This window comes from Canis lupus, chromosome 25 (assembly GCF_048164855.1).
Source record: "Canis lupus baileyi chromosome 25, mCanLup2.hap1, whole genome shotgun sequence".
NCBI classification, from domain to species: Eukaryota; Metazoa; Chordata; class Mammalia; order Carnivora; family Canidae; genus Canis; species Canis lupus.
In genome coordinates, this window is record NC_132862.1 from 5,337,129 (window position 1) to 5,481,307 (window position 144,179).

At 41.3% G+C, this 144,179-nt stretch overlaps 4 protein-coding genes, 2 long non-coding RNA genes and 1 pseudogene across 13 annotated transcripts in view; 3 read left to right on the forward strand and 4 right to left on the reverse strand.

The window, feature by feature from the left end:
* Positions 1-790: 790 nt before the first annotated feature.
* TUBA1C (tubulin alpha 1c) lies at positions 791-75,436 on the reverse strand. Of its 2 annotated transcripts, XM_072798044.1 has the most exons (5): positions 74,581-75,436; positions 47,593-47,674; positions 4,319-4,541; positions 4,026-4,174; positions 791-1,876 (listed from the first exon to the last, which is right to left on the reverse strand). In XM_072798044.1, the coding sequence occupies exons 2-5, from the start codon at positions 47,593-47,595 to the stop codon at positions 902-904; spliced, it is 1,350 nt and encodes a 449-aa protein (XP_072654145.1). In that variant the 5' UTR covers positions 47,596-47,674; positions 74,581-75,436; the 3' UTR covers positions 791-901. The 2 variants fall into 2 exon arrangements, with proteins under 2 accessions (XP_072654145.1, XP_072654144.1); XM_072798043.1 differs by lacking the exons at positions 47,593-47,674; positions 74,581-75,436 and adding an exon at positions 7,302-7,461.
* Positions 11,065-38,011, reverse strand: LOC140617141 (uncharacterized). 2 transcript variants are annotated; one of them, XR_012017370.1, is made up of 6 exons: positions 37,873-38,011; positions 36,068-36,153; positions 27,638-27,779; positions 16,685-16,742; positions 16,009-16,180; positions 11,065-12,552 (listed from the first exon to the last, which is right to left on the reverse strand). It is a non-coding gene; the product is annotated as an uncharacterized lncRNA (long non-coding RNA). The 2 variants fall into 2 exon arrangements; XR_012017371.1 differs by lacking the exons at positions 16,009-16,180; positions 16,685-16,742.
* On the reverse strand, positions 67,608-67,698 carry LOC140617780 (U6 spliceosomal RNA; annotated as a pseudogene).
* On the forward strand, positions 74,637-79,076 carry LOC140617137 (tubulin alpha-1A chain). Of its 3 annotated transcripts, XM_072798041.1 has the most exons (5): positions 74,735-74,828; positions 76,154-76,184; positions 76,927-77,149; positions 77,290-77,438; positions 77,882-79,076. In XM_072798041.1, exons 3-5 carry the CDS (start codon positions 77,029-77,031, stop codon positions 78,860-78,862), a joined length of 1,251 nt encoding a protein of 416 aa, XP_072654142.1. In that variant the 5' UTR covers positions 74,735-74,828; positions 76,154-76,184; positions 76,927-77,028; the 3' UTR covers positions 78,863-79,076. The 3 variants fall into 3 exon arrangements, with proteins under 3 accessions (XP_072654141.1, XP_072654142.1, XP_072654140.1); XM_072798040.1 differs by lacking the exon at positions 76,154-76,184 and having other exon boundaries at positions 74,637-74,828; XM_072798039.1 differs by lacking the exon at positions 74,735-74,828 and having other exon boundaries at positions 76,179-76,214.
* A 35,317-nt stretch (positions 79,077-114,393) lies between these two features.
* Positions 114,394-122,082, reverse strand: LOC140617142 (uncharacterized). Its single transcript, XR_012017372.1, has 2 exons — positions 121,962-122,082; positions 114,394-117,492 (listed from the first exon to the last, which is right to left on the reverse strand). It is a non-coding gene; the product is annotated as an uncharacterized lncRNA (long non-coding RNA).
* A 4,539-nt stretch (positions 122,083-126,621) lies between these two features.
* LOC140617138 (tubulin alpha-1B chain) lies at positions 126,622-130,261 on the forward strand. The gene is made up of 4 exons (XM_072798042.1): positions 126,622-126,807; positions 128,215-128,437; positions 128,578-128,726; positions 129,102-130,261. Exons 1-4 carry the CDS (start codon positions 126,805-126,807, stop codon positions 130,080-130,082), a joined length of 1,356 nt encoding a protein of 451 aa, XP_072654143.1. The 5' UTR covers positions 126,622-126,804; the 3' UTR covers positions 130,083-130,261.
* Positions 130,262-141,804: 11,543 nt separating this feature from the next.
* Positions 141,805-144,179, forward strand: part of LMBR1L (limb development membrane protein 1 like) — a 12,631-nt gene continuing 10,256 nt past the window's right edge. The window contains exon 1 of one of the 4 annotated variants that reach the window (XM_072798046.1): positions 141,805-142,182. In XM_072798046.1, coding sequence (XP_072654147.1) covers positions 142,111-142,182 — 72 coding nt within the window. In that variant the 5' untranslated portion in view covers positions 141,805-142,110. Of the gene's footprint in view, positions 142,183-142,465; positions 142,602-144,179 lie in introns of those variants that run through there. The other 3 variants (XM_072798045.1, XM_072798048.1, XM_072798047.1) reach the window with 3 other exon arrangements.

Below are 144,179 nucleotides of genomic sequence, written 5' to 3' on the forward strand. Positions count from 1 at the left end.
CTCCACTCCCTCCTGCTCTCAACAACCACACTTCTTCTAACATGTACTTGGAAGAGGGTCTAAATTAGGGGATCTTCCCTCTCCAATCTTTCCTACACATACATCATTCAATGTTCCTTTTTCCTACTACAGATATTCCCCATGACCTAAACTGGGTCAGGTACCAATACCATAACTTGTGACTACTGTAATTTTGCGTCTCAGCCAGCTCCACTTTCTCCAAGCAGTAATGTCTTAAAGTACAGTCTTATTTGCCATTGTAGGTTTTGTCTAAGTATGGAATAGATCAGCACAATTCCAACCCCTTCCCACGTGACTAACATTATTAAATCCCGACGGCAAGTTTTGCTAGTCTGGCTGGTTCCTTGAATCTTGGCTCCACCATCTACTAGCTGCGTTACCTAACCTCTTGCTACTTCACATGTAGTCCCAGCAGACCAAGAGCACGAGCTGGAAGTTTGCTAAAAAATGCAGGATCTAAGCTCCACTTCAGACCTACAGATTTGGATCTACATCTTACTATCTACATGTGATTCATGTCCACACTTAAGTCTGAGAAGCAGGAGCCCAATCTCAGCTTGCTGCCTCACTTATGATAGGATTTTATCACCACTCATCAATCCAGGAATTAAGTGAAACAGCCAAACCACTTAGCACAGTGCATGGCACAAAGAAGCCACTTGAAGTGTTGATCAAATGATTGGGTGATCCCCTGCCAGCCTCCTCCATCCCCAGTTGGCCTTAAATAAGCGGGACTAGTATTTACTGTGATACAGAAGCCAGCCTGACATTTAAAATAGAAACATCACTTTTATTGACAAGTTAGGACCACAACAGACAGCTTCCACAACAGAAATAAGACAGTCCCAAGACAACGGAGTGTAAAATTGTAGCGGACAGGTTAATACTCTTCACCCTCATCCTCTCCCTCAGCACTATCCGCTCCAACCTCCTCATAATCCTTCTCCAGGGCAGCCATGTCCTCACGGGCCTCAGAAAACTCTCCTTCCTCCATGCCCTCACCCACATACCAGTGAACAAAGGCACGCTTGGCATACATCAGGTCAAACTTGTGGTCCAGGCGAGCCCAGGCCTCAGCAATGGCTGTGGTGTTGCTCAGCATGCACACAGCTCGCTGTACTTTGGCCAGGTCTCCACCGGGTACCACAGTGGGAGGCTGGTAGTTAATGCCCACTTTGAAGCCAGTGGGGCACCAGTCCACAAACTGGATGCTGCGCTTGGTCTTGATGGTGGCAATGGCAGCATTGACATCTTTGGGAACCACATCACCACGGTACAACAGGCAGCAAGCCATGTATTTACCATGGCGAGGGTCACATTTCACCATCTGGTTGGCTGGCTCAAAGCATGCATTGGTGATCTCTGCTACGGTAAGCTGTTCATGGTAGGCTTTCTCAGCAGAGATGACAGGGGCATATGTGGCCAGAGGGAAGTGGATGCGGGGATAGGGCACCAGGTTGGTCTGGAACTCCGTCAGATCCACATTCAGGGCTCCATCAAATCTGAGGGAAGCCGTGATGGAGGACACAATCTGGCTAATAAGGCGGTTAAGGTTAGTGTAAGTTGGGCGCTCAATATCGAGGTTTCTACGACAGATGTCATAGATGGCCTCATTGTCTACCATGAAGGCACAATCAGAGTGCTCCAGGGTGGTGTGGGTGGTGAGGATGGAGTTGTAGGGCTCTACGACAGCTGTGGACACCTGGGGGGCAGGGTAGATGGAGAACTCTAGCTTGGACTTCTTGCCATAATCGACAGAGAGACGTTCCATCAGCAGGGAGGTGAACCCAGAACCGGTTCCCCCGCCAAAGCTGTGGAAAACCAAGAAGCCCTGAAGACCCGTGCACTGGTCAGCCTGCAAAAAGAAAAGTTAATTTTAGCCTTGGTGAAAGCTGCAAGGACCTCTCTGAACCCGTAATTATATTGGTAGAGATTTTTTTTTTTAATTTTAGGTTTTTTATTTATCTAAGTAATCTCAACACCCAATGTAAGGCTCAAACTCAGGACTTTGAGGATCAAGCGTCACATGTTCTGACCGAACCAGCCAGGTGCCCGATGGAGATCTTTTTTAATCTTCCAAACAAGACTGAACAATATTTGCCAAGAAAGCGATAGTAGTGAGCTTCTAAGTGCTAAAATTCAGAGAAACTTCACAATTCCTAGGGGTGAAAATCTGCTATATCAGCTATTTGAAAATGAACTATTTTCATTTCTGCAGACAAAGGAATCGTGAGGTCTGGGATGGATGCAAGGCCAAAGTTTTAGTTAACTAGAAAGGCAACCTCTGGTGCCCTTGCTGTGACTGCAGAACAAGGGTAACTTCTCACAGTTGGAGAGCCACCAAGGGCAGGCCCGAGACCACCAGCCCCACACAATAAAGGTCTTATAAAACTCTGGCGGCTACTTTTTGAGCTGGAATAGGAGAACAGCCGAGTTCCAATGCCCTGGTGTTGGAGGCTGGCTGGGTCTGGATCCGGCTCCACCAGTTCCTTGCTGTGTGACTTTGACCAAGTTTAGTTCTCAATCTCAGTTTTCGCATTTATTAATTAGAATAGTAACCTACCTCAGGTTGTCGAGAACGATGGGAGTCAGCAGAAAGCCTATTGACTGATTCTGCAAAAGGTAACGTGCAGTCCTGCGAGACCTAGTGTCCCTGGGGCTTTCCACCACTTAACTGAGCCATTCTGATAAGCGAACTGCTGTTCTAAGAAAGGATAATCTTGACTTTTCTGCTGACAATCGTCACTTCTCGAAAGTGCTGAGATTTGTGGAATTCTCTACCAATCGCTCAGTTACTTCTCCTGTGGGTCCACACTCTGAATGGGATCAATGTACAGGGCAGACTCCAGTCTACCAATTAAATCCACTAAGCGTCCTATGGACACAGTAACAACACCAAGGACAAATACAATTGTTTTGGTAATCAGCTTTACTCCAGAACCCTTCATGGGTTTTACTCAGTTTATTTGTCCCTAAAGGCAGGTCCTGATTTCCAAGTCAGTGCTCGTAGCTGAAGCTTGATTTGTACACATAGGAACCATTACCCCAATTTTGCTAGGACAACTATGATAAACATCTGGAAAAGTCTCAAGTTGTGAATGATGCAAGGCCATTCTTTTCAGACTAGACCAGTTGTGGCTAGGCTTAGAATGTGACTTTCCTGACAAGCTACTCTACCCAAGCCTTTATTCTTAATTTTTGGTTAATTACTTACAAGCTGCCCACATGCCTGAGGAGCAAAGAGCCATCTGATTGCCAGACTTAATTAAAATGATCCAAACAAAACACTTATCAACTTTACTGATGTGAATACTGTGGCCCAAGATTTTTCTGACACGGTGCCAGTCCACATGGCCCTGAGCTCTAGTGGAAAAGCAAGTCGACTGTTTTCTGTGATTATATTTCAATACTTTCCAAGTTTCAATGATTGACACTAGCCTCTAATAGGGGAGCTCTCTTGATTCCACTTTCATTGTGGTTGGAAGTTTCCAGCATGTGCCATTTCTAGTCAGCATTATACTAGCTTCTTGTGCTCTGAACTTTCTGTATTAATGTAAGGCACCAAATGTAACGTAATCCGTTTTTTTGGAGTCTGATCGATTAGTTACATGTCAGTCTGCCACCTATTCAATGTGACTAAGAGGACCTAACAGGGGCATCTGAACTTGAAGCAGGGAAGTTAATTATTATGAACAAAGATGTTTAATAGTCTTAAATATCAATACAACTGTTAAAAGGCTCTCTGGTTCTCACCTTGACTTTAGGTAAATTGCCCCAACTTCCTTGAGCAATTGCCAAGTCTGCCTTATAAGACATAGAAATAGGCAAGGGAGCACTTAACTCTGCCCCAAATACTTATCCCATAACCCAGGACCATCTGGTTTAAAATCTCGTAAGCACTCAAAGGGTCATTTTAGTGTGCGAAAGGAGGACTCCTCTGGTGTGGTCTCTCTTAAAGCTGTAAGAGAAAACTCTCATCCCACTCTAAATAAAACAATGTTTACCAGCTTCCGAATTCGGTCCAAGACAAGGTCAATGATCTCCTTGCCAATGGTGTAGTGCCCTCGGGCATAGTTATTGGCAGCATCTTCCTTGCCTGTGATGAGCTGCTCAGGGTGGAAGAGCTGGCGGTAGGTGCCAGTGCGAACTTCATCTGGAAAAGGAAAACAAGGTGGCCACCCATCACTAACAACCTGCATGACCCTGCTCACCCCCAGGCTGTCTGTCAATGGAGCCTCAGACAGACCTCCTGCCCCAGTGCCCCGGGAGCTCACTTGGGTTACTGAGGCCAACTCACCAATGACTGTGGGCTCCAGGTCTACAAACACTGCCCTGGGCACATGCTTGCCAGCGCCCGTCTCACTGAAGAAGGTGTTGAAGGAGTCATCTCCTCCCCCAATGGTCTTGTCACTTGGCATCTGGCCATCGGGCTGAATGCCGTGTTCCAGGCAATAGAGCTCCCAGCAGGCATTGCCGATCTGGACACCTGCCTGGCCAACGTGGATGGAGATGCACTCACGCTGTGGCAAGAAGAAAGGAAAATGTCAGAATATGACAGATCAGATGGGACATTCAGGAATGATTCATACCTAAGTGACTAATTAACCTTCAGGATAGATCATCACCTTTCTGGAAGTCACTCCTGCCCAAGGTTTATTTCACAAGCAACAGCCATTGCTGACTAATTCAGAGAAAATGCTTTGCAAAACCAAAGATATGTTAATGAACTACTAGGCAAGACCAGAGATCAGACCCTTGCTTTGTAGTCACATTAGATATTCAAGGTCAGGTTTCTCCCATTTTAGAAAGACTTAAGCCAGTTCTATAGCAATGCATTTCCCCCAGCTCCTGGGAAATATGCCTGCTGATTCCTTAAAGTCATGCAAAATTCCCCCTTTCCAGCTCTGATTCATTCTGTGTGATTGTGCAACCGTTGAGCTCATTCTGGTCCCTCTTTAATCCTATTCTTTAAAAGACAAGAGCTTCTCCCTCTCCCTCTAAAACCAGCTTAAACCAGCAAACTACAGCCATATGACTCATGGAGAAAATGCCAGATAAGCAGCAGTTAGCTGTATTTTAAAAACTGTGGTCAGAGGCAGCTTTTTTAGCCCCGTGGAAGAACTCAACCTTAAGGAAGAACATTCTTCCTTCACTATCAACACCTCTTGATTAGGCAAGGTTGGAGACAGATGGTAATAAAAGCCAGAAGACCTGAGTAATAGCTTAAGAAATTAGTTTTCCTACCCAAACATACATACGTAGATCTCTAGCACTGTGGGAAGAATTCTGTGGTGTCAAGAACTTAATGATATTGGGAAAATGTTTGTTTTCCTTTACTTGATGAGCAAGATCATTTATAAGTTACCAAACTCATTCCTGCCTAGTAAAATAAGGCCACGAAGACAGAATCTATGCCCCCAGATTTAAGAGGAAAATGAAAAATGGGAGTTTATTGTATCTCATTGTAAGTAGCTTTGGAGACCAACAGAGGACTTTCAAAATATTAACACCAAATATCTCCCTTCACATTTTCCCAATAAGAGGGCTTCAAAGTTTTTTTAAAGCTGCTAACAGGAAACTAGAGAAAACTCAACACCACTCAAAGATCTCAAAGGGCCTAGTTTAATAACCTGAGATAATAAAAATCCCAATCACCCACAACCTTTGACTTCTCATCCCCTCCTTCCCGCCTACACTCCTCATAAAACACCCATGGTCTCCTGACCACATCACCTGGCTCATTACCTGCATCTGCTCGCCCAGCTCTAGGGCTGTGGGAGAAAGGGGAGTTGTTTGTTCTAATGAACCTATGACTATTTACCATTGCATCATATTTACCTTTAAGTGGACTTTGTAAATTCTACAGCCCAGGAGAGATATGCCCATGACAGCTCCAGGTCCAAGGAGATAAAGTATTTGAGAAGAGCCTTTCATTCTAATGAAGTGTTTCTTCTACTGACTTTTGAGCCCAAAAAATTTTCTTTCATTGTGTGTAACTACTTTCTCGTTTAGACCATGGCCACTGCTTGCCCTCCACTCTCCCCTGGCCACTCAGGAGGCGAGGTGAGACACAGGTGAGAGTCACTTAGTCTAGCTTTCCCTGGTTAAGCAGCCACTGTCTCTTGTAAAGAGAGGTTCACCTGGGTGGTTCAGTGGTTGAGTCTGCTTTTGGCTCAGGTGGTGAACCGGGGTCCTGGGATGGGAGTCCTGCATCCGGCTCCCTGCAGGGAGCCTAGGTCTCCCTCTGCCTAGGTCTTTGCCTCTCTAGGTCTCTCATATATTAACCTAGCCAGTGTTTGCCGAAATGGGTCCCCTGCTGTTGCCCTCCCGCCCTACTCTAAACAGGCCCACTACTTTCTGAATCACACTTTTACCACGATCTTTTGGTCTCCCTTGCTGAAAAGCACTTAAGCCAATTTGTTACAGTCAGATTTAGTTTTGAGAACTGTAGTGGCCTCTGAAGAGGGTGGCTGGTCTGTTCACTGTATCCCCTTCTCTTTACGGAGAAATATTTTTGAAACATTTGATACACATATAGTAACTTAAAAACCTGGTTTACTTGAGATAGACCTCTAACAGACCTTCTAAGAACACATTGTTAGTACCTGTTTACTCGCGGTTTTATAAGAAAATATCTGTTCTAAGGAGTTTTTAGAAACCTGGCCCAAGTGCAAAGCTTCAGCTATAAACATCCCACGTTAACACTAGAATTGCAAAATTCGACAACGTGACGGTCAATATAATTCCCTTAAAAGGAGCAGCCTGCCTACACCCTGCAGGTGGACTGATGCAACTGGAAGCTCTCCCCGGGGACCAGCCACAGGTGACTCAGCAGGGAGTCACCGGGCGCTGGACAGGGGGCGCCAGGGAGCGGACGCACCTTCGGTGCCGGCGCGCACCCAGGGCTCCAGGGCTCCAGGGCTCCGGTGCGTAAGGGGCTGGCACGGTGAGGTCACTCGGGGGAACGGAGGGGAGGGAGTGCAGGTGTCGGCAAGTCCTTGGGGGCCATAGAGAGGGCTCACCCTGGTGCGCCCGGGGCTGTGACGGGCCTTGGGGCGACGCCCTCGCACCAGCATCGCGAGGGCCCTCCGCTGCCCCCAACAGGGTCCTAGCCGCGTTTCCGGGCCTGGAGAAGTTTGCCGGTGAGCTCGGCTCTCCCGGCCCCGCCATCAGAAGCCAGTTTACTTGGCGGCGTCCGGGACGCGGCCCCACGTGCACCCGGGCTCCAGCGCCCCTTCCGACTGCTCTCACCCCCGCCACGTCCCGGGGACCCCACTCACCATGACTGAGACTTCAAGGGCTCCTTGGGGCCGGAGGCGGCGAGGGGACGGCGACAAGTTTCTCCCACTAACAGACTTCCAAGGAGTCCGGGGGAGAAGTGGTCAGAGGCGGGACGGCCCCGAGGGACCCTATATACCCTCCCCGGCCACGTGGCCAGGGGGCGGGCACCGGACCCCGCCCGGCTCCGCGGCGCCGCCTCCAGCCCCAGCCCCGAGGCCCCCGCAGGCCCCCGCCCCGCTCTGCGGGCCGCCCCCAAGCCCCGGGGCCTCCGGCAGGCCCCGCCCCGCAGGCCCCCGCCCGGCTCTGCGGCACCGCCTCCAGCCCCCCGAGGCCTCCGCAGGCCCCGCCTCTCTGCAGCACCACCTGCAAGCCCCCGGCCCCCGCCCCGCCCCCAAGCCCCCGGCCCCCCGGCAGGCCCCGCCCCCAAGCCCCTGGCCCCCCGGCAGGCCCCGCCCCCAAGCCCCGCTGGCCCCGCCCCTCCCGCGGCCCCGCCCCCAAGCCCCGCGGCGTCCGCCCGCGCACACAGGAGAGGCGCGCGGCGCTGATTGGTGGGTTCAAAAGTTCAAACCAAACTTTCGGAAGGAGCCAGACCTAGGAAGGGAGAGCACGTCCCGGGGCCGGGGCGGGCGGGTGAGGCGGGGAAGAGGACGGAGACGGCGATTGGAAGGAAAAGGAAGGCGAAGCCTGTGCCCTGCCCTCAGTGGGTTCCGGGGCGCGGTGTCAGGCGGGCGAGGCCACGGCCGGGAGAGGGGTCTCGACCCCGGAGCGGCGGCCGGCGGGACCTGCAGCCATCCCCGCCGCCCCGGGCCTGCGAGGCCGCCGCTCCCGCCTTGCCGGGCCCTGGCGCGGCTCCTCGCGCAGCTGAGGGATTCCGGAGAGAGCAGGCCTCGCTCCCCCTTCCAGCTCTTCATTACCACCAGCTGACCTGAAGCCGATATTCTCCACTTTACTCGTTTTCCTACTTTCTTTTATTTATTTTTTTAAGATCTTATTTATTCATGAGAGATAACAGACAGGCAGAGAGACAGGCCGAGGGAGCAGCAGGCTCCACGCAGGGAGCCCCATGTGGGACCACCTCCTGGGCCAAAGGCAGACGCTCAACCCCTGAGCCACCCAGGTGCCCTCCTACCTTCTTTAAATGAACCTTTTGTCTCTAACAACAATCTCCTTCCCCTTGGTGCAAAAGCAGTTTTTTCAGTTTATTAGAATAGCTTCCATTTTTTATTGCTTACAATTCAGAGTAGTTGGTTTTTCACACTCTTGTCAATCACATTTCGTCCTTGCGACAAACCCTGTGAGTTATTCCCATTTTACAGATGAGTAAACTAGGGCTCAGAGGAATTCAACTAGTCGAAGGTCAAATCGCTGGAGTAATGGAGTAATAAGCCCTCATTACCTTGTACTGCCTCCTGCTCAATATACCGCGCTCACCATCTCCGCAAAGGTTTCCCTCTCTGCAACTTCACCGTGTTATCTTAGCTCTCTACACCGTCTATGGGTGATGGGGTTTATGAAATATTCAGAGAGCAAAAGTGCTCTACAGAATAGAAGTTACAAGGACTTTTTCCCAAAGTAGAAAAAGGCAGAATGAAAAGAAAAATGGGCTTTGGGTACAGAAAAGGTAGAACTCAAGATACACTCCACCTCCTAGACACAAAGTGAATGCTGTGGAAATATGTACAGAGACTCCTTTTTTTTTTTTTTTTTTTTTTTTTTTTTTTTTTTTTATGATAGGCAAACAGTGAGAGAGAGAGAGAGAGGCAGAGACACAGGCAGAGGGAGAAGCAGGCTCCATACACCAGGAGCCTGACGTGGGATTTGATCCTGGGTCTCCAGGATCGCGCCCTGGGCCAAAGGCAGGCGCTAAACCGCTGCGCCACACAGGGATCCCCAGAGACTCCTTTTCAAACGATAGTACCACAGTTCTATCATCAAATGTTGATTGAACACCTATTGTTTGGCAGGATATTCTGCAAATTGGAATAACTGGCATCATAGTCTGTTGTTAAATATTTCAGTCTTTTTTTTTTTTTAAGATTTTACTTATTTATTCATGAGAGACACAGAGAGAGAGAGAGAAAAAAAGAGGCAGAGACACAGGCAGAGGGAGAAGCAGGCTCCATGCAGGAAGCTCGATGCTGGACTTCATCCTGGGACTCCAGGATCGGGCCCTGGGCCAAAGGCAGGCGCCAAACCGCTGAGCCACCCAGGGATCCCCTGCCCTAAATATTTTAGTCTTAATTGGTAAAGCATGTCAACTTTTTATTCGTTCCACAAATACATTCAGCACAGTTTTAGGGTTCCTGGGTATATGTATGTGAACAAAATGGACAGATCTCTGCCTCATAGAGCTTATGTTCTAGGAGGGATAGGAGGAAAGAAGCAATGAACACAGTAAATAAGCAAATCGTAAAAGTCATTAGAAGGTGAAAGTGCATAAGACGGCTATAGGAAAATACTGAGCAAAGTGGAATGAGAGCGCTGAGAGGGTGGAGTGAGGGGAGGGGTTGCAATATAAACAAGACGGTGGGGGTTAGCCCTTAAGGATACCTGAGATTTGAAAAAAGACTTGAAGGTCATGAGGGATTAGCCAAGTGGCTAACAATGAGCAGCTGGAACATAGGATCCTCTAACTCCACCTTCCCAAGCAAGAGTGACCCTTTAGTGTTCCTGGAAGGAAGAGCTGGGAGGCCAGCTTGGCTGGAAAAGATGAATAGTAGAGGATGAGGCTGGAGAGGAAACAGGAGCCAGATCTTATGGCTTCTTGTAAGCAGCTGCAAGTCCTGTGACTTTTACTCTGATATGGGGAGCTAACAGGGTTGAAAACATAGAACCGGCATGACCTAATTGCCTTTTCTTAAAAGATCACTTTGGTTCTTTCGTTGTTGTGTTGAGAACAGATTATAGGAAAGGACAGGTAGAAGCAGGAAGCTATCTTAAGATGATAACTCATTGCCATAATCCTTTTTGAGAGATGACTAGAGTGCTGCTGACCAGAGTGGAAGCAGAGGAATTAGTGAAAAGTGGTTAGAGTTGGCTACATTCGATAGATAAAGCCAGAGGCTCACATGGAGGGAAAGAGCAGCCAAGGATTAGTCTAGTTTACAGCCTGAATGAGTAAGAGATGGATTTGCCATCAACAGAGGCAAAAGAAAAAAAAAAAAAAAACAGGGGCAAAAGGCTGAGAATGGGCCAGGCTTGGAAGGTGTAGATATCAAGGGTTATTTGGGGTCATGTTAAGTCAAGATGTTGATGTCTTGGAGTCATGGAGGTGGAGATGCCCAAGACCCAGCTGGATATGAGTCTGGATCTCAAAGGAGAGAGATCTGGGTAGAGACAGACATCTAAATGCCATCCTCAGTCATGACGTTGTGTGAGATGTGATCAGAGTGACTACAGAAACACAAGAGAAAAAAAAAAAAAAAAAGAAACACAAGAGAAGAGGACCAAGTATTGAGCTCTGGGAAAAGACAAAGAACCAGTAAAGGACACCAAAAAGGAGCAGCCAGTGAGTTAGGAGGAAACCCAAGAGTGTGAGGTCCTGGAAACAAGGGAAAAGAGATGATTAGCAGAGTCAAATGCCACTGATAAGTCAAGAAAGCAAAGAACTCCAAAATGACTATTAGATTTAGTCACATGGGGATCCCTGGGTGGCGCAGCGGTTTGGCGCCTGCCTTTGGCCCAGGGCGCGATCCTGGAGACCCGGGATCGAATCCCACATCGGGCTCCCGGTGCATGGAGCCTGCTTCTCCCTCTGCCTATGTCTCTGCCTCTCTCTCTCTCTCTCTCTGTGACTATCATAAATAAAAAAAAATAAAAATAAAAAATAAATTAAAAAAAATATTTAGTCACATGGAGGTCATTCGTAACCCTAATGAGAATAGTTCACTATGGCAATTTAAAAACAATAGGCAGGGCAGCCCGGGTGGCTCAGCAGTTTGGTGCCACCTTTAGTCCAAGGCCTGATCCTGGAGCCCTGGCATCAAGTCCTGTGTCTGGCTCCCTGCATGGAGCCTGCTTCTCCCTCTGCCTGTGTCTCTGCCTCTCTCTCTCTCTCTCTGTCTCTCATGAATAAATAAATAAAATCTTAAAAATAAAATAAAAACAATAGGCATTTTATTTTTAGATTGTTTCTCATATGATTCATTAACAAAATACCTTCATTTTTCTTCTCACTCTTGACTACCTCATATTTAAGCAGATAGCCTTTGAGGAACTTCACTATGTTTAAGGACTTTGCAGTCCTGATTACCTTGATTTGGATTCTGGTTTTTGTTTTTGTTTTCTAGCTGTGGGTCCTCAAGCAAATTTCATAATCTAAATCTCCTCCCATATAAAATGGCAATAATGCATAACTTAAAGGTAGATACACTGTTGGGAGGACTAAATGAGATAAATAATACATAGCATATATGCATAGTAAAGCAATAAATCTGTAGCTGTTATTGTTGGAGGTGATGGTGGTATGGAGGACAAAATTAGAGATGAAGATGCATCCTCTTGCATTTGAAAATCATTTTCAGCATTGGGATCCATATTTAAGTTTGTTGCCCCCTGCTGGATTGTTTTGGAGGAAAAAAGAATCTCTTCCCTGAGTGGACAGTTAAAAATTTAACCTTTATGTAAACAGGTCTTTATGGGTCTAAAAATTACTGAATGAGAAGAGGCAGAAGCAAGTCTTACTTTCTAGTTGAAATTTTCTAGAATTCACCATAAAGATGTTGAATTATTAACAGAGAGCCAGGGGATGCCTGGGTGGCTCAGCAATTGAGCGTCTGCCTTCAGCTCAGGGCGTGATCGAGTCCCGGAATTGAGTTCTGTATCGGGCTCCCTGCACGGAGCCTGCTTCTCCCTCTGCCTGTGTCTCTGTGTCTCTTATGAATAGATAAATAAATTCTTAAAAACAAAAACAAAAACAGAGAGCCAGTGCTCTGCTACTTTAGGCAATATAACTTTGGACGGGGATTTCTCCTCTGTTGGGCCCCAGAATCCCATGTAGGATATGAGGGGATTGGACAGGTTCATCTCTAAGGCCTCTTCCAGCCCTGACATTCCGTGATACTGTGACCTAAGCTTCTGCTGTACATATGAACTGTTCCAAAATGAGCCAAGTTGAAAAAAAAAGTTTCATTCAAGTCAGGTCCTTCTAACAACCACCAGTACATTAGATCAATACTTACAGATGGGGCTTTTGCTGGAGTCTTACACTGCATTAGAGAAATAGTGGCATACCTCCTCTGGCTCACCGTCCTACAACATGTCCACAAGATATTAGTAAAGCGGAAAGAATTCAGAGAAAACTGAACCTTATCTTTTTTCAGTCTAACTCCCACTTTCCAAGCTAGGATACCACTAATGCTAAATAATTTGTGTTCAGTTACAAATGACAGATTACAATAATAATGGTATGTGAATATTCTGTACCCTATAGCAATTTATTTATTTATTTTCCCTATAGCAATTTATAATAAAATATTTTCCACTCCAATAGTGCCTTGGAGTTTTCAAAGATAAGTTTTAACAAAAGGTATCTATTATAGAACTGTGGGAAATAAGATCCTGAGATTGAAATAATTTACCTTAAACCACAAGAACTTGGAATAAATGCTTCAAATGACAGTTGCCTCTTTTATTTCTAGGCCTCTGTCAGCCTGTTACTGGCACTAGTTCACAAGGAAAGGAAGTCCTAGAAAAGTCACTTATTGAATTTATTGTCTTAAGACAACGCTACTACTAAAATAGCAAGAAAAAGGAGAATTTGTCCTACTTTTAAGATCTCCAAAGGACGGGGTGCCTGGGTGGTTCAGTTGGTTAAGCGTCTGCCCTGCATGAGCCCCACATTGGGGCTCAGCAGGGAATCTACTCTCCACCCTCCCACCCCGGGTTATGCTCATGTACCCGCTCTCTCAAATAAATAACATCTTAAAAAAAAAAGAAAAAAAAAGAAAATGAAAAGGCCTTCAGAGGCATCTGGGTGGCTCAGCGGCTGAATGTCTGTCTTGGGGGAATCCCTGGGTGGCTCAGCGGTTTGGCGCCTGCCTTCAGCCCAGGGCGTGAATCCTGGAGTCCCAGGATCAAGTCCCTCGTCGGGCTCCTTGCATGGAGTCTGCTTCTCCCTCTGCCTGTGTCTCCACCTCTCTCTCTCTCTCTCTCTCTGTGTGTGTGTATGTCTCTCATGAATAAATAAATAAAATCTTTAAAAAAAGAAAAAAAAAAAGAATGTCTTGGGCTCAGGTCATGATCCCGGGGTCCTGGGATGGAGTCCTACATTGGGCTCCCAGCAGGGAGCCTGCTTCTCCCTCTGCCTATGTCTCTGCCTCTCTCTCTTTCAATGTCTTTCATGAATAAATAAATAAAATCAAAAGAAGACCTCGAAAGGAGAGCTAGGACTCCATGCAGTTAGGTTCAACTACCTTCTTTACAAGCATGTTTTATCTTAAAAAAAAAAATCTCTGTACTTTGAGATTTTTTTTTTTGCACCCTTTTGTAAATACAGAAGAGCAGATTATCTTCTAGGGAATACCTTTTTTTTTTTTTTAAGATTGTATTTATTTATTCATGAGAGACACAGAGAGAGAGGCAGAGAGACACAGGCACAGAGAGAAGCAGGCCCCATGCAGGGAGCCCAACGTGGGTCTCCATCCCAGGACTCCAGGATCATGCCTGGGCCAAAGTCAGACGCTTACCTGCTGAGCCACCCAGGCATCCCTCTAGGCAATACGTTATTTTCTTTCATGGGGAAAATAATTCTTAGATTTTTAGGCTGCACTTCCTATTCTTTATTCTGAAAATATTTGCAACCTTTATAATTTTCTTACACGTGCTTTCAAAGCTTTCCTGCCCTGTGTTCACAGCAGTGTTTTGCACCTCTTCCCCTTTATCAGGACTCTATGCTCATTCCATTCCAGAGATTACCAGGGAAGACTGGCTTTCATTTCTGAAATTTCACATCTTATTTCCACAGACATGTCATTGGGCTTATTCTAATCTGCTTTACATTCCCTAAAAATACAGTACTTCACACTGTCTCCTCACTGTGACTAACTGAAACAACCCAGTAGGTTGTACCTCCCCAATATTTCCACTCTGTGGACAACAGCCAAGCTTTCTTACCTCAAGCTCTGTAATCTTTCCTGTAATTAGTAACCATTCCTCTGTTCCCTGCCCTGCCCCCATCCCTTTAGGACAGACAGGTTAAATTCTCCTGCAGAAGATTAAAAGGAGCTACCATACTCAAATTCAATTATTGACATTATTATTCTAAGTGGACCATATGCTGGAGTCTGGAAATCTTCCCTATTTATAGCAATGTTTATTTAATAACTGTATTTATTCATGTACCTAAAAAGCACCCAGGCAGCCCAAAGTGGAAGGCCCCTGAGAGTTTTCTTTCCTTGTGAATGTAACTTCTTGCCAGCAGCTGAGAAAGTAGGGGATTTACTTAGAGACTGTGACTCTCAGGATAATCTTTCCCCTTTTACTTCTCCAAGTATCTCTCCACCTGCCCCCTCCCCCTACCGCACCACCCCAGGACACAAAGCCAACCATTGTTAGGTACACTAATTATTTGTCCCCCCCCCCCCCGCATAATTGGTATAGTAGTACCTCAATACTAGGGAATATCAGTGCATCAAGTATACATAGTTGGAAAATTTAAAGCTGAATCAGTCTCGTGTTATCCCATGTTATCCAGGTAGTTAATTTAACTTGGCTGAAAGCATTTGGCCTCTTAAAGTCAGAGAGCTCCTCCCTAATCTGAAACCCTTATGCTTTTGTGCTAGTCCCCCTACTCATTGGTCTGCTAGAGACCATCATTGGTCTGCTAGAGCCAATCATTAAGCCAATCATCAGGACTTTTTTTTTTTTTAAGATTTATTTATTTATTTATGATAGACACAGAGAGAGAGAGAGGCAGAGACACAGGAGGAGGGAGAAGCAGGCTCTATGCCGGGAGCCCAATGTGGGACTTGATCCCAGGACTCCAGGATCACGCACTGGGCCTAAGGCAGGCGCTAAACCGCTGAGCCGCCCAGGGATCCCCAGTCATCAGGACTTTTGTGAACCAGTTGGACATCATGTGGGAAGCCTGAAATCAGCAATGGTGGCTATATTTACACCACAGAAATAAACCAGTGAATACTACAAATTAGGCTCTCACCCCACTCTCAGCCAATTGTTAAACATGTACCAGCACACCACTTGTACCACCAATGCCCCTCCCGAAGCCACTTCTCTTAGTTCTTTTACTCCTGGCAAAAAAAAAAAAAAAAAAAAAGCCTTTTCTTTTTACGTTTTGTTTGTTTGGTTTGGTTTGGTTTTGGTCTCCTAGCTGGGTTCATTCTCTTGCTTTAGGCTGAACCCTCTCTCCACAGCCAACCAAAGCCCAAAAGCCCAGCCTGGCTTCTCTTCCCAATTCAGCCTTTCAGGGTTATCTCCTAGCCCTCCAATCCCAATCTATTCATTCTTTCACAATCCTTTTATTTCTTGGCTTATAAAAGTCCCCAGCTCCTTTACCATCCCCCTCTCCCAGCATCTCCACCACTGGTACCAGTGTCACTATTCTGTGCTTTCATCTCCAGATGGAGAAGTTTACAGCTTTACTTTGTTCTTCACAACACTCCTGTGAGGTAGGAGTGCTTGGTACCTCCATTTTACAGAAGAAGACATTGAGATTCATGGGGTTAAATAACTTATCTAAAATCACACCTTGGGGGATCCCTGGGTGACTCAGCGGTTTGGTGCCTGTCTTCGGCTCAGGGCGTGATCCTGGAGTCCCGGGATTGGGTCCCACGTTGGGCTCCCTGCGTGGAGCCTGCTTCTCCCTCTGCCTGTGTCTCTGCCTCTCTCTCTCTGTGTGTCTCTCATGCATAAATAAAATCTTTAGAAAATAAAATAAAGTCACACATTGGCCCATGCTGCCTCTAGTCCAGCCTTCCTCTCTGGGATCCTCACTTCTTTCCTCAGGTTTTAAGACCCTCATTTCTGATCCACTGTTTTCTCCCCAAAAAACATTAATAAAGAACCACTTTTATATCTACAACTTTAATTACATGTTGAAATCCCCAAACCTTTCAATTATAAGACACCAAGGAAGGCTGGTGCAGAGTTCTAACATATGCGGCCCTGTACTCACGGGCACTTTGCTATTTTGACCCTCTAGTCCATGTACTTTTTTCCTTACCTTCCAGCATATTTTGTTCCAATAGAGTCAGGAATATAAGCTATTTTAGAAACCCCAAAAGGTTTTTTTGCTTCTTTCTTACAGATCAAGAGTTCCTCATTTTAGATTACATACTTCTTTGTTTTGGTAAGTTGTGGTCTCTGCTGACTTGTAAATGGATTATGTGGAACAGCCTGTAACTACAAAAATCAACTTGCTTACCCTGTTCCTTCAGCAGCTTGGTTTATTTGTACCAAACCCAAGGGACAGAGCCCAGTTCCTGTATTGTGGGAAAAGAAAAAGAGAAGGAAGGAATCCTTTGTGCTCAAAACAAAGACATTTTACATTCAGAATGCCCTTCTGCTTTACTATGCCTGAAATGACTGATAGTAAATCAAAGTTGCTCCAAAGGAAAAAAAAAAAAAAACTAACCTGGAATGTAGGTCACCTAACAAGCTATGAAACTTGTTTCCTTGATGCTAGTTCAGTCATTGGATTGGGGGTTCAGTGGGTGGTCAAGGCCTTTTGAAGACCCAGACTGCCTGCAGTGGATTTAATGCGTGCCCCCAAATTCATATACTGAAATTCCAACCTCCACTATGATAGAAATAGGAGGTGGGGCTTCTAAAGGTAATTAGGTCATGAGGTGGAGTCCTCGTGAATGGGATTAGTGCCCTTATCAAAGGACCCTTGAGAGCTCTCTTATGTGAGGATATAATAAAATGATAGTCTGCACCCTAGAAAAGGGTCCTCACTGGAACTCAGCCATGCTGACATGGAGAACTCAGACTTTCGGTCTCAGGAGCTGTGAAATAAATTTCTGTTGTTAGCCATTCAGTTTATGGTTTTGTTTGTTTGTTTGTTTGTTTTAGTTTATGGTATTTTGCTATAGCAGCCTGAGCAAAGACGCAGCCTAACCCCAAGCGCATTGTTAAGGAAGCCAAAGAAGACGAAGTCCAGATGTCAGGAAAAGTAGTGGTTGGTTATTTACTTAGTAAGCAAAAAGAGTCGGAGACGAGGACAGAATAAAACACACAAGGAAAGACGTGGTTGGGGGTGAGGAGTGGTTAGGGAAAGTAAAGATTAGGAATCACAAATATTGAAGTTAAGATTTTATTGACTCCTCAATGACAAGAGTGTAAACTCTCAGAGCCATTATAACTACTAGGAACTGGGAATTCTGGTTTCTAGTGTGATTAAGCAGCACAACCTTTGGCAAGGTCCCTAGCTGTATTGTGTCTGACTTTCCCCATCAGCAGTGTGAGGACAATACCTGCTTTAAAACAGCCCTCTAAATAGATCACTGGATTGGGATTTGGGAGATCTGGATACTAGTTATAGCACAACTGACTGAGTGGATGGCCTCTAAAGTTTCCTTATTGTAATGCATTAATTTTATATAGTGCTCTGAAAACATAAAAATCATCTAGAAACGCAAAATTACATTCTTCTTTTTCTTTTTCTTTTTTTTTTAAAGATCTTGGGACGCCTGGGTGGCTCCCAGGGTGGTTGAGCATCTGCCTTTGTTTTGGCTCGGGGTGTGATCCTGGGGTCCTGCATTGGGCTCCCCACAGGGAGCCTGCTTCTCCCTCTGCCTATGTCTCTGCCTCTCCCTCTGTGTCTCTTGTGAATAAATTTAAAAAATATTTTTTAAAAAATTAAAAAAATAAAACAAGGCTCTGAGTATTAATGTGGGACCACAGGTTGTGCTACTGCATAAACTGGAACTGGAGCCCAGGAGCCCAGCAGAGCTTAGTCATCCAGGAGCATGTGTGAATTTGACCTGGGAGAGAGCTGGTTCCCTCTATGCTGGGAGTGGGAAGTGACCACTCTGCCTCACTCTCCCACGTCTCAGTTTGGAATCTGTAAATCTCCTAAGATTTTGGACAGTTGCAAGCAAACCTAATAGGAGGAGGAGCAAGCTTTGAGGGTTGTTCACAGTGTAGAAATTGGTGTCTAATTGGATCGGGGAATGAGGGACATGAAAAGGCTTTGAATTTTCTATCTCTGGAGTCTAGGCTGGTAATCATGATAGGAAATAGCAGAGGAGATGGGGAGGCTTACTTCTGTTTATTTTTTTGAGGTAAGGTTGAAGTAAGATTGTTTTTGGCTTTCCCTTAGAGAGTTCTGGATACCTTCAGAACACACAAATAGCAAGGGCTAGTTGAGTAAGGAGTAAGTAGTAAGTATGGGGTTCCAGAGCTCAAGACGAATTTACAGGCACCATTGTTGTAGTGCTTGCCGTGGCAAACACTGGTAAAATTTCAACCTTGTAATCCATGTAAATTATATACATTAACCCATATAAGTAGCATACTGTGTTTTCCACATTTACAGAGACATAGGAGATTAAGATAATCTCTCAACTTCCTCAAGGACTTCAACTTCTCACATCCTTCTCTGCCCCACATGCTGTATGATTTCTTTGACTCATCTCTTTTACTCATTTCCCAAGGCATGGCATACCAGCTGCTCCCAATCTCTTCTATATCATTTAAACCCCTAATCTACTCTTACCCGTTCACTCATAGCAGATAACCTAGATTCCTAATTTAGTGATAGGATTAAGGGATCTAACCTGAGCTCCAACAGCTTTATCCCATCCTTCAACAAATGTCTCTATTTCTTTCTTGTTCCTGATATTATCCTCCCTCTTATCTCATTAGGGCCCCCTCCAATTTTATTAATACTAATCCCATGCACTTGTGCCCTAGTTTTTATTCTTGCTCACAGTCCCCTAGATCTTGGTTTACAAATTACCCCCTTTTCTTGACCCTTCACTCTTTATTTACACAAATTAGCACTAAACCACCATAGTGTCATTTCCTGCTTGAGTTACTACCGTAAATCTCCTTTTATTCACACTCGTACTTTTCTTTCCATCCTCCCACTCACTTCTTAGTTCTAATAAGGATCCCCACCCCATCCAGTGCCCCCCCATCACAATTTCAATTTTAAGCATCCCAGTATCCAACCACCACCTCCACTTTTCCAGCAAGAGAAAGCCAATTCCACCAATGCTTCTTTAGCAGGACTGACAAGCAAGCCATTGACCCTTCCACCTTTTTACTGTCCTTTACCCCCTTGTGTCTTCCTGTCCTTCTTTTCATAGTCCATCACTATAATTGTACTCTTGCTTACACCTGCAACTCCCTTACTCCAGTTTCTTTGTTGTGCTCACTTAGCAAAACCTCAAACCTGATTAAATCTAACCTGCCTACCCCATGCCTGCAGGCATGGCTGTGGCATCCTGACAGCCATTTAAAATTCATGACTAGGAACCAGTGGGCCTTACATTGCTCAGCAGTCATAGTGTAATTTCCTTAGTCTCTACACCTTCCCACTCTCCTAAAAGTCTTTTTTTTTTCCTAAAAGTCTTGATATCTTCTTCACAACACTCAACCCCCCCAAATTTTCTCTCCATTTCCACTCCCAGTTCATATCTTTGCATCCTGCGAAAATAGATGCAATCAGAAGAGATTGTCCACAAGCCCCCACCAATTGTTAAAATCTAATTTTCAAAAAGTTAAAATTAGACTCATACAAATATAGAATAAGCATATAGTTATGATTTGTTAACTAAGGAAAAAGACAAAGTGGTACAAAGAACACTTGAACAGGAGCGATATTTCATCAGGATATGTATTTATAAATATTAGAATAAGACTGCTAGGTTAGATTAAAAAATGCCCTACGAGGCGAAAACCAAACTCCCATACCCTGTGAGGTTCCTTTTTCCTACAGGATAGGAGTAATTTGCATTTCTGTCACACAAGAACAGTTTGCATTGCTGTAAGTTTTCTATAGAAATAGAATTGCAAAATATCCTCAAAAATAGTAAATAGAAAGTGAAGCAAAGATACCTGCCCCAGGAAAATCAGGTAATCCCCAGAGGGCCTGCTGGCCAGAGCACAGCTCCTCACTAAAAAGAGACCTTCTGATCCTGTTCGCCTATTTCCAAATTTGGGATGACTTTTCTTAACAATCTACCTATTTGTGACTTAACCCATGTCTTCTTGCCTGTCTTCTAGCTGCTCACCTGTCCATGCTCTTATTCAAGGCCAACCTTTCCACTTGGATTATATCCCACCTTTGCTTACTCAAGGATATTAGTCTAGTGATTCTCTTTTCTGTTTCCTACATCAATTTTCCCCCTCTATTCAATGGTTTTTCTTTAAGAAAATTTTTATTTATTTATTCATGAGAGACACACACAGAGAGAGAGGCAGAGACACAGGCAAAGGGAGAAGCAGGCTCCCTGTGGGGAGCCTGATGCGGGATTCGATCCCAGGATCCCGGGATGACAACCTGAGCTGAAGGCTGACAACTACTGAGCCACCCAGGTGCCCCTCAATGTTTTCTTTTAGTATAAAGACATATTCCTCCATCTCCAAAACAGCCTTCCTTGATTTTACTTCTGCCCGTGGCTACTATCTCATTTTTCTCATCTTCAAAGCAAAGAAATGTCTACAATCCCTGCCATCCCTGCCTCTAGATTCTCTCCCCCGTTCCTCGAACCCACTGGAAACAGCCTGCAGCCCCCACCCCTTCTGCAACACTGCTCTTGGCAGGGTTGTCCACGATCTCCACATCATCAAATCCAATGGTCAAGTCTCAATTCTCAGCTTATTTAACCTATCAGCATCATTTGACACTACTGACCACTGTGAAGCACTTCAGTTGAAGCACTTTCTTCACTAGGTTTCCAGGATTCTTCTGGTTTTCTTCCTGGTGGCCCTTTCTCAGTCTCCATTGTTGTTTCCTCTCGGTTCTCCTAAATTTTTAACGTCAAGGGCTGAAGGCCTCATTCCTACTCACCCTCCTTTGTTGATCTCGTCCAGACTCTTAGCTTTTATATTCTCCATAAACTGATACATACATATGTCTTCAACTTGGAATGCTTTCTAGAATTTCAGACCTGTATATCCAATTCCCTGTGGGACTCCTCTGCTTCCATATCTAATAGATTCCTAAACCTAAGCTCTTAATCTTTCTGCCTAAACATACTCCTCCCCTTTCCCATCTCAGTTAATGGCAACTCCATTCTTCCAGCAACCTGGGAGTTGTCATTGGCTCTTGTTTTTTTTTCTATCATTCCCATCGGTCTATCAGCAAATCCTAACTGCTCTACCTTTAAAATATATCTATGGAATGACCACTTTTCACTACCTCTATTATAGCCACTCTGGGCTAATGCCACTGTCCCTGCCTCTTCTATTCCTCCTGCCTATTTGCTGTCTTTTCCTGGCACAGCAGCCAGAATGAACCTGTTAAAAAGTCAGATCATAACGCTTCTCTACTTAAAGCCTTCTAATGGCTTCCCATCTGTGGTTGGTAGCTGTCTCCAGGATGGCTGCCGTCATTTCCTTCATCAACAGCCAGCGCATCATGCACATACAGCCTAGTCAAGCTTGCTCTCTACCCAATGTAACCACTGATCTGTTTTCCATCTCTATAAATTTTCCTTTTCTGGATATTTCATATCAAAAGAATCATTATTTATATATATAAATAATAATTATAATAATTACAATTATTATATAATTATTATAATTATATGATTATTATAATAATATATAAATTATATATATAGCATCTGGCTTCTTTCCCTTAGCATGTATTTGAGGTTAATTCATGTTGCAGATGTATCAGAATTATATTCTTTCTTATGCTGAACAATATTCCACTATATGAATATAGTATATTTTGTTTAGCCATGCATCAGCTGATGGACACAGGATATTAACTGTGGGTTTTTGGTAGATGTCCTTTATCAAGTTGAGGAAGCTCCCTTCTATTCCTCATTTGTTGAGAGTTTTTGTCATGAATGAGTTGGATTTTGTCAAATATTTTTTCTTCATTTATTAAGATGATCATGTGGGTTTTGTCCTTTATCCTATTAATATGATGTATTACTTTAATTGATTTTAGGATTTTATTTTTTTTAATTTTATTTATTTTTTAAAAGATTTTATTCATTTATTCATGAGAGACACAGAGAGAGAGAGGCAGACACAGGCAGAGGGAGAAGCAGTCCCCATGCAGGGAGCCCGACGTAGGACTCGATCCCCAGACTCCAGGATCACGCCCTGGGCCAAAGGCAGGCGCCAAACCGCTGAGCCACCCCGGGCTGCCCTCTAATTTAATTCTATTGTAGTCAGAGAACATAGTTTGCATGATTTGAATTCTTTTTTTAATTTGAATTATTTTAAATTTATTTTCAATTTATTGAACACATATTTTATGTCCTAACATATGAGCTACTCTGGAGAATGTTCCATATGTGCTTGAAAAGGATATCTATTCTGCAGTTGTCGATCAGAGTTCTATAGATAACAATTTGGCCAAGTTTGTTGATAATTCTGTTCAATTCTCCTAGACCTTCAGTGATTTTCTATATAGCTGTTCCATCCATTATTGAGAGTGGGGTATTGAAGTCCCCTGTTTTTCTTTCATATATTTTGTAGATCTGTTATTGTGTACATATGTGTAATTATTATGTCTTCCTGATGAGTTGATGTCTTAATCATTACTAAATGTCCCTTTTTGTCTTTAGTACCAGTTTTTTGGGGAGGGTCTCAAGTCTATTTTGTCTGATTTTAATATAGTCACCCTGGCTTTCCTATGGTTATTATATCCATAGTAATATTTTTTCAACCTTTTACTTTTAATTTATTAATATCATGGAATCTAGGGTGTCTCTTGTAGACATCTTACAGTTGGATTTTACTTTTTTATTCAGTCAGCCAATTTCTACTTTTGATTAGGATGTTTACACCTTTCACAATTAATGTAATTATTGATCTGACTTGATTTATATTTACTGTTTTAGTATTCATTTTCTAGATGTTTCTTTTTGGTTCCCCTCTTCCTCCTTGACTGTCACTTTTTGTGTTAAATAAGTATTTTTAATGTGCCACTTAATTCTTATGTAGACTTTTTAACATATTTTTAAGCTATTTTCTTAATAGTTAATATAGCGATTATACTATACCTCTTAATATTATCTACTACAGATTAATACAAACTTAATTTCAGTAAAATATAAGCTGTCCCAATATAACTCTCTCTCTCCCCTCCTTTGTGCTATTATATATCTCACATATGTCTTTTAATAACTAATATCATTATATTTATATTATATAAAATGTTCATCATTATCATATATATCACATGCATATGTTATAACCCATCAATATAGTGTTCTAATTATTGCTTTATACAATTTCATATGTTTAAAAGAAGTGTTGTGAATAAGAAAATATATATTTATAGAGTCCTATTCTAACCCAGAAATTTACCATTTCCAGTGCTTTTCATTTCCTCCTGTGGATTTAAGTTACTATCTGGTGTCCTTTCCTATCACCCTGAAGGACCCCTTTAGCATTTCTTGTAGGACAGCTCTACTAGGGACAAACTCCCTCAGATTTGTTTATCTGGGAACGTTTTAATTTCTCCTTCATTTTTAAAGAATAGTTTTGTGAGATACTGAGTTCTTGGGTGATAGCTTTTTCTTCACACTTTGATTATGCAATTCCACTGCCTTCCAGTCTCCATTGTTTCAAACAAGAAATTATATCTCTATATCTATCTATCTATCTATCTATCTATCTATCTATCTATCTATCCATCATCTATCATCCATTGTACATGATGGTGGTTTTTCTCTTGATGCTTTTTAAGATTTTCATTTTGTTTTGGCTTTCAACAGTTTGTATATTGTATTTAGGTGTGGATCTCTTTGTAGTTTTCCTGGTTGGGTGTGTTGAGCTACTTGGATATGTAGATAAATGTTAATCTGTCCTTGACAGATTAATTTGTCCTTGACAAATTTGAGGACATGATTTCTTCAAAATTTTTTCTGACCTCTTCTCTCTTCTCCCATTACACCTGTTGTTTTCTTTTAAATGATTTATTTATTTATGAGAGAGAGAGAGAGAAAGAGAGAGCTTGCATGTGTGAGGGGGAGGGGCAAAAAGAAAAGGAGAGAGAGTCTTAAGCAAACTCCCCATTGAGGGCAGAGCCCAAGGTGGGCTCAGTTTCACAACCCTGAGATCACAACCTGAGCCAAAACCAAGAGGTAGACACTTAACTGACTGTGCCCCCTAGATGTTCCTCAATACATATGTTAGTATGCAAGATGTCCCACACGTCTCTGAGGCTCTGTTCATTTTTCTTCAGTTTTTATTTTCTCTATTCTTCAATGGATAATTTCTGTTGATCTCCCTCCTAGTTTACTAATTCTTTTCTTCTGCCATCTTGAATTTGCTTTTGAGCCCCTCTAGTGAATTTTTCACTTCAGTTATTGCTTATTTTCTCTTCTAGAAATTACATTTTAAAAATTCTTAATACTTTCTTTTTTAAAAAATATTTTATTTATTCATGAGAGACACCCAGAGATGCAGAGAGAGAGAGGCAGAGACACAGGTAGAGGGAGAAGCAGGCTCCCTGCATGGAGCCCGACTTGGGACTGGATCCTAGGTCTCCAGGATCAGGCCCTGGGCTGAAGGTGGCGCTAAACCACTGAGCCACCCGGGCTGCCCAATACTTTCCTTTCTAAGCATCTTTATTGATTCATTATTGTCCTATTTCTTTTGATTCTTTAAATATGACATTTTAGTTCTTTGAGCATATTTATAATAACTGCTTTGATGTCTTTGCCTGCTAATTGCAACTTCTGGGGACACTCAGAGATGGTTTCTATTGACTTTTGCTTTTTCGGAGAATGAGTCATACTTCCCTATCTCTATGCATATTTTATTGATAACTGGATTTTTATTTATTTTTAAAATTATTTTATTTGAGATAGAGAAAGAGCAAGTAGAAGTTGGGTGCAGTGGCAGAGGGAGAAGCAGGTTCTGTCCTGCACAGGGAGCCCAATGCAGAGCTCCAACCAGGACCCTGGAATCATGACCTGAGCCGAAGGCAGACCCTTAACCAACTGAACAACCCAGGAGCCCTGAAAACTTGATTTTTAAAATAATATATTGTAGCAACTCTGGATTCTGATTTTCTCTCTTAAGGCTGTCTTTTGTGTCATACATTTAGAAATTTGCCTAAGTTCAGCCTATGCAATATGTCTCTCCGAAGTGTGTGGCTGCTCCTATCTCTGCTTTTTCATTTAATTTAATTTTATTTATTTATTTATTTATTTATTTATTTATTTATTTATTTAGTCTGGCTTTATAGGGTCACTCCTGTCCCTGTACCTAATTAGCCCCATGGTAAGCCAATCATGGGATGGAAATTATGCTCACACACCTCAAGCCAATAAGGCTTCTGTCCTCTGAATTTGTGTGGGGGCACAGGAGCACATTCAAAGTTTAGGCTTTTACTTTTACTTTCCATTGGGCCTTTTCATAGCTTCTCTATGCATGAATCCTCCAGGTCAGCTAGGAGTCCATAGTGATCTTAAGCCCTCTGTTCTCAGCTGTAAATGTGTACATTCATCCCACCACTACAGTAACCTCAGGTTAGTAGAATCACTGGCCTGCTCCTGCTCCAAATCAAGTGAGCCCTCTTTGGCTGTGGCAGCAAAGATGCTGGTCCTATGGCATCTCCCCATCTTGGTAAAATTTCCACATGAGTGGGCTGGAGGGAAGAGGGCTGGAAAATGGGAGCATCCCCAGGCAAGAGGGCCACAGATTCCTGCTGTTAGTACAGAATTTTAGCAGTTGTTCAAGCATAAACACTCCTCATATTGTTATATACCTTTGAACTATCTCCAGAGTGCTAAAAATTGTCGTTTTCATCAATTTTTTCCAGCTCTGTAATGGCTTTTTAAGGGAGAGGATTTGCTCACCTGTTCACTCTGCCATAACTGGAAGTCCCACCCTTCTCAACAAAAATTTCATGAATAATAAGTGACTAAACGCTGCGCAATCCACTTTCTAACTCTACCCCTCTACTGAAACTGTCTCATCTGAAATGATCAGTTGCCTTCCAGGCACTAAAACAGGTTCTGAGTAAGACAGACCTGGGTTGAATTCCAGTTCTGCCACATAGTAATTGTGTACTTGGCAAGTTGTAGTTACGTTCTCAAAGGTTTGTTTTTTCTTTTGCTCAATGGCTAAAACAATGCCTATGGTGTTATTGGGAGGAGAGTGGGGTCTGAGTAAGCATCTAGGTGGACGCTTCAGGATTCTTTCCAAAAGTGTTTGTCAGGAACCCTGAGCTCCTGTGAAGAGGTGAGTCTGGGATGCTTCTTGACCATTTCATAGCCCTTACACTCAATGGGAATGCAAGGATAAGATCATGAAAATCCTTGGAGACTGGATCTATTAGACACAACTATAAGGTATTATTATGTCTTATTATGATGTTCTTCGGGAACTTTTTAAAATCCCTCTCTCTGGGAAATTCTGGGTATAGGAAAATTTCTAAAAAAAATAGGGAAGCTACTGAAATTACTTCTCTGACTTCTTTTATCCTGGACATTTTCACCATTATATTGTTGATATTTTCTGAAAGATCAGGACTACAGATGTAATCCTTCTTAATAAGAAACTCTCACATTTTTAGGTGTTTATTCTTCTAAGAACTGAAGGATATGGCCCCCCAAATCAAAATAAAACATCAGTTTGGTGGTTAAAGATGAAGAAGGAGGAACATGACCAAATAGAATGCTTGGAATTTGAAATAAAAATAGTGTAGTGAGGCCATCACCATTTAGGGCTTTGTTGAAAGTTCAGTTCTTTCTGCAGGAAATGCATGTTTAAAAACAGAATAAAAAACAATTTCTCTTTTCATATTCTTTAAAATTTCATCCTTATTTGCCTCCCTTTAATTAGCGATGCACTATTTATTATTCACTATTGTTATTTGTTTTTTCACTTGTCAGTCAGGCTGTCGGTTCTTCAACAAAGGCAGGGATGGTCCTTTTGTGTATCTTCCTCCATGCTTGGTACTGTCTCTTACTGTCACCTACAACCAATGATTATGCTCATTTCAACTCCTTTAATCAGAAACCTTCAGTGACTTTCCACTTTACCTAAGAGTGCTTCTCAGATTTTTTTTGATTGCATGTGCTTATCAGTAAACTAATGCTTACATATCCTCTGACAGACTCATGTAATTTACTTTAAAACTGCACGTCTATCGTATATAAATTATAAACATCTACCAATATAAGAAGTTTAAGAGGAGGACATTTTTAAAAAGTATAAATAGGGGCACCTGGGTGGCTCAGTTGGTTAAGCATCTGCCTTCAGCTCAGGTCATGGTCTTCAGGGTTCTGGGATCGAGCCTCATGTTGGGTTTCCTACTCAGTAGGGAGTCAGCTTCTCCCTCTCCCTCTGTAGCTCCTCTTGCTCGTGTTCTGTCAAATAAATTTTAAAAACCTTTAAAAGATTATAAATAAATTTTTAATAAATTTTTATTTATTTATTTATTCATGAGAGACACAGAGAGAGACAGAGACATAGGCAGAGGGAGAAGCAGGCTCCATGCAAGGAGCCTGATGCAGGACTCGATCCTGGAACCCCAGGGCCGAAGGCACACGCTCAACCGCTGAGCCACCCAAGCACCCCTATAAATAAAATTTGTATGCAGGGAGCCTGACATGGGACTCGATCCCAGGTCTCCCAGGATCCCACCCTGGGCTGAAGGTGGCATTAAACCGCTGGGCCACCAGAGCTGCCCTAAATATAGGTTCTTGAAAACCACACCTTTCAAACTGGGGTTTGTTGATCCTTGAATAACACGGGTTTAAATTGCACAGATCAACTTATACGGTAATTTTGTCTCAGTACAGTACTGTAAATGCATTTATTCTCCCTTCTTTATGGTTTTCTTAATAACTCTTTTCTCTATTCATCGTAAGAATAATTCATATAACATGTAAAATATATGTCAATCGATGCTTTACATTATTAGTGAGGCTTCTGGTCAACAGTAGGCTATAAGTAAAGTTTGGGGGAAGCTAAAAATTATACATGGATTTTCAATGGCATAGGGTTGTTGGTGCTCATATCCCTGCCTTGTTCAAGGGCCAGCTGTTTATACTGTACATAGCATAGTTTTAGGGGGCTCAATTTCGATTCTTAACTACAAAATGCACCCTCTCCTGAAAGCGACTTGCCTGGGAATGGCTGGCATTGAGCTCATTTCTTTTCTCTACCTACCCTTTGCCAACTGCTCTGGCTCTTTACAACAGAAAACCATCCCTGAGCCATCTGAACTGTGCTTTGTCCCCAAACGAAGGGATAATCTGAGAATGCACTAGACTTGACGAGGAATTTCTTGAGAGCCAAGTAAGACACACTGACAGGGCAGCGCTTTATCTCATTCCCTGGAAAATACTGGCAAGCCTCTGTGCTGTGGACAACAGCTTTCTTAGAAGTCACATATGAGGTGGTGGATGACCTTGTAGGAATATAGTGGTTTTTTTTTTTTAATTTTTTTGGTAAGATTTATTTATGTATGGGGAGTGGGGAAGAAGGGGAGGGAGAGAGAATCCCAAGCCAACTCCGTGCTGAGTGCAAAGCCTGATACGAGGCTCGATCCCACAAACCCGAATCACAATCTGAGCCGAAACCAAGAGTCGGCTGCTGAACCAACTACACCACCCAGGCGCCCTGGGATATAGTGTTTTTAATTAGAAAATGAAGCTAAACTTTTTATGACAGAAAGTAAGTCTGTTTAACTGACTGGTTTAGCCATGTAGGTTGGTCTTGCCAATTAAGTGATATTCCACGAGTGGAATGGGCGAGATCTATGGCTCCATGTTTTTGATGAAAATATATGCAGACACTTATCCAATACAGAATACATCAGAAATTACAACATGTGTAACTCTTTCAACTTTGGTGACCACTGCCTTGAACTAACATTCACAATTTCCACAACCACCCAGATGCTTTCCTGTCTTCTCTCCTGTTAGTCCCCCTAAGCTTTAGCCAAACCACATCCATGCTCCCATATAGGCACTCTTCCGGGCCTATACCTGTGTATGTGTTCATATCGGTTCCTCCCTTGGGAAGACCCTTCCCTCCCATCTCCATGTGTTGCATTCCTACCTAACAGCTGCTTGGTCTGAGGCACTGATTAGGTATTGAGGATGGAAAATTAACATAATGATAATGATGGCCCTGTTTTCACAGGAGGTAAGAGATTAGTATGGGAGACAGAGAGAAGCAGTGACAAGTTTTATAGAGCCATGATGGGGAACTGTGAGGTTCTGGGAACTCAGCAGGGGTATCCTCTCTTCACCTGGGGAGTCAAGGAAGTCTCAGAGGAAGTGACTAGAAAGCCAAGGCCCACTGGTTGAGGAGTGGGCTCCTGGTCAGGAGTTAGCCTGACATTTTGCAGGAATGGGAGAGAAGAGAACTGATCTATGTTGAGAGAACGAAAGAGAGCTTAATTGACAGTGTCAGGCAACTCCTCTGTGAAGTTAGGATTTTGACCAGGAGAGACACACTTACCTAACTGTAGGGTCCAGACAGAAATTTCTACCAAGCTCAATCTGTTTCTATTCAATTCTAGAGAGATTGGTCACAGTCTCTCAAAAGCCCAATTTAGAATAGGCTGTAAGTCAAGGGAGAGGTCATCTCTATAAAAATTTTCCCTTGCTTTTTTCCAAAAAAGCAAAATATTTGAACCCGGCCTCAATTGCTAGGGGAATGGGCAGCCTTTTTATATTAGGTCCACCAGAAATAGTGCTAAATGAATACTCTTGGGAAGTCTGGCTCTGTTCTAAGGGTGGAGGCACCCTCTAAACAAATTCATTAAAAAAATAAGGAGAAGCACAGAAGATAAAACATTCAGTTTTCAGGGATTGCCTTGTGCCACAACAGAGGAAAGACTGTGAAGGCTTAAGATATCTGGCTCTTCACTGTTCTACCTCTGCTCCTCTCCTTCACGGTCCTGGGACAGAGGCCATGAGATGATCTTCACTGAGGAATGTTCAAGTCTCCGTTTCATGCCACCATTCACAGTGTTGGTTTGTTATCAGCAATTTATGTCTATGAAAGACTCTCCTCTACAAATACATTAGTAGAAGAGAGGTATGATAGATGTAGCCATCAACCATCAAATCTTTCCTATACTGGTCACAGTTTGGTACCCAATAACTCTTTGTTCATTCAAAACAGAAAATATATTAAAAAAAAAAAACCAGAAAATATTTTTTTAAAAAAAGAAAAAAAAAAAAAACAGAAAATATACTCAGCCTTCTAGTTCTCTGATACAGACCACCCACACATCATTGCAATGGATTTTTACTTTATTTCTCATCTGTTTTCTTAGTTGCGTACCTTCCTCAAGCGCCCATGTGGAGGGTTAACATTTTCTCTATGAAAATATTCACTGTGGCTATAGAATCAGGTAAGCCTCAACCAGGAGGATGTAGTTATTGAAGCACCAAAGGACATCATTATAAAACACTGACTGTATGTGGAAGTCACATGACGTGGACCCCAAGGACTACACAACCAGTTACATTCCTATAGATTGTATTGTTGGTAAAGCTACTTCATCTTTAAGCTGTAAACTAAACTATAACTGTAAACTGTAACTGTAAACTGTAAACTCATCCCAGAACACAAAAATTCATTTTTGCTAGAAAGCTATTATCAAGCTCTGGAGGGTCAAAACTACGTTTGCTAACATTTTCCCATTAGAAATGTTTCCTATCAGTGATACCATATTTTTCCAGATGGGTGGGCCCACTGTAATCCTGCTCTAAAACTCTGCTTTCTATCAGTCCCCAAAGCATTTTCTGATTATGGCTTTTAATAAAGTTTGCAACGATGGTGAATGCAGGTTTGTGCTGCGGTACGTATACAGATGCATTTGCAAATGGATTTAGACCTCTGTGTGAAAAGAGCCTGAAGTCTCCCAAATAGAAAAATCTTCAAGTAAATCAGAACTGACTCAAGAGTTTGGAAAAAGGCACCGGGCTTAGTGACCTTACATCAAACCACAGCCAAGGCCGCATTTTAACACGTCCCCACTCCCAGATTAATTTTATGTCTGTCACCCCTTTAAACCTTTGAAATTCCTTCCATCCAGCAAAATTCAGGAGAACAAATACATTCTGACTTCTGCCCCTGATACGTCCCTGTGTGCCTTGATGAAAAACCCAGTTTCAGTTTTCAGCCCTGCCCCTGAGAGAGGCGCAGGTGTAATGAAATGAATCATGCCTCCTCTTTTCCCTCGAAGCCCCAGGTTTTCTGAGAACACCTGCAGAGCGCTTGCCAGTACATTTAGGCCTGAGGGCTCCTCCAAACCGAGCCCATTTTCTTGCAGAGGTTCAATTTACTCTCTCTTTAGATAAGTAGAGCTGCATGCGAAGCGAGCTGGGCGCCAGAGCCTCTGCTGGGCCAAGGCCCGGCCTCCCCCTGCAGCCCACACCTGTCCCTGCCGGGCGGGGCCTGCAGCGGCGCGGCGCGGCCAGCAGATGGCGCCGCAGCTGAATGTTCGCGAGCCGCTCTCTACCCTGCAGAAGAGTCTGGAATAAACAGGAAGGGGAATTTTTTTGTTTGTTTGTTTAAGCATTCTAATTTTTTTTTTAAACATATATCGCCTTCTTTGTCGGGTCAGAGGCTCTTTTTATTTAAGTCGACATGCATTTGAAGTTTAAAAAAAAAAATGAGCACGCAGTCCCAAATACATGGTTGTTGTTGTCGTTGTTTAGTATTTCCATTCTTTCAAGGGACCCAAGAAGTAACTTTTTAAAGTAGCAGGAACGGTCACAAGGGCATCGTGGTTCAGGGACGTTAGCGGGCAGCGCTGGATAAAGACCAAAACACCACAAAACACAACCCCCGGCAGAGGGCAAGGACGCCAGCGGGGCGGCCTCCCCAGGCCGCGGCGGAAGCGACCTCAGCGAGGGGCGGGGCGGGGCGGGGCGGGGCGGGGGCCGCGAGAGACAGCGCCGCCTGCTGGCGGGAAGGGGGAAAGCGCGGATCTCGCCCGAGGCTGCGGCGTCGCCTCCCGGGACCGCTGGGGCTGAGCCCACGTTCCAAAGTCGCCTGCGCTCGGGATGCTGCACGATATGCCCCACGACCGCGCGGGCCCGAAAGCGAGGGGCACAACCCGAGCAGCCCTTCTGTCCAGAAGGGAAACCTTATGGTTTGGAAACCCAATGCTCCAAAGGGCTTGACTGTTTTTAAAGCTTCCTAAAGCTAAAAAAAGGATCATTGTTATTTGAGACGATCCTAAAGCAGAGGGAAGATAGAACCCGATAGGAACTCTCTTTCATTTATCTTATCCTGCTGTAAGTTATTTACAAAATATCATGAGTGCTTATCATAATTGGGGGGGAAAAAAAAAACAATGGGCAAGGGACTGAGTTTCGCGGTGATCGCGCTTATCATTTCCCATAACGGCCCCTCATTTTTATTCCAGGATTGTTGCAGTGGGGTTTCTTGAGTCCCTCCTCCTCTCCCCACTTCCTCTTTCTCTTCACTCATTTGACAGGAGCCTCCGCAATCATCTGCCTAGAACACGTCATCATCATCCACTGGGAGAGAGTGTGGCACCACCTTTCTCCCCCTATGGCTGAGGCCCACAGAAAGAAGACGAGGGGTTTGCGCTTCTGCTCCTGAGCCGGCGTGGTTGCCGGGAATTGTAACCTGCAAGATGATGCCAGACAGCAGCTTCCACGTTAAAAAAAAAGGAAGGAACTTTATGTTGCCCTTCATTAGCTGATGCTTTCTCCGGTAGAGCCCTGTCCTTCAAGGGCCCAAATGATGCTCTATGTCCCTCCCGCTTGCAGAGCTTCAGTGCATTTAAGTGTAAAAATCGCACATCTCTGTTTTTCTTCTAGTAAGGGAGTAAAGACGTGGCGGACGTTTTCGTTTGGATTAGTCATGCTGATCAGCTCCCTGTTCTCTGAAATGAAAATCCCCATCTCCCATCAGGGTATAGCTGTAGGCATAAATTACAGGCTCTGGTTCAGAACAGGGGCCTCTCTTTTGTCTAGTAGCACCAGAAACACACTAATTAGGGATCTAACTGGAACACAAGGCTTCTTGAGGGTCCTGGAGGAGGAAGGTTGGGCCTCCCAAGTCCTGTACTGATTTTTTTTTTTTTAAGATTTTATTTATTTATTCGTGAGAGACATAGAGACAGAGAGAGAGGCAGCGACACAACACAGGCAGAGGGAGAAGCAGGCTCCATGCAGGAAGCCTGACGTGGGACTTGATCCCAGGTCTCCAGGATCACACCCTGGGAGGAAGGCAGGAGCTAAACCGCTGAGCCACCGGGGCTGCCCTGTACTGATTATTTGGGCTGTAGCCTCACAATCTGGATCCATCCAGATGAGCCCTGAGAGCTCAGTGTTTGGAACATGAAGAAGAGCAATAAATATATAGTAACTTAGAGAATCAGGAACATGATCCAAAAGGAAGCTTGGCATTTGCTTTATCAGCAGAGAAACAGAGGTAAAGGAGGGAGTGTCTCCCTAAGGGTTACTCTGTTATAAGAGTGTCCTCCAGGGAGAGGATACATGAACAGGGCAGTTGATAACATTAATACAGTGCAAGTAGGCTCACGTTTCCCTGCATCTCAGGACTGCTGGACCTAGTGTTACTAAATTAATGGACAAGGACACACCTCTGAGCCTTTCCTGCAGTGATCCTCAGAGGGAGTCGGCTCAGACAAAGCAAAGCAGCTTCTCTCTCCATTCTCTTTGTTCTCCCTTGGAAAATGGCCTCTCTGTAAAGTCTCATACACTGGCTGCTTTCACCTCTTGTACGAGGGCAAAATAATCACCAATAATGATTTGGAGGCATATTTTTGGAGCCCTGAATTCTGCAAAATGTGGGATCAAATTATTTTTAGAATTCTAATACACTGTAAATTTTTATTCTGGGTGTCTAGGCAAAAATTTCAGGGAGGTGCCCCGCTTTAACAAATAAAAATAAGAATATCATCTCCAGAAAGGGGTAATGGAGACAGAGTGTTTTGAATCCCACTTAACCTAATAATGACATGCCCTGTACCTTATGCTTTCTCACAGGGGTTATGATTTAATGACCACATTCTTTGTCTGCTGAGAAATCCCTTCAGCAGTAAAACGGTTCTCTGAGAAATCACACTTTTTTATACTATATGTGACTTTTTTTCTAATAAGAATGATCTAACACAGCTCCTTTAAAAGTAAGGACATTCAAATTTTCTATCCCAGATTTTAAGTGTGGAATTAAGACAAAGGGTGCTTGTTCTTGTATCAGGAAGAGGCATGCCACTCTCCGAGCACTCAGAGCATCTGCTGCCTGGACTGATTCTTAAACCAAAAGCCACACATGGCTTCTGTGCTTGACAGCTGAGGTGGCTTTTTATGGCCAGTATGAGCCAGCTGGAATGGGTTCACATGCACAACAGAAGATGGGCTCTGTGGGTCAAGAGAAAGCTTACTAGGCTGAGAAGGACGAGGGTGACAGTTGAGAAATACTCTAGGTTTACTCCTTGGGAATGCTCCCTCCCCCAAAGTAAGGACTTTCAGTTCCTTTATGGGGCATCCTCAGGCTCTTTATGACAGTTCTTCCTTTGGGGGGATTTTATCTGCTTACTAGATATTGGCTATTTTGTCCAGAATAATGGAACATCTGCATGTTTTTATTCAATCAAGCCTAAGGCTGAACAGAGAGCCGCTCCTTTGCGCCAGCTCCTGGTGACTTCATTCTTTCTAGCACTCTCTGGAGAGGGAATGAGAGCAGCCCCCAGCCAGAAAACCAGCCCCGGTTAGCAGCTAATTTAATGGCTCAAGTTCCACAACTGAGGCCCAGATAAGCTTCTAAAATAATTCTGAGGCTGATATAAGGAACGCATAAGCAGGTGTTAAGGGAATATATATATATATATATAATCTTTGTAATTAACAGAAAATTTTTTGATAAAGTAGCCACTGGACATGTATATTCATACTACTGTGCTGTGTTTATGTTACTATGTTACCCCGATGGCATAGTACAGAATGCCTTTAACCCACAGGTTCTTTCCTGTGTTAATGTGGTATATCAAGGTACTTCAATTTAATAGCCATAGCATTTGGAGGGCAAGAGCCCTGTCGTGCACTTTCTTTATGTTTCACACAGTAGCCTGCAGAATATTAGATGTGCAGTAGGTGATCAGGAAAGAAGTGCTTAAAAAAATAAATATATATATATATATATATATATATGGACTAAAGGAACAAGGAGTGACTGTGCTTTAATCCTGAGATTAGGCCTGCCTTTATTGTCATGCCTGAGGAAACTGGACAGTGATGCTTCAAAGCAGAAAACTGGAGTGGAGACATCGCAGCTTCTCCGGCTGACAGCAGCTGGCTTGCCTATATGCCAGAAACCGTATAAGTACTTTACACACATGATCTCAGGTATACTTCACCCCAGACTAAGTTAAGCATTATTTTACATATGACAAAACATTCCCTAAGCCACACAACTAATAAATAGCCTATTCGGGACTGGAGTCCAGAGCTAAGTCAGTCTCTAAAATGCATGCCTGTAGGCACATTCATGCTCCAGGATATCTAATAACAATGTCTGTAGCTCCATTTGCTAACTACCCTTCTCTGCAGAACTGCCTCAAGACCTAATATCTGGGGTGGGAGGGAAAGAGAGGAAAGAGGACAATAAGCAAACACAATTCATAACTTACGAGGCTTGGGTCTTCACGGTTGTGAGGTTCTTTCCTGTGTGTTATTTCATCCTCACAGCACTCTGTCGGGTATGTTACTGTGATCTCTTAAAAATAAGGAATATATCTCTGGAGAACAGGTGCAATTAAAACAACAACAACAACGTGCTAAAATTCAGAGGCCGGGAGGTAACAAATCTGCTGACAGGTGACACCACACCTGCCTCAGCCTCTCACCTCAACCCAGAGGGCTGGGGTCGGTGCTTCCCACACTCCCTTCCTTTCTTATTAATGCTCAACGAGCCATAAAGCTTATGCCTGTCTCTACCCGCACCATAAATTCAAATATATTAGTGTTGGCTTGATGTGCCCTTAAGTCATTTCAAAAGCGGAGGAGAGGTAGAGAGGAAGCAGTAAAAATGACAATGCATGGAATGCTCTGTAATGATTAAAAAGAATGAATTCCATTTAAATGTACTGCCGTGAAGTGATGTTCATGGGCATAGCAAGCTGACTAAAACAGTAAGAACAAATTGCAGAATAAAAAATAGCATGTTACCATGTGTGTTTTTTAAAGACACAAAACTGTGTGATACACACAGCTGTGCAAACACACACAGAAAACAGTTGGGTTATACCCCAAATTGATAACTGATTTCCCTGGGGAGAGGACGAGGTCTGGGGTGAGGTGGGTAACATTGGCCTACTTTATCTTTTCACAAGATCGTTTTTTCAAATAACGTGCGTGTAAAAGAAAAAAAGGAAGGAAAGAGCAGAAAAGAAACGAGTGGTGCTGCTGGAAAAGAAAAGATGAGTAACACGCAGCACAGTACCATAAGCAGTATGATATATGCCAGATGAAAATCCACTGCCTCATTCATGTCCATAAGGGACCAGTGGATTAGCAGAGAGTTCTCATTTTGGCATTGTTACTATGAATTGGGCGATTTTTAAACTATAATGTCTCCTAACTTTAGCAGAAATACAGTGCTGAGAAGTACATTGGACCTGAAACCAGACAGCCTAAGTTCAAGGCCTTACTTTGCAGTTCTCTAATCTTGCACAAAATTCTCAGGGCCTTAGTTTCCTTATCTGCAGAGTGAAGATAACAGTAACATACTTCATAGGGTGCTTCAAGGATTAAGTGAGATAACACACAGGAAAGAATAGCAAAATCATGCAGACTGAGACTTGGAACTTATAAATTATGATTGTGTTTACTGTCTTCCCACTCTTCCTCTCCCACTTTAAAGAATTACGTTTTCTCACACCTTCAAGATGTCTCACATCTTCACGTATGTCCCCCACACCGAGGCAGAGCTAAATGAACAAACCATCAGTCTTCAGTATAACATTTGCTGATCACAGGCCTCCATTATTTGAGGCTTTAGGCTTTAGATTATGAACATGCATAGCTTTTAAGCTTCAATCACCTGCATTCATGTATTTTAAAGAATGTATTCATTTGATTCATTTATAAATACACTCTTTTCCTATGAAAACTACTTTTGATGCAAGAACTAAAATATCCAAATCAGAGAGGCCATTTAAAGTACAAGCCAAAAATATAATTTAAAAAGATTTTTTTTTTTTGCATCTTAAATGTGCCTTATTTGTGGTCCTACTAAAATTTCAAGCTGTTCTGAAATTTCCAGAATTGCAAGCCTTATAATAAAAAGGATTTCAAAAATAATAAAAGAAACACTAATACCAGCAATATAACCAGACACAAAGGAGAAACATGAGAAGATTAATAAATATCAGTTGCATGCACACAGCACCATGCCGACACCGCATGATGTAACTATGGTCAGTTACAGCCTCACCTCTGAAACACAGCCAGGTTCTCTACTTTTGCTGGTTGTGCCTGTGTTAAAAAGCGCAGGGACCTGAAGGTTTCTGGTGAAGTAAAGAAGAATCCAGTTTAAGTGGTTTTGCAGTTTGGGTTCGGAAAGGATCCATTTGAAGGAACCAATTCCAAGCGCGCAAAGCACACATCCCTCCCAAGCTCCTCCACCCATTAAACTGGGCTGTCAATTTAGAGCTGGGCGCCCATTGTTCACTTTGTTCTACTCTAATTAGACTTGACAGATTGCTCGTTCTAGCTACACTGGCTATCGCCAAGAACAGAGACAAGAGGCGAGGCTGACCTTGTCACTCTGTCCTTGGAATCTCCCCCGCCCACCCCATCCTAGTCCACCAACACCGAAATGTATCCCCAGCAGCTCAGATCCGTTCCCCATCTCCCCCAGCCTCCCTGGCAGTCTCTGTGCCACGGGCTAGTCTTTCAGTTCTGTGAGATTTCAACCCTCATTGTCTGTGGGAGCAGAATAAGTGTGCTCTAATATTTTTCGTATTAATACTCTGGCCCTTGGTTTTCGTTTTTTGTTGTTGTTGTTGTTGTTTTTTCCTTCAAGCCTGGTGGGAAAAAACAGACCAGCTTTTTTGAAGGGAAAGATACTGCAGTTCCGCCCAGGAGCCAGGAAATATTGATTGCTTAATGAAACAGAGCTCCGGAAGGATTCAGGCCCTGACCTGCATGCATCTGAAGCAAATCCCTGGCCCCACTGCCCTCAGAGTCCTTATCTGTAAAATGATATCAAACTTCTTGAACGTTCATCATGCCAAAAACATGTTACACTGGTGTTACATAAAAATTAGATCATAAAATGGTAGAGCTGGAAATTATCTTAGAGATCATCTAGTCCAATATCTTCATTTGGAAGATTAAAACACAGAGGCCAACAGAGGGAGGTGACATGCACAGGGTCATGAAATTAGTTCTTAAACTTTAAACACCTGGCACTGAACAACAGCTTGCTAATTAGCTTTGTCACTAATCTGCCATTTCCCAGTTTATCCTATGCTTGATAATAAATCATATTGGCCAGGAAAGCAACTTTCTTTCTCTGAGGAAGGAATTCTCCTCACCCAAGGACTATGTTTTCAGAAATGCATCTCTTTGCTGAGAATCCGATGGTCTTGTAATAAATAGATCCTGACTCACCCAATGCCACATGCCTCTTACAGGGGCACAGGATGGAACTCAATGGACTTCAGGCCTGGGACCCTACTCTCAAATAGGAATGACCCTGTCCTTGACCTAAGTCTGGCTCTGCCCATTGCCTCAAGAGCTGTGAGCAGGAGAAACTGTTAGAAATTTCTCCTTGGGGACTCCAGAGTGGCTCAGTGGTTGAGCCTCTGCCTTTGGCTCAGGGTGTGATCCCGGGGTCCTAGGATCGAGTCCCATATCAGACTCCCTGTGAGAGCCTGCTTCTCCCTCTGCCTATGTCTCTGCCTCTCTCTGTGTCTTTCATGAATAAATAAATAAATCCTTAAAAAAAAAAAAAATAAAAAGCCTGTCCTTTAGTACAATCTAACTTACCTGAGACTTCAACAGGCCCTTTCAGAAGAAATAAGTTCTATGTGCTATCTATATGGCTAAGCCTCAACTGTAAAGAGAAAATGTGGAAAACAAATAGAGTCTTAGATAATATTCAGGGGGATCCCTGGGTGGCGCAGTGGTTTGGTGCCTGCCTTTGGCCCAGGGCGCGATCCTGGAGACCCTGGATCGAATCCCACATCGGCCTCCCGGTGCATGAAGCCTGCTTCTCCCTCTGCCTATGTCTCTGCCTCTCTCTCTCTATGTGTGTGACTATCATAAATAAATAAAAATTTAAAAAAAGATAATATTCAGGTATTCTTGTGCATTTTGTTACGTGTGATACTGTTACTTTGGCATAATAAAGCAGTGTACCGAAGAGTTTAATGGGTGAGATGTCATGATGTCTAGATTTGCTCTAAAACACCGTAGAAATAATAGATGAAGTAACTCTGACCGAAAGTTAATAATTATTGAATCCAGATGATAGATATATCAGGGTTCATTATACTCTATGTATATTTGAAAATTATCAAAATGAAAAGCTAATATGTTAGGCAAAGGAAAATGAAATTTCAAATTAGAGAAATTAGAGTGAAAATGGAGAGGAGAGAGGTATAAGAGGTAACAAAAAGAATTAACAATGCTCAGTGACTAGTTAAAAAGTGGTTATTGAAATTGAAGCGTTGACATGATTTTCAGGCTTTTGCTTGGGTGCCAGGAAAGAACCTACTCTTTTAGGCATGCGGAATTGGAGTTTCAGGGGAACACTGAGTTAGTGATGTCCAACTGCCTGTTGGACACACAGATTTAAAGGTCAGGAGAGAGCCTGGTGGTGTGGATCTGTGAGTTGTCAGGTCACTGACACATGGGTGGTAGTGATTCAAATCATTGGGAGAGCAAGGCAGGCAAGAAGGTAAGATGGAAAAAAAAAAAAAAAAAAAGAAGGTAAGATGGCTGAGGAAGAAGCCCAAGGCATATTCATATTTAAAAAGTGGGGAGAGGAAGAACTTTCAAGAAAGAATGGCCAGACAGGTATGAGAAGACACAGGAAAAAATAATTTCTGGAGAATCTGTCAAGAAACAAGGGGTCAACAGAATCCCCCAAGTTAAAATAGGAAACCTATTGAATTTAGCATCTAAGTGACAATTGCCAAAGAACTTTCAGTAGTAATGTGTTGCAAAGTGAATCAGGGGAGAGTAAGGACGTTAAAAAGATGGGGGAGAGCTAGATAGCATGGTCCTCAGAGGAGGGGGGATTCCTAGAAATGATTTGCAAATTGGTGAGCTCTGGGTCCAATCAATAACTTCTGCTCAAGGGGGCTCAGTAGAAGTGGATTCCTGGGAGAAAAAAAAAAGTTTCAGTTAAAGCAAGGAGGAGGAGGGTGCATTCTATAAAGAGACTAAGAATATAGGGGACAGTTCAATGAAACAAAGACCCCAGAGGGCACTGTGAAGAAAGTTTATGAGGTCAGCAGTGTATGAGAGTCAGGAGGGCAGAAGCAGATTCTTTTGACCTCTGGATGGCGTGTCTTAGCAACCTCTTCAATGATTCCCCAAATACAATTCTCTCCACTCAACATCATCTTGCAGGTATTAAATTTGGAAAATGTTTATAAAGCATGACCTTGATCATGTCAAATCCTTGTCCCCAAACTTTTATTAGCTCCAATATCTACTGCATTAGGTATTAGGTATAATACAGCCCTTCCATAATCTGATTCCAACCTGTTTTTTCAGCTTGATCTTTTTGGGTTTGCTTATTTTTATTTGCTTTGTTTTGTGTTCCTTTTCATGAACGTTTCTTCCAGAATGCCAAGCTATTATTCACTATTCTCTGAACATATTAATTACATAAAATATTATAGAAAAAGGGCTGAGAGGTGTCTAGCATATAATAGCATTCAACAGACATTAGTTTTGGTATACTAAACTATTTATAACTCCCCTTTAACTATTTCATGCAGTTCTCTTTTCCCTAAAGTGTCTTTCTACCTTCCCTTATGTTACAGAGCAAGATTCAGCTCAGGTGTCATCTCTTCTAGGAAACCTTTCCTGGGTCTGCAGCATACCACTTCTTTACCTCTCTTGACACTCAGCCTATTAGATCTGCGTATATATCTATTTCCCTCATTAAAATGTTTCCAGAAGGCCAAAGCCAGTACATGGCACTAAACATACTAAAAAAAAGTGGGGGGATCCCTGGGTGGCTCAAGTTTAGCGCTTGCCTTCGGCCCAGGGTGTAATCCTGGAGTCCTGGGATCGAGTCCCATGTCAGGCTCCCTGCATGGAGCCTGCTTCTCCCTCTGCCTGTGTCTCTGCCTCTCTCTCACTCTGTGTCTCTCATGAATAAATAAATAAAATCTTTTTAAAATTTTTGGAAAAAACTTTGCTCCCTTTCCTCTTTTTTTTTCCTTTCCTCTTTTTTTTAAACTGCATTTTTACATGCTATATGGCATGCTTTCTTATATGATACCCTCACTCTATTTCTGAATGGCCGTGGACATTGTTTTTGTCACCCCAGTGTCCCTTCCAGTTCTTTGGGCAACAAGGTTGATTTTCTTTGTGGCTTCTCTGCTTTTGGTCTTTGTGATTCAAATGGGGTTCCTCTAACCCCTGGGATCAGGGTGGAGGATGTGTCAAAGATCTAAATTAGCCAGTTAATTGTCCCATTCCTATAGCCTTCCTGATTGGTTTGAGTGAGCATATGCTCTAAACCTTCCAGTCAAAGTAGATCTCAGGACTTTAATCTTTAGAGTTACTAGAAGAGGAGTTCTTTCGCTCTCTCTGCTGGACATAGAGTCAATAGGGTGCTCGGCTGCTGTAGTCATTTTGATACCACAAAGGACAAGCCTGTTTGAAAATGAAGATATGGAAAGAACATAACCAAGAGAAAGACAGAGAGAAAGTGAGTCCTGGTGACAGAAGCAGAACTGATTTCAGCCATGCTTGGAAAAAAAACTATTGCTTGTCAGTTGGTGTTGGGTTTTGTTATTTGCAACAAAACCATATTTTTAAAAAAGATTTTATTTATTTATTTGATAGAGAGCAAGTGAGCATGGCAGGGAGAGGGGGAGAGGAGGAAGGAGAAGCAGACTTCCCGCTGAGCAGGGAGCCTTATGTGGCACTGGATCCCAGGACCTTGGGATCATGACCAAAGTGGAAGGCAGATGCTTAGCTGACTGAGCCACCCAGGCGCCCTGCAACAAAACCATCTTAACTGATATAATATTTATGAGTATCTAGTACATTGCCTGACACACGGGACTATTCAATAAATGAGTGTTTAACAGATAAATAAGTTGTTGTGAGGTACTGTAGTTACTTATTTCTATAGGGCAACTCGGTAATATGTATTTACAACCTTAGAAAAGATCATCCTTTTGAAGATGGATAGTGTTGATAGATGCACAACAATGTGAATATACTTAATGCCACTGAACTGTACACTTAAAGATGGTTAAAATGGCAAACTTTATGTTATATATTTTACCACAACAAAAAATAAACAAAAGACAAAAAAAAAAATCATTAAACTAGAAATAAAGGCTTATAGACCTGTGAAAACAGGGACAGGAAAGCTTGTTGTATTGTACTAGTAAAACTAGTAATTATTCTCTACTTTTAGAAAATGTATCATAGGGAAATACATAAGTATATAAAGTTGGTTTATATGAGCATTACTGATAACACCAATAGGGACTGGGTAATAAAATCATGATATATTCAAATAACGGAATATTACACAGTCATTAAATTGATAAAGGAGATTCATGTGCCCCTTAGGAACATATATATATCAGAATGCTAGAAATATTGGAATTATATTAATATCAAGTAGTTTCTCAAAAATAAGGCAAGACTTTTTTTTTTTAATAGATTTTATTTATTTATTCATGAGAGACACACAGAGAGAGAGTCAGAGACAGAAGCAGGCTCCATCAGGGAGCCTGACGTGGGACTCGATCCCTGGACTCCAGGATCAGGCCCTGGGCTGAAGGTGGCGCTAAACGGCTGAGCCCACCGGGGCTGCCCAAGGCAAGACTTCTTATAAGATTTATGAATTCGAGCCAAAGGATTGATGGAAGAACATCATTCAGTATGTTGTGGGAGGTAAACTGTTCACTCAGAAAGAACTTACTGTACTTCACTGAATTTCAGATACCATTAGTCATAACATTCCTGACTTCAGAGATGTTAAAATGTGAAAAAGTATGGATCTAGAATTGACCAAACATAATATGCTTAGGGGCAGAAAATCGTACCTGTTGATGACTGGGATGAGGGGAAATGGGATATGAAAATCATTAGATAAAGTGAACTAAAAAGGGGAAGTGTTTTCAAGTTTATAGAATAAAATTATTCTACACCTAGTGAAAAGAAGTGAGTGAAAGGCTTTGCGGAGACGTATAAGATGGCTACAAAAGCATGCACTGAAGATTAATGTTGTAACTAAACTAAAGGAAGCAAGCAAGTAGCCCTGCTAATTTAGACACTGTACAGTAATAGGTAACAATGTGTGTTAACTCATTTATATTTGTGAGGTTTCTTTCTCTACTTTGCCTTAGGTAGAGGCCAGACTTGAACTTTTTTTTTCAGATTTTATTTTGGGAGCGCCTGGGTGGCTCAGTTGGTTAAATGTCCGACTCTTAGTTTGGCTTCAGGTCCTGATCTCATGGGATTGAGCTCCTTGTGGGGATTCTGTCTAAAGATTTTCTCTCTCTTCCCCTCCCTCAACTCGCTCCTGCACATGTGCGCTCTGTCTCTCTCTCTCAAATAAATAAATCTTTTTTAAAAAATATTTTATTTTTAAGTAATCCCTACACCCAACATGGGGCTTAAACTCAAGAGTCACACGTTTGACCTACTGAGCCAGCCAGGCGCCCCCGCCAGGCTTGCAATTTTAGCTTCCCATTCCCCTGTTTAAGAAGGGGTTTGGCAGCTGAAGAGAGAGAAAAAGGCATGGAAATAAAGAAATGCTAGCACTTGAGGAGAAGGATCAAAAGTCTACATTTTTTTTTATATAAACAGAAGATAAGGAAATCAAGACTTCCCCTAAAGGGTGTTCTAGATCTCTTCCCATGTTGTTAAAAACCTTTGGTAAGCATTATTCTGTCATTAAACTCAACTACTTCTATCCAAGCAGCCTCACAAGTTAGGAATTTGACCGGCTGTCCATGGGGAAGTGGATTTAAAAAAATGTCAAGCATCTTCTCTCTCTCTCTCTCTCTCTCTCTCACACACACACACACACACGCATGCACGCACGCACACACACACACTCCACACACATTTATAGTAGCAATACACCACATATATACCATTTACTCACATAGCTTGTTCCTTATTTTCAGTTATTTCTGTCCTCTGTAAAGTGGGAAGCACTGGGGACGGCAAATTATTAGTTTTACTGTGAGTCACATTGAGTTCAAGTGGCACCCAGGATCACTGCCACGAGCAACTGCTGCATCCTTAGCCTCATCATAGAGTTGCCCAATTTGATGTAATTACTTACTTACTTGTAATCATAATACTTTCTAAAGGTGAGTTGTATGGTGTCTGAATTGTTTCTCAACAATGCTATTTAAAATCTAGCTCTAACTTCTCACTGAATTCTGAAAACAAAATTTTTTACTTATTTCATTCATCAACATTTCTCTAAAATTACAAGCAGTCTCCAGATGGGTTTTTTTCCCCTTAAATTTGAGTTATCTCAACTTAGGTCCATTTCCCAGCGTGCGGTAACTCCAACAACGGACTAATCTGCTTAAAGCTTGTACGGTATTCAAGATCCTTGTCCTTCAAACTGTCAGACTCTGTGCCTTTGCCAAGATCATTCCCTCCACTGAGAAGGTCAATTTGTGTGTTCAAGGCCTAGCTCGCTAATATGTCACCTCCTCAAGGGTCTTCCACCCATCCCCCTGGAGGTGGTCGGCCTTTAAGGGTATAAAATTCTGACTAAATGTTCTGAGATCATGTAACAAAGCTCAGCTTTTCAGCCTGGACTCTGGACCCTCACCACCTGCTGGTGGCCCTTCACTAAGTCAATGCCACATTTCGTTTTCCTTACTGTAGCACCCCAGGTTTAGCGCCAAATTATGTGTCAGTTGTCCTGTTGCTTTCTTTTTAATTTAAATTCAATTTGCTAACATATATTATAACACCCAGTGCTCATCATATCACATACTCTCTCTTTTTTTATTTTTAAGATTTTATTTATTTATACATGAGAGACACACAGAGAGAGGGAGAGGCAGACATAGGCAGAAGAAGATATAGGAGAAGCAGACTCCACGCAGGGAGTGTGATGTGGGACTCTATCCTGGGACTCAATCCAGGGACTCAATCCGGGGACTCCAGGATTATGCCCTGGGCTGAAGGGAGGCTCTAAACTGCTGAGCCACCCAGGCATACCCATCGTGTACTCTCCTTAATGCTGGTCACGCAGTTACCCCATCCTCCCACCAACCTCCCCTTCTACAACCCTTTGTTTGCTTCCCAGCGTTGAGAGTCTCTTATGGTTTGTTTTCCTCTCTCATTTTTCCCCACTCAGTTTCCCCCCTTTCCCTTATGGTCCCTAGCACTATTTCTCGTATTCCACATGTTTGTTGCTTTCTTCTACCCATTATGCTATCTTTCCCCTGATCTTTTTCCTACCTCCTCATTCCCACCCCTTTTCTACCTCTGTTCTCATTCCTAGCTAACTCTTATCAAATATTCAGGACTCTGGAAACATGTCTTCTCTTCCAGAAAGGCCTCTGACACCTCCCCTCCCCCTTAGGATGGTGGCCAAACTAAAGTAATGGCAAGGAAATGTAGGAAAATGGACAAATTTGAAAAGTATTAAGGAGGTAGAACTTGCTAATGTAAAAGAAATGCAAAAATAAATGAGAAAGATCAAACAGAAGGAATGCCTGGGTGGCTCAGCAGTTGAGCATCTGCCTTTGGCTCAGGGTGTGATCCCAGGGCCCTGGGATCGAGTTCTGCATCAGGCTCCCCACAGGGAGCCTGCTTCTCCCTCTGCCTATGTCTCTGCCTCTTTCTGTGTGTCTCTCATGAATAAATAAATAAAATCTTAAAAAAAAAATAAAGATCAAACCAGAATCAAAGATTCTGAATTGGAGAATAGAGACTGGTAACAATTTAGAGTAATTTCATATATGTTTTTCCAAGCTTTATGCCATCTGCAGTTTTAATGAGACAGCTTCTCTCTGCCCTGCCAACCATATCTTTCTTTTAAACATCTCTTTTCTAATATTGGTTTATTGATTCAGAGCCTTTAATGACTCTCTCCTTGCTAATGCACCAAGCCTAAACTCTGCTTGCTTTAAAGGTTTCATGGCCGATCCAGCCCCCCTCATCAGCTCCACCCAGCTGTGGTCAGGCTGGCTGTCTCATCCTCCCGCACAGGCCTTGCTTACTCCTGCTTTTAGCACTTCAGCCACCTTCTTGCCTGAGGCAGTTCTTTCCCTATGCTCATCTCAGGGACAATTCAATGCTCAGCTTCATGAAATCCTGCCTGCCTGGTCCATGCCTCCCTGTGCCCTCTGATCTCCTGAAGCAGTCATAGTTAATAGCATCAAATATAGCATTTAATTATATATGCGCACCTAACATAATTTACTATTGTTTTAATGTGTGTTAGTCATGTTTCCCCCCAACTAGATTATAAACCTATTGGGGGTAGGAGCCATGATTCATACTACTTTAAAATCATAAGTTCCGGAAGTAAACTATGCTCAAATCCTGGCTCTCCTGCTTGCCAGTTATGGGATATCAGACATATGGCTTAACTTCTCTCTGCCTTAGCTATTAATACTTAAAATGGAGCTAATAAAAATACCTATTTCACAGGAGTGGCTATACTGCTAGATGCAACAATTCATATACAGTGCTCAGCGGATACCCGGCATGTTATAAGAACTCAATAAACATTAGCTAATACTATTATCCCCATGTTGCTTAGCATATCATTGAACACTGAGTAGATGCCCCCAAATTAATTTTTGCTGATTTAATAAGTTGCATATGAATCTCTTTTAGATGCTTATGAGATTCAGAATCTCTTGTCTTGAGACAAAAGGTGTGTATCTGTACAGACAATAATCATTTTTAAACATTTATCAAGATAATTTTATCTCCCCAATTTAAGGCAGCATCTCACCATTGCCCAGCATGTATTATTCCCTCGCGTTGGGGTCCTGGTGTCCAGGTGAGGAAATCAGGAGCATAATCTCCCTCGTCTCCTAAAGAAAAAGGGGATGAATATTAGATAGCAAAACAGAACTCAGATGCCTAGAGTATTCTGGGTACCAAGTACCAGCCACCTGCTAAAAATCCATACTAGAGTCTCCATTTGTATAGTTTTCTGGGTTTGGTTGTGTACACCTCAAGGAAACAAACAGAAATTTCTGTATTGGCCTGTTGGCAGTTGAGGCGTCAGCATGTCTAGTGGAGTCCAAGACAGTGATAAAGGTGAGAAGAAGGTAATTAAAGACCCAAGGCTGAGCTCTAGACACACACTGTTATTATATTTTATATTATACCAATTACCATGCATGCCCTCCCCCCAAATACTCTACAAACTAAATAGCTTCAACCAGCTTATTTGGAAGAGCCAAAGGCCCATGGGCTTCACCCTGGTGAAATCCTTGGGACTCACAGTACTATGGAGAAAACAAAGTATTGCTGTAGGGGAGGAATAGGAGATTACGGCAGCTGATAATACCTGGATGGTCGTGGGACATGTGTAGGATTCATATCATAAAAGATAATAGGCTGTAAATGGCATTGTAAAGCAATTCTTTGGGGTTATTTTTCCTCTTTTACATGTAAGTGTCATATTTTCCAAATGAAAGATTTGAGACTCTTCAAATGAAAGATCTTCCGAATGAAAAATGAGTTGGCTGAAAAAAAAAATTGATTTCTTTATTTTAAGATGTGAAGATACAAGACACAGGCTAGAAGGCAGTTGCACTGAATTCCAACCCCAACAGCTGACTACTCCCTTTGTCCAAAGCTCTTAAAGTGATGAATGAGGGGTCACAGCTATCAGGCAAAGTGGGAATCAGATGCGGATGTGGTGGGAGGCCAGGGGTGTCATGAGAACAATGAGTACACCTTGTTTCCAGCCTGGTTCTGTCACCACCTGGCTCTGCCTCCTTGGACAGGTCACTTTTCTGGTCCAAGATTCCTCATCAGTAAGATAACCAGTGAGGGACAGGGAAATCATCTCTAAAGCTCTTTCCAGCCCTGACATTTTATGGTTCTGTTGAGTCTAAGAAAAATCTATGAATTATTCTGCATTTTGGATTACTATTTCCCTAAAAGATTCATCTTTCCTCTCCCCTGCTCCTTCCCTCTTCCTTCCTTTCAAACCATCCCAGCATGCACATCCTGTCCCTTTCTCTCTCTGACTTTCACTGCGGAATCTGAAAAATATTCCCAAGCTTAAAGCTATTGGTTACAATGATGTGTTCCTTAGATTTTTTTCCCCCTCTGGAGGTATCTAGGAGATATTTGCTGAAAGCTTGAATTTAAATGTGTAGTTTCAAAGGAAGAGGAAGGAGGATGATACTGAACGCCTGGCCATGCAGAGCTGTCTCAAGGCAGTTTTCCTATAGGAGCCGAAAGGTAGTTCCACATAAAGCTAATGAATATATGGCTTCTCTATTTCCCTTCAAATGGTTCCTTAGAATTAAGATTGCTCTAAAGTCTCCATAATCCAAATCACACTGGGTCTTTCAATACCGTTTTCTGATATAATTTCTGAGCAAGCAGTCAGCATAAAAAAAGACTAGGTCAGCTGTGTGTCAGTGCTTGGCAGCACAACTCCTATGGGATGTGTCTCCTGGCATCCACCCAGCCTAGCCATCAACAATAAAAGCTTCTCTTTGTGCTTCCAGTAAGTCATAAATAAATCTCCTCAATCCCACCTGTTTTCTGAGAAGAGCTTCAACCGTGTCCTTTACCTTAGGTTAAAAAAAAAAAAAAAAGACTCAGTTGCTGCTTTGTGCAAAGAGTTTTTAAATGTCCACTTAAGCAGTTGTCCATTTTCATGGTTCCATACTCCCAAACATTTAGATGTGTAATTTAAGTCCCAGTCCCTTCAGTTGTCAGGTTTTGGGACTAGACTGCTTTCCCACCTGATGCTATCTGCTTTTCCTGAGGTAGCTCAGCCCTAAGCAATCCTCCTGTGTAGGGCAAGTGTTCGCTGCAGAAGGGCTCATTACCTGAGCGGCAGGGAAGGTGTGCCCTCCAGTAGGGCAGCACCACACAAAGGAGCAGGGCAATGGTTTACCTGGTTGTGGCTTCAGAAACCCTAAAACTTTCCCTGAAAGGTGAGAGGGCCAGGTCTGTTGGCCTCTGAAGGTATATCAAGCACCAGGCCCATACAAAAGGAAGACTAAAATAGAATTTCTGTTTAGCTAAACAAGAAAACAGCCAATCTCGCTTACAACCCAAACAGGCTAGATTCTTTTTTCTTTTAAGATTTTTATTTATTTATTCATGAGAGATACAGAGAGAGAGAGAGAGAGAGAGAAGCAGAGACACAGGCAGAGGCAGAAGCAGGCTCCATGAAGGGAGCCTGATGTGGGACTTGATCCCGGGACTCCAGGATCACTCCCCGGGCCAAAGGCAGGAGCTAAACCACTGAGCCACCCAGGGATCCCCAGGCTAGATTCCTTAAACACCTCTCAACCAAAACCTTCACTGAAACATTAAGCCTCATACTACTGTTCTGCGGTAAACATTACTCCTATTTTCCAGCAAGATGTAGAATGAGTTCAAGCACATTATTTCCTACTGCAGTCAATGTTGGAATTAAGGAAATCTGCTGACTCCATTCTCAAAACTACATAAATTAGTCACTTCAGCTGATTCATTGTTGAATTCAAATGAACACGTTTCTGGGGCATGAAAAATGGAAGTAGAGGGGGGTTTTTTGGTTTGTTTTTTGTTTTTTCCCTTCTGTCACATTCCACTGGCCATGAAAGAGGTCCAGAAGGACCAGAAGTGAATATTACCAAAGAAGTCTCATATCCACTTTGAAGAGAAACAGATTCTGTGTTTGTCCCTACTTCCTTTTCTTATAATGCCAAACTCTGCAAGAGAACTTTGCACATGTTCCCATAATTGAGATTGGTTTTTTATGACTTTTTTTTAAAGTTATGAAATGTTTTATATAAACATAAGGATTTATTTTAGAGCATAATAATAAAATGAGCATTCATGAGGTGTGCCTGGCTGGCTCAGTCTGTGAAACATGTGACTCTTGATTTGGGGGTTGTGAGTTCAAGCCCCACATTGGGTATGGAGCCCACTAAAAAAAAAAAAAATACAAAAACCAACCAACCAGTATTTATGTAACCACTAGCATCTCAAGAAGCAGAAGATCACAAACCAATGAAGCTCCCTGTTTCCCCCACATGGCATCCCGACTCCTCCACAGAAGACTGTGCTTCTTATTCTCTTGCTTTCTTGGATAGTTTTCCTACATATATACACATTTCTAGGCAAAAGCATTTAGTTCTGCTTGCTGTCTATATTCTTTGCTAGGACTGTCATAACAAAGTAGCAGAAATTGGGTGCCTTAAACAATAGTAATTTATCTCACAGTTCTGGAAGCTAGAAGACTGAGATCAAGGTGTTAACAGAGTTGGTTTCTTCTTTTTTTTTTTTTTTTTTTTTTCAGAGTTGGAGAGTTGGTTTCTTCTGAGGGCTGGGAGGGAAGGAGCTCTTTCAGGCTCTCTCCTTGGCTCTAGATAGCCATCTTCTCTGTGAATCTATTTGCATCATCTTCCTTCTATGTGTTTCTATATCTGTGTCCACATTTTCCCTTTTTATAAGGATACCAGTCTTAGGGACACCTAGGTGGCATCTGCCTTTGGCTCAAGTCATGATCCTGGAGTCCTGGAATCGAGTCGTGCATCAGGCTTCCTGCGGGGAGCTTGCTTCTCCCTCTGCATGTGTCTCTGCCTCTCTCTGTGTGTCTCTCATGAATTATAAAAAAAAGGGGGGGTGGTCAGGGAGCCTGGTTGGTTCAGTTGGTGAAGGGTGTGACTCTTGATCTCAGGGTTGTGAGTTCAAGTTCCCATGTTGGGTGTAGTGATTAATCAAAAATAAAATCTTAAAAAAAAAAAAAAGAAAAAGAAACACAAGATTAGGGGTTGCCTGGCTTGCTCAGTCAGTAGAGCATGTGACTTTCGATCTCAGAGTCATGAGTTCAAGTCCCACATTGGAGGTAGAGTTTACTTAAAAAAAAAGAAACACAAGATAGGCATGCTGTTGCTGTTGGGGTGTCATTGCTTCTACACATTTTCACCTGGCAGAGAAAACAAATATATGTATGTATACTAGCTTGTGTATATACACATCTATTTATTCATATTTTATATGTAACTATTATATGTATATTAAGCTAAAGATGGGTTCTTACTGAGGCTTCCAACTTTAATCCATTATCACATTACAACTTCTCCTCTTGCTTGTCTGTAACCTGCAACTCTAACAGTAAGAAAGAAACTTGGCTCCCATCAACAACCATCCACATATTAATTGTTTAGTTCCAGTATAGATATATAATGGTTTCAGAATAGTTAACTCATACCCTCAGGGGAAACAACTTTATTGTCTAGAGTATAGGACTTATCTACAGTTCCTTTTGCCTCTAGATTTATGTATTCCATTCATTTCCAAAGTTACTTGGATCACACTTTGTCTCCCTATCCTCTTTAGTGAGGTTGTTTCATACATTTGTAATGCAGTTAGATTTTTTTTTTTTTTTTTGCAGTTAGATTCTTTTATCACATTCTATTCTGAGATCCCCTAACCTCCTAAATGACTTGGGAATGGTTTTGATTACTCATTATCTTGGTGCTAAGGGAGCTCTTTGCTACCAGGGTATCATTATTTCTATTCAGTGAACAGACCAGGCAATAATTCTTTTCATGGCCATAATCTTTTTTTTAAGAAGCTTTATTTAAATATAATTAATGTACCATATGATTCACCTAGTTAAAATGTCCAAGTTAATGGTTATTAAGTATATTCATAGAGTTGTGCAACCATCGCCATAATCAATTTTAGATGACTTTCATCACTTTCCTAAGAAATCCTGTAAACATTAGCAGTCACTCCCTATTTTCTGCTTCTTTCCACATACTATCTCCCCACAGGAGAGCCCTAGGCAACCACTAATTTACTTTATGTCTCTATGAATTTGCCTATTCTGGACATTTTACATAAATGAAATCATACCATATGTGGCCTTTTATGTCCAGCTTCTTTCACTTAACAACATATTTTCAAAGTTCATCTCTAGAGACAAACCAAGAAACAGACTCTTAACTATAGAGAACAAACTGATGGTTACCAGAGGGGTGGTGGATAAGGGGATGGGTGAAACAGACGATAAGGATTAAGAGTATACTTATGATGAACACCCAATAATTCATAGAATTGTTGAATCACTATATTATATACCTGAAACCAATATAACACTGTATGTTAACTATACTAGAATTAAAATAAAAAACAATAAAAGCCCACTATATTCTAATGGAGTCACAAACTAAATGTAGATAGAGATAGATAGATGATAGATAGATAGATAGATAGATAGATAGATAGATAGATAGATAAGCTTCAGATAGCTACAAACACTATACAAGAATATGAATGAGGGGTGCCTGGGTGGCTCAGGGGTACCTGGGTGGTTGAGTTGGTTAAGTGTCTGCCTTTGGTTCAGGTTATGATCCCGGGGTCCTGGGATTGAGCCCCAGGTTGGGCTCTCCGATCAGCAGGGAGCCTGCTTCTCCCTCTGCCTCTGCCTGCCACTCCCCCTGCTTGTGCTTTCTCTCTCTATATATAAAATAAATAAATAAAATCTTTTTACAAAGGGGGGTTGTGCCTGGGTGGCTCAGTCAATCACATCTCTGACTCTTGGTTTTGGCTCATATCATGATCTCAGGGTTGTGAGATTAAGCCCCTCGTCCAGCTGTGTGCTCAGCACAGAGTCTCCTTAAGATTTTCTCCCTCTGCCCCTCCTCCAACTCACTATCTCTCTCAAATAAATACATAAATAAATTTTTTAAAAAAGAATATGAATAAGGGCTGAGAGGGGAGGGTAATGTGTGGAAATGGTTCAAGACACTTGTTGAGTAAATAAATCAGTGTTGACAAGGACATCTGGGTGGCTCAGTGGTTGAGCGTCTGCCTTCAACTCAGGGCATGATCCTGGAGTCCCAGGATCGAGTCCCACTTTGGGCTCCCTGAATGGAACCTGCAGAGAGAGAACCTCTGCCTGTGTCTCTGCCTCTCTCTCTCTCTCTCATGAATAAATAAATAAAATCTTAGAAAAAAAATCAGTGTTGACAGACTTAAAAAAAGGTTCATTTCTCTTGTAGTACGTATATCATTGCTTTTTATTGTTGAGTAATATTCCTTTGTAAGAATATACCATAATTTATTTGTCCATTCATCAGTTGCTGAACACTTGGGTTGTTTCCACTTTCTGACTGTTACGGATAATGCTGTTATGAACATTTGTCTACCACCTTTTATGTGGGCATATGTTTTTTCTTTTCTTGGCAATATAACTAGGAGTAGAATTGCCGAGTCATATGCTAACTCTGTATTTAACATTTTGAGGAATGGCCAAACTCTTTTCCAAAGTGGCTGCACCATTTTACAGTCCCATCAGCAGTGTATGGGGGTTCCAATTTCTCCACATCCTCAGCAACACTTGTTATTAAATATGTTTTTATTATAGCCATCCTCGTGGGTGTAATAGGGTTTCAGACATTTGTTTTTAATCGTTAATTCTTCTTATTTTTATGCTTTTTTCCCAGAACATCTTCTACAGAAGGAAAGTTTATCAAGTAAATTTCATTTCATAGTGACAGTTTATTTTTGATAAAGAGCTCTTAAATGGTGGAAAGAGAATGAAACCTAAATGTAGATATACTTGATGGGGGGCTGCCCAGCTGGCTCAGTCACAAGAGCATGTAACTCTTGTTCTTGGGGTCATGAGTTCAAGCCCCATGTTGGGTATAGAGATTACATTTATTTATTTATTTATTTATTTATTTATTTATTTATAAATTTTTATTTATTTATGATAGTCACAGAGAGAGAGAGAGAGAGAGAGGCAGAGACATAGGCAGAGGGAGAAGCAGGCTCCATGCACTGGGGAGCCCGATGTGGGATTCGATCCCGGGTCTCCAGGATCGCACCCTGGGCCAAAGGCAGGAGCTAAACTGCTGCGCCACCCAGGGATCCCTAGAGATTACTTTTAAAAAGTAATTAAACTTTTAAAAAAGGAGTGGGGTGGGGTGCCTGGCTGGCTTAGTCAGAAGAGCATGTGGCTCTTGATCTTGGGTTTGTGAGTTTGAGCCTAACATTGCATACAGAGATTACTTCAATACATAAAACTTTTAAAATATATATATAAATCTAGGCATACTTAAGCTCAAGACCTCAGTTTTTCTCTTATTATGAGTACAAAATGAAAACAGTATCTGTCCCACATGGTTGATGAATGGATTAAATGAGATAACAGATGTGAAAGCTCTCTGTAAATGATAAGGCACTATACAAATATCATTGCTAGCTGTGCAGGGGGGTGAAAAAAATAAAAGCTTTTCTTTAGTGATGCTCCTTCATATGATGCTGCATTAGATTTTCAGCTTCTAAAGGAATGAAGCCATATAACCTCTGCATTTCCAGTAGCATCCCACATGCTTGTACCTACCACCATCTCCTTTACTTAACTTAAACTCTCAGGGAACACTCAGACCCATAGACAGGAATCATTTGCTTGATTTTTCCTCAAGATTCACCTTACTACTGCCTTCTCAGATCATTAAAACTACTGTAGGCAGGAACTCTCTTGGGTCTCTAACTTGCTTGCTTCATGCCTAATCTTCCTTTCTTGTTTCAACCATTTGAATTTAGCAATTCAGCTTTAGAATTTGATGACCTGAGCACCACTAGCCTGAAAACTTGATATGCCATTACATCTGGCTGTTGTCCTATGGCTCCATACTCATCTCACCTCTGCCCGGCCTGGACACTTAGGGCATTCCTAATTGTATCATCTGGGGAGGGACACTAATCATCATACCCTGTCAAATACTGAAAAGTCTTTATCTAAAACTGTCATGTTATAGTCTTCCTTTCCATTTTCCAGCCTGGCTCAGACTTCCATCGTCTCTTGCATCTTTTTAAATCATATGTCCATCTTCAAGTGAATTTGCCACTAGACCACAGGGTAATTGGAAAGGAAATAGAATACTGTAAATTCTGCTCTAAAATAGGATACCAGAGGGCACCTGGGTGGTGAAGTTGGATAAGCATCTGACTGTTGGTTTCAGTTCAGGTCATGATCTCAGCATTGTGAGATCAAGCCCTGCAGGAGGTTCCTCACTCAGCACAGGGTCTGCTTGGGATTCTCTCTCCTTCTTCCTATGCTCCTCCCCACCCCATAAATAAGTAAATAAGTAAGTAAATAAATAAATAAATCTTTTTAAAAATTTTAAGTAAAATAGGATACCAGTAGTAGATAACCAAACCATGACATGGGGCCACATATAAAAATCTACTACATTGGAAGGGGAGGTGGGCGGGGGGTGGGGGTGACTGGTGACGGGCACTGAGGTGGGCACTTGATGGGATGAGCACTGGGTGTTATTCTATATGTTGGCAAATTGAACACCAATAAAAAATAAATTTATAAAAATAAAAAAATCTACTAAAGTGAATTTTTTTTTTAGATTTTATTTATTTGTTCATGAGAGACACACAGAGAGAGGCAGAAATATAGGCAGAGGGAGAGGCAGGTTCTCTGTGGGGAGCCTGACATGGGACTCAATCCCAGGACCCCGGGATCATGACCTGAGCCAAAGGCAGATGCTCAACCACTGAGCCACACAGGCATTCCTACTACAGTAAATTTCAAACATTAGTTTACCATTCAGTAGTATGTCAAGAAATCAACTTAGTGAATTGTGACCAGCATTTAAAAAGTGAAATAGAATCAGATAGAAAAGATCAGAAAATATTATGCATAGTAAGAGCATTATTTTGTTTGGGGTATATAATATGAATGCAAAGTGTATTTTTTACAATGGGTTAATGAGGTTGGAAAAAAACTGATTGGTATTGTATATGTTCTGTTAAAAATCATTAGAAATATCCTAAATGTTTAGCTTGATTTATATTTAGTATGAAAAGGTATACTGGAAAACCCTACAAAGGATTAGAATTCAGACTTCTTGGGTTTGAACTGACTCTGTTACTTACTTGGTGACCTTCAGCAACTTGCTTAAACATTTTGTGCCTTGATTTTATCATCTGTATAGTACCTATCTCTGTGAGTTATAATGAGGAAATAAAGTAAATGACTAGTATAAGTAAAATGGCTAGAACAGATCCTGGTACATAGCAGTAAATTAAGAAATGTTAGCTATTATTATAAATATTCTCAAATCATTTGGCAATAGAAATTATATCTTTAGATTCCATTTTTCTAACAATTACCATTCCAAGTCAGGTCATAAGGCTCCTTACACATAAAGAGTAGGCCTATCATCTATAGCTTTCAATAAAGACTATTTGGAAAAAAAAAAAAAAAGACTATTTGGGTGATCACCTCAGAATCCAAAAGCCCCCTCTAGGTGCTATTATGAGAAAACTATTCTGTCCCTGCAACTTGCTCTGTACCTCTACCTAGATATAGGCTACATATAGATTAGATACAGCCAATGTTCTGAGAAGTTGTAGATCATACAAGAGCTTGTCCTGTGTCAAATGGTGAATACAATTTCTACCAAGTCTTGTGTTTGAGAGCTTTCATTTAATAAAACTTGTATTAGTAGATATCACTGAGAAGATGACTTCCTTCATTTGTATAAGAATCCATCAACATGATGCCTGGTGACATAAGGATGGGCTATGTTTTACTGAAGTTACGCTGCTGGTACATTGCTCTTTGGGAACTTCTCTCCTAGTGGTTTAACAACTGGCTCTGAGAGACAGAGGTAAAAAAAAAAAAAAAGCCCTGATTTATAGCATTGGCCAATTTTTTATGGTATAAATGCTCCCATTGTGACAATTTCACACTACCAACACGATGTCACTGAATACAGAGTTGGAAAGAAGTGCCTACAATTGGTTTGCATGAGGCCTAACAAGCAGGCCCAGCACATCATCTACTTGTAACTATTTCATGTTTTCTGCCCAGTGCCTTTGTAAGAATAAAGGGTTTTTAACTGTCAAATGTTATCTTTGTTCTGGAAATACCGATTCAATGGACTTTTTGGTTATGCAAAGGAAAAGGAAAGATTTTACTCTAAAATAAAGTGTTTGAGACAATGTGACTCCAAGGCAGTGTTCGAAGCTCTGGATAATGTAAAATGTGACAGCTTTCCAAACTGTTCTTCTGAAAAGACATTCTTTTCTAAATTAGAATTCAGATCTCACAGTCCCTAAAAATGATCTCTTGTTCTTATTAGATAAGGAAATGAGAAGAGCAGATCAGATAAATGCAGAAAGGCTTTACAGGCAAGTCTTTGCCTCACATTGAAAAAGGACTACTAAAAAACAAACAAACAAACAAACAAAATAAATAAATAAAATAAAAATTAAAAAAAAAAAAAAGAAAAAGGACTACCAAGTTGGCTGAGCTGGTATTGCAGAGCCCAATCTGAACCATTTATCTAAAGACCCCATGGAGCATTATTACATACTGAATAACACAGATTTAGGGAAATGCAAGGATGGGGCATTGCAGGGTTCTGGCAGATTGTCTTGGTAGGGTCTTTATGGAAAAGCCAACCCGTGAGGAAGCAGACATTCTGAGTCTCAACTACCCCATAAGTAGACAGAGAGACCCCAGAACACATATTCTTCACCTTGACACAGGTGTGATGTACTACACAATTTGTTCCCATATAAAAAGCATTCTCTATTAACTGTATACATAGAGTGGTTGTTTAAAGTCAAACGCTGGAGACAGACTGGTCCTGGTTTGAATTTTCATATCACTCATTAGTTATGAGAGACCTTGGGCCTATTATTTAACTTCTCTGCACCTCAATTTCTTCAACAGAGGAATAAAGCAAATATAATTGCACCTACCCTCAAGAATTATTTTGAAGATTAGATAACATACTAGTTAGCCTTGATAAGTTGCTCAAAAATTAGTTATAATCACAACAATAAATATCTCTTCAGACTCACTTTTTTTAAAGGATTTTATTTATTTTTTCATGAGCGACACAGAGAGGCAGAGACATAAGCAGAGGGAGAAGCAGGCTCCCTGCAGGGAGCCCGATGCAGAATTCCATCCCAGGACTCCAGGATCATGACATGAGCCCAAGGCTGACACTCAACCACTGAGCCATCCAGGTGCCCCTCTTCAGACCCACTTTTGGAAGCTAGATGCTTGATAGAAGGAGATATTTATGTCATCTCAGCATCAATCTTTTCTAAATCTCAGCCTGGATTTGCAATTGTTTCCAGATAAGTTCAGAGCTCTGTCTACATCTGGGTAGAATATACACCAGAGCCAAATTTAAAGTCCATATTTGCACAGGATGGCTTGAGTAAATGGGTTGTACTGGTCTGTGAAGCTCACCTAAGGGCCAATGTGTAATTTCAAGAGATGATGTAGGTTATTTCTGGGGATGATCCTGACATGGATCTTTTTTTTTTTTTTTTTTTCTGACATGGATCTTTATCAGAATCTCTGGACTCCTATTTGAAATGGTACCACCATTTGTACCATGGCTTATGTAGTCACTAAGGTCATCTCAAGTTGTCAAACAAATGTTGATGGGACCTCAGAACTGGAAGTGATCTAAATCTGAGGAAATCTTTCTTGTCTGTGTTTCTCTCTGACTGTTATGCTTTTTAGTTAAGCCAGTGACACCAGAATAGAAATTTTATTTTAATCAAGCCATTCTCCAATGTTGTCTTGGTGCCCTGTGCTCAAAGAACAGGCATTCACAGGGAGGATATTGAGGATGAACTCTTGGTGTGAAGTCTCCATTTTACACTGATTTTCACCGAACACAAGATGGACTGTTTGCAGCAGGACCACTGGGGATAATAGGTGCTGGATTTTGTGCCATGATTTTTATCTCTGGTGTTTCTGGCAGTGATTAAGGTTTCAGGCCAACAGAGGCCCTGAGGACCTAGCAACAATTGCTAGGGAGCTTCCCGGTTGCCAGCAACAGTAAATGCCACAGGGACACAAAGACTCAACCTTTCACATACACACAATGAAACCCAGAGCCTAGTCTCTTATTTCAGATAAAACAGAGTCTTCCAGGTAGAGCACAACAGCTTCTTCTTTCCTCCTTTTAGATCAGACTTTTAAAATTTTGTAGAGAACTGCCCAGGAGGTTTTATGACAATTTTGCTTCTAAATTTGTTCAAGAACACTTATATTCAAACTTCTCTCAGTGCTGTCCGTTTTTACTATTTGGGAGAGAAATAGAGTGAAGTAGTATTGCAGATTTGATTTGGAATTTTAAATAAGGTGTGAGTTGTTTAATCTGTTTCTAATTGGCAATCTTCTACAAAGTTACAATTGATTTCTATCCTTCTGACAAGATTTAGTAACACCATCTGAAAGATGGTCTTCTCTCCGTTTCTAATTTGTTTTTAGAAAAGGTAGAAGCATACAGAATATGAAATAGAGCTGTGGCAATTTAAGGTTTTTCCATGACTCATTCAAGGAAATTGCGTAATAGCCTTCCTCTGCCAACCTCACACACTCTTCTCAAATACCTTGTTCTTTCCCTAATTCCATTTCCCAACCGCTGTCACTTGTTCTATCCTTTCTATATGCTATTAACTTTTTTCTTTTGTCTCTAAGGCTGTAAAACTCTCTAGGGTACAGTCATGTGTTATGCAAGGTGATAAGGGAACTGAAGTGCCCCCAAGCTTGCTAGTCTGTTTCCTAGCAACTGTATGACATGTTGCTTAGTAACATGAGGGGTGAGAGTGAAGTCTCTCTCACATATCTAAAAATACTGAAATCATTAAAAAAAATAGTGGGCTTATTAAATATACTAAATCCAGAGACAACCTTACCACAGAGGGAACTTATTTCAAGCCATGCTATCTTCATTAAACCTCTATATCTCTTATAATCTGTATACTAAAATAACAGATAACTTTTCTTACAAGCAGGTACAGGAAAAAAAAAACACAGCCTTTTCTAATCCTTTCTCTTTCACACATGCAACATCAGTGTTTAAGCAGAATGAAGAAATGTTTCCTAAATGATGTTAGACTGCACAGATGAAGAAAAACACAGCCTTTCCTCTTTTCTGCACGTGCATAATAGATTTTTTTAAATGATTTATTTACTTATTTAGCGGGGAGGGGCAGAGTGAGAGGGCAAGAGAATCCTCAAGCAGACCCCTGCTGAGTGCAGAGCCTGACACCAGGCTCAGTCCCAGGACACTGAGATCATGACCTGAACTGAAATCAAGAGTCAGCTGCTTAACCAACTGAGCGACCCAGGCGCCCCTATTATTGATTTTTAAATCTAATTGAAGACTGAGAAATGTTTCCCAAAACACCTTTTTAGGCTGGGTGTCATTTGGGAGCTGTGCCTTTCAAGATTAAAACCATCTGGAGAGTAATTCTCTGTCAACTTATCCAGTGGTTATCAGAATTCAGAAATAACTGAATCATACCACCCAAAACCATTAAACTGTTTAGCTACAAAATGGTAAATACAAATTCTAAGAGAATACTATTCACTGAATTAGACCTACTAAATCAGACTCTGGTACAGGAACTGAAAATCAGTAATTTTTTTTTAAGATTTATTTATTTATTCATAAGAGATACAGAGAGAGGCAGAGACACAGGCAGTGGGAGAAGCAGGCTTCCTGTGGGGAGCCTGATGGGGGACTCGATCTCAGGACCCTGGAATCATGATGTGAGCTGAAGGCAGATGCTTGACCAGGTATCCCAGAGAATCAGTATTTTTTTTAAAAGATTTTATTAAAAAAAAGATTTTATTTATTTATTCATGAGAGACACACAGAAAGAGAGAGAGGCAGAGACACAGGCAGAGGGAGAAGCAGGCTCCATGCAGGGAGCCTGATGTGGGACTCGATCTGGGGTCTCCAGGATCACGCCCTGGGCTGAAGGTGACACCAAACCGCTGAACCACCCAGGGTGCCCCCCCCTTTTTAAAGATTTTGGTTATTTATTCATGAGAGACACACAGAAAAAGAGAGAGAAAATCAGTATTTTTAACTAGCATCCTAGTTACTTCGGCACACTTAGGAAACACTAGTATAGAGGATGATTCTAGTATGTTACAAAAGGGTTATCTTCTACTATTTTGGCTCTTAAATTTATATATGCAATACTTAAAGAAGAAGCTTCAAAGACCAAGTCCTAAATATTCCGCCCCACTTCCCCTTGAACTAGCCCCTTTTGGACTAATAAAATTGGTCAAGCTTTAGAAAATTAGTCCCAGGACCCCGGGATCACAATCTGAGCCAAAGGCAGATGCTCAACCACTGAGCCACCCAGGCTTCCCTGTATAAGACATTTTAAAAATGAATTCTAACTTTTTGTGTGGCTAGTGCTACATAAAAATGGACCAGTTATAATTCCTGAGTATTTTACTTCTTACAACATCAATGCATCTATTCTGTTGTCCACTAGTACATCAATCTCACCCTGATTTATCTATAATATGAATTATAGACAAGAATTTGAAAGAAAAGAGAGAAGCGCACATTTGGATGGTTGGGGGAGGGGACTCAGGAGCTTCCTTTGACTAATATCAAATCCCTGTAGCCAGTGCACCATGGCAACCTTCCCAGTCTGCCACCTAATTTCCATCTGCTTTAAGGGGAAGGAGGGGAAAGACGGAAGCAAAACAGTTCAATGTGCATTCTTGTGAGTGTGTGTAATTTGAGTTAATGAAGTGCAATCATATTATAAATTGCATTTTATGGAAAACAGAGATTATCTACTGTCTTCTCCAATTCTTTATCTTTCTTCTCTTCCCAGGATGCCTTTGAGCCTCTTCAGATTTTGTACCCTTTTTCCAAAAGTCAGATTTCATCAATACGCTTAGGCGAACCACCTTCCCAACATGTCAGAGCAAAATTACAAATTAAAATATGCATCTCAGGACATAAATATGTTGTTCAAAAGAGTGGTTCTGTAAGTGACTGAACATCAATGACTAACCTCAAAGCCTTGTATCACAATACCAGAGATAGGTTTCTAATGTTACAGAGTACAGGTGTTTGTGTTATATCGTAAGTCTTACTTCTGGAATAGAAATTTATTAATAGGGGATCCCTGGGTGGTGCAGCGGTTTGGCGCCTGCCTTTGGCCCAGGGCGTGATCCTGGAGACCCGGGATCGAGTCCCACGTCGGGCTCCTAGTGCATGGAGCCTGCTTCTCCCTCTCCCTCTGCCTATGTCTCTGCCTCTCTCTCTCTCTCTCTCTGTGTGACTATCATAAATAAATAAAAATTTTTTAAAAATTCCTAGTTTTAAAAAAAATTATTAATATTTCTCTCTGCTATACACACAAAAGTCCTTCCCAAAATAAACTTTTTTTTTTTAATTTTTATTTATTTATGATAGTCACAGAGAGAGAGAGAGAGGCAGAGACACAGGCAGAGGGAGAAGCAGGCTCCATGCACCGGGAGCCCGACGTGGGATTCAATCCCGGGTCTCCAGGATCGCGCCCTGGGCCAAAGGCAGGCGCCAAACCGCTGCGCCACCCAGGGATCCCGTCCTTCCCAAAATAGATGAAACTCAGTTACCAGAATCACTGATAATTCTTACCATTGTTATCCAGAAAAAAAAAAAAAAAAAAACATTATTTAGTAATACTCCAGTGTGTTGACCAGAGTTTGAGAAAGATGATGTTAAGCCTTCAATAAAATTCTGAATTCAGAGGTGGGTCATATTCTTACCTAAACTGTTAATAGAATTTGGCCAAAGTGAATACAGCAGATAGTCTTTAAAGGTCATACATAGTGAGAACCAAATCACTCAATACTTTGATCAGTACTGAGCCCTAAAGTAAAGACAACTTGGGGATCCCTGGGTGGCTCAGCGGTTTGGCACCTGCCTTTGGCCCAGGGCGGGATCCTGGAGTCCTGGGATTGAGTCCCGCATCGGGCTCTGGGCATGGAGCCTGCTTCTCCCTCCTCCTGTGTCTCTGCCTCTCTCTCTCTCTATGTCTATCATAAAATAAATAAATAAATCTTAAAAAAAAATAAAGACAACTGCAAATTCACCACGTCATCATAATCTTGTCCGTCTCCTTGTTTAAATTTAGAGTTTGAGATGTGTTTTTTTAGAGAATTTAAGAGAAACCTACTGCTTGAATTTATCCTTTTACACTCAAATGTGCATGAGGAAGGGCAGTGTGAGACAGATAGGCATGATCATTTCACAAAGAATATAGAGGCAATGGTGTGGCGTGAGACAGTGAACACTAAACTGGGAAGAAGTTGGGAAATGTAACACATTTCTTTGTGTTGGCAGCTCCTGCACTGTCTTCTCTCTCATAGCACTTGACATAATGTATTGTAGTAACAGTTTCAATCATTGGATTGGACCTTGAACTCCTCTGGGCCCAGAAACATGTTTTATGTATTCTGTGCCAAGTCTTACTTATTATATACTTATTTCCTTGTTGCTAAATCCAATGAACATTCCTCTGTCCTTACTAACAACTCCTCTGCAGTATTTGATATTACTCAGCACTCTACTTGATACTGCCCTTCCTTTCTGTAACATCAATATCTTCTGCTTTTCTCTCTCTTTTGGCCAGTCCTTCTTTATCTTTTTTTCTTCTTTTTTTAAGATTTTATTTATTCATTCATGAGACACACACACGCACACACAGAGGTAGAGACATAGGCAGAGGGAGAAGCAGGCTCCCTATGGGGAGCCCGATCCAGGACTCAATCCTCGGACCCCAGGATCACAACCTGAGCCAAAGGCAGATGCTCAACCACTGAACCACCCAGGTGCCCCTCATTTTTTTCTTTTTCTGACACTTCTTCTTTTTTTTTCTTTTTAATCCTTTTCTGTTTTAAGATTTCATTTTTTTTGAAATCATTTGTTCATTTATTCATTAATATGTTGTCAAATTCAGTTTTCTATACACTATGGTGTTTATTCCATTTTCTATACTATTAGATATACATATTTAAAAATATTTAACTTATTTTTAAGAAGAATAAGAATTTTTAAGAATTTTCTGAAAAAGAATAATTTTATTATTGTTCTCTAGCAACAAACCTGAAATAAGCCTCATCCAACTCAACTAACTCATTTAAATACCTTTGCTCCATAGCTAAGATTTCATTTTTAAGTAATTTCTACACCCAACATGGGGCTCAAACCCACAACCCTGAAATCAAATGTCACATACTTGGGGCACCTCGGTGGCTCTTGGTTAGGCAACTTAATCTTGGTTTCAGCTCTGGTCATGATCACAGGGTCCAGGGATCAAGCCTCACATGGGGCTCCCCACTTAATGTTAGGTCTGCTGGAGGTTCTTTCCCCCTCCCTCTCCCTTCTCTTCTGCTCCTCCTCCATCCCTTGTGTGCAGGCATGTCTCTCAAACAAACAAACGAATAAATAAACAAATACATTTTTTTTTTTTAAGTTGCATGCTTTACCTACTGAGCCAGCCAGGCACCCCCCTTTGCTGTTTTTAAGTCTGCTCTCAATCTGGTAAATCTACCTCCCAAATATTCCTCAATCCATTTCTCTCCTTTCAATCCATCTCTTTCCTTCTGTCCCTGTAGCTTTAGTCTTAGTCAAGCCTTTATCATAAAGCCTAGATGATTGTAATAGCCTCCTACTTAGTCTCCTTGCTTTCAGTCTCAAACTCTTCCAATACATTCTTTAAAGCCAGAAGGTCTTTCCAACCTTGCTAAATTGTGACAGAAAGGGGAATTGAAACCAGTTCTGCCTAACTCTGGAGCCAGCTGCCCCATCCTTCACTGCTCATTGCTCCTGATTCCTAGACATCACCAGCTCTAGACTCAATCTTCCACATATTTCCCAAATATGTCTACTTCTTTCTATTTCCTTGAGTCTGTCTTACCATCTACTAATCAGCAATTTTCTAACCAGTCTTCCTGCATTATAACCCCTGATCCTCAACACTGTTCTATCTTTTCTTTCTGCACATAGCTGCAGTCAGAAGTATCTTTTTGAAATGCAAAGTTCATTATTCCTATTTCCTTTAATGGCTATCATTGAGTTTGAAACAAAGTCCCTCACAATCAGTTCTTCATCTAATCTTCCAGCCTCCCCAATCCCCTTTCCTTACACTTTACGTAACAAACCATAACAAACCACTTCCACTTTAGTTTCTGAAACTAATCCAGTTGTCTTGTATTTGCACGTGCACTCTTTTCTCCATTTGTACCTGCTACTTCTATTTATTTTTCAAGACAACCTCAAGAATTGCCTCTTCCAGGAAGACTTCCTGCATTCTCCATACCACACCATCCTCCAAAGATCTAGAGGTTATAGGTAATAGGTATCTCCTTGCAGAGGATCATGCCTTGCTTCTTTCTTGGGACTTACCAGAATGCATTTTATCTAATTAAATCTTAGTTGAATAAACATCTAATTACACTGCACTATGCCTGGTCCAATACATGCAACTTAGTAGACAACCAATATTTGTTTCCAAAAAGAAGAAACAAATGAATAAATGTTTGAAGCATATAGGGCTGATCATCCATATGAGTTAATTACTTGGGTTAAAAAAGATTATAATAATTTAGAAAATAATAAAGTTGAAATATATGAGCTAGTGAGAGGAAGCTTCCCATAAATACATATGGTGCCTTAAATCATGAAGAAAATGTCACTGCAGTCCTGTGGGGGCGGAAATAGTCTTATAAATAAACAGTGCTGGATCAGTTGGATATCCATATGGGGGAAAAATAGATCTGATCTCTACATCACATCAAACACACACACAAATATCAGTTCCCATATGTATTGTGAAACTAAAGTAAAAGCTTAAGCAATAAATCCTTTAGAAGAATATATTCGTGACCTGTCGATAGGCAAAGATTTCTTAAATGCAACCAAAAAAATGATAACAATAGGGGTGATTGGCTGGCTTAGTTGGTAGAGCTTGCTACTCTTTATCTCAGAGTTGTATGTTCAAGCCTCACGTTGAATGCAGAGATCACTGAAAAATAAAATCTTTTAAAAAACGTTAACAATAAAGAAAAAATGGATAAACAACTACTTAAAATCAAGAACTTCCGGGATCCCTGGGTGGCGCAGCGGTTTGGCGCCTGCCTTTGGCCCAGGGCGCGATCCTGGAGACCCGGGATCGAATCCCACGTCAGGCTCCCGGTGCATGGAGCCTGCTTCTCCCTCTGCCTGTGTCTCTGCCTCTCTCTCTCTCTCTCTCTGTGACTATCATGCATAAATAAATAAAATCTTTAAAAAAAAAAAAAAAAAAAAAAAAAAAAAAAAGAACTTCCATTCATCAAATCACAACATTAAGAGAATGAAAAGGCAAGTTGCAGAATGGAAAAAAAAATTTTTATATTATAATCTTCAAATCCAACAAAGGATTCTTATTCATAATATATAATGCACTCCAACCAAATACTAAGATAATGACAGCCAATCCATGAAAAAATATGAAAAAGCCTTGAACAGCCATTTCACCAAAGAGGATATTCAAATGGACAATAAACACATGAAAAGGTGTCAACCTCAATAGTCACAATGTGATGGATATCACACTATGAACTCTCCTAAATGGCTACAATGAAGGAGGATGAGAAACAGAACTCTCCTGCACTGCTAGTGGGAGTGTACAACTTTGGGAAAATTTGCAGTTTTTCTATTAAAGCTGAACATATACATGCCCTATTACCCCACAGTTCTACTACTCCTAGGTATATAGCAGCAGAAATATATATAGCAGAAGTCTGTAAGTATATTCATCCAAACACAGGTATAAGAACGCTTATAGCAATGTCATTGGTATTAGCCAAAAACTAGAAATAATGCAAATATCCTCTAACACTAGGAAATGGATAAATAAATTATGGCGTATTCATACAATAAAAGACTATACAGCAATGAAAACAATTTACAATTACATTCAATGGTATGCTTAAATTTCATAAACATAATATTTGTGTGTCATCCTTGCGAAGTTCTCTGTATTGTTCCAATTTTAGTATATGCGCTGCTGAAGTAAGCACCACAAACATAATAGTAAGTGAAATAAGCCATATATAAAAGAATCCATTACATTTTTATAAAGTTCAAAAACAGGCAAAACAAATCTATTGTGCTATAAATCACTGAGTATCACCTTTTTTAAAAAAAATTTTATTTATGATAGTCACACAGAGAGAGAGAGAGAGAGAGAGAGGCAGAGACATAGGCAGAGGGAGAAGCAGGCTCCATGCACCGGGAGCCCGACGTGGGACTCGATCCCGGGTCTCCAAGATTGCGCCCTAGGCCAAAGGCAGGTGCCAAACCGCTGTGCCACCCAGGGATCCCTGAGTATCACCTTTTTAAAAAAGATTTATTTATTTATTTGAGAGACAGTGGGTCGTGAGTGGAGGGAGGGGCAGGGAGAGAGGGATAGAAAATCTCAAGCAGACTTCTCACAGCAGTGGAGCCAAACATAGGGCTCTATCCCAGGACCCTGATATCATGACCTGAGTGGAAATCAAGACTCAGCCACTTTACCAAATGAGCCACCCAGGCACCCCATTGGGTATTACTTTCTACAGCAGATTGTGAGTGGGTAGAGGTACCAGGAGGAGGCTTCTCAGATAGTGATAATGTTCTGTTTCTTCATCTGCATGCTAGTTACACTAGTAATAATGTTAAGTTTGCAAAAATTCATCAAATTGTACATTTATGATTGGTAAACATTTATGTGTGTATGATATCCTTCAACAAAAAGTTCTCAAAATAAAGAAGAAAAAAGACAGAAAGGCTTTTCATGTGCTGAACATAACAACATGCACATCAATGGTGTTTCCCATTCAGCAGCATAACTTAAAATTCTGGGTTATACTTGGAGAATCTGACAAAGGTAAGGAATAGAGAGGTGGAGATGCATAAGCAGATGCTTAACCAACTGAGCTACCCAGGCACCCCCACCAAGTTCAAAACTTTAAGGGTTAATTTCTACTCTCTCCTTTTTGCTTCATGTTCAGCCAGTCACCACTGAGATTCTTCCTTTGGATAGTCCCTTCTGTTATCCCTTTCTAACCATCTCCACAAATTATGAAGTCTGAGAACTTCTGTTTAGATTATTGCGATCACTTCCTTATTGGTGCCATTATCTCCAGTCTCTTTTCCTACTCCACTTAGCTGTCAGATTAATTTTATAAATTGATTTTATAGGGGGGGACTGGGTGGCTCAGCCGGTTAAGCATCTGCCTTTGGCTCAGGTCATGACCCCAGGGTCCTGGGATGGAGCCCCACATTGGGCTCCCTGCTTGGCAAGGAGCCTGCTTCTCCCTCTCTCTCTGCCTGTTGCTCCCCTCTTCTTGTGCTCTCTCTCTGTGTCAAATAAATAAATATTTTATAAAAATTAGTGTTAATTTTATTAAAATGTTGTCTACTCTTTTTTAGAATACAAAAGCTTCACACTGCCTATAGACTCAAGCCCAAACTCGTTCTTCAGATCAGAGTTCAAAATGCTTCATTAACTAGCTCCCCATCCCACATATAACACACCACCCACAACTCATTTGCATGCCCAAATTGAGACAACATATTTGCTCTCCCTTGTACAGGCACCAGATCATCATCATACTATGTCTTTGTTAATATTATGCTCCCTGTTCAAAGTACTCTACTCCTGTCCCATTTGGTTATAAGCTGCCTTTCGGAGTGAAGGCTTCCATGATAAGCCATAAGTCTTAATAAAAGGACCTTTTCCTTCTCTTGAAATTTCCTTCTCTTGAAATGCACTTATTCAAGGTAGCAGGATAAAATTTGTCTTCAGCAACCACGATTTCCTCCTTTTAGTACTTATTTTATTAAGAAATTTTCAAACATACACAAAAATAGAGAAGAGTATAATGAACTCCACATACATATCATTAAAATTTAACAATTATCAAGAGTCTTGTCACAATCTTTATCTATTGTTTTTCCCTTTTTTCTTTCCTGAAGGGAAAGAGAAAATCTTAGGCAGTCTCCACTCCCAGCATGGAGCCCTACTCAAGGGCTCGATCTCATGATGCTGAAGTCATAATCTGAGTCAAAATCAAGAGTCTGACTCTTAACTGACTGAGCCATTTAACTGACTGAGCCATTCAGGCATCCCTCAAATCTTTATTAGATTGCCAATGTGTAGAGTATGGAGTTGGTGCCATAGTTATTTCCAGTGGTACAATGGTATCAGATGATTATTTTTTTTAAGATTTTATTTATTTATTCATGAGAGACATAGAGAGACAGAGAGACAGAGACACAGGCAGAGGGAGAAGCAGGCTTCATGCGGGAGCCCAACGTGGGACTTGATCCTGGGTCTCCATGATCACGCCCTGGGCTGAAGGTGGTGCTAAACTGCTGAGCCACCCGGGCTGCCCAGATTATTATTTTAATTCATTTTTTTTCTATTTTTATTTTCCTTTGTGGGGTATCTTTATGAACTCATGGGTTTATATTGTTAATTTTTTTCTTTTTTTTTTTTTTTTATGATAGTCACACAGAGAGAGAGAGAGAGAGGCAGAGACACAGGCAGAGGGAGAAGCAGGCTCCATGCACCAGGAGCCCGATGTGGGATTCGATCCCGGGTCTCCAGAATCGCGCCCGGGGCCAAAGGCAGGTGCCAAACTGCTGCGCCACCCAGGGATCCCTGTTAAATTTTTTATTATAAGAATTGAATAAATACAAAAATGAATAAAACATAATTTTATAGCATAACAAGTAATTATAAAGTGACTAGCTTTTATAACCCCTTTGCTTCCCTCCTCCCTATCAAAATCAACTCTCAGGAAATGACCTGAATTTTAACACAATTTTAAATCAATATATCTTTTTACAGATTTTTAAGTATACGACTTACTTCCGTTATGGAATTAAAGCAGCCATATTAAGGATTTGAGATCTTCATCTTAAAACTAACAGGCAGCCATTGATCTGCTTTAAGCAGTGGAGTGACATGATCTGTGAGATGTATTTTTTTTAAGATTTTATTTATTCATGAGAGACACAAAGGGAGAGGCAGAGACATAGGCAGAGGGAGAAGCAGGGTCCCCAAGGGGAGCCTGATGCAGGACTTGGCCCAGGACCCTAGGATCAGGACCCTGAGCCGAAGGCAGACGCTTAACCACTGAGCCACCTAAGTGCCCCTGTGAGATGTATCATAAGATCACTTTGGCTGTGTGAAGACTGAAATGAATAAGGGTAAGAAAGAGTAAATGTATAGAAAATCTAGGAGGGCACTGACATCCAGGTAAAAGATGATGTACTTACTAGAATGGAGGCAGTTGAGATAGAAAAGAACAAGATTTGAGATTCAGGAGGTAGACCTGACAGGACTCAGAGACTGATTTTATGGTGGTTAGAAAAGGAGAGGAAGATATCAAAAGTAATTCTCATTTCTGATTTGAGAAACCAAATGTGTGCTACTCCATTTGCTGAGCAAGAGAACCTTGTAAGAGGTGCATATTTATGAGAAGATAACTAGTTCAATTTGGGATACCTGTGGGAAACTGCCAGAGACAGGAAGTTTACTACACAATCTGGAACTAAAAGGAGTTGTTAATAATTGATGGGCATATAAAAAGGATTTGAAGCCTTGGGAACGAATGCACTTACCATCTACTAGGAGTGACTAAGATCATATGGAATAAAATGAGGAAAGAATCTAGGACTGAACCTTGAGAAATGCCAACATTTAAAAATTGGGAGAGGAGGAGGAACCAGCAGTGACAGAGAAGAAACAAAAAAATGTAAGGGGGAAACCCAGAAAATGTAGAGTTTCTGAGGACAAGGGAAGAAAGTGTCCCAAGAAAGAGATATCAACTGTGACAAAGCTAATCACAGGTCAACAAGAACTGAAAAGTATCCAGTGGATTTACAACAACAATGGAGGGCATTTGGTTCGAAGGAGTGGTAAGAGCAGAATCCAGATTGAATGGATTTAGGGATAAATAGGAGATGAAGAATTAAGAAGAAAAAAAGTGTTATACAACTTTTTTGTTTCCTACGTAAGTTATAATACATGCAATGGATTCTACAAAGCTCCTCTCCCTATACACACAAACACATGCTGTTCTCCTATATACATGTGCTTGTTTTACTTCTTCAATTAGATTGAAAGACTCTAGAGAAAAGAGATCACGCTACTACCTCTGAATTACTCACATTATCCAGGATGGTCAAGAGCTCACTGTAGACACTCAGTAAATGCTTTTTGAATAAAAAAGGCAAAATACTGGGGATCCCTGGGTGGCTCAGTGGTTTAGCAGCCTGCTTTCTGCCCTGGGCATGATCCTGGGGTCCCGGGATTCAGCCCACATCAGGCTCCCTGCATGGAGCCTGCTTCTCCCTCTGCCTGTGTCTGCCTCTCTCTGTGTCTCTCATGAATAAATAAATAAAATCTTTTTTTAAAAAAAACAAAATACTGGTTAAATGCCCTTAAATTACTAGGCGTTAGAGTAGTTAGTGAAAATATGCACAGAGAGAAACCGTTCATTTAAATCAACAAACATATATATAATGTCTAGTGTATGCTTGGCACTTTGCCAGGGACTAGGATTCACATTTTAATGGAGAAGGGGTGTAGATACACAAATAAATAATTTAAATTCTACAAATATTATAAAAGAAAGGATGTTTTATGCTAATCTTACAGTGGACACGAATGAATTATTAGTAGAATACTTAGAGATATATATTTATGTAAGCTAAAGAGATTGGTAGGAAAAAATAAGAGGTGAACTAGAAAAAAAAAATTTTAATAGTCCACATGCTAGTAAGTCAGATAATGAGGGAAAAAAGAATAGATTAGTTATTTCCCCCCTGCTCTCCCATTTATACTTTTAAGATTATCAGTGCTCAAATAATCTATTTCTGACCTAGATCTTATTGTTACTTATGCTCAAGAGGAGAAGAAAAATCCTCATTTGCATAAGGAACAGAATAGCTCTGAGATAGAATTACAAAGAATCAATTGCATGAACACGCCTCTCTTTTATTTAATCCTCTGTAACTGCATAAAGAACTGAGACTATTGGGGAAATGACATATTTCTTTTATATTGTAAAGAAAATAAAATTCAAGACTGCCTCTCATTCCATAAGGAAAGATTTGTACACTTTACCATGGTCCAGTAGTGTTTCATTTATTTGACTTATTACAATTTTATAAGAAGTATTTTCAATGAGCTACTTATAAATCCTTATACTCCCCAATGCCATTTAATTCTTATTTTAATTAAATGTACTTCTAGGTGAGGAAATATTTGAGTTGTCCTTAATTCTCCTGTCTTTTTACTGAAATATATTTATTTGCTAAAAGGATGGAGATAAGATGATGTTGAAGATTATCTTTCCTATAAAATATGCAAGAAGTAGATAAATATGATATGTGTGCCGGGTTTTATTTTTTCTAGGGAGACTACTGCAGCAAATTTGAACAAGTAAAGCACAGCTATGGATAGCAGACTAGAAAAATCCACGGCAGCCATTGTCACACCACAACCTGCAGCAGCTGTTTCAAGTCCCTCCCTCCCACGCCTGCTCTGCCTGCCAGCCCAGCAGGAATGAATGGGCTCTGCAGAGCACTGTAAATGGTGCTGCAGACCCTGAAAATCTGTTGCTGAAAACTGAACATAAAAATCATCTGCCAAAATATAATTTTCAGCTTCGGTGGTCATAACGAACTTCTTTACCTCCGAAATTCCATTAGCAACGTCAGGTGGTAATCAGTCCAGAGTCTTATTCTGCAGAGCCCATCTTTGTTGATAATAGAGCCTTTCTAAATAGCAAAAGAATGTTACTGCAATCCATTTCCTAGGGCTGAAAGCAAAGCCTTTTTGTCCCAAGAGGCAATTGAGCAACCACCACAGTCTCTAGTTGAATAGCAACGGTGTGAGGCTGTCTACAATTCCCACAGTTAGAAGTCCAATCTCTGAGAAGATTTACTGAATTCACACAAGAACTACATAAAAAAAGAAATGCAGTTATCGAGCTGACAAACTTGTCTGTGGATGGAGACAAAATTATAAAATGTCTTCTTTCTTACATTATACAGCTCTCCTTTTAAATTTGATGTCTTAGTTATTCTCTTCCTTTCCAGAAAAAGGGCGGGGGGCGGGGAGAACAATGCCGAGAATAACTGCATGCACAGGTACTAGAACTAGTTTCTGAACTCCTTGTATTTTCTCAATTCTGTTATCAGGAAAGATGATTCATCTTAAGGAATAATACACTACATAAAATATAGTAATCACACAGACTTCTGGTAAAAGAGTATTTCTAGTAGACTATTTAACTACAGTAGGTTTCTTAGATCTTAATTATCACCGTGTTAGAACTACTTGTGTGCTTCCATATTTAGTATGGTTTTCTTCCATCCTCCCTTTTGTTTAGCTATTTGGGGGAGGGGTGCAAAAGAAGGTCTGAAGATAAATTACTTGAACCTCAAAAGCCATTTTGGATGGCTCTATTACTGAACCTTCTTTTTATATTAAAAAAAAAATCACATGCACCCAAGCCTTTTTAAGCATCATTCCCATCTTTTCTCCTACTTTATCTATAAAGCAATTAGAGACGTTGAAGCCTCACCGAATGTGGTAGAACTTAGTATATTTTGAGAGAGGAGCTGGGAGTAATTTTCCATCAAATATTTCATGTGAACACAAATTCTGCGATCTAAGTGTTGGAGAAAAAAAAAAAAACCTACACTGGTGATTTTAACTGTAAGTGTGAGGTTTAAGCAATAGCAAAATCATCCAATTCAAGTTTTCTTTCTTCTTTTCTCCACCCGCCCCCCAACCCCACCCCATCATGGATGCTCGGCTGACTGTTTTTGCACAGTCTCTTTGTCTGGAGGATGCAAACAGTCTATGGATGCTAGGGAAAAAGGGGTGGGGGAGAGATTACCTCATCCCATGTTGCTTGCACCAATCACCACTCTCCTGTCGTGACTTCTCCGGGCAGATTGAGGGGGTCTGGACCAACAGGAAAAGGCCCCAGCCCATCCCCATGGTGACCGAGTTGTATATAGGGAGCCGCATCCGCCCATGTGCCGCAGGTTCTCTTACATCGACCGCCTAAGAGTCGCGCTGTAAGAAGCAACAACCTCTCCTCTTCTCCGCCATCCGCCCGGCAGCCGCCAAGCAGCAACCATGGTAAGAATCTTCCTTCTCTGGCTCTTTGTGGCCCTTGGGTGGGGTCAGTCCCCCAAGATCTGCTGGGAAAACCTGAAGCCCTCTTTCCTTCTTTCCTTTACAGCTTCTTTGGGTAAGGGTCAGCCTTTATGCTTTGTTTGCGAGGTGTAGCTTCGCTGCCCCAAATCCTCGAGCCCGGCCGCCGCCGCAGCGCGGGGTGCGGGTGCGGGTGCGGGTGCGGGAGCGCAGCCAGGACTGCGCCCGGGGCGCAGCAGAACCGTGGGGAAGAACAAAGGCGGCGCCGAGCGAGTCCTTGTTATCTGAGCCCTTCCGAGCCGCGAGCAGCCCGTCTGTCGGTGACGACAGGATCTGGGGCAGGGAAAGGCGGCCCCGGTGTATGTGTGGCTCGGACAGGCTTTTCTTCCTGGCGCTGGTCCCAGGGGGAGGGCGAGAAGAGGTCCCCCAGCCCCGGGCGCGGCGGGTGCAGTTGGGCAGGGGGAGGGGGAGAGGAGCGGGACAAAGCGCAGCCCCGGGCTAGAGGAAGAAGATCGCTCCGGGGTCGGTGGCGTTCTAGGGAGATACCCGCGTCTGCACGGGGGAAAATGGCTAGTTTCTGCTGGAACCCCGGGCAGCCGGCGTCGGGGCGGCGCAGGGGCGGAGTTGTTTGTTTCTGGCTTCTCCGGCCTTGGAGCCGCGGGGCGGGGTTCGCTCGTCCTCTCTAAGCCTCCTCTGTCGGAGACTTTTATTAAAAGCCTTTCATCGTTGTGGAACTGTAGGCGTTAAAAGGTTTTTCATTCACTGTTAAAACGTAGATGAAATCTTTCTTTCTTGAGATGCAAAATCACAGTTCTCTTCACAAGCCCTTTAAAGTCTGGTCTGGGGCGACCCCGCCCTGACTGGAGTGAGTGTGTGTGTGTGTGTGTGTGTGTGTGTGTGTCTGTCTGTCTGTGTGCTAGCCGCACGGCACGTCCAGCAAGAGAAAAAGCTCACTTTGAGAGCCAGGGTACCCTACTGCCCAGGACCCAGGGAAACGCCCTTCCCCACCCCACCCCCCGCCCCCAACCCCCGCCCAAATGTCAGTGAATAGACAATGGCTAGACAATGGAAGCTGTAGCCATAAAGACTATAGGGAAGAAAATCTCTTATTCAACGTGATGAGTAGAAATATTCTGTGGTGAGTAGAGAATCTCAGAATGAAAATACTATTTTATTATTTTAAATAAATATTTCATTATCCTTGCACTGAGCTTTTATTCTTAGGTAGGTCCTCTGATACTTTTCTAATTTAGGAACTATTGTTTTAAAGATTCTAATAATTTTTCAGGGTTTTTTTTTTTATTTTGCAGTGGAGAAGATTCTGGAAGGACATCTTTTTAAGTAATGAAAATGCTGCAGACAAAGAACTATGTACTCTCTGTTCAGCTGTCTTTTGTTCTAGTGAATCTACATTAATTCATTTCAGTTTAGGCATATGGTCCCAGCCCGGGTCACAGAAGGAAAACTGGCTAATAGCACAATGAGATCATGTAGGCAGTTTCTGGAAATAGAACTTACTCTGTTAAATAATGTAGCAGACAGAATAGGCTAGTACCAGGCACAGCAAATGCAGCAATGCAGCAGTGCAGGAGGCAGACCTTGTTAGCTTCCAATCCCCTAGTACTAATGGATTCTGCAGATACACTGCAAAGGGGTGTGGCATCTAGCTTCAGCTGCAGCACAGATGTCCATGTTAAAATACCAAGTCATATGTAGAAGAAACTCTTATTTAAAGGGGCAAGAATAGTAATATTGATTCCAACTAATTAATGATTAAATTTAATTTGCTTCATTTTACAAAATCCGTGCTTTAAATATTTTTAAATAAAAAAATTATATTTAAGCATGACTGGAAACAATGGGCTTGCACATGTGCGAAACAGTGCAACATTATTATTCAGACCACACCCATCTGCAGCATTTGTAGCAGGTGCTTTCCTTAATCATTTCTATTGAATTAGGGATAATCTCAACTAAACCTGAAGAATACCTGTATATTATTAGAAATATTTTCAAAAATTAACTAAAAATTCAAAATGCTACCACAACCTAATTTACAATTTTCCTCTTTTCCTTCCCATAGCGTGAGTGTATCTCGATCCACGTTGGCCAGGCAGGTGTCCAGATCGGCAATGCCTGCTGGGAGCTCTATTGCCTGGAACACGGCATTCAGCCCGATGGCCAGATGCCAAGTGACAAGACCATTGGGGGAGGAGATGACTCCTTCAACACCTTCTTCAGTGAGACGGGCGCTGGCAAGCATGTGCCCAGGGCAGTGTTTGTAGACCTGGAGCCCACAGTCATTGGTGAGTTGGCCTCAGTAACCCAAGTGAGCTCCCGGGGCACTGGGACAGGAGGTCTGTCTGAGGCTCCACTGACAGCCTGGGGCTGAGCAGGGTCATGCAGGTTGTTAGTGATGGGTGGCCACCTTGTTTTCCTTTTCCAGATGAAGTTCGCACTGGCACCTACCGCCAGCTCTTCCACCCTGAGCAGCTCATCACAGGCAAGGAAGATGCTGCCAATAACTATGCCCGAGGGCACTACACCATTGGCAAGGAGATCATTGACCTTGTCTTGGACCGAATTCGGAAACTGGTATGTTTATTCTCAAGAATAAAGTAAATAAGGATCTGAAGGAAGACATTTGAGATACGATGTTTTGTTTTGTTTTGTTTTTCATTTCAAATGCAAAATTGAAATGTAATAGAGTGAGGTGAACTACTCCTTTACAGTTTTTTTTTTAATTCAATTGAAACATGAACTACTTGGGTATTGTTTTATAAATGTTAATGCAGATATTTTTAATTAAGATGCTTAGGAAGTCTAGGAAGGTCTACATGTATTTAAAAGCATTTCTTAAAAAAAAAATAAAAGCATTTCTTAAAAAATAAAAATAAAAATAAATAAAAAAATTAAAAACATTTCTTGTCAAAATAAGATCTATATTGTTGGAGTTGTATGAAAAGTGGAAATCTGTGTACTTATGATGATATAGCAAAGAGCAGTAATAGGTTTTCTCTATTCCTTTTTTCTAACAGGCTGACCAGTGCACGGGTCTTCAGGGCTTCTTGGTTTTCCACAGCTTTGGAGGGGGAACCGGTTCTGGGTTCACCTCCCTGCTGATGGAACGTCTCTCTGTCGATTATGGCAAGAAGTCCAAGCTAGAGTTCTCCATCTACCCTGCCCCCCAGGTGTCCACAGCTGTAGTAGAGCCCTACAACTCCATCCTCACCACCCACACCACCCTGGAGCACTCTGATTGTGCCTTCATGGTAGACAATGAGGCCATCTATGACATCTGTCGTAGAAACCTCGATATTGAGCGCCCAACCTACACTAATCTAAACAGGTTGATAGGTCAAATTGTGTCCTCCATCACTGCTTCCCTCAGATTTGATGGAGCCCTGAATGTGGATCTGACGGAGTTCCAGACCAACCTGGTGCCCTATCCCCGCATCCACTTCCCTCTGGCCACATATGCCCCTGTCATCTCTGCTGAGAAAGCCTACCATGAACAGCTTTCTGTAGCAGAGATCACCAATGCATGCTTTGAGCCAGCCAACCAGATGGTGAAATGTGACCCTCGCCATGGTAAATACATGGCTTGCTGCCTGTTGTACCGTGGTGATGTGGTTCCCAAAGATGTCAATGCTGCCATTGCCACCATCAAGACCAAGCGTACCATCCAGTTTGTGGACTGGTGCCCCACTGGCTTCAAAGTGGGCATTAACTACCAGCCTCCCACTGTGGTACCCGGTGGAGACCTGGCCAAAGTACAGCGAGCTGTGTGCATGCTGAGCAACACCACAGCCATTGCTGAGGCCTGGGCTCGCCTGGACCACAAGTTTGACCTGATGTATGCCAAGCGTGCCTTTGTTCACTGGTATGTGGGTGAGGGCATGGAGGAAGGAGAGTTTTCTGAGGCCCGTGAGGACATGGCTGCCCTGGAGAAGGATTATGAGGAGGTTGGTGTGGATTCTGTTGAAGGAGAGGGTGAAGAAGAAGGAGAGGAATACTAAAGTTAAAAATGTCACAAAGGTGCTGCTTTTACAGGGAAGCTTATTCTGTTTTGAACATTGAAAAGTTGTGCTCTGATCAGTTAATTTGTATGTAGCAGTGTATACTCTCATATATAATTACTGACCTATGCTTTAAAACACGACGCTTTGTTACAGACTCAAGCTGTCCATTTCTCTGATGGGTTTGAATAAAGTATTCCCTGTCTTAAATGAATTTAGTTTTGTGTTTTCTATTTGGGTGTCTGAAATTCATGTACTTAGTTCTGAGAAAAAAGAATAACCGTTCACTCTATCTTATACATGTACTACGACTTATTTTAAAATTTACTATATTATAAAACTTAATCATAAAATACAAAATAGCGACAAATTACCACTAGATAACATCCATGCTCTTCTTAAATTTTAACTCCATTATATGCTAATACTTTTTAGAATTGATATCCACTAATACACAAAGGTCTGGTTGCTTTGTTAGTCTCATGACTAACAAAACGGTGAATACACAGGACACCTGGGTGGCTCAGCGGTTAAGCGCATTTGCCTTCAGCTCAGAGCATGGTCTTGGAGTACTGGGATCGAGTCCCACATCGGGTTCCCTGAATGGAGTCTGCTTCTCCCTCTGCCTACATCTCTGTGTTTCATGAATAAATAAATAAAATAGTTTTAAAAACGGTGAATATTCCAAACGCATTTATCAGGTCTTAAGCATATTTTTATGCATTCTCATCTTGGCATGTGTCTAGTGCTATAATGTTTCCTCTACCCTGGGTTCTCGAAGTCTGCTCTTCAAGCAATTGCTCCCTAGTTCTTTACTTTCCAAATTATTTTCAGTTAAATGTCATAATAGAAACCCTGATAAATTTACTCATTCAAATGTGTTATATACCTGAATTTTAACTCTCCAAATATATTATTTTAATATGGGCCAATAACTTCAAAGAACAAAACTAATAGTGCAGTTGTTGGCATCAGCACCAACATAGTGAGAGGAACAGTTCTAGGCCAATGGTTTCTTCAACAACATAGTTCAGCTGCCAGTCCAACTGACCAAAAGGTTAAGGACCCAAGGATAGCAAACTTTCTTGTGCTATCACACTATCTTCTAGGATAATATCCAGTTGTGGTGAAGTTTTTTTTTTTTTTTTTGGTACTTATAGCCTATTTAATCTACTTTTCCTTTGACACTGCCAACAAAGGGGTGTGATACTATTATAGTTACTGGAATCTGAGTTTAAGTTAATGGAAACAATGAAAAATAAGAAATAAGCCAAGATCAACTAGTTTTGTTTTTTTTTATTTAAGCCAATCCAATACTGCTCAGCAGTTTTAACTAGAAGCCAATGCAAATAGATTTGCGGGGGCATGGGGGAGTAAAAAACAATGCGGAAACTAGATCAAATATAAGTTTTTAACGTACATTCTCAGCAACTGGCAAAATATAAGGAATATGGTAGATGTATGTATAATGATTATTGGTTGAATGAGTAAAGCGTAGGATAAAAGAGATATAATTTTATTTTATTTATTTATTTTTTTAAGAGACATAATTTTAATTGTAAATAACATATGCATTTGGGCAGCCCGGGTGGCTCAGCGGTTTAGTGCTGCCTTCAGCTCAGGGTGTGATCCTGGAGTCCCAGGATCGAGTCCCACGTCAGGCTCTCTGCTTATCCCTCTGCCTGTGTCTCTGTCTCTGTCTCTCATGAATAAATAAATAAAATCTTTAAAAAAATAAAAATAACATATGCATTTGTTATATATTTTCTATTATGAAAAAAAATTCTATAATTTTGCCCACTGAAAAGGCCTAGGACCAATATAGGAATGAGTACCCCTGCTACTCAGATGGTGGTCTTTAAATACTATTTTCTACTAAAAGGAATCAGATGTTTTAGAGATGTTCAAGCCTGGAGCAGAAAATATACAGGTTCAGCCCCAAATATTATCGCATTCCAGAAAGCAAAGAAGATAATCAAAGAGTAAAGATTATATCAAAAGGATATAGAAGTCAAAAGGAAAAAAAAAGGATGCAGAAGTCAAGTAGAAGTGGCTCTCACTAATGGTACAAGGTGAACATTGAAAATAATAGTGACTGTAGTGGGTTCAACCATATAAAAGATATTAAAACCCATGAGCTCATAATATTTTTGCATGTGATTTGAAAAACAATTGAAAACAGCATGGCAGGGCTCCTGGGTGGTTTAGTCAGTTAATCATCTGCCTTCAGCTCAGGTCATGATCTCAGGGTCCCTGCTCAGCAGGGGAGCCTGCTTCTCCCTCTTCTCCCCACTCAAGCTTTCTCTCACTGTCTCTGTCACTATCTCTGTCTCTTTCCCAAATAAAATCTTAAAAAAATACAAAAAATAAATGATGTATCTTAAAAAAAAGAAAACAGTACAGCAGTTCCTCAAAAATATTAAACATAGAATATGTGATCTAAGATTTCCACCTCTGGGTATATACCGAAAATAATTTTTTAAAGATTTTATTTATTTATTTGAGAGAGTGAGCGAGAGCAAGCGAGAGCATGAGCAAGGGAAGGGGCAGAGGGAGAGGAAAAAGCAGGTTCTCCACAAATGTGGGGCTCCATCCCAGGACTTATGACCTGAGCCAAAGGCAGACACTTAACCAACTGAGCCACCCATGCCCTAAAGAATTTAAACCAGTGACAGATATTCGTGTACCTATGTCACCGCAGCTTTATTCACAATCACCAAAAGGTGGAAGCAACCCTAATGTCCATTGACAGATGAATGGATAAACAAAATATAGTATGTGCATACAATATAATATTATTCAGCCTTAAAAAGAAATATAATTCTGACACATACAACAACATGGATAAACTCTGAAAATATTAAGCTAAGTGAAATAAGCCAGATACAAAAGGACAAATATTGTGTGATTCTATTTACACGAGGTACCTACAATAGTCAAATTCAGGGAGAATAGTGGTTACCAGGAGCTAGGGGGAAGGATATAATAGGAAGTAACTGTAAAACAGATACAGAATTTTAGTTTGCAATAATGAGAAAGGTTTCTGGGTGCCAAACTGGCTCAATCAGAAGAGCATGTGACTATTCTTGATCTTGGGGTCATAAATTCAAGCCCCATGTTGGGTACAGAGATTACTAAAAGAGGTAAGTAAATTTAAAAAAAAATTTTTTTTTTTGGAGATGAATAGTGACGATTGTTGTACAACAATGAAAATGTAATTCAATGACACTAAATTTTACTTTAAAGAGGCTAAATTAGGGGTGCCTAGCTGGCTCAGTCTTTAGAGCATGCAGCTCCTGATCTTGGAGTTATAAATTCAAACCCGAGGGATGCCTGGGTGGCTCAGCGGTTAAGTGCCTGCATTGGCCCGGGGTGTGATCCTGAGGTCCCAGGATTGAGTCCCATATGAGGCTCCCTGCGTGGAGCCTGCTTCTCCCTCTGCCTGTGTCTCTGCCTCTCTCCCTCTCTGTGTCTCTCATGAATAAATAATTAAGATCTTAAAAAAAAAAAAAAAGATTTCTGATCTGTGAAGACAGAATGTCTTTCTAAATCAATCAATCAATCAATCAATCCAAGCCCTACATTGGGTGTAGAGATTACTTTAAAAAATAAGGGATCCCTGGGTGGTGCAGCGGTTTGGCGCCTGCCTTTGGCCCAGGGCGCCATCCTGGAGACCCGGGATCGAATCCCACGTCGGGCTCCCGGTGCATGGAGCCTGCTTCTCCCTCTGCCTGTGTCTCTGCCTCTCTCTCTCTCTCTCTATGTGACTATCATAAATAAATAAAATTAAAAAAAATAAATAAATAAAATAAAATATTTGGGGCGGTCTGGGTGGCTCAGCAGTTTAGTGCCACCTTCAGTCCAGGGTGATCCTGGGGACCTGGGATATTGGGCTTCTCCCTCTGCTTCTGGGATCCTGGGGACCTGGGATATGAAGGCTTCTCCCTCTGCCTCTGTCTGTGCCTCTGTCTGTCTGTGTTTCTCATGAATAAATAAATGAAAATCTTTAAAGATTTAAAAAATCTTTAAAAAATTTTTTTAATAGTAAATAAATAAATGAAAGGGTTAAGATGGTAAAATTTATGTTATATATATTTCACCACAATTTTAAAAAGTATAACTAAAAAATATGGTTACTTGCAGGGAAGGGAACATGGTCAAACAAACTTTGGATGTATTTGTTGTATCATTTGACTATAGAAACATGTCATTGTATTACATTTTATAATAAAGAATTAAATCAAGGTGGAAAAATGTATAAAAATTAAAAGCAAAATGAAACAAATGAATTTAACCAAGTATCAAGTTGTAGCTTAACTACAGAGTTAATTCAGAATTATTTCACCTGACTTTAACACATAGTAATTTGATTTCATATCCATGGAAAGATCTATCCTATAAAAGTAAATCTAAAAAACTTAGCTGTTTTCAGTAATCATATTAGTAATATCATTTATAGTTTTGAAATTACTTATATTAGAATAAATAAAAGATTAATTAATGTATCAATATACAAAACCTTAGAAGCTACAATTGTATTACATATATTCAAGAAAGTGGATGAGTTTAAATAGAGATATGGGAAAAAAATCCAAATAAAAATTCTAGAGATGAAAAATATATCTGAGATAAAAAATATACCAAATGGGCCTAACAATAAATTAGACACCATAGAAGAAAATAATAATATATTGGAGACAAACAATAAAACTTATCCAAAATTAAACATAGAACAAAAATGTAAACAGGAAAAAAATGAATAAATGGAAATAGAACATAAATAGAAGCTGACTGAAAATGACTCAGCATTTTTAAACAGTTTGTCAAGCTTCAGGAATGAAATCTTAAACTTTTTGGTATTATAGTTTCTCAATTACAAACTGCTTTCAACAGAAAATACAGTGCTACAAATACTTTTTTTTTTTTTTAATTTATGATAGTCACACAGAGAGAGAGAGAGAGAGGCAGAGACATAGGCAGAGGGAGAAGCAGGCTCCATGCACCGGGAGCCCGACATGGGACTCGATCCTGGGTCTCCAGGATTGTGCCCTGGGCCAAAGGCAGGGGCCAAACCGCTGCGCCACCCAGGGATCCCCTACAAATACATTTAAAATAAATTTTATAAATCTATAAAGAGATCTTTTTAAGATTAGCATTACATATTAAAATTTTGTTTATTTTTATATATTCATTTTACTTTTAGTTGTGGTAAAATACTCATAGCATAAAATTTGCCGTCTTAACCATATTTTAAATATTTGTCTTTTTGTGACTACCTTATTTCACTTAGCATAATGTCCTCAAGGTTCATGCATGTTATAGCATTGTTATAATTTCTTTTTAAGTCTGAATATTCCATTCTATGTATATGCCACATTTTGTTAATCAATTCATCCATCTGTGGACATTAGGGTTACTTCTACCTTCTGACTATTGTGAATAATGCTTTATGAACATCTCTTCCAGACCCTGCTGCTAATTCATTTGTTTATATATGCAGAAGTGCTATTGCTGGATCATATGGTAATTCTATGTTCAAATTTTTTAGGAACTCCCATACTCTTTTCTATAGAGTCTATACCATGTTAAATTCCAACAGTGTACAGGATTCCAGTTTCTTCATATCTTTGCCAATACTTGTTAATTTCTGTTATTTTTTCTTTTATTCATGAGAGACACAGAGAGAGGCAGAGAGAGAAGCAGGCTCCATGCAGGGAGCCCGATGTGGGACTTGATCCCGGGACCTCAGGATCATGCCCTGGGCCAAAGGCAGGCGCCAAACCGCTGAGCCACCCAGGGATTCCCATGTTATTTTGTCTTTTAATGATAGTCATTTCAATCAGTATGAGGTAGTATCTTATTGTGGTTTTGATTTGCATTTCTCTAATTGATGTTCAGTATATTTTACTTTGTATTTATTTTTATTTATTTGAGAGAAAGATAGAGCAAGAGTCAGGGGAGGGAGAAGAACAAGCAGGCTCCACACTAAGCACAGAGCCCAACAGGTGGCTTGATCCCACAACCCCAAGATCATGACCCAAGCCCAAATCAAGAGTCAGAGGCTCAACCAACTGAGCCATCCAGGCACCTCATGTTCAGTATCTTTTAATGTGCTAATTAGTCATTTGTATATCTTCCTTGGAGAAATGTCTATTCAAGTCCTTTGTTTACTTTTTTAATATAGTAATTTTTTATTGACCTATAATTAACATATAATATTATATTAGTTTTGGGTGTACAACATAATGATTTGATATTTGTATATATTACAGAGAGATCACCACAATAAGTCTAGTTAAATTCCATTACCATACATATTTAAACATTTTTTCTTGTCATGCAGACTTTGAGACCACTCTCCTAGCAATTTCAAATATGTAATATAGTATCATTAACTATAGTCACCATGCTGCATATTATATCCCCATGGGTTATTTATATTAGAGCTGAAAATTTGTACCTTTTGGCCACTTTCACTCATTTTAACCACCTATGACCCATCTCCCCACCTCTGGCAACCACTAATCTGTTATCTATGCCTAAGATTTGCTCACTTTTTAATTTAATTTAATTTTTTAAAAATTTTTATTTATTTATGATAGTCACAGAGAGAGAGAGAGAGAGGGAGGCAGAGACACAGGCAGAGGGAGAAGCAGGCTCCATGCACCGGGAGCCCGACATGGGACTCGATCCTGGGTCTCCAGGATCACGCCCTGGGCCAAAGGCAGGCGCTAAACCGCTGCGCCACCCAGGGATCCCCTCACTTTTTAATTTTAATTGGTTTGTTAATATTAAAACATTTTTATCTTGCTATTTAATCTATGAGATTTTAAGAATCTTGAGATAGTTAAAATGTAAAAAATTAAAAATTAACAACAAAATAAATATTTTCTTTTTTTTAAATAAATATTTTCTTGAGACCATCCTATAAATTTCATAATTCTCTCCTGTGTTAATTCCTTCATGTTAAAAAATAAAATATAACAATGGTGGCTAGGCAGGTACTCAACCGCTGAGCCACCCAGGTGTCCCTCAAGAACTAATTCTTGTGTTTACTGTCAAACAACATATGATAGAAAAACATGATAGAAAAAACAAGGAATTAAAGAAAAGAAACAGCCAGTAAATACCAATCACATTATCTTTTTTTTTTTTAATTTTTTTAATTTTTATTTATTTATGATAGTCACAGAGAGAGAGAGAGGCGCAGAGACACAGGCAGAGGGAGAAGCAGGCTCCATGCACCAGGAGCCCGACGTGGGACTCGATCCCGGGTCTCCAGGATCGCGCCCTGGGCCAAAGGCAGGCGCCAAACCGCTGCGCCACCCAGGGATCCCCCAATCACATTATCTAACATCATTGTACATAGTTATTAAACTTGGTAACTCAGAATAGCAATTATGTTGGGTCAATAGTAAAGAATGCTGATTTTTACCTCTGGTGTTTTTTTTTTTTTTTTTTTTTTTTTACCTCTGGTGTTTTGAAGGGAGGGCAAGCTATTAAAAATGGATGAGAGGCTGGTAATTTTGAAATATTCATTGAAGTTAAATTATCATTAATAAAAATTTAAAACGATATGGTTTATATATGAAGGAAGAGAACCATGACTCGAGCTAAAATCAAGAGTTTGGTCACTTAACTGACCAAGCCACCCAGGTGCCCTGAAAGGATGCTAAATTTTATTAAAATGTATTCAGTAATATTTGGAGATTGACATGATTTTTCTTCTTCAACATATGATGAATTATTTATTATTTTTTTAAGAGGGGGCGGCAGTGGGAGAGAGAAAGAGAGAGTTAGAGAATCTTCAGCAGGCTCCATGCTGGGCATGGAACCTTAAGGGGGCTCAATTGCACAACCCTGAGATCATGAGATGAGCCAAAATCAAGAGTCGGATATTTAGCCAACTGAGCCACTAAGGTGCTCCTATGATGAATTATTTTTAAAAAATTTTTAAAAGCTTTCCTAATGTTGATCATCATTGTATTTCCAATACAAAAAATTTAGTTATGCTGAATATTCTAATATGCTGCCAGACTCTATTTGATAATGCGAATTTTCAGTTCCACCGGCAGTTTATGTTAGCAATACTGCTGGGTCTTATATTATTTTTTAATAAAGACTTTGGCATCACATCAGAGTACATACCAGCCAAAAAAAAAAGAGAGAGAGAAAGATTCCACCAGAAGTTATATAGCGCAGTCCAGGCAAGTAGACCTTTGATGATCTAGCTTAATTCAGAGATAGAATTTAGAGTATCAAAAGCAGGAGTTCATTCTTGATGACTAGAGGTGATAAGAGCAGATACTTTGTCTTGTTTCCAATCTTCAGGAGTGTTTACTATTTTACCATTGAGTATGATGCTGGCTGTAAGTTTTTCACTGATGTTCTCTATTGGATTGAGGAAGTTTCCTTCTATTCTTAGTTGCTGAACATTGTTTGTTTGTTTGTTTGTTTGTTTGTTTGTTTTTAATAAATGGATGTTGGATTTTGCCAAATTCTTTTTCCGCATGCATCTAATGAGATAATCATGTGGGTTTTTAAAATTCTAATATGGTGAATTAGATTCATTGCCTTTTGAATATGAAACCAAAGAAAAATCTACCATGAGCATTTTCAAATTGCTAACCATTTCTCTCATTCCTTCAGGTACATGGTATTTCTCCTATTAAGAAATAAAGTCTACTCCTCTCTCCTTAAATCTTCATTGGCCTTATGATTGCTTTGATTAACAGAATGTGACAGAAGAAAGCTGTGCCAGATCCAGGTCAATCTCTTAAGAAGCCTGGTAGCTTGTTTTCACTCAGAGAGGTCATGTGGAAAACAACTAGGACACTCTACCCAAGAGCCACCACAAAGACCCCAGACATGTGAATGTGACTATCCTAGACATTCTAGCCCCAGCTAAGATTCTAGCTGAATGAAACTACGTGACTGAACCAGATGACACAACATGAAACAGAGGAATCGTGAGAAAAAATAAATAGTTGTTGTTTTAAGTCACTAAGTTTCGGGGTGATATGATATACAGCAACAGATAACTGAAACAAGGCTTATACCACATCTGGAGAAAAAATACACAACTTTCATCAGATTCTTTAAAATGATTAAAACCACTAGAGAAATTAAGCTCTGAAGATTACCTAGGAAATACCTCATAAATATTCCTTTTTTCGGTGTTTTTGATATTAACAGCAGTGTGCTCAAGCTCATAATCTTTTGACCTGCAAAAGTAAAGGTATTGAATTTGGCAATTAATTGAAAAGTCTTGGGCAGCCCGGTGGCTCAGCAGTTTAGCGCTGCCTTCAGTCCAGGGCCTGATCCTGGAGACCCAGGATCGAGTCCCATGTCAGGTTCCCTGCATGGAGCCTCTTTCTCCCTCTGCTTGTGTCTCTGCCTCTCTCTGTGTGTCTCTCATGAATAAATAAAATCTTAAAAAAATAAAATAAAATAAATGAAAAGTCTTAGAAATCTAAAGGGACTGACAACCTAAGGTGAAAAATGAGAAAACTTACTGGACCCTCCCACCTCCACTCTGAAGTAAGTTTAGGTAGTATTTTAGGGCTAGACCAAAACTTCACAAAAAAATACACACATGAACATGTGAAAATATACAACTAAAAATTCTACAAAGAGGAATGAACAAAAGTAGACCCAAAATTCTATACCATAAAATATGGTAAAAATGTAGTTGCATACATGAACCAGCTGGATGTATTCAACTACTATCACAACTAGCACAGCTATCATGGTAAACAAGTGTGATATGAAACTGAGTTAGAGCCTATCCCCATAGAGTCTGGATAAAAAATAACTGAGACATAGAGATTGCTTCCATCTGGTGAATAGAGTAGGGTAAGGCAGGGGGTCTGAAGGAAAATGACAATACTATAGAACATTAATTCTAATCTAGTAAAAGATGAAATGGATCAGAAGGATACAAGATAATATGGCAAAGAGAAGTTAGCCCTGGAAAAAAGAGCTTTAAGAGATCAGGCCAGGTACTCAGAAATAGTTCAAAGAGAATGTATCAGGTACCTAGGCAGAGGCCCACTAGGCAGATTGTCTGACTTCCATGTTCCCATATTTAGGAAAGCAACACCTCTTCAAGTGTCCAAAATATTGAAGGTCAAGATATACAAAAGTCTGACCTGGAGAAGGAGGCAAAACCAAGGATTCTGGGTGGCATTCATAGGAATCCATGCTACAACATATCACAGAAAGGCCCAGCCCAGTGACAGTTTCCAGGAAAGCAGACCAAATAAGTTAAATGCCAGAACTCATATGGAAACCATGAGGTGAGGAACTAAGGTGAGCTGAGAACTAAGAAAGCTGCTCAGTTGGAATGCTACACTGGAAAGACTAGAGCAACAAGCATTTGTAGAGAGGAAGTGAGGGTCAGAAATATGGGTGCTGGTAACCTGGGTCTCTCTGGCTTAAGATCTCTCATAAAGATTTTAGTCATACTAATGGCTACAGTTAATCTGAAGGCACAACTGAGGGAGGATTCACTTCCCAGTGCACTCCTGTGGTTGTTGGTAGAATTCAGTATCTATTTTGAGAGTCTCGGTTTCTTGCTGTTCAACTGAAGGCCTCATTTCTTTGCTGCCTGGCTGGAGTCCTGCAGTTCCTTAACACATGGGCCTCTTCAAAGGGCTGTACACAACCTGGCAACTAGATTCCCTTAGCGAGAAGCGAGAGAGAAAGAAAGAGAGAGCCCCCCCAAAACAGAAGCCAGTTTTTTTTATATAACCTAACCTCAGAAGTAACATCTTATTATTTTTGCTATAGTCTATTAGAAAAAATCACCAGATACAGCTTACACTTAAGGAGAAAGCATTATATAAGGACATGAATGCTAGGAGATGGGGAACAATGGGGGCCATCTTAGAGGCTGTGTATCATAATTACTCAGCTCTAAAACTTCCATCTCTGTATTTAATTGTTGCAAATGTCAGTTTCCTGGGAGTAATGATCTCACTGGCCCAGTCTCGGTTGTTTCTCCTGTGGGTTGATCAGCCTTGACTAGACGGAGCAGGATAACGTAATATAGGTCATTTCTAGGGAATAAGAAATTGTTGTAAGCTTGCTAGCCACATGAAAACCTGTTACAAAGATATACTATCAAGATATTATTAGAACTGTGTAAAAACTATAAAGATTAACTTGAGACTGAGTATTGGGAAATAAAACTATGGCATGTTTTCAGACAGTTTCATTGATGATTGCCTTATTCTCTAGAGCTAAAGGGAGGGAGGAAGCATCATTTTATCGCCTGCAGGTACAATTTAACAGGATGATTTTAAATATGTCTTGTCTAAGCAAAATTAGAAGACTCAGAATTATGAAGGAGATGGTGGGGGAAAGAATAAAGAAAATAATGGATATAGTAAAAATAAGATCATAAAAAGAGAAAGTTTACATGAAAAATTCACTTGATGCCCTTGAAACTCAAGGCATCTCAAAGGTAAATAGAAGTCATCTTTGAAAAAAAAAAGAAAAAAAGAAAGTCATCTTTGGGGCACCTGGCCGACTCAGTCAATAGAGCATGTGACTCTTGATCTTGGGGTTGTGAGTTCAAGCCACACATTGAAGGTAGAGATTACTTAAACAAATAACCTTAAAAAAAAAGAAAAGAAAATCATCTGTTGACATAGACACAATATTTACACAAAGGCAAATAAGGTAGACTCTGAATATCACGGATTTTCTTCAATTATTGTTTTATTTTTATTCTGCAGGACATTCTGCTCTCAATAATGGCAGAGTATTTTGTTGTAGGCCAAATATGCAGTAAAAAAAAGCTGGAAAATATGGACAAAATTAAAAATTTAGAAATCTAGGAACGTCTGGCTGGCTCCATCAGAAGGGCGCATGTGACTCTTGATCTCAGGTTCATGAGTTCAAGCCCCACATGGGGTGCAGAAATTACTGAAATAAATTTAAAAACTAAAAAATAAATAAATAAATAAAACTTAAAACTCTATTTATAGGACTCAGAGAGCTACCAAGGCAGCTGGGAAGCTAAAATCTCAGACAGAAAAGAAGTACAAAAAGGTAAACCTACATTTGATGCCTCTTGTCCCTTTGAGGTATTACTGTGTCAAAAGTACTAATAATAGGTTGAGAAGCTGAGCAGAAAGCAGTAGCTAAAGGTTGAGATCTGGTCTGCCTATAGTCTTACAGACAGTAGGGGGAAAACTGGAGGCTCAGGACCCATGAAGATAAAGGAATTCTGGTAACCCCCTTTACTTTTAGTTTGGACCCCCAAAGGCCTATACCTTAGAGGAGACCAGCCCTTGTAAATACTAAAGTTCAGCTTCTTATCAACTCAATCCCTCGTTTGATTAAAATGATCTAATCTTACCCTGACTGCCAGAAGTAAAAGTAAACTCCTGCTAGGATAACATCACCCAGGGCCTAAAATTATCTCTTTAGTTTTTCATAAACCACTTTCAGTATTAAACAAAAAATTACCAGTTTTCCATAGATAAGATAAAATGACAAAAACTGGGATGCCTGGGTGGCTCAGAGGTTAAGTGTCTGCCTTCAGCCCAGGGCATGATCCTGGAGTCCTGGAATCAAGTCCCACATTGGGCTCCCTGTGTGGAGCTTACTTCTCTCTCTATGTCTCTGCCTCTCTTTCTCGATGTCTCTCATGAAAGAAAAAAAAAAAAAAAAAAAGAAAGACAAAAACTGAAACAATATCAAAGAATAGAAACAGATCCATAGAAGAGTCAGGTATTGGAATTACCAGACATAGACATTAAAATAACCATAATGAGGGATGCCTGGCTGGCTCAGTCAATAGAGCATGTGACTCTTGATCTCTGGGTCAGGAGTTCAAGTCCCACATTGACTGTAAAGGATTACTTACAAAATAAAAAATAAAATAACCATAATGAATAAGCTTAGGAAGCTAAGTGACAAGATAAAGAAATTTAGCAGAGGAAATTGTATGAAATATAAAATTTAAACTCTAGAACTGAAAAAACAATCACATTTAAAAATTCAGTAGGGGGGATCCCTGGGTGGCGCAGCCGTTTAGCGCCTGCCTTTGGCCCAGGGCGCGATCCTGGAGACCCAGGATTGAATCCCACGTCGGGCTCCCGGTGCATGGAGCCTGCTTCTCCCTTTGCCTATGTCTCTGCCTCTCTCTCTCTCTGTGTGTGACTATCATAAATAAATAAAAAATTTTTAAAAATTCAATAGGGTTAACAGCACATTAGACACATATAAGAGGTAACTAGTGAGGTTAGAAGAAATTATCCAGACTGAAGCTCAAAGAGAAAAAAAAATAGAAAAAATACAGAAAAGAATATAATATAGGAGACACTGTAAAAAAAAAAACACTTTAATACATACCTAGTTAGAGATCCAGAAGACAAGAGACAAATAATGGGATATAAATAATATCTGAAGAAAAATAGCCAATGGGATATAAATAATATCTGAAGAAAAATAGCCAAAATTTTTCCAAAAGTAGTGAAATAACCAGAGTCACAAAGACAAGAGATTCTATGAAATCAAGCAGAACAAATGCAAAGAAAGCATACTTTAGGCATGTCATAGTGAAGTTGCTAAAAACCAAAGTTAAAGACAAAATCTTAAACTCATATTCTTTTTCTTTTCAATAGGCTCCGCAACCAGCATGGAGCCCAACACAGGGCTTGAACTCACTACCCTGAGATCAAAACCTGAGCGGAGATCAAGAGTCAGATGCTTAACCACTAATTAACTGAGCCACCCATAAAGATAAAATCTTAAAAGAAGACGTGGGGAAGGGTGTTGGTAGAAGGACATATCTTCAAAGAAACATAAGGCGGGGATCCCTGGGTGGCTCAGCAGTTTGGTGCCTGCCTTCGGCCGGGGGTGTGATCCTGGAGTCCCAGGATCGAGTCCCGCATCGGGCTCCCTGCATGGAGCCTGCTTCTCCCTCTGCTTGTGTCTCTGCCTCTCTCTCTTGCTGTGTCTCTCATGAATAAATAAATAAATAAATAAAATCTTAAAAAAAAAAAAAGAAAGAAACATAAGGCTAATAATAAGAAGATGGAAGCCATCTACCTATTATTATTAAATTGATGGAAGCCAAAAAATTGAATGACATGTTCAATGCATTGTAAGATAATAACTGCCAAACTAGAATTCTATACTCAGTAAAAAATGTTCTTCAGAAATGAAGACAATTCATACATTTTCAGACAAATAAAAACAGAAAACTTGCCACCAGCAAGAAACACCAAAGGGAGTTCTATCAAAGGGAAAAAGATTCCAAATGGAAGTACAAGTGTGCAGAAAGAAATTGAGAGCAATAATAAGGTAAATATGAAGGTAAATCCTGATGAATAATAAGAGCTTACATTCAAGGATATATAAGAGCAGCTAAAAACAGAATATCTGGAATGAAAACTATGATGTCTCAGGGAAAAAAGCTGCAGATGAATTGAAGAAGTGAATATTTACTATCAATATATGAATTAGTGACTGAAAAGTTGAGGAGAACTATTTCAAAGTAAAGAGCTGAAATAAAAACAGAAATTATGATTGTAAATATAAGACTCAGAGAGAAGATCCAGGAGACCTAGTATGCAAGTAACAGCAGTTCCAGAGGACAAGAGGACAGATGGAGAAAAGGCAATATTTTATAAAATAATATAGATTGCTGGATATAAAAATATAAAAAATCAGCTGCATTTTATATACAAAAACAACTGGAAATTTTAATTTAAAGAGGATAAATAAATAAATAAATAAATAAAAAGGATACCATTCATAATAGTATTAAAAACATATAAGGGCGCATGGGTAGCTCAGTTGGTTGAGGTCCAACTAAATCTCAGCTCAGGTCTTGATCTCACAGTTGTAAGTTCAAGCCTCATGTTGGGCTCTGCACTGGGTGTGAAGCCTATTTTTTTAAAAAATGCATATGAATAAAATTACCCAAATAATTCAAGACATATTTTAATTACACTTTATTGAAAAACACTACAGAATACCTAAATAAATGGAATCATATACTTAGTCTGTGGATTGGAAGAGCCATCTCATAAAAATGTCAGCTCTTCTCAAACTGACCTATAGATTCAATGCAATTTCAATCAAAATCACAAAAGACTATGTGCATGCATGTGCACACGTTATCTGAATATGCACTTGACAAAGAACATATATATACGGTACCATACTAGAGAATTTTTTAAATACAGAACGAACAAAAGTTCCTGATGACCACTTTATGCAACACAGGGAATAGTGGCAGCAGGGAACAAAAAAAGCGCTTGAGGAGTCTGCTTCTAGAGAGCAGGCTTCTTCATCCTTCTAAGGCTTGGGTAGGTATCGCTAACGTACACACTTTGTTTACCTAGATATTATGCTGTAGACTGCCTTTCTCTGTACTTATAAGAAACCTGAAGGATGAGAATATTTATTACTCAGGAAGCTAGGTACAGATCATTTTTTATCTGGCTACTCAGGCTAAGGCGGACTTAAGTAAGATTAAATTTGATTAGGGACGCCTGGGTGGCTCAACAGTTGAACGTCAGCCTTTGGCTCAGGGCATGATCCCATGGTCCCGGTATCGAGTCCAGCATCAGGCTCCCTGCATGGAGCCTGTTTCTCCCTCTGTCTCTGCCTCCCTCTCTCTCTTTGTCTCTCATGAATAAATAAATAAAATCTTTTATTTTTTTATTTTTTTAAATCTTTTTAAAAAATTGGTTATATTCTGTTCTTCATGGTAAGTTTCATATTTTCCCTGTTTTTTTGACAGATCATGTAAAGAGATAAGGATTTTTTTTTTTTTTTTGTCAAACTGTTATGCTATAGAGTCTGTCTTTACCATTCTGGAATATGACCCCTTAACTCCAAGGCTTAGGCTAACTACAAAATCTGTATATAATATGATTTAGAGAATTAAACAGAGTCATAAACATGTCTATTAATGCATTTTTATTCATAAATTGGGCCTGCATTAATCAAATAAGCAATTAAGATAATCTCACTAGGGGGACCCAGGCAGCTCAGTAGTTGAATGTCTACCTTTGGCTCAGGTGGTGATCCCGAGGTCCTGGAATCAAGTCCCATATCAGGTTCCCTGCAGGGAGTCTGCTTCTTCCTCTGCCTGTGTCTCTGCCTTTCTCTCTGTGTCTCTCATGAATTAATAAATAAAATCTTTTTTTAAAAAAAGATAATCTTACTAGCCTTATATTAATTTTACCAACAACTATATATACTGTAGAAATTCTATAGTTGGTTGGAAAAATCATAGATCTTGGATCTAGTTTTATCTTGGCAGGTTTGCAAATTATAAATAAATGCCTCTAACAGATTCATAACCAAATATACTGCCAAATCTTGTTTTTACACAATATATAGTACAAGTCTATTTCATAAAATAATATTTAGTATTTATTTTTGAAAAACATTTTATTTTTTTATTCATAAGAGACACAGAGAGAAAGAGGCAGAGACAGAAGCAGAAGGAGAAGTAGGCTCCCTGCAGAGATCCTGATGGGGGACTCAATCCCAGACTCCAGGATCATGACTTGAGCTAAAGGCAGATGCTCAGGGCAGCCTGGGTGGCTCAGTGGTTGAGCGTCTGCCTTTGGCGCAGGGCGTGGTCCCGGAGTCCAGGGATCAAGTCCCACATCAGGCTCCTTACATGGAGCCTGCTTCTCCCTCTGCCTGTGTCTCTACCTCTCTCTGTGTGTCTCTCATGAATAAATAAATAAAATCTTCAAAAAAAAAAAAAAGGCAGATGCTCAACCACTGTGGCACCCAGACATCCCTAGTATTTACTATTTAGAATATATTTATACTAAATAGAGAGATGTCTTGGGGCACCTGGATTGTTCAGTCAGTTAAGCTTCACACTCTTAATTTTGGCTGGGGTCATGATCTCAAGATCATGAGATCAAGCCCCAAGATTGACTCTGCTCCAGTAGAGTATGCTGACATTTTGGGTAGCTATTTTAAATATCCTGTACTGTGAAAATCAGAGTACTCAGTGATAGACTAATGGCGACTCTTCCTTCTCCAAGGCAAACTCTGCCTCTTATACTTTATCCTTTGGGTTTTTTCCCCCTGATATAGCATTTTTATTGAAATGTAATTCACATATTATACAATTCCCCTATTTAAAGTGTACAGATCAGGGGCACCTGGCTGGCTCAGTCAGTAGAGAATGTGATCCTTGATCTCAGGGATGTTAAGTTTGAGTCCCATGTTGGATACAGAGATTACTTAAAAATAAAAAATATTTTTTTTAAAGATTTACTTATTTAATTTATTTGAGATAGAGAGCACAAGCAGGGAGAGCAGCAAGCACAGGGAGAAGAAGCGGACTTCCCATCAAACAAGGAACATGATTTGGGACTCCATCCAAGGACCCTGGGATAATGTCCTGAGCCGAAGGCAGACACACAACAGAAGAGCCACCCAAGTGCCCCTAAAAATAAAATCTTAAAAATAAAAAAAATCAAGTGTACAAATCAATGGTATTTAGTATATTCAGAGCTGTGTGACCAATAAAACAATCAATTTTAGAAGATTTTCATCACCCTTTCCCCAAAAGGAACTCTGTAACCTAGGCAACCACTAATCTACTGTCTGTCTCTCTATATTTTCCTATTCTAGACACTTTATATAAATGGCATCATACAGCATGTAGGCATTTGTAACTGGCTTCTTTATTTTTTAAAAAATCAACTTAAGCAGATATATTTTGGCAGTATTTCCATTTCACTGATCCAAATTGTCTTTGGAAATACCAGTAAGGCATGAAATTTTAGAATATAGCAACTTCCTTGTATTGTTCATTGATATATAATTCATATACCATAAAATTCATCCTTTAGTGTACAATTTAAGTTTTTAGTATAGTTACCAGGTTGTGCGATTACCACTATCTAATTCCAAACATGTCCATCATTCATCATTCTACAAAACAAAAACAAAAACAAAAACCCAAAACCTCTGTACCCATTAGCAGTCATTCCTTATTCAAATACCCCCTACCTCCAGCCAATGGCAAATACTAATCCGTGTTTTTCTGTTTCTACAGATTTGCTTATTCTGGAAATTTCATGTAAATGGAATCATACAATGTGCAGCTTTCACTTAGCATGTTTTCAAGGTTCATTTATATCATAACATGTATCAGTACTTCATTTCTTTTTATTGCCAAATAATATTCCATTGTATAGATAGATATACAACATTCTCTATCCATTCATCAGCTGATAGACATTTGGGTTGTTTCCACTTTTTGGCTGCTATGAATAATGCTGTAAAGGATAGCAGAATTTGCTACCCCAAAATATGCCACTTTGACCCAATGATTGTTTTAAACTGAAGGCAACTGAAAAGAAGCTACCCACATGTGCCGTCTCTCTCTCTCTCTAAAAAAAAAAAAAAAAAAAAAAAAAGTTTATCCTCCCCTATTTGCCTTTGTCTGGTCACTTCTCTAAAGATTTATTGTTTCCAGGGATCCCTGGGTGGCTCAGTGGCCTGGGGCGTAATCCTGGAGCCCCAGGATCGAGTCCCTTTGGGCTCCCTGCATGGAGCCTGCTTTTCCCTCTGCCTGCTTCCTCTGCCTCGCTCTTTCTGTGTCTCTCATGAATAAATAAATAAAATCTTAAAAAAAAAAAAAAGATTTATTGTTTCCTTGCTGTGATGCTATATGAGCCCAAGTTTTAGCCAAACCTTTGAGTTACCATCCCTGAGTTTCTCCCATGTATGTATGAGATATACATGTTAATAAACTTCTATTTTTTTCTCTTGTTAATCTGTATTTTGTTACAGAGTCCCAGCCAAGAACCTAGAAGGGTAGAAGAAAAATATTTTCCCCCATACAGATTCTATGAACATTTGTGTATAAGTTTTCATGTGGCTATGTGTTTTCATTTCTCTTGGGTATATAACTTGAAGTGAAATTTTTGGGTCATAGGATAGCTCTGTGCTTAGTATTTTGTGGAACTGACAAACTGTTTTCCAAAGTGGTCACACCATTTACATTCCTATCAGTAGTGTATGAGTTTCCAAGTTTTCTAAATCCTCTCCAAAACTTGATTACCTGTCTTTTTTATTGTAGTCATCCTAATGGATGTGATGTGGTATCTCATTGGTATCTCATTGGGGTTTTGATTTGCATTTTCCTGATTGCTAATGATGTTGAACACCTTTTCATGTGCTTACTGGTCATCTGTATATCTTCTTTGGAAAACTGTATGTTCAGATTCTTTGCTCATTTTTTTTGCCCATTTTTAAACTAGATTGCCTTTTATTTATTTATTTTTTAAAGATTTTATTTATTTATTTACAAGAGACAGAGAGAGGCAGAGACACAGGCAGAGGGAGAAGCAGGCTCCATGTTGGGAGCCCAACTCGGAACTCGATCCCGAGACTCCAGGATCACAACCTGGGCTGAAGGCAGGCGCTAAACCACTGAGCCACCCAAGGATCCCCCTAGCACAGATGTTTTTAATTTCGATGAAGTCTATCTACTTTTTTTTTCTTTTGTTGCTTATACTTTGGGTGTTAATACCTCTCTTAAGAAGGCTCTGCCTAACCGAAGGTCATTAAGATTTACTTCTCCGTTTTTCTTTTAAGAGTTTTGACGTTTATTCATTTCATTAGGTCTATAATCCATTTTGAGCTAGTTTTTGTGTACATGTGAGGAAAGGATCCAACTTTATTTTTTTGCATATGAATATTCAGTTGTTTCCACACTCTGTGTTGAAAAGACTCTTCTTTCCTAATTGATTTGTCTTGGCACCCTTGTCAAAAAGTTAATTGACTGTAAATGTTAAAATTTATTTCCAGACTCTCAATTCCATTCCATTAATATATTATATCTATTGTCACATCAGCACTGCACAGTCATGATTACTGTAACTTTTCAGAACGTTTTGAAATCAGGAAGTGTGAGTCCTCTATGTTTTCTTTTTCAAGAGTGTTTTGGCTACTCTAGCTTTCTTGAATTTTCAAATGAATTTTAGGATCAGTTTGTTAATTTCTTTCTTTTTTTTTAAGATTTTATTTATTTGACATAGAGAGAATACAAGCAGGGGGAGCAACTGAGAGAGAGAGAGAGAGAGAGAGAGAAAGAAAGAAGCAGGTTCTCTGGCAAACAAGCAGGGAGCCTGACTCAGGGCTCCATCCCAGGACCCTGGGATCATGACTTGAGCTGAAGGCAGATGCTTAACCAACTGAGCCACCCAAGCACCCACAGTTTGTTAATTTCTGTAAAGAAGCCAGCTGAGGATTATGATAGGAATTACAATGCATCTATTTATGAACTTGGGGAATACTGCCATCTTAATAATATTTAGTCTTCCAATCCTTAAACATGAAATACCTATTTATTTACATTGTCTTTAATTTCTTTCAACAATGTTTTGTAGTTATTCCATGATTTTAACTGCAATATTATCTATTATTAGAAAAAAGGAGTAATTATAATTCAAGTCTCTCAGTTCTTTTTCAAGATTTTGAAGAGAGATTTGTCATATAGAAACAAAAACTTGCAAAAAAAAAAAAAAGAAACAAAAGCTTTTAAATCCTTAGTATAGGGATCCCTGGGTGGCGCAGCGGTTTGGCGCCTGCCTTTGTCCCAGGGCGCGATCCTGGAGACCCGGGATCGAATCCCACATCGGGCTCCCGGTGCATGGAGCCTGCTTCTCCCTCTGCCTGTGTCTCTGCCTCTCTCTCTCTCTCTCTGTGTGACTATCATAAATAAATAAAAATTAAAAATAAATAAATAAATCCTTAGTATATATTTTATTTATTTATTTATTTATTTATTTATTTATTTATTTAATTATAAAGATTTTATTTATTTATTCATGAGAGACACAGAGAGGCAGAGGGAGAAACAGGCTCCATGCAGGGAGCCTGACGCGGGACTCGATTCAGGGTCCCCAGGATCACGCCCTGGGCTGAAGGCGGCGCTAAACCGCTGAACTACCTGGGCTGCCCAGTGGATCTCCAGTTTAAATTTTCTGCCTCAATAAATAAATAAATAAATAAATAAATAAATAAATAAATAAATAAATAAATAAATAAATATATTTTCTGCCTCATCCCCATATGTTTTCATTTCAAGACCACTAAATTTCTTTTTCTTTTCTTCTTCTTCCTTTTTTTTTAGATTTTATTTATTTATTCATGAGAGACACACACAGAGAGGCAGAGGAATCAGCAGAAGGAGAAGCAGGCTGGGGTGGGGAGCCAGATGGGGGACTCAATCCCGGGACTCCGGGGTCAAGCTCTGCTAAGGCAGACACTCAACCACTGAGCCACCCAGGCATCCCAGGACCACTAAATTTCTATCCCATGTTGGTAGGCAAGGTTTCTTACTTTTGTTTGGTCTTAGCTTCCCTGAAGAAACATGAGAATGCTGCATACAACATATTCTCTATATTCACTAGAGATCCAATGAGCTTGTTCCACTGGAATGGCTTTTTACATCTGTGATAGGATGCAAGGACTTTTCTCCCCTTGGGTTTATTATTAAGTAGAACATTTTATTTTGCAGCTGCAATGGAGATGAACATTAAGACATCTTCTGTAGAATGAATTAAGTGGGGCAAGATATGTTTCTAATTTAAGAAAGAGAGTTAAACTTAAAGAATCCTTATTTAATATTCTGAAACTTAAGTTCTGCCAGATGGGAAATTTAAACACAACATAATTTTCTTCCATATATATATAGAGAGAGAGCAGCAGAATATCTGCCTGCTTCTCCTACAGAATCATATGTTGGTTGGTTGAATATATGCCACCATTATTCATAACTTACAACTGGCTTCAGTGGTACATATTTAATATTTACCACTGAAGCCATTTAAGTTATGAATAATGGTGGCATATATTCAACCAACCAACATATGATTCTGTAGGAGAAGCAGGCAGATATTCTGCTGCTCTCTCTCTATATATATATGGAAGAAAATTATGTTGTGTTTAAATTTCCCATCTGGCAGAACTTAAGTTTCAGAATATTAAATAAGGATTCTTTAAGTTAACTCTCTTTCTTAAATTAGAAACATATCTTGCCCCACTTAATTCATTCTACAGAAGATGTCTTAATGTTCTTCTCCATTGCAGCTGCAAAATAAAATGTTCTACTTAATAATAAACCCAAGGGGAGAAAAGTCCTTGCATCCTATCACAGATGTAAAAAGCCATTCCAGTGGAACAAGCTCATTGGATCTCTAGTGAATATAGAGAATATGTTGTATGCAGCATTCTCATGTTTCTTCAGGGAAGCTAAGAACAAACAAAAGTAAGAAACCTTGCCTACCAACATGGGATAGAAATTTAGTGGTCCTGGATGCCTGGGTGGCTCAGTGGTTGAGTGTCTGCCTTAGCAGAGCTTGACCCCCGGAGTCCCGGGATTGAGTCCCCCATCTGGCTCCCCACCCCAGCCTGCTTCTCCTTCTGCTGATTCCTCTGCCTCTCTGTGTGTGTCTCTCATGAATAAATAAATAAAATCTAAAAAAAAGGAAGAAGAAGAAAAGAAAAAGAAATTTAGTGGCTTGATGTTAGATAATGTGATTGGTATTTACTGGTTGTTTCTTTTCTTTAATTCCTTGTTTTTTCTATCATGTTTTTCTATCATATGTTGTTTGACAGTAAACACAAGAATTAATTCTTGAGGAACGCCTGGGTGGCTCAGCAGTTGAGCACCTGCTCAACCCAGTGCATGATCCTGGGATGTCAGGAGTCCCACATCGGGGACAGCCGGAGTAGCTCAGTGGTTTAGCGCCGCCTTCAGTCCAAGGGCCTGATCCTGGAGACCGGGGATCGAGTCCCACATCGGGCTCCCTGCAAGGAGCCTGCTTCTCCCTCTGCCTGTGTCTCTGTCAATCTCTCTCTCTCTCTTTCTCTCTCTCTCTCATGAATAAATAAAATCTTAAAAAAAAAAAAAAGAGTCCCACATCAGGCTCCTCCCTTCATGGAGCCTCCTTCTCTCTCTGCCTATGTTTCTGCCTATCTCTGTGTCTCTCATGAATAAATAAAAAAACCTTAAAAAAAACAAAAAAGAATTCTTGAACCTGGATTGTGCTAAAATGGCAAGTCATTATTTTTCACAAGATGAAATCATCTTATAATATTTTCTGTAGGACCAAAATGTTTGTAGTAGAGGCAAGAAAGGTGGCCTAAGGGCATCTGAATTCATTTGGAAGGCAAAAACAAAGCAAAACAAAATCCCACACTTTGAAAATCTAAGTAATTTATCTGCCCTTTAAATTTTTCACTGGGAAGGCTTTCTCTGGAGCTATTCTCATTGTTAGAAATTAGAGGATGTAAAAAAAAAGAAATTAGAGGATAGAGATATTAGAGAGTCATTTGAGGTGTCAAGATTAGGACTGATCACCTGGTGGGGCACTTGGCTGGCTCAGCTGGAAGAGCATGTGACTCTTGATCTCAAGGTCTTAAGTCTGAGCCTCACATTGGATGCACAGAGTCCTAAAAAATAAATAAATAGATAGATAGATAGATAGGTAAATAAATAAATAAATGAATAAATGCAAAATATTGATAACCTGGGTTATTATTTCAAAATTCAACAAAGTGAAAAGGAACTAGTCCTTACATGATGCCAAATGTAATCTTCCCATACAAAAGGTAACGATAAAGTATACAAGTGATACTATATCCATTCATCCATTTAGTATCTTTTCTTTTTCTTTTTTTTTAAAGATTTTATTTAATTTATTCATAAGAGACACAGAGAGAGAGAGGCAGAGACATAGACAGAGGGAGAAGCAGGCTCCTCGCAGGGAAACTGATGCAGGACTCAAACCCTGGACCCAGGATCACACTCTGAGCCAAAGGCAGACGCTCAACCACCGAGCCACCCAGGTGTCGCAAACTTTGACATTTTAAAGTAAAACATATACCATTCTGTTACATCTAATGGAATCTAAAAACATAGTAATTTTTAAAAATATTTTATTTATTTGAGAGAGAGAAAGAGAGCATGAGCAGGGGGAGAGGCAGAGGGAGAGGAACAAGCAGACTCCCCGCTGAGCAGGGAGCCTGACATGGAGTTTAATCCCCAGACCCTGAGCTCAGTCTCAGGACCCCAAGATCATGACCTGAGCCAAAGACAGATGCTTAGTCAACTGAGCCACACAGGCACCCCTAAAACACAGTGATTTAATACCTGCCATCATCTGTTTTTAAAAGATAAAACTGGGTTTCCAGCAATATGGTGGACTAGATATTCTGATGTGCCTCCCTCCCAACAAAAACTAAAAATTCTGGATAAAATGATAAAACCATTTTCTTAATAGTTTCAAAGAGCTGGTATGATAGTAAGAAATCTTTAAGCCAGAGGGAAATGGAACACTGGTGCCATTTTTTCTAAGGCCTTTTAAGTGCTAGAATGGAACATAAAGCCTAGGGTCACCCAAAAGGAGAAGTACAATAAGTGAAGTACCTGCTCAAAAAGTTGGAACTCCAAAGGGCTTAACCTTCAGTGTAAGGGTGAGCCAGAACTAAATCTACCCTAACTCCATCTTCTAGAGTTGCAATGAAAATTGCCTTGGTGTAAGCAGGATAAAGGGAAAAAACAAACAAACAAGAATACCTGAGGTATGTCCAAAACAACCAGTTCTTACATGAATTTGCAACTGTAATCCACAGAACTTGAATGTTCCAAAAGTCCTAAAGCCATAATTTTAGTTCAAAGTTATCTTAGATAGATAGTGTCCTCAGGCATCTGGCAGAAGAAAAAGCAAATCCTTATCTTAGGCATCAAAACATTTCACCCTCAAAATCTTATATCCCATAGTATGGAGGTTCCTCAAAGAGTTAAAAATAGAGCTACCCTACGACCCAGCAATTGCACTACTGGGGATTTACCCCAAAGATACAGCAATGAAAAGCCAAGACACCTGTACCCCAATGTGTATAGCAGCAGTGTCCACAATAGCCAAACTGTGGAAGGAGCCTTGGTATCCATTGAAAAATGAATGGATAAAGAAGATGTGGTATATAAACATATATATATAGACACTGGAATATTACTCAGCCATTAGAAACAACGAATACCCACCATTTGCTTTGATGTGGATGGAACTGGAGGGTATTATGCTGAGTGAAGTAAGTCAGAGAAGGATAATCATTATATGATGTCACTCATACAGGGAATATGAGAAATAGTGAAAGGGATTATAGGGAAAAGGAGAGAAAATGAGAGGGAAAATTAGAAAAGGTGACAAAACATGAGACTCCTAACTCTGGGAAACGAACAAGGGGTAGTGGAAGGGGAAGTGGGTGGGGGGTTGGGTGACTGGGTGATGGCACTGAGGGGGGCACTTGATGGAATGAGCACTGGGTGTTATACTATATGTTGGCAAGTCGAACTCCAATTAAAAAAAATATATATATATATATATAATAAAAAAAGTTAAAAATAGGTGTGCTTGGGTGGCACAGTCAGTTATGAGATCAACTCTTGGTTTTAACTCAGGTCATGATCTCAGGGTTGCAAGTTCAAGCCCTGTTGGGGGCTCCACACTCAGTGTAGAGTCTGCTTGATATTCTCTCTCCCTCTCCCCCTGTTCCTCTTGCCTACTCTCTGTTTCTCAAATAAATAAATAAATCTTTTTCTTAAAAGTTTAAAAATAGTGGGATGCCTGGGTGGCTCAGTGGTTTAGTGCCCGCCTTCGGCCCAGGGTATGATCCTGGAGTCCCAGGATTGAGTCCCATATTGGGCTCCCTGCATGGAGCCTGCTTCTCCTTCTGCCTATGTCTCTGCCACCCCCACCCCCTTGTGTGTCTCTCATGAATAAATAAAATATTTTATTAAAAAGTTTAAAAATAGAACTACGCTATGGTCCAGTAATCAGACTACTGGCTATTTACCCAAAAGCTACAAAAATACAAATTCAAAGGAATACATGCACCCCTCTGTTTATTGCACCATTATTTACAATAGCCAAATTATGGAAGCAGACCAAGTGTCTACCGACAGATGAATGGATAAAGAAAAATATGGCATATAAATACAGTGGAATATTACCCAGCCATAAAAAGAATAAAATCTTACCATTTGCAATGACATGGATAAGAGTATAATGCTAAGTGAAATGAGTCAGTCAGAGAAAGACAAATACCATATGTCACTCATGTGTAATTTAAGAAACAAAACAAATGAGCAAAAGAAAAACAGAGACAGAGAGAGACAAACCAAGAAACAGACTCTTAACTACAGAGAACGGGGGCGCTGGGTGGCTCAGTTGGTTAAGTATTTCCCTTCAGCTCAGTCATGATCCCAAAGGCCTGGGATTGAGCCCCATGTAGGCTCCCTGTTCAGTGGGGAGTATGCTTCTCCTTCTCACCCTGCTCTGTCAAATAAATAAATAAAATCTTAGTATATAAGGTTTTTTTTTGCGTGTGTGTGTAAGCACACACACAGAGATTACAGTGTTAAATGTATATATCAGGGGATCCCTGGGTGGCGCAGCAGTTTAGCGCCTGCCTTTGGCCCAGGGCGCGATCCTGGAGACCCGGGATCGAATCCCACGTCGGGCTCCTGGTGCATGGAGCCTGCTTCTCCCTCTGCCTGTGTCTCTGCCTCTCCCTCTCTCTCTCTCTCTCTCTCTCTGTGACTATCATAAAAAAAAAAAAAATGTATATATCAGAAAAGAATAAAAGCTAAACAGCAAGGAGCTAAGTATGCATCTTAAAACATTAGAGGGGTGCTTGGCTGGCTCAGTCAGTAGAGCATAAGACTCTGGATCCTGGAGGTAGAGATTACTAAAAAAAATAATAATAATAAATAAAAGAAATAAAAGATTAAAAGAAAATAATCAAGTTAAAAGTTGAATTTATAAGGCAAAACAACAAATCTACATAAAGATTATCAATAAAGCCAAAAGTTGGTCCTTTCATTTTTTTTTTTTTTAAGTTGGTCCTTTCAAAACAATAGTGCATTTGACAAAACCTATGACAAACTGGTTATAAAAAAAAAAAAAAAAGCAGTTGGGGCACCTGGGTGGCTCAGTGGTTGAGCATCTGTCTTCAGCTCAGGGTGTGATCCCAGGGTCCCACATTCAGTCTCGCATCAAGTCCCAAGGGCATGAGTCCCAAGTCCCAATCCCTGCATTGGACTCCTGGCAGGGAGCCTGCTCTCCTTCTGCCTATATCTCTGCCTCAATCTCTCTGTGTCTCTCATGAATAAATAAATAAAATCAAGAAAGAAAGGAAAGAAAGAAAGAAAGAAAGAAAGAAAGAAAGAAAGAAAGAAAGAAAGAAAGAAAGAAAACAGTTGGTGCAAATAATCAATATAAGGAATAATGAAAAAGGAGCCATTACCACAGAAGTCATACGCATTAAAAGAATAAACTAGAATATTATAAGTTTTTTTTTTTTTAAGATTTTATTTATTTATTCATGAGAGACACACAGAGAGAAAGAGGCAGAGAGAGACACAGGCAGAGGGAGAAGCAGGCTCCCTGCAGGAAGCCCGACGCGGGACTTGATCCCAGGTCTCCAGGATCAGGCCCTGGTCTGAAGGCGGCGCTAAACTGCTGAGCCTCCCGGGCTGCCCAAATAATTTAATTCCAATAAATTTGTAAACAAAGATGAACTGAGAAAAGAACTTCAAGAAGAAATAAAAAATCTGATACTCCTATAACCATTAGAGAAACTGATCAGAAGTAAACAAACAAACAAAATTTCCTATAGGGGCAGCCCGGGTGGCTTAGCGGTTTAGCGCCGCCTTCAGCCCAGGGCCTGATCCTGGAGACCTGGGATTGAGTCCCGCATCCGGCTCCTTGCATGGAGCCTGCTTCTCCTCTGCCTGTGTCTCTGCCTCTCTTTCTCTCTGTGTCTCTCATGAATAAATAAATAAATAAAATCTTAAAAAAAAAAAAAAAAAAAGGAGGAAGCCACTCTACTTAAAAGCAAAACAAAACAAAACAAAAACCAAACCAAAAAGTTCCTATAATAACACCAGCACAACCAGGTAGGCTTAGATTGCTCTATCAAGTTCCATCAAATTTCAAGGGGAAAAAAAATTCAACATAGAATAGAAAAAGATTGTGCATTCTGTTATGAAGCCATCAAACACTCATACCAAAATCTGAAGGAAAAAGTACAAGAAAGGAAAATTATAGGGATCCCTGGGTGGCTCAGCGGTTTAGCACCTGCCTTCCGCCCAGGGCATGATCCTGGAGTCCTGGGATAGAGTCCCACATCGGGCTCCCTGCATGGAGCCTGCTTCTCCCTCTGCCTGCGCCTCTGCCTCTCTCTCAGTCTGTGTCTCTCATGAATAAATAAATAAAATCTTTAAAAAAAAAAAAAAAAAGAAAGGAAAATTATAGACCAATTTCACACATAAATATTGATGCAGATATCCATGAAAATATTAACACACTGACTCTAGTAATGTATTCAAAAATATGATAGATTGTGATCTAATTTGATTTATCCCAGAAATTCGAGGTCATTTTCAGTTTAGGAAACAAATCAGCATAACTCCCCACATTAACAGAATAAAAGAAAAATCAAAGGAGGATCTCAACAGACACAGAAAAAGAACTTGCTAAACTTCAACATTGATTCATGATAAAACTTTTACCAAACTAGGGAAACCTTAATCTGATAAAAGACATCTATAAGAAAAACTATATCAAACATCATATTTAAAGTTGAAACATTAAAACCATTCCTTTTGAGAGTAGAAGCATGGAAGAATGCTCATTATCACCATTTCTTTTATATTCTAATGAAGTCCCAGTCGGTAAATACAGAAAGCAAATAGAAGGAATAAGGATTGCAAAAGAATAAATGTAAATGCAAATTATGTGGTTGTGGTATAATAAAAAATAAATATTTGGTCTTTGTCTCCCAGAACCTGGCACAGAGCCACTAAAATCCTTGGAATATCTTGAGTAAGAAGAGTGTTCTTTGTATGTTAAAGAGATTATTAGTGGGGGGTAGGGGTGGGCAGATAGCTTCAGTATGGAGGCTGGTTTACTGAAAGACCTAGCCAAGATTAGAGGACTGGAATTTTTGGCCCCACTCCACATCCCACTCCCTGGGAGGGGAGAAGGTCTAGGGACTGAGTTCAATGACCAATGGACAATGATTTAATCAACCATGACATGTAATAAAATCTCTATAAAAGTTAAATGACAGGATTTGGAGAGCTTCTGGGTTGGTGAATACGTCAAAGTGCTGGGAGGTAGTGCACTAGGAGACGGCATGGCAGTTTCGTGCTCCCTCCATACCTTGCCCTACGCATCTCTTCTGTCTGGCTGTTCCTGAGTTGTATCCTTTATAATAATAATGGCAAGTGTAAATAAAGTGTTTTCCGAGTTTCACTGAGTCCTTCTAACAAATTATTGAACCTGAGAGAAAGGGCCGTGGGAACCCCTGAATTTATAGCCAGTGAGTCAAAAATATAGGTGACAAACTGGGACTTGCAACTGGCACCTGAAGTGGGGATAGTCTTGTGTGATTGAGCCCTTAACTGATAGAGTCTTCTCTTAATTCCATACAGTTAGTGTCAGAATTGAATTGAATGCTAAACACCCAAGTGGTGTCAGAGAATTAAAAGTTGGAGTGGAAAACGTCATACATTTGGTGTCAGAAAGAACCTTACAGGATGACTATGTATACAAAAATTCCAAAAATAAAATTTACATATGAATTATTGAATTTAAGAGTTCCAGAGCAGCCCAGGTGGCTCAGCGGTTTAGCGCTGCCTTCAGCCCAGGGCCTGATCTTGGAAACCCCAGAGTCCCACATCAGGCTCCCTGCATGGAGCCTGCTTCTCCCTCTGCCTGTGTCTCTGCCTCTCTCTCTCTCTCTCTCTCTCTTTCTCTCTGTCATGAATAAATAAATAAAGTCTTTAAAAAAAAAAGAATTTAAGAGTTCAGCAAGGTTGTTAGGTAAAAAATTAATATACAAAAATCAATTTTATTGTATACATTCGCTACAAACATAAAATGAAAAGTTTTCAAAGATACCATTTACAATAAATCAGAAAGTATTAAGTACTTATGATTAATTCTAACAAAAAAATGAACAAGACAGCTAAGGGAAAAATTCTAAAATTTTGAGAGATATGAAGATACTATAATATGCTGAGAGATAGTATCACATTCATAATTTGGAAGTATCGAGTTACAAAGATGTAAATTCCATCTAAATCTGATCTATAAATCCAATGCATTAGAAAAGTAGAATAGACATATTTCCCTATTCCTTTCTCTAACTAAAAAGCCTAGACATTACATATAAAACAAATATAAGTCTCTAAAAGATGGAGAAGGAGCAAACTGGCTAGAGAACTTGGGTCCAAGGAACAACAGGATGTGAATTCCCTAGGTTTTCTTTCTGCCTTGATTTCCTTGGAGCTGAAGAAGCTGACAATCCAGAAATGCCAACCAAAGAGTACAGATAAAACAACAACCACAAAACCTGCTCTCCCAAGCCAAAGGATCAGGGAAAGAGCAGTTTAGCAAAACAGAAAACTTTTAGAAAAGAAGCGCTCTTCTCCAGGCAAGCACCACAGAAAAATCTGTGGTCCCATCCCCACCCATGCCAACAAGGCTGACTGGCACCTGGACGTTCACCCTTGCCAGGCTGTAACAAGGCGCCCCAAAGAATATGCTTTTCTGAAATAGTGCTGGGACAACTGGCTATCCACATGCAAATGAATGAAACTTCCTGTATTGTGTTGAATTGTGTCCCCCCAAAATTCAGTCTACCTACAACCTCAGAATGTGACCTTATTTGAAAATAAGGTATTTGCAGATGTAATTAGGTAAGATCAAGTATTACTGGATTAGAGTGGGCCCTATACTCAGTGACAAGTATCTTAATAAGAAGATAATAGACACACAGGGAGAATGCCACATAGTGTGGAAGGCATAAATTGTAGTGATATGTTACAAGAAAAGGAAAGCCAATGATTGCTGGCAACCACCAAAAGCTAGGAGAAAAACATGTAACAGATTCTCCTTCTGAGCCGCGAGAAGAAACCAACCTGTCAATACCTTGATTTCAGACGTCCAGCCTACAGAACCATGAAAGAACAAATTTCTGTTGTTTTTAGTGACCCAGGCTGCGGTACCTTGTTGTAGAGCCCTAGGAAACTAATACAAACTCCTATCTCACACCATATACAAAATAAACTCAAAATGGATCAAAGTTCTAGATATAAGAGCTATAACTATAAAGCTTAGAAGAAAACATCAGAGTAAATATGATTTTGGATTAGGTAATGGTTTCTTAGATATGAACCAAAAGCACAGGCAGCAAAAGAAAAAAAATAGGTATATCAGGCTTCATTAAAATTTAAAATTTTTGGATGTCTGAGTGGTTCAGTAGGTTAAGCAACTGCCTTTGACTCAGGTCATGATCCTAGGATCCTGGGATTGAGCTCTGAGTCAGGCGGGGACTCTCTCTGCTCAGCAGGGAGCATGCTTCTCTCTCTCTCTGCCTGCCACTCTGCCTACTTCTGCTATCAACTAACTAAATAAAATCTTTTTAAAAAATTAAAACTTTTGTGCTTCAAAAAAACACCATCAAAAAAGTGAAAGGAAAGACTTAATGGGAGGAAATATACAAATCAAATATCAGAGATAGGACTTATATCCAAACTATATAAAGAAATATAACTCGGGACGCCAAAGTGGCTCAGCGGATGAGCGTCTGCCTTTGGCTCAGGGCGTGATCCTGGAGTCCCAGGATCTAGTCCCACATCAGGCTTCCTGCATGGAGCCTGCTTCTCCCTCTGCCTATGTCTCTGCCTCTCTGTCTTTGTCTCTCATGAATAAATAAATAAAATCTTAAAAAAAAAAAAGAACTATAACTCAATATAAAAATAAAAATTCGGAGATCCCTGGGTGGCTCAGCGGTTTGGCGCCTGCCTTTGGCCCAGGGTGTGATCCTGGAGTCCTGGGATCGAGTTCCTCATTGGGCTCTCTGCGTGGAGCCTGCTTCTCTCTCTCTCTGTGTCTCTCATGAATAAATAAATAAAATCATTAATTAATTAATTAAAATTCAGGAGACACCTGGCTGGCTCAGAAGAGTGTTCAACTCTAGATCTGAAAGTCTCAAGGTCATGAGTTTGAGCTCCACATTAGGCATAGAGCTTATTTAAAAATAATAATAAAAAATAAAATAAAAATGCAAAAATGAGCAAAGGATTTGAATAAATATTTCTCCAAAGAAAATATACAAATGGCCAAAAAGCACATGAAAAGATGCTCAACATCATTAGCCATCAGGGAAATGCAAATCAAAATACAAAGAGATACCACCCCATATTCAGTAGGATGTCCGTAATTAAAAAGACAGACAAAAGCAAGGATGTGGAAAAATTGAAACATTCATACATTGCTCATGGGACTGTAAAATGGTCCAGCCACTTTGGAAAATAGCTTAATGGTTCCTCAAAATACTAAATGTGAAATTATGATATGACCCAGAAATTCTACTCTTAGACATATAGCAAAGAAAAAAAAAAAAAAGACATATAGCAAAGAGAAACAAAAATATACAGCCACTCAAAAACTTGTGCATAAATGTTCATAACAGTGCAGCCCAGGTGGCTCAGTGGTTTAGCACGGCCTTCAGCCCAGGGCCTGATCCTGGAGACTGGGGATCGAGTCCTACGTCGGGCTTCCTGCATGGAGTCTGCTTCTCCCTCTGCCTGTGTCTCTGCCTCCATCTCTCTCTCTCTCTCTCTCTCTCTCATGAATAAAAAAATAAAATCTTTAAAAATAAATAAGTAAATGTTCATAACAGCATTATTTATAATAGCCAAAAGTAGAAACAAACCAAATGTCCATCAACTGATAAATGTATCATTGTATTTCCATACAATGGAATATTATTTGGCAATAAAAAGAAATTAAGTACTTATACATGTTATGACATAGAGGAACCTTGAAAACATTATGCCAAGTAAAAGAATCTATATATTGTATAATTTATTTATATGAAATGTCCAGAAAAAGCAAATCCAGAGAAACAGAAAGTAGATTAGTGGATGTCGGGGGCTGGAAGGAGGGGTGAATGACGAATGACCACTAATGGGTACCAAGTTTCTTCCGGAGTGATAAAAATGTTCTGAAATTAGAGAGTGGTGATGGCTGCACAACTCTATGAATATGTTTTAAAAAAAACTGAATTGTACTCCAGCCCTTAAGGGCATATTTTATGGAATGTGAATTATCTCAATAAAGCTGTTACTATTTTACAAAGTAGGTAAGGGATAAAAACAAATATTTCTACCTCTTCAGTGAGTCTTAATCTCTTTTACTTTTTTTAAAAGATTTTTAAATTTTATTTATTCATGACAGACACAGAGAGAGAGGCAGAGACATAGGCAGAGGGATAAGCAGGCTCCATTTGGGGATCCTGACATGGGACTCGATCCCAGGACTCCAGGACCATGCCCTGGGCCAAAGGCAGGCGCTAAACTGCTGGGCCACCCAGGAGTCCCTCCCCAACATAGTTTTAATTTAAATCAATTACTTTAATTAATTAAATCAATTAATTTAATTAATTAAATTTAATTTAAATCATAGTTTGTATTATTCATTGCCAAAGCAAATAGTCCACTGTAATCATACTTTTCTCATACAAACTTTTATTTTTCCTGAATCTCTTAACAGCCTCAATCTTTGCTTGATTTTTTTTTTAAAGATTTTATTTAGGGCAGCCCCAGTGGCTCAGCGGTTTAGCGCAGCCTTCAGCCCGGGTCGTGATCCTGGAGACCCGGGATCGAGTCCCATGTCGGGCTCCCTGCATGGAGCCTGCTTCTCCCTCTGCCTGTGTCTCTGCCTCTCTCTCTCTCTCTCTCTGTGTCTCTATGAATGAATAAATAAAATCTTAAAAAAAAAAGATTTTATTTATTCATGAGAGACACAGAGAGAAAGAAGCAGAGACACAGGCAGAGGGAGGAGCAGGCTCCATACAAAGAACCCAACGTGGGACTCGATCCCAGAACTCCAGGATCATGCCCTGAACCCAAGGCAGACGCTCAACTGCTGAGCTACCCAAGCATCCCTTGATTTTCCATATAAAATGTTCCAAATGTTCCCACCTCTCTGCCAAAAGCCCATTAGTAGTATTTTTTTCCATTAGTAGTATTAATTACATTTTTGTCGCTATTATTTGGATTTCCCTTCTCAATAACTGGAATTCATGATCTCACAAACCCTCAGCAAAGACAGAAGCACTACTTTTTTTAAAAGATTTTAAAGACTTTATTAATTTATTTGACATAAAGAGAGGGAGTGAATGAGTGAAAGAGAGCACAAGCAGGAAGAGTAGCAGAGGGAGAGAGAGAAGCAGGCTCCCCACTGAGCAGGACCCTAAGATCATGACCTGAGCTGAAGGCAGACACTTAACTGAGCTACTCAGGTGCCCCCTAGAAACACTACTTCAAGGTAAATCAGTTACTTCTTGTTTAAAATGGTCTCATTTGAGTAAATATTTAGTCTAAATCAAGATTTAAACTTTCTCCTCCTATCTTCTCTGAAGTGATCTAAGTTCCTGGAGGGGCTTAGTTATTATTCTTGAATGGAAGAAGGGAATCTGATCCCTATATTCTCTTCCATCCTTGAAGGCCTCTGATGAGTTGTTCACCCCATCTGTCTTCAGGCTTCTTGTGCTGGTATTTAGGTTCCTGCCTTGGTCCCTAGTCAGAGTCCTTACTCTAATTCTAAGTCTCGTTTAGTTTGCTGGCCTTCTCAGTAGTTCTACATTTCACTGGGTACTTGGGGGCTCTCAGCTACTTTGCCCATCATCATGGTAGAGTGCAGGGAAAATTTTTGTATGGTTGCTTTTAGTCCCAGCTACCTAGGCACCCCCCTAAGCCATGTCTATTCAACTACTCAGGCACTATGTTAGATGTTGGGCTTCTTTAAGAACCTTGTAGTTCTCCACCCTATACCATAGAAAGTGAAACACAAGATTACTTTACTTAGACTAACTCCTCAACTGGCTAATCTACTCTAACCTCAACTGCCAGGACCAAGGCCCAGTGGAGTAAAATATGAAAATCTTAAGATAGGAGAATCTGGATCTGGTTTCAGGAACCCACAAGGAGCTAAACTATAATTACTCTACTTTAGATTCACCACTTCCTGTCTGTTGGTTGAATCCTTACTTCTTTTTAGAGGATAATGATTTTTTTTTCATCATCATGCATTCTTCCTAATTCTGTGGATCCTGGTGTGAACTTTATTTATTTTTAAGATTTTATTTATTTATTCATTAGGGACACAAAGAGAAAGAGAGAGGCAGAGACAGGCAGAGGGAGAAGCAGGCTCCATGCAGGGACTGGCATGAACTTTTATTTTATTTTATTTTATTTTATTTTATTTTATTTTATTTTATTTTATTTATTTTATTTTTGGCATGAACTTTAAACATGAAGTTCTGCTGACTCCTTGGAACCCACAAAGCCTTTAAAAAAATCTACTTCTTTCAAAGAAAGGTCTTGCTTTCAAAATATTCATTAAATAAATAATGATACATCCATAACAACAGAATACTTTTTTAAAAAAAGATTTTATTTATTTACTCATGAGAGACGCAGAGAGAGAGGAAGAGACACAGGCAGAGGAAGAAGCAGGTTCCCTGTGGGGAGCCCAACTTGGACTTGATCCCAGGACCCCTGGATCACGACCTGAGCCAAAGGCAGATGCTGAACCACTGAGCCACCCAGGTGCTCCTAGAATACTCTTGATGAGAGAAGACTCTCTAAAGGCCTAATACAGAAGAGAAGTCATTTTACATTTCTTCTAAGTCAGCATGACTGTACAGAAGCTTTGTTCAAATCAAAAGCCTGATGTATGACCTGCCACGTATGCATTATACTTCTGCTTTGTGCACAAGTCGCCTAAAGGAAAACCACCTTGTCCTTGAGATATCCATCAATGCTCCTACTCCCTGCATTCTTTTAAGATAAAACTTGTGATTCCTGACTATATGCTAATCTATAATCCTTTGAGCTTTCATAAGTATAAAAATGTATATAACCTTGTAAAAATTGTTCATTCTCAGACTACTTTCGTTGCTGTGAAGATCATGTTTCCCAGGCAGCTGTCCTCATGGGCTCAAATAACACTCTTCCTTGGGTTTAGAGATTCTAAAAAGCATGTTCATTTTACATCGATACTCTGTAGATGAAATATAAAAATAAAAATAATGAAGATACTCTTTAGGAATTGATATGGAAAGATATCCAGAATATATTGGAAAGTGAAAAAAGCAGGGTGTAAAACAGCATGCACTACAGTTTGCTACACTTTTGTATATAAGAAAAGGGTGAAATAAGAATAAAGAGATCAATCATTATTTGTTTATATTATCATAAAGAAACATTGAAAGAATTCACAACAAATTAATACAAATGCTTATTTGTAGGGCCAGTAGGGAGAAATGGAATGAATGAGCACAGAGGTATGTATTAGCCAAAGCTATCCAGAGAAAGAGAACCAATAGGATCTATCTATCTATCTATCTATCTATCTATCTATCTATCTATCTATCTTAGATTATAAAGTATTGGCTCACATGATTATTGAGGTTGAGAAGTCCCATTATCTGAGATCTACAAACTAGAGACCTAGGAAAGCTAGTCATGCAGTTCAACAGCTGGAGAGTTAATGGTGTAGATTCCTGTCTGGATCTGAAGCCTGAAAACCAGGAGCACTGAGGACACTGAAGATTGATGTCTCAGCTCAAATAGGCAGAGAATAAATTCAACCTTTTTTTGCCCTATTCAGGACCTCAATGGTTTTTCCGGGGGGGGGGGCACGTTAAGTAAATTCTATGCTCAAGTGGGGTTTGAGCTCACACCCCCGAGATCAAGAGTTCATGCTCTACTGACTGAGCCACCAGTGTCCCAGGCCCTCAAAGTTTGATTTCCACTCCCACTGGAGAGGGCTAACTGCTTTACTCAGTCCACCAAATTCAAATGCTAATCTCTTTTGGAAACATCTTCACAGATACACCCCAAAATAATATTTAATCAGCTATCTGAGCATCCCTTGGCCCAGTCAGGTTGACACATAAAATTAACTATCACAAGGTAGAAGCAAAACTTCTCAATGTATATATGCTTATCTCTTCAACTTTTGAACCATGAGAGTTTTTAACTATTCAAAAAATGTGTTTCCATTTTGCTTTCAAGTCTGTTGTTTTTACCACATTTTTTTTTTTTTTTAAATCCATTGCAGGGGCAGGGGCAGCCTGGTGGCTCGGCAGTATAGTGCTGCCTTAAGCCCAGGGCGTGATCCTGGAGACCTGGGATCGAGTCCCATGTCGGGCTCCCTGCATGCAACCTGCTTCTCCCTCTGCCTTTCTCTCTCTCTCTCTCTTTCTCTGTCTCTCATGAATAAATAAATAAAATATTAATAAAAATTAATTAATATTAATAAATTAATATTAATAAAATATTAATAAATAAATAATAAATATTTATTAATATAAATAAATATTAATAAATAACAAATATTAATATTAATAAATGATGAATGAATCAATGAATAAAATCCATTCCACACAGGGAATGCCTGTGTGGCTCAGCTGATTAGGCATCAGTCTTTAACTCAGGTCATGATCCCAGGGTCCTGGGATCAAGTCCCACATCAGGCTCCTTGCTCAGTGGGGAGCCTGCCTCTCCTTCTGCCTGCCATTCCCCCTGCCTGTGCTCTCTCTGACAAATAAATAAAATCTTTTTTAAAAAATAAAAAAATAAAATCCATTCAGATATTCAATTATCTTCTCAGTTACTAACATCTATTTTATATTCTATTTTATAGTGGTGATCTAGCAGTTTCAGCAAAACACCAATCCTGGATAAACCCAACTCTCTACCTATTTCATGCCTTACCTGAGCATCTGAACATAACTAGAGAAAGACATAACCAGGATGACTATATCATTTTATATATACAGCCACAAATGTCAGAAAAACCTACTATGCCTTCAACAATACTTGTAAATTCTAATACATTTCGGGGGATCCCTGGGTGGCACAGCGGTTTGGAGCCTGCCTTGGCCCAGGGCGCGATCCTGGAGACCCAGGATCGAATCCCACGTCGGGCTCCCTGCATGGAGCCTGCTTCTCCCTCTGCCTGTGTCTCTGCCTCTCTCTCTCTCTCTTTCTGTGACTATCATGAATAAATAAATAAAATCTTAAAAAAAAAATTCTAATACATTTCCCCAGTTAATTTACTCTCCCATTCTCAGAGATGACTATTTAATACACTTACTCTCCCACACTCCCTCCCCAATTCTCACATTTAGCCAATGATCCTCTCTTCACCATTTCACTGAAGAAAAGAAAAAAATAAATAAAAATGAAAAATTCCACCACATCAGTTGTAAATTCAGTCAGCTGCAAATAATAGTCATACATATCTTAGAAAAAGAAAAAAATGGGGAAAAGATCAGTTTGACTTAAACAAATTGTTTTATTTTTCTCTCATAATGAGAAGTCCAGAGGTAGGCAATCCTGGACTTGTATGGCAGCTCCACAATGTTATCAGGGACCTAGACTCTACCTTCTTCCATACTTACTAATGGTTTAAGTTCACTTTATTGTCATAAGATGGTTGAACTTCAGTTATCATGTCCACATTCTAAGCAAGAAAAAGAGAAGGGCCAAAAACATATACCAGTTCAGAAGCCCCACAAAACAACTTCCACTAACAACTCACTAAAATTTAGTCACATAGACATCCCTTGTGTAGTTGGAACAGAAGATTGGCATCCTGACCCCAATGAAATCAGGGTTCTGTTGTTATTAACAAACAGGGAGAGAGGGCAGCCCCGGTGGCGCAGCGGTTTAGCGCCGCCTGCAGCCCGGGGCGTGATCCTGGAGACCCTGGATAGAGTCCCACATCAGGCTCTCTGTATGATGCCTGCTTCTCCCTCTGCCTCCCTCTCTGTGTCTCTATGAATAAATAAATAAAATCTTAAAAAAAAAAAAAAAGAAAGAAAAGAAAGAAACAGGGAGAGAGGTACCTGGGTGGCTCAGTCTGTTAAGCCTCCAATTCTTGGGGCATCTGGGTGGCTCAGTTGGTTAGGTGTCTGCCTTCAGCTTAGGTCATGATCCTGGAGTCCTGGCTGGGATGTAGACCCATGTTGGGCTCCCTGCTCAGTGGGGAGTCTGCTTCTCCCTCTGCCCCTCACCCTGTTCATGCTCTCTTTTCTCTCTCACTCTCTCTCAAATAAATACAATCTTAAAAACAAACAAACAAATACTTCCAACTCTTGATTTTGGCTCAGGTCATGACCTCAGGGTTGGGAGATTAAAGGAGTCCCACGTTGGGCTCTGCACTAGGTGTGGAGCCTGCTTAAGATTCTCTCTCTCCCTCACCCTCTCTCTTTACCCGTCCCCACCCCTCTCTTTTTCTAAAAAGAAGAAAAGAAAAAGGAAACAAGGAGAGAATAAGGAGAAAGTACCTATTTTCCTATTTTACTGGGGTGGGCAAGAGAAAAGAAGAAACCAGAAGAGCAAATGTTCCCATAACCGAATCTGACTGCCAACCTGAATCTGTACTCATACTCTGGCTTCCTCCTAGTGGATAGTGGATAAACTATCATGCTCCTCTCCAAGGTTAACTGCTCCAGTGGCATGCTGAGTCCTTTCCATTTCACTACTCTAAAACTTTACTCCTGAATTTATCCCCTCTTTTCCTCACATCATCAGTTTTCCCCTCCTTTTGTTTATTCTCACTAGCAAACATACTAAAATATCTCCCATTTTTAAAAGAACTTCCCTTTTTTTGAACATCTCTATCCAGCTCTCCTAGCTATCACCCTTTACTCTCTTGAAGCAAAATTCCTCAAAGGAGGTTTTTATCCCATTTTCCTCCACTTTCTCACCTTGCATTCTCTCTCAAACCCACCCCAATCAGGCCCTTCATTCATCTTTACTGCTCCACTGAAGCTATTTTTTTTAAGATTTTATTTACTATACGAGAGAGAGAGAAAGTGTGTGCATGCACAAGCAGTGAGGAAGGGTAGAGGGAGAAGCAGACTGCCTTCTTAGCAGGTACCTGATATGAGACTCCATCCCAGGACCCTAGGATCATGACCTGAGTGGAAGGTAGGTGCTTAACTGACTGAGCCACCCAGGCACCCCACTGAAGCCCCTCCTGCCCAAGTCACCAGTGACATCACACTGCCAAATCTACTAGTCAACTCTCATACCTCATCTCACCTAATTTCCCAAAAGAATTTGACACAGTTATCACTCTCCTGCTTGAAACACTTTCTCCATTTGGTTTCCAGGACACTCTTCATGTTTTTCTTCTTATACCACTGGCTAGTGCTTCTCACTTTGACCATAGGATCTGCTTCCTAATTTTTAAAAGCTGGAGTGCTCCAGGGTTCAATCTTTAGTTCTGTTTCCATCTACATTTTCTTTCTAGGTGATATTACCCAGTTTTTATGCTGATGACTCTTAAATTTAACTCCAGTATGACTTCTTTTCTACACTTTAGCCTACTGCCTAATCATCATTCTACTTTGATGACTAATACTCTACATCTTAAAATTAACATGTCCAAAACTGAACTTCTGATTCCCTTCATTTCCTTATATCTTCCTCCTTCAGTATTCACCATTGCTGCTCAAGCCAAAAACCTTAGGATCATGTTTGACTCCTCTCTTTCTTTCTCACTCTACATTTAATGTACTGGTAGGCCAGTACTACCTTCAAAATGTATCCACACACTGACCAGCTTTTACCACCTCTACCACTGGCCCACCCTGGTCCAAGTAACTATCATTTCTTATCTGCATTACTAAAATTCCCTTCCTATTCATACTCTTTATTCCACTCTTAACCTCCTGTAGTTTTTCTTTTCTTTTTTTTTTTTTTAAGATTTTATTCATCTATTCATGAGAGACACACAGAGAGAGGCAGAGACACAGGCAGACGTAGAGGGAAAAGCAGGCCCCACACAGGGAGCCCAAAGCGGGACTCAATCCTGGGTCCCCAGGATCATGCCCTGGGCTGAAGGCCGCTAAGCCACCCAGGTGTCCCTGTATTTTATTTTATTAAAGCCAGAACAATCCTTTTAAAATCTAAAATAGAACATGTCGCATCTTTGCTCAAAATTATGTAATGGTTTCCCTGATTTTAGAACAAAACACAGTCTTTCCATGTAATAAAGACACTTACATGATCTAGACACTGGTACTTCTCTGATTTCATTTCATGATACTTTCTCCCTCACTTCCTCTGCTCTTATCTCACTGACTTTAGTAATATTGCTTTAAAACAGATATACACCCTCAACTGCAGGCTTTTACACCTGATGTTCCTCTGCTTGAAATGCCCACTCTACCACCTACTTCAGGTCCTTGTTCAAATAATTATCTCCTATTTTCACCATTTCACTCAGATCACTTTATCTAAAATAGCATTCCTCTGTAACTTTAATCTGTTTTCCACACTTTATTTTCCTTCATAAGCACCAAAAAGCACCTGACATTATATTTCACATCTCTTCGCTATATATTCATTTTCTTTCTCCTTCACTAAAATATAAATTTAGTGAGGGAAAGGACATATTTTGTTTATTGTTATACCTACCCAACATCTAAAAGGAGTACTTGCATGGTAAGCTCTCAATAAATATTTGCTCTTGGGGTGCCTGGGTGACTAGGTGGTTGAGCGTCTGCCTTTGACTCAGGGCATGATCCCAGGATCAAGTCCCGCATTGGGTTCCCTGTGGGGAGCCTGCTTCTCTCTCTGCCTGTGTCTCTGTCTCTCTGTGTCTCTCAGGAATAAATAAAAATCTTTTTTTTTTTTAGATTTTTTTTTTAATTTATTTATGATAGTCACAGAGAGAGAGAGGGAGGCAGAGACACAGGCAGAGGGAGAAGCAGGCTCCATGCACCAGGAGCCCGATGTGGGATTCGATCCCAGGTCTCCAGGATCACGCCCTGGGCCAAAGGCAGGCACCAAACCACTGTGCCACCCAGGGATCCCTAAAAATCTTTAAATAAATAAATAAATAAATAAATAAATAAATAAATAAATAAATAAATAAATATTTGTCCAATAAATAAATAAAAACAGAAGTCATATTCTTTTCTATATACATATAATGAACACTTTCCAGTCTTTACGCTGCTTAACTTCTCTGCAATATTTGGCATTTACCACTTCTCCTTCTGGAAATTCTCTCTTTCCTTGGACTGTGATACTAACAGTTCTTCTCTGATCATTCCTTCTCAGACTCCTTTTATAGGTTCCTTTTCTCTACTTTAAATATGATAATTCTTCAGATTCCCTACTAAGGCCAGGTTCTCTACTAAAGCTATCATTCTCCAAGCTATATGCATTCCTCCTGAGTGGTCTTAACCATCTTCATGATTTAATTATCATCTTAAAGCCAATGTTGAAGACTCTCAAATCTGTATCATTCTCCTCTCTCCGTATCTGCATATATGAATGACTAATGGACATCTTCAGGTATATGTACCACAGACATTTAAACCTCAAAACATGTCAAAAGCTGAATTTTTAGCTTCAGTGTCCCTTCTTCAGTTTCTATCCCCTTCTTCCTTCAGTATTCTGATATCAGTGAAAAACACCATGATTCAATCAGTTATTTAAACTCAAAAACTAAAAATTACCTCCATTGCTCAGTTTCCTTCAAATCCTGTACCCAATCAATCATCAAATCTGGGACGCCTAGGTGGCTCAGTGGTTGAGCATCTGCCTTTGGCTCAGGGTGTGACCCCCGGGTCCCAGAATCGAGTCCTACATTGGGCTCCCTGCATGAAGCCTGCTTCTCCTCCCTCTGCCTATGTCTCTGCCTCTCTCTCTGTATCTCTTATGAATAAATAAATAAAATCTTAAAAAAAAAATCATTGGGATGCCTGGGTGGCTCAGCAGTTGAGCATCTGCCTTACGCTCAGGGCGTGATCCTGGAGTCCTGCATTGGGCTCCCCACAGGGAGCCTGCTTCTCTCCCTCTGTCTGTGTCTCTGCCTCTCTATGTGTCTCTCATGAGTCAAATAAATAAAAAATCTTTTAAAAAAATCATCAAGTGTGACATTCAACAACAAATGACATATTAGGCACTTACTGTAAGAATAAATCTAGGGGCCCCTGGGTGGCTCAGTCCATTGAGTGACCGAATCTTGACTCTTGGTTTCAGCTCAGGTCATGGTCTCAGGGTCATAGGATCCAGCCCTGCATATGGGGGGGGCGGGGGTAGGAGGGGTGGCTGGTGGTTGGTTCTACATGAGATTCTTTCCCCTTCCTTTCCCTCCTCTGTTCCTCCCCCTATCTTATGCACACGCACGTGTGCACGCTCTCTAAGATAGATAGATAGATAGATAGATAGATAGATAGATAGATAGATAGATAGATATGCATGCCTGGGTGGCTTAGTGGTTGAGCTTCTGCCTTTGGCTCAGGGTATAATCCCAGGGTCCTGGGATTGAGTCCCACATTGGGCTCCCTGTGGCAAGCCTGTTTCTCCCTCTGCCTGTGTCTCTGCCTCTTTCTCTGTGTGTCTCTCATGAACAAATAAATAAAATCTTTAAAAATATAAATAAATAAATAAATAAATAAATAAATAAATAAATAAATAATAAAATATTTAAATAAATAAATATGGAAGTAGCTGGTTTTAAGGGTTGGCTCAGCAGTTTCAGTGTCAGAGCACTGAATTGTTCTGTCTTTGATTCTCTTTATATTAAGACCTGGAATATCTTAAATCAGCTATAGGCATCACACCTTCACAGAACATTTCCAAAACAGAAAGGAAGGGGGAGGAATGTAAAAAAGGTCCTCAAGGGTGCAATCTCTTTTTATCAGAGACGAAAACTATAGCTGGGGTACAGAGGTGCAAGAGCACCCTGTTCTGGGTGTACCAAACAGATCAGACTCAACCACTCACCACTGACAAAATCCAAAGGCAGAGAAGAGAGTGGTGGTAAAACAAGAAAGGAATTTATTTCAGTGAGGCCAACACCAGGAAAACAGCAGACCAACATTTCAAAGACTGACTCCAAAGTACTGAAAATACTTCCAGGTATATATGAGGAAAATGTGGAGCAAAGGGTTGGTGGGCACATACAGATAGGTGGGGAAGGTTAAATTGATCATTGTCTTAGGATCAGTCAGGAGGGATCTTTCTGGCTAAGGGCAGTCCTTATTTTTCAAGGGGGTAGCTTAGGTTCCCATCAGGGGATGCTTTGCCCAAAGGGTCTTTTGACTGAGTTAAGAGGTAAGTTTGGTGTGGGGTGCCTGGCTGATTGTGACTCTTGATCTTAGGTTTGTAAATTTGAGCCCCATGTTGGGTGTAGAGATTACTCAAAAATAAAATCTTTAAAAAAAGAAAGATAAGTTTAGAAAAAAGAAGTTAATCACTTAGAAAGTAGAGACTGAGGTCAAAATGGAGGTAGTTGAAGTTCTCTTTCAAAACCATTTGCAGAAATACTCTAGCCAACTTCCCTTTATGTTCTATTGGCCAGAACTGGGCCAATTATGAAGGAAACTGAAAAAGTAAGTAAATATCTTGTAAAGAGAAATAGGGTTCCTTCTCTTTATCCCCTGGGATAGAGCACATAAATATCCTTTAAAAAGACGAGGGAGAGGGAGAAGGAGAGATTATCTTGGCAAAGAAGAATGAAATAAGGTGTTTTTTGGAGGGGCAACCAAGATTGACTTCCACAAAAATAGACATAGAGCTTGCATGTAATTAGGGAGAATTTTTAAACAAGTAAATAAATATACAAACAAGCTAATTTCAGGTTCTATAAATACTTTGAAATAAGGGGATGTGATAAAAAGTGACGGGCATATTTTGAAGATAAAACTGAAAATTTAGGGGATCCCTGGGTGGCTCAGCGGTTTAGCGCCTGCCTTTGGCCCAGGGCGCGGTCCCGGAGTCTCGGGATCGAGTCCCGCGTTGGTCTCCGGGCATGGAGCCTGCTTCTCCCTCTGCCTGTGTCTCTGTCTCTGCCTCTCTCTCTCTCTCTCTGTCTATCATAAATAAATAAATCTTTAAAAAAAATAAAAAATAAATAAAACTGAAAATTTACTAATGGGTTTGAATGTGACAGTATGAGAAAAAAGTTTCAAACTCATACTGATTCCCATTCATAAATGAAGCTGGAGAAAGACAATTAGGGGTCTAAAGTCATACCGCTATTAACCGACAAAGTTAAAATTGCATCTAGTACTATCTGAAACCAAAACCCATTTTCTTTCCCACATACCATCCACTGGGGGTGGGGGGGGGAGGGGGGAGGAGAGAGACAGAACACAACACAAAACAGCATATGTAAATTTTATAACACTGCAATAAATAAGAATAAAAGGTCAAATATTTAAAAATAGTTGATGTTTGTTAAGTTATTGTGACTTATTTTTTACTTTCCCTGTAAAGCTGGTTAAAGGAACAAAATATATTGTGAACTATTGTGTCTAAACCACAATATGGAACCATCAGAAATGTTGATGACTGTGTAGAACAGTAGCAAATGGCGGTGATATTAAGTAGCAAAAATGGGAGTGGCTCGAGTAGCAACACAGGGTTTCCCATTACACCAAAGACTTAAAGCAAATAGTTACAGGCCCTGATGCAGTCCAACAAAACAAAGATCTAATAATCAGTTAAAATGTTAAAAGACAGTGGATAATACTGTGTTTACATTCCAGCAATAGACAACTACTATTTAGTTGTTAAATATATACAAAGTATATGCATCTATATATAATATAAGCAAACAAACCTATGTAAGTTTAATATGTTTAATATAAGTTTAATATAAAAAAAGAAGAAAAAAGTCAGCCTTTCCTCTCAGATAAACTTATCATTATTCAATATTTTTCTGGCATAAAGATACCAGACTAGATTATATTTAAATGTCCCTTTTGTATCTACATTACTCTGAAAACTAAGGTGTCATCAGGGACCTGAAAAAACCCTCAAATACTTCCTCATTCACAACAAGGGAATTCACAGAAACAAGGCTAGCAAAGCTAATGATTTTAGGAAAGTATCTGGGGAGACATACAGGCCCACAGGAGCAAATCTCTGCAGTGAAAGCTCTAAGGTACTGCAGAGAGCTAGAAGGGAGGTGCCTGCTTCCAAATGGCTTTCATCCAGAGCAGACAGCAAAATGGAGTTAAGCAGGGTGGTTCCCTAACATTCCCTAACATTCATTTTCTGGTCCAGGCAAACTAATCATTTTCTATCTCCTTTAAGAATAAGTGAGACAATATTTAAACATATTCCTGTCCCCAGGAATCTAGTTTGGAAAATACGCACAAATTTGGATCTTGAGTTGAAGACTTTTCAACAGGATTACAAAAAAATATTTATTAGAAATAAAAGAAAACCTCTTGTTTGTATTCCAGATTCATATGAGTGGAAAATTTACATATATATAAGAAGTAAAAATATTTCTGTATCTGTGTATGTGTGTATATCTTTATATATATATATACATACATATATCCTTATATATCCATATATGTATATATATCCCTATATATGTGTATGTATATATATATATATCTCCTTATAAACTACAGACATATTAACAGTGTAAATCTGTTATTTGTCTGATATGAAGGGTGAAGTTTTTACCAAGTCTAAGTAAGGTAATAACTGAATGTAAACTGTAAATTATTACTGTTTTATATTTACTTTTTCTTTACTAACATACTATCACTGGGAGGAGATTTTGAGGAGCAGCGTAACAGCAATAGGTTTCTGCTAGGCCCATTTTAAAGCCCCATTTTAACCCTAACTAACCACTTTATGCATTTCTAAGGGTTTATATACTTTATGGTCATGGAATAGTCTCCTCAAAGGCAGAGCTGGGAGGGAGTGGATATCCACTATAATCTGGGCCTCCTAGATGGACGCTATAATCAACTGATCTATCTTGACCAGCAGAAAGCAGTTATTACATACAGTTTTTGCAAAGCTCTAAATAACACGAGGTTTCCCTACTTCCTAACATCCTTCAGTGTCAATTTCCTCACTATCCAAGTTTCTGCCCTCACTTCTACAATTCAGCTCTCCTATTTGAAATGTATCTTTGGATTTCCCTTTTGAAAGCCCCTGGAACTGTTCCATAAAATTGTTGGTTATGCCTAAACACGGGGCCTAGGAAGCCCTTTTAACGGCTGCGATGTTCAAACTTAGGTATTACTCTCTGAATGACTCAAATGCTTTTGCATCCAACGTCTGCCACCTTAGTTTAACGAGCAAGTCATTAAGCAAATAAAACGAGTCTGTTTTCTAAACCTTGCATCCTCCACATTATCAGGTTAAGTAAAGACTGCACCGCCTTTAAAGGAGCTGAGAAAAGGGGGAAAAAAAAAAAAAGGCGAGACTCACTGACAAATTGTAGCAACCTGAAAATAATCAGCTGAGCTATCCGGACCAGAAATTGCTGCATTTCATGGTGCTTCAGCTTTAACGCTGTACGGACTTCTTAAGTCTTAGGGTTCGTCCAAATTGAGGCAGGCCTCCTCTCCCGTCCCCGTGCTGGTTCGCGAACCCGCGCCCGCCCCCCGCCCCCCGCCCGGGCCCCGGCAGCCATGCGCCGCAGACTGCAGCACCCGAGCTCGCTGTCCGCAGGCGCGGCGGACCCCGCCCCGCACGGCCGGCGCGCGGGGGGGGGGGGGCGGGGGGAGGGGGGGCGGGGGGAGGGGGCGCCCTGGGCCAGGAGCCCGCCTCTGCGGCGGCCGAGCCGGGCGCCGAGTGGGCGCGCCGGGCGGGAGGAGGGGCCCGCGGCCGTGGCACCGCCCGGGCCCGCCCGCCCTCCCGGACCGCTACTTAAGAGGCTCCGGCGGCGCCCCCGCCTCAGTGCGTTACTTACCTCGACTCTTAGCTTGTCGGGGACGGTAACCGGGACCCGGTGTCTGCTCCTGTCGCCTGCGCCTGCTACCCCGCAGCCACCATGGTGAGTGGGCCGCTCGGGGCGCCGCCCTTGCCCTGGAAGACCGGGGGAAGCGAGCCTGGCGGTCTCGGGGCGGGGGCGGGGGTGGGTGAGGGGGCGCCAGCCGGAGATGAGCGCCCTGATTTGGGGAGGCGAGAGGCGAGGCGAGGGCGGGAGCAGTGAGAACAGCTGGGGCCAGGACGGGGGGCCGCCGCGTTTTCGTCTCGGACTGTGGGAGAGGATGGCCGGGCGCCGGCTCCCGAGACCGTGGTCGGGGTTCTCCATTGGCCCTTACCTCTTGGGGCGCGGCGGCCCGAGGCCCTACAGCCTTTTTCCCGCGCGTTCCCATCCCCCCCTTTCCTTCCCCCGCTTTTGGCGGGCGCGCGCGCGGGCTCTGCACGCCCTCACTTCCTCCTCTGCCAGGAGCGCGGAGGCGGGAAGGAGCCGGACACAAAAGCGCACGCGCGACCGTTACCTTCCCGCCACAGGGAGAGGCGGGAGACCGCCCCTGCAGTCTGCGCGTGCGCGCCGGGTCGCTGCGGGCCTGCCGCTGTAGGGCGTGGCTCCTGGTAGCCTGAGTTTTCCTTTTTTATTTATTTTTTTCTTTCTTTCAACGACAGCCGTAAGATGAATGTGGAGGAGAACAGCTCCTTGTCAGTGTGCTGCGTTACGTCAGGGTATCGGGACAATTAGCTCCCAGCAGCTTCTAGAGACCATCTGTCCTTAACTCGGTATGAGTTAGGAATGCGTGTAGGAGCAGGTGGTGGCGGTGAGGCGTTCCGAGGGGACGGAAATCGGATCTTGCTCCAGATCTGGGCCGCCGATAATCCCCTGCCCTGCCCAGACAGATGTGGAGGTGCTGGGCTGAGCCCAACGCCTGGGGAAGCGGAAGAGGGTTGGCGGAGGCAGACCTTCTGCAGACGTGGCTGCGGCGTGTCTCTGCAGCTGCGCGGCCCCGCCGGCCGCAGAGGGGCGCGGGCGCGCGCACTCCCTGAATTGCTCATTCATCCTGTGCCGCAAAGCCCCGCCCTTTGTCCCTGCAGCCAGACGTTTCCTCCGCACTGCTCTGGCCACGTGCTTCCTGTGATGGGAGCTGCCCGGAAATCTGGCTGCCCAGTCTAAAATGGCATTCAGAGGCCCGAGCCCTGGATGAATGGCTATCTATCTTCATCCTCCAAAGGAGGAAGCTGTGACTAAGCTCTCTCGCTCTGGAAAAAAGGGCCTTCCCAATAGAGGTGGGGAACAGAAATTCGTTAAAAGCGATGCAGAGCAAAAAGCAAAGGGATTCTCCCCCCTAGAGATCTAAAAGTATTGTGTTTTAACTAGTTTTAGAAGGGGAAGTTTGTAGAAATGACATGAATTTTGTTCTGCTTTGCCGTCATTACTAGATTAGTTTAAGACTGATTTTTATTTTTATCTGTTTTTCCGCAGCGTGAGTGTATCTCGATCCACGTTGGCCAGGCAGGTGTCCAGATCGGCAATGCCTGCTGGGAGCTCTATTGCCTGGAACACGGCATTCAGCCCGATGGCCAGATGCCAAGTGACAAGACCATTGGGGGAGGAGATGACTCCTTCAACACCTTCTTCAGTGAGACGGGCGCTGGCAAGCATGTGCCCAGGGCAGTGTTTGTAGACCTGGAGCCCACAGTCATTGGTGAGTTGGCCTCAGTAACCCAAGTGAGCTCCCGGGGCACTGGGACAGGAGGTCTGTCTGAGGCTCCACTGACAGCCTGGGGCTGAGCAGGGTCATGCAGGTTGTTAGTGATGGGTGGCCACCTTGTTTTCCTTTTCCAGATGAAGTTCGCACTGGCACCTACCGCCAGCTCTTCCACCCTGAGCAGCTCATCACAGGCAAGGAAGATGCTGCCAATAACTATGCCCGAGGGCACTACACCATTGGCAAGGAGATCATTGACCTTGTCTTGGACCGAATTCGGAAACTGGTATGTTTATTCTCAAGAATAAAGTAAATAAGGATCCGAAGGAAGACATTTGAGATACGATGTTTTGTTTTTTTCATTTCAAATGCAGAATTGAAATGTAATGGAGTGAGGTGAACTACTCCTTTACAGTTTTTTGTTTTTTTTTTAATTCAATTGAAACCTGAACTACTTGGGTGCTGTTTTACAAATACTAATGAAGATATTTTTAATTAAGAAATGCTTAGAAAGTCTAGGAAGGCCTACATGTATTTAAAAGCATTTCTTGTCAAAATAAGATCTATATTCTTGGAGCTGTATGAAAAGTGGAAATCTGTGTACTTATGATGATATAGCAAAGAGCAGTAATAGGTTTTCTCTATTCCTTTTTTCTAACAGGCTGACCAGTGCACGGGTCTTCAGGGCTTCTTGGTTTTCCACAGCTTTGGCGGGGGAACTGGTTCTGGGTTCACCTCCCTGCTGATGGAACGTCTCTCTGTCGATTATGGCAAGAAGTCCAAGCTAGAGTTCTCCATCTACCCTGCCCCCCAGGTGTCCACAGCTGTAGTAGAGCCCTACAACTCCATCCTCACCACCCACACCACCCTGGAGCACTCTGATTGTGCCTTCATGGTAGACAATGAGGCCATCTATGACATCTGTCGTAGAAACCTCGATATTGAGCGCCCAACCTACACTAACCTCAACCGCCTTATTAGCCAGATTGTGTCCTCCATCACTGCTTCCCTCAGATTTGATGGAGCCCTGAATGTGGATCTGACGGAGTTCCAGACCAACCTGGTGCCCTATCCCCGCATCCACTTCCCTCTGGCCACATATGCCCCTGTCATCTCTGCTGAGAAAGCCTACCATGAACAGCTTTCTGTAGCAGAGATCACCAATGCATGCTTTGAGCCAGCCAACCAGATGGTGAAATGTGACCCTCGCCATGGTAAATACATGGCTTGCTGCCTGTTGTACCGTGGTGACGTGGTTCCCAAAGATGTCAATGCTGCCATTGCCACCATCAAGACCAAGCGCAGCATCCAGTTTGTAGACTGGTGCCCCACTGGCTTCAAAGTGGGCATTAATTACCAGCCTCCCACTGTGGTACCCGGTGGAGACCTGGCCAAAGTACAGCGAGCTGTGTGCATGCTGAGCAACACCACAGCCATTGCTGAGGCCTGGGCTCGCCTGGACCACAAGTTTGACCTGATGTATGCCAAGCGTGCCTTTGTTCACTGGTATGTGGGTGAGGGCATGGAGGAAGGAGAGTTTTCTGAGGCCCGTGAGGACATGGCTGCCCTGGAGAAGGATTATGAGGAGGTTGGTGTGGATTCTGTTGAAGGAGAGGGTGAAGAAGAAGGAGAGGAATACTAAATACCATTCCTTTCAGCCCTGCAGCATGTCACACTCAGACCTTTAGCTTTCAATGTTAGCTGACAGGCATTAAAGCTTTCTGATTAGATTGTCTTCAGTTTTAACTGTGATCATGTCTTCTCCATGTGTACCTGTCACTTATTCCATCATGTCTCAAAGTAAAGGCTTTAAGAAAGAAAGTTGAACGTCTGCTTTTTTTCTAAATTACTTTCTCCAATTCAAGATGTACTACCACTCATCTACATCTGGAAGATATGGTGATAATGCCAAGGATCCTGGTTTTCTGTGTAGCCACCTCTGGGAAGAAAAGGGAGCACACTGAACTGGAAAATAAAAGCTGTATTCTCAAACTGATCACCTCAACCAGTGTTAGCCTCTAGCTCATAAAGGCCTTAGAAAATGTATTTTAAAAGTCCTGTTAGTCCAGAGCTAAACTAGCTTTTGAAATGACGGGTTAATTAATGATGACTTAGGTATAAAAAGTTTTAAATGTCCTACAAGTCCATGACTCCTGTTTTGTATTTTTTTTTTTCATGACTCCTGTTTTAAGGGAGTTTCCTAACCTACCAACGTACTTAAGTTTAAAAATAACCCTATTACAGAAAAATGGCTAGAGGAACATTTGAGCATGATGAGGTTGTGGGGTTGTAATTCCTGCTAATGAACAAAAATTCTAGTAGGAGGGGTTCCTGGGTGGCTCGGTTAAATCTCTGCCTTTAGCCCAGGTCATGGTCCTAGTCTACAGGGAGAAACCCCTCTGCAGGCTCCCTGCTCAACCGGGAGTCTACTTCTTCCCTCTGCTCTCTCAAAATCTTAAAAAATCCTAAGAGGAGAAAACCAAATAAGCTGTGGGTTTAAAAAGATAGGACATGAATGTGGAAAAGCGCTGCTTGACAGGGTAAAGTGGCAACATTTGTAGTTTAGGGTAAAAATACAATTTAGGGCACCTGGCATAGTTTACCTTCTTCCAAGTGTTTTAGTTTGGCTACATCTAAAGGATTAGGAGATGGGCAGACAGGATGCAAATAGAAAGTTTAACCTTAAAAAAATGCACATTTGAAATTCAGAAAGTATAGGGACTATTAAGGTCTGCTGAGGATGTTGATCCTAGGTTTAAAAAGAGTACCAAAGTTTCCCAGGTTTTTTTCCCCCTAAAAATTTACAGAATAGTTTTCAGCTCCTGAAAAATGATTTTCCTAGGTATTTCAGAGAAAGCTCTGTTGGGTAGCACTGCAGGCCGAGCACAACAAAACAAATGCAGCCACCACACGTCCCAGGGGAAGGCAGATGCCAGGGCTGTAAAGTACTATGGGGAACCCTTTGAAATGGTGACGAAATGGGGGTTGAAGGTTTTGAGTTAATGCTGAACTCAAAGGAAGTCGATCTTGAGAGATGTCTGAAGACCCTCCGAAGTGTCCCTTGTTTTGCAATGTCTTCTGCAAAACAAGGGAGAAAGGTAGCTAGGCTAGAGCCCCAGAAATAGCAAAGTAATCCAAAAAGCTTGGTTTTCAGGGAGTTGTCCTGGATGACCTAAAATAAGGAACGTACATATTCAGTGTACAGTGTGCCATGATACTTTTTCAGAGTTCTGAGGCATAAAAGGCAGAGACAGGATAAAGAAGCCAGCATTTCAACTGCATCTGATTTTTTTTTTGGGGGGGGGGGCTGTGTGTGTGTGTGTGTGTTGGGGTGGGGTTGTATTTTTTTTGTGGGGTTGTATTTCTAAGAAAATTAAAAATCTAGTAAAACATTGAGATGACAAGCTGATGCTAGGAACATAGTTGTTTGCAAATTTATTACCTATTGCCATCATAACAAATTGTCCCCAAGACTCTGTGGTTGAAGACAATAGATGTGTATTACCTCATGCATTTTCTGAGGGTCAGAAATTCAGGAGTGGTTTAGCTGGCTAGTTCTGTTTCAGGATTTCTTTCTTTTCTTTCTTTCTTTCTTTTTTCTTTCTTTCTTTCTTTCTTTCTTTCTTTCTTTCTTTCTTTCTTCTTTCTTTCTTTCTTCTTTCTTTTTTAGCTGGCTAGTTCTGTTTCAGGATTTCTTTTCTTTCTTCTTTCTTCTTTCTTTCTTTTTTTTTGTTTCAGAATTTCTCATAAGTTTTCAGTCAAGATGTTGACAGAGGCTACGGTTCCCTGAGTGCTTCATTGGGACTGGAGGATTCACTTCCAAGGTGGTTCACCCACCTGCCTTGCAAGTTAGTGCTGGTTGTTGGCAGGTGGCCTTAGTTCACACATGGACCTCTCTCCAGTAGTGTACTTGAGCATCTTCAGAACATGGGGGCAGGCTTCCCCCAGAGTAAGTGATCCAAGAGAGGGCAAGTTGGAAACTGTTGCGTTATGACTTGACCTTGCAAGTCATACTCTCTCATTTCTACAGTATCCCATTTGTTACATGTCAGTCCTGTTTAATCTAGGAGAAAACTACACACTAACAGGAAGCAAGAATCAGTCGGAGTTATGTACAAACCCCTAAGGTTTAATGTTTCCATAGGATAGAACAATATCGGTTATATTATCCTTTTTTCCCCCAGTATGTTTGATGTATTTCATTTTTTAAAAAGGAGGAAACCTGGATGCCTGGCTGGCTCAGAGGAGCATGTGACTCTTGATCTCAGGGTTGTGAGTTTGAGCCCCATGTTGGGTATAGAGATTACTTAAAATCTTAAAAAAAAAAAAAATACAAGAAATCTGTAGTTTAGGAAGGTTTTCGATTTTCTACAGTTCAAATTTTAGCATTTGTCTTAATTTAAGCTAGCCTTTAGAATAGACACCTCCTATCCTCTTCCTGAAGTATCCAATCCTCTTTATATTCTAATTATTTGGTTATTGATCCAACTGGCTGCTTGAATTCAGTATTCCCTCTGTCTCTCTGCTCCCAATCATCTTTTATGCAACATGATGATTAGTAATTACTAAATACCAAGCGTGGGACTAAGCTGCGGGGCGGGGGGCTGCCTATAATGAAATGCCAGGGCAGCCAGGAAATGCCATCAAGCATTCCTTTGGGGGGTACTGGGGTCTGATTATTTTTCTGCCCTGGCACCAAACACAATTCCTGGTAACGATTATAACCCACAGACTGATCTAATGGAAGTAAAAATAAAGATTATTTCCCTCTTAGGACAGATTATTTATTATTCTATTCAATATAAACATTAAACCCAAGGGTTTTATAAAACATTCACTGTCTTTTCAAGCCTAGTCTCTTTAAGCACCTTCTGAGTTGAATTTCAGGGTAGAAAAGTCTAGGAAACAGATTGAGACACTTTTTATTCTGTCATTAGTCAGGCTCTCTTAACCCCCTAGGCCTATTTTCCCTTTTGCACTACAGATTCCCATTCTGCCTTTCTTGGAAGAGGGTGGTGAATAGGGCAGTCAACTATGGAAGGACTTGAAGCTTAGAGATGTGCATCTAAGCTTAGGAAATGAGGGGCAGGACACCCTAGGACTTGACAGCTCTACTCAGTGAGACATCAAAGCCATTGCCAAGAGAAAATGAGCCATTTATTTAGAAAAGAAATAGAAATAAGTAAAACCCAAGAAGGATTTACTTAGAGACGGCAACGATGATGATGATGATGATAACAGTAACTAACCTTAGTACATCAAGACTTTCAATTTACACCAACCCAGCTTTTTTTCTAACACCAGGATGCTTAAATGCCTTTACAATGTATCACTCTTACCCTCCTTGAGCTGACCTTAAAATGAGAGAAGCCCAGTGCCTCTTATTTTAAAAATGACAGATTTTTAAAAGATTTTATTTGAGACAGAGAGTGCTGGAGCAGGGGGAGGGGCAGAGGGAAAAGCAGATTCCCTGGTTCAATGGGGAGCCTGATGTGGGACTCTATCGGGGACTCGATCAGGGACTTGATCCCGGAATTCAGGATCATGACCTGAGCCAAAGGCTGACGCTTAACCGACTGAGCCACCTGGGCGCCCCTAAATGATATATTTAATTGGCAGGGAAGAAGGGAAGTGATACTACAGCTCTGTGTCCTGCCTTGTAGGACCAGGAGCCTAAAATATTGCCTGCCAAAAGCTCAGAAGGAATAGGAGTCTTTCAGTCCGTGGAGGACTATGTACATGCTCAGATTAACAGGCTTGAATGAGAGAGAAGAGAGATGGTATTTTCCCCTCCCAGTCCCATCCAATTCCTGGCAAATTCCATAATGCCCTGCAGATGGCACCACTGACAACGAGTTCTCTGCCCAGGAGAGCTGAGCTCAGATTTGTGAACTCTGCCCTGCCACCTTGGAGCTGAGCCTAAAAGATATATAACAAACAGGAAGTGACTGACTTGGCATCTCTGGCGTGTCATTTTTTGTTCTGTCCGTTCCTAGAGGCAGCCGGCCTCATGTGAGGCCATTATGAACCAGGCAGTCACAGGATTTAGGAACTCCCCTACCCAAGCTCTTAACTTCAGCTCCTGCCTCTAGGGTACTCCCCAGGGTGGGATGGGTACAAAAACATAGTCTTGGGGTCAACATGTAGTGAGATTGCCAGATCAGCCTGAACTCATTATTGACACAAAGTCAATAGCCACATGATGATGTGGAAATTATCATGTAGATACTGATAACGTTGTGTTGTGAGGCCCAATTACTTCCTCTCTGCCATTTGGCCCATATACCAAAATAAATGCCCTTCCCCACCCATCCCTCAACCGACCAACCCATCTCCCAAATAACAGCTTGCTGTATGTTACTGTGTCTAACTGTGATGGAATCAAGCTCATCAACTCATTCCTCCCTGAGGCCTTCACTCTTCCCTCCACCTATATCATCTTTTCCAACCATAACTTGCCCCCGCCTTCTTTGCCCACTTAACTCTTCCTTTGATGACAGAAACTGAAGTGTTACCTGTTCAAGGACTTAAAGATTAGGTGAGACTAGGTCAGATTCCCCATTAAATATTTGCATAGAACTTTCTACTTTTCTCAAAGCATTGATCATATTTTGGAATTATATACTTATTTGTATGATTAATTAATGTATTTCCCCCTATCAAATTTTCTAGGCTTTACTGTAAGTCTATCGTGCTTACCATTGTATTGTCAGTACCTAGCTTGGTGCTTAGTGCATGACTGCCACTCAATAAATATTCCAAGAATTAATTTGCGGCAAGAACAAAGATTCAAACTTTTTAACTCTGAAAGCTAGAGATGACTGCCCCTCCACTAGCTTCCCATTTTTCCCCCTTTTCCCAGGCCCAAAGATCTAAGATGCCTCAGCAAGACACCGCAGGGTAGACAGTGGTATCAAATGAAGGTGGAAGTGAGAGTTGTTCTAAACATTCTTCATAAATAATATCTATCCTAAGGATTCTTCATAAATAAGATGTCTCAACCTCTCTCTGGCCTAGCTCAAGTGTCTTATGATACCAGCATGCAGGAACTTCTGCTGGCTCACACTGACCAAATGAATGTGTGCCAAGGGCCAAAGTGTGACCCAGCTGTCAGAACAGGCAGGTGTCACGTTGACATTCCATCTATACATCAGTATGCGAAGCTAAGGAGCTGAGCATTCCCACCATTCTCTTCACTGGTTGCCCTGCTATGCAAACTGTTTATCCAGTTCTGGGCACCTCAAAGAGGATACAGACAGGCAAGAGAGTGCCCTCCAATGGGTAAGTAGAATGCTAAAGAGTCTTAGGTAGAGGAACTCAGAGAACAGAGGATGTTTAGATTAGAAAAGAGAAACCCAATGAAATCTGCTGTCCACAGGGAATCCCTGGGTGGCTTGGCGGTTTAGCGCCTGCCTTTGGCTCAGGGCGTGATCCTAGGGCTCTGGGATCGTGTCCCACATCGGGCTCCCTGCATGGGGCCTGCTTCTCCCTCTGCCTGTGTCTCTGCCTCTCTCTCTCTCTCTCTCTCTCTGTGTGTGTCTCTCATGAATAAATAAATTAAATCTTAAAAAAAGAGAGAGAGAGAGAGAGATCTGCTGTCCAGAAATGGCAGCAGCCTCATTCCTCAAAACCCCAGAGGGCATAGAAAAGGATGGGGAAATACATTGCAGCTCACTTTCTAATAATCAGCTAGGATCAACAATGGGCTACTATGCCATCCATGCTGTAAATGGCAAACAGGGAGAACTGAGGATTTCTAAAATCCATCTTTATTCCCAGAGTCCAGGATTTCACAAAATTTTCTGCTATCTCAAACCATTATTTCGTTATGATTATCCTTTCAAATATTTTTGGAAAGGTCAGAGATAGGTAGGGTCAAAGGAACAGAATCTCTCAAAGCAGGTTTCTTAAGAACCCTTCTCCCAGCCCCTGCCAACAACAAGTTCTCAGACCCAGACAGGTCTTACCTAAAAGGAACCTCTAATTTTCTGGCTTCCCTGGCACCCTATATACGAGGGAAATCCTAAAGTTGCTGGTCCATTTTTAGGAACGGGAAGAATTTCCATCAGAGAGAAAGGAAGAGGATTACAACCTTAGATTGGGCTACTACAACAAAATACCATAGACTAGATTGCTTAACCAACAAATTTTTATTTTTCACAGTTCTGGAGGCTGGGAAGTGCAGAATCAGTGTCTGGCGAGAGTGCTCTTCCTGGCTTGCCTTCTTGCTATGTCCTCACATGGCAGAGAGAAAAAACTCTAGTCATTCTCTTCTTATAAGGCTACTAATCCCATCACGGGAGCTGTACTTTATCTAAACATAATTACCTGGGCACCTGGGTGGCTCAGTGGTCGAGTGTCTGCCTTTGGTTCAGTTCGTGATCCCAGGGTCCTGGGATTGTGTCCCATATCAGGCTTCCCACAGGGAGCCTGCTTCTCCCTCTGCCTATGTCGCTACCTCTCTCTCTGTGTCTCTCTTGAATATATAAATAAAATCTCAAAAAAAAATTACCTCTCAAAAAGTCCCCACCTCTAATACCATCACTTGGAGGGTCATATAAAAATATGAATTTTTTTGAGGTATAATTTGACTACCATTAATTTGGGACACCTGGAACAAAATTCACACAAAATAACAGCTTATAGCATTTTCCCCTCAGAGCTGGATGAATTCTTTCTGAAGACCCAGGAAGTCCTGAGAATAAAATGACCTGAACGTAGTCAAAGTAAGCAGGATTTCTTCTGTACCTATTGTATTTTCTGTAGAAAAATTAGGACATGTAGGTAAGCAAAGAGAAAATGAAGATAACCCATAATTTGGAAAGTTTCTGAAATTTTTAACAAGAGAAGGACAGCTTTTCCTAATCCTCCTCTCTGTCCCTCTCCTGTCCCAGCCACCTTGGGGAGTGGATGCCTTATGTTTGCTCTTCTTGAGCGGCTGTTCAGCGATAAGTTGCCACCATTTGGAAGCTCAAGAGTGGTCTCACAGTTACAGATGGAAGGATTCCAGGGCTTTTGAGGGTATTGAAGTTCAAGTTTTATTTCTCTTTTTGCTTTCTATTACACTGAATATCTAAGCAATATCGTAATGAGAATACAGAAGTGGGGGATATGTCCACTAAGAGGCAACAGCAGAATATCAGGAAAAGGGGAGGCTTTGGAATCAGGCCACATTCAAATCCTAGCTCCACCTCTTAGGGTCCTTGGCCTTGTAAATGTACTGAATCTCTTTGAACTGATTCCTCATCTCTAAACAAATAAAGTCTATTTTCTAGGGTCCTTTTGACACTGAACAAATTAATCTATGTAAAGTATCTGTTGGGGCGCCTGCGTGGCTCGGTTGGTTAAGCATCTGCCTTCAGCTCAGGTCACATTCTTGGGGTTCTGGTATTGAGCCTCAAGTCAGGCTCCCTGCTCAGCAGGGAGTCTGCTTCTCCCTCTTCCTCTGTGATCTCTCTAGCTCTCTCTCAAATTAAGTAAAATCTTTAAAAATAAACAAAGTATCTATTAATGTTTAGTACTTAGTGAAGGCTTAATCTGGATTAGTTCCCCTGTGTTGCTTGAAGAAGTTAAAATTAACTCTCCATAATCAACGTGGCCCCTTCCCTACCAAGAATGGGTGACTAATCTCATAGGCAGATCAAATCTACAAACATTGAGTGTTTACTATGAGAACTGCACTGAGGTTGGAAGGAAAGGGATGAATTAGAAGCCAAATACAGGTTTCCAATCTTGAAGGAGAGGGGAAAGGAGAAAATATATAAATGTAGGTACACTGAAACAAAAGATTTAAACAGCTCAAGATAATGTTATGAAACAGTACATATATGCCTAATTGCTCACTGAACTATATAGTTGAAACTAGAGAGGCAGAAATCCCAGGAAAGAATGGAAGAAGAAAAGACATTATTGGTGTTGAGTCTTGGAGGTATATAGGATTTGGATGGGGGCACCCGGGTGGCTCAGTGGTTGAGCATCTGCCTTTGGCTCAGGTTGTGATCCCAGGGTCCGGGGTGAATCTCACATTGGGCCCCCCACAGGGAGCCTCCCTCTCTCTGTGGGTTTTTCATGAATAAATAAATAAAATCTTAAAAAAGAAAAAGACAGGATTTGGACAAAGTGAGATTTGTAAAGTTTAAAAATATACTATGGAGTGTCTTTTCGTATAGTTTTCTGAGTGGTAACTCATTAATCAGAGAATCTCTTAATTCTAAACATAGCCATTGAAAAGAAAGTCATTGTGCTTCCAATGGATTTGTAAACAAGGGTGCAAGGACTTGTCAGCAAATAAATCAGATTGCCCCTGGACTTGAAACTACTTTCTCTAGGAAGTATTCTAGATTCTTTTTCTCTGTTCTGAGTTTGACCTTGTATTCTATTATGCAGTTCCAAGTTCATATGTTCATTGATATTTTGCCTTTTAAAACTCACTTCAGTTGTACATAACTGTACATTCTGGATGATGACAAGTCTCTGAACAGAATCTATGCTAACCAGTTATTGTAGGAATAGGATTTAATAGTCTGTGGCTCTGGTGATGTCACAGCACTTTGTAACATGCAAGACTGCGAACATTGGATTTTTAGATTTTTTTTTTTAAGATTTATTTATTTATTCCTGAGAGGCACAGAGAGAGAAGGAGAGGCAGAGTCACAGGCAGAGGGAGAAGCAAGCTCCATGCAGGGAGCCTGACATGGGACTTGATCCCAGGTCTCCAGGATCAGGCCCTGGGCTGAAGGCGGCACTAAACCGCTGAGCCACCCTGGCTGCCCTGGATTTTTAGATTTAAAAGCAACCTGAAGAGTGTTCCAGTTTTGCAAATGCCATTAAGTGAAGTCCAGGATGACAGTGCTAGAACCAGAACCCAGCTCTTCTGATTATCAGCAATGCATCCCATCTTTTCTCACTATATTGGTAAATATTTGAGTGTCTACATGTATTATTCAGCAGACTAAGGGCTAAGGAAGTAACCACATTCAAGACATACACATGGCTCAATTGGTTAAACATCTAACTCTTGATTTCAGCTTCAGGTCTTAATCTTAGAGTCCTGAGTTTAAGCTCTGTGTTGTGCTCCATGCTGGGTGTGGAGCCTAGTTTATTTACTTATTTTTTAAAAAATATTTTATTTATTTATTCATGGAAGACACACACACACAGAGGCAGAGATACAGGCAGAGGGAGAAACAGGCTCCTGACAAGGGGCCCAACATGAGACTCGATCCTGGGTCTCCAGGATCACATTCCGGGCTGAAGGTGGTGCTAAACTGCTGAGCCACCCAGGCTACCCTGGAACTTGTTTAAAAAAAAAAAAAAAAAAGACAAATATGATTCTTTCCCTTTACAAGTCTATGTGGAGGAGGCAGACAAACAGATGCAAGCATATTAAGTTATGGCAACTTGCTATAAATAATACAAAAATTGGTTGCTTTAGATAAGGTAGTGGGGGAAGACTCTGAACAGGTATCATTTAAGCTTAAACCTGAGATTGAAATCAGCCAAAACTGAATTGGGAAGGGGGAGGGGAAAAGTAAATATCAAGTACAGAGCCTTAAGGAAGTAAAGAGATTGGTAGGGTCCACCAGGAACTGACCAAAGGCTGGGGTGAAGATGGTATGAAGTTGAAGCAGTAAGAGGGGTTAGCTCATAGGTCACAACCTCAAATGGACACCTGGGCTGACAATGTCAACGGGAAAACTGGTGGAGTCTAAGTGCTTACCCAAGTGATAGAGACTATGGAAGATTGAAACGCATCCTGCCATGTGTCCTCATGGCCCAGTTCTGCTGGATCTTCTATTTAAGAGATGGAAATCTGAATTTTTAAGGTATCCTGTGTTTTAAATGTTTGTTCAGATTTGTTAAAAACACTGTGAGCCGGGCAGCCCCGGTGGCCCAGCGGTTTAGCACCGCCTTCGGCTGGGGGCGTCATCCCGGAGACCAAGGATGGAGTCCTGTGTCGGGCCCCTTGTGGGGAGCCTGCTTCTCCCTCTGCCTGTGTCCCTGCCTCTCTCTCTCTCTCTGTATCTGTCATGAATAAATAAAATCTTAAAAAAAAAAAAAAAAACACTGTGAGCCAAACAAAACAATGTGTTTATTCCTAAAACACAATAGGTCCAAGCCACCTCCCTATGCTCTCCTTTTCTCCCAAGGAGCAGCAGATCCCAGGACCCAGCCCATTAGCTTCTTCTCTTTGTTAACTGCCCACTCTTCCCACTGGAGTTCTGTGCACCCCAAACTTGGTTGCTAAGGGGGTGGAAATCAGTCCTTTAGCTCCTCTCGTCTTGCGATCACCAAAGACAAATGTGTGTATAGACACATATATATGTGTGTACATATACATATACATATATATAAGTATATGCTTTTTATTTCCCAAGGTTCTGTTGCAAATCAGTGGGGAAACAAAAAAGGGACAAAAATAACTTGCCTGGAAAAAGTTACCAGGGTACAGAATTTAGCAGTTAATTCAGGCCTCTGATTCTTGCTTAGATAATAGCTGGATGCATAGGCCCTTACAATTGGGCTCTTATTCTTCAGTGGGGAAGCTTTGCAAAACTCAGCCTTTCTTTTGAGTCTCCCTTACTTCTCCAATTTAGAGGAAGGATTCAAGTCCACGGAGGGAAGGTGGAACTTCCCAAACAGTACATACTCCAAGGTCGCAGGAAGCATTCCTTAATTGTGTGACCTTGGCATGTGACAACTTGTCACCCACTTTCTAATCTCTAAAATGCTAATCATACCTTCCTCTGTAGGGCTGTCCTGATGTAAAAAGGAGATAAAAGTCTATAAAGTGAGGGGCACAGAGTAGGTGGTCAGCTAACATTGGACTCAGCCCCATTAAGCAATGATCCCCGTGGGTATTTCCTTACAAAGTGTCAGAGGTATTTCTGTGGTTGTCTATCCACTTCTCTCCAGTATTTGCTCCCCCACACACTAGGCTTCCCACAAGAGTGACTGAATGAAAACTCCTAGCACTGGAGCACGCCTCCCCCCCCCCCCCCCCCCATAGAAACACACTTTCAGAAAATGCTGCTACAGGCCTTGGATTACTGGGCAGCGGTACCTTCCAGAACCCCCTTGGTGCCCTCACATCCTGCTTGGCTGCCCTGGTCCAGATGGTTCATTTAACCACGGTCAAATTAAAATCTCAGTTGCTGGGAAAACGCAGGAACCGTCCTCTCTCAACCGCAGGGGCTGAAGCGAGCGAGCACCCTCAGACCCCAGAGATCCCGCCTCCCTCCACGGAGCGAGCCTATCAGCGTCCCTCTAGCGATGAGCGGCAGCTCCCTGGGAGCCAATGAACTCCGCTCGTTGGCAGAAACCCGCCCACCCTCGTGTCGTCAGTTGGTCTCCCGTAGATAGAACCAGCACCTGCGCTTCCTCGTAGCCAGCTTGTTGCAGGGTGTTTGCGTTGAAGTTGACTGAGACCGGACCTTAAAGGGGAGGGAGCAGGACGCGGGGCCGCGGCCCTTTAAATCGAGGCGCGTGGTGCCTGCCCCTTTAAGGCGTCCGGACGGCTGAATCTGAGCTCCCGATTACCCCGAGTTTCCGTCGCAGGCAGCGGGGAAAGGCTCCTCGGCTGGGTCCGGGTGCTTGGCGGCGGCGGCTTCCTCCGCGCTCGTCCTCCCCGGGCCCGGAGACACCCCCGCCCCAGTCATGCTGAGCAGAGTATGGAAGCAGCTGACTACGAAGTGCTGTCCGTGCGGGAGCAGCTATTCCACGAGAGGGTTCGCGAGTGCATTGTGAGTACGGACCCGGGCAGCAAGGGTGATACGGGGGCGAGCGGGGCCGAAGCCCGGGGGTCGCGGGCGGGGGGGTCGGGTCGGAGCGCGGGGGGCCGGGGCTCAGGGCCTGCGGGGGCCGGGGGCGAGCGGCGGAGGACGGCGCCCGGATCGGTTGGGCAGCTGCGCGGTAAACAAAGCCGCGGGTCGGTTTCCGTTCCTCCCCCGGCCCCGCCGCCCCGCCCCGCCCCTCCCCCCCCAGGCCCCCACCCCTCGCGGGGGGTTCGCGGCGCGGCTCCGCGAGTCCGCTGATTTCGACCGTCCTCCGAGAGCCTGAGACGGATGGGTCTGGTTGGGGGAGACCCCGCAAACTCCGCTGATGTTTGACGAAAGGGAGATGCCAGGAAAGACCTGGGAGGTGTAGGGGCGGCGTGCCAGAGGTACGGGGCACGCTGGTGGGCCTCCCACTTCGGAAGAAAGGACTCTTGTGGGATGGATTCTACTGCGTAGAGATGGAGAACAACTAAGTTGCCCCCCCTTCTTTTCCCCTCGTTGGTGCTTGTCGGACGCCCCCCCTCCGCCCCCCTCCCCCTCAAGCCGAGGTTCTAGCTCCCCAGCCATTCAGGGATTTCCCCTGTGAGTGGTTCCCCCCCCCAGTGCCCCAAAGGCAGCAGGCTGTGCCTTACGCCCTCACTGCCTCCTAGGGCAACAGCTGAACCTGCCACACAGAGATGGACTCCTCTCTTCTGGGCCCCTGGGGAACCTTGGGGAACTTAGCTGCATCTGCCTCAGGGCTGCTTTCAATTCTCATCCCGCCCCCCCCCGTCTTTCCTCGGAGTTCCCCCCCCTCCCCAGAGTAGCCCTCACCCCCCAAATGCTAAAAAAGGCAAAAAAAGGAAAGGTTTGAAAGAATAGAAGTATTAATGAGGAGGGGGACCCACTGATGGAGTCATCCTTTGTTTTTCTCAGTCTGCCCTGGGCGGCTTCCAGGCCGGAGGGAGGGATAAAGTGAGCCATGACATAACTAGGTCTGCTCTTCTGTGTGAGGACTGAAAAGCAGGGACTGTATCAGTCCACGTGTGGAACTCCAGACCAACTTTCCTTGTGTGATTCTTAGTGGATAGTCCCACATGGTGAGGCTGGGTGTGTTGTGGAGAACACGCCCAGGCCTTGAGACAGTGTAGGGACAGAGCCCACATTCCTAGAGAACAGGGAGGGATGAGACCTTGGACAGAGAAGCAGCCTCCTAGATGTCTCCCCCACTCTTACTCCTATTAGCTGAGGACACCAGTGCCCGCCAAGGGCAGCCTGAAGCCTTCTGCTGCCTCCCCCACCTGGCTCTAGAGAATGACCTAGCCTCTGCTGGAACTGCGTGGAACTCCAGCCTGACCTTTTGAGCCCTCCCACCTTCCTGGCTATTACGCAATCCCAAGGACAGAGGGAGCACTAGGCAATTAGAAATCTTCAGTACAATCTGAGTAACTCATTCTACTCGGTTTCCCTAGTGTTAAAAGCTAAAACTTTGTTCTGGACCCATCACTCTTCTTGGGTCTCTTTGACTTCTTCCTTCCATGTGTAGATAACTGTGTGCAGATTGCCTGTGGGATCAGCTTCTTTTGGGGACTGGAGGACCCACGAGACTGATCCTGCTCTCTTGGCTTACTTATTTAAATGCAATAACATCTTGGGGTGTCTGGCTGGCTCAGTCGGAAGAGTGTACAACTCTTTAATCTCGTAGTTGTGAGTTTGAGCCCCACGTTGGGTGTAGAGATTACTTAAATAATTTAAAAAAATAATAAATGCGGGAACCCTGGGTGGCGCAGTGGTTTAGCGCCTGCCTTTGGCCTAGGGTGTGATCCTGGAGACCCGGGATCGAATCCCACGTCGGGCTCCCGGTGCGTAGAGCCTGCTTCTCCCTCTGCCTATGTCTCTGCCTCTCTCTCTCTGTGTGACTATCATAAATAAATAAAAAATTAAAAAATAATAATAATAAATGCAATAGCATCTCCTCAAGAACC

Bases quoted from the DNA above. Each gene is read 5' to 3' on its own strand.
- TUBA1C (XM_072798044.1), bottom strand. The intron at 4,175-4,318 runs GTGAGTTGGCCT...TTCCTTTTCCAG, and splicing joins CCTGGAGCCCACAGTCATTG to ATGAAGTTCGCACTGGCACC. The intron at 1,877-4,025 runs GTAAACATTGTT...TTCTTTTTGCAG, and splicing joins TGGACCGAATTCGGAAGCTG to GCTGACCAGTGCACGGGTCT.
- LOC140617137 (XM_072798039.1), top strand. From the start codon at position 76,188: ATGAAAATGCTGCAGACAAAGAACTAT. The intron at 77,150-77,289 runs GTGAGTTGGCCT...TTCCTTTTCCAG, and splicing joins CCTGGAGCCCACAGTCATTG to ATGAAGTTCGCACTGGCACC. The intron at 77,439-77,881 runs GTATGTTTATTC...TTTTTCTAACAG, and splicing joins TGGACCGAATTCGGAAACTG to GCTGACCAGTGCACGGGTCT.
- LOC140617138 (XM_072798042.1), top strand. The intron at 128,438-128,577 runs GTGAGTTGGCCT...TTCCTTTTCCAG, and splicing joins CCTGGAGCCCACAGTCATTG to ATGAAGTTCGCACTGGCACC. The intron at 128,727-129,101 runs GTATGTTTATTC...TTTTTCTAACAG, and splicing joins TGGACCGAATTCGGAAACTG to GCTGACCAGTGCACGGGTCT.